Genomic DNA, 144,179 nt, shown 5'->3' on the forward strand with positions numbered 1-144,179 from the left:
TTCGGACTCAGATTGGGCTGGTTGCTATGACACAAGAGTGTCCACAAGTGGTTTTTGTTTCATGCTCGGTAGCTCATGCATATCTTGGTTGAGCAAGAAGCAACCTACTGTGGCCACTTCTAGTTGTGAAGCTGAGTACAGGGCAGCTTTCACAGCTACGGTTGAGTGTGTGTGGCTCAGACGGCTTATGGGCTGACTTGGGTGTTGGACAGGAGTCTGCCACCTCTATCTTCACTGACAGTCAGAGCGCATTGGCAGTTGCGAGAAACCCAGTTTTTCATGCTCGCACAAAGCACATTGAGGTGCATTATCACTATGTCAGGGAGAGACTCTCAGCAGGAGAGATCAGCTTGGCCTATGTGCCAACACAGGACAACCTCGCCGATCTTTTCACAAAGGCGCTTCCTTGTGAGAAGTTCGAAGCTTTCCGCAAAGCTTTGGGCTTGCTCCCCTTTGTGGATTGATCTACTTCGGGCATGGCACTCCCCTATACATGAGTGCCAGCTCTCGTTCACACCATCACTCCCAGGGGGGATTTGTTGCCATATACATAGGCAGTGATGTGTGTGAACACACTTAGGACCGCCGGGGCACTTTTTCCCTCTTTAGGAGGTTTTTTCCCTCGGCTTGTATATACGCCCATCCTTCTAGGGCTAACTTATCTTTTGTACATTGACACAATCTAATACACTTTGTGTTGTGTGCATTCTTGCTTCTTCTTCTCCAAGCTTTGTGTGCTTTCCTGCAACCCTAATTCCAACATGTATTGGGTTGTGTTGAACTTTCTTGTGGTGAGCTCAATATTAGACGCATGCTTGTACACTTGTTATATATAAAATTTTCTTGGATTAGCATTACAAAATGTAAACTTAGATTCAACCTAGCTAAGTCTTAATAGCGTACAAGAAAATCAACATTTTCATGTTTTCTTTTCTAGGTTATGGTAGTGTTGTTTGTTTGATTTAATGCTCTAATTTGCATGTCAACTATGGTGGTATACACTCTTGTGCATATTTAGAAAGTGTATCTATTTGCTTCTTTTTGGAGGTTATTTAGCGGGTCTCGCTCAAATTTTCCCTTTGCTTGACAAAAATCGCTCGGAGAATGGTTTCCCCCACTAATAGCATGATATTTCTATTTGTCTTTTTCACATAAAGTGAAAAACCTAAGCTAGATCAACACAATACAAAGAACTGAATTTGAACAGCTCTCACTTATCTCTCATAATAACACAAAACCAAGGTACCAAGGTACCAAAATCTATGCTTAGGGCTTAGCCCCTCACCATGAAACTTGCAATTTTTCTCTTCTTACTACCAAGAAAATCAACCCACTCAAAAGAGCCATGGCACCCAAAAAATGTCATCTTCCTTAGCATCCTCACTATCTCCTTCTTCTGTTAATACAAGAACAAGAAAGCACAAAGAAAGGAGAGCAAAAGTTTAGCCAACCAAGAGAGAAAATAGGAAGAACAAGCATGCACATAAAGGAGTTGTGCATGACTTCCTCAACTAAATCTCCTCTTTTCCTTTTCTTGATATTATTAAAAATTGAGTACACCTTTTGGCCTAAGGTCTAAAGATCTTTCATTTTTTTCAAATAAAGAACTTCAAAAAGTGTCCAACCTTTTAAAAGTTGAAAATGCACACACAAATATTATTTGACCATGGCTTTTAAAATTTATGCGGACCCGCTAAATAGCCATGGCAAATTTATAATGGAATTTTACAATAAAGCTCATTAAATAAGCGATTTTAATATCCAAAATGCTAAAAATGTGTCGCGCCATGAAGAGCCATAAATGTCCCAAATAATGCATAAATAAGGGTTGTCATTTCTCCTCCATTTAGTTGTGAGCATCCTACTTGAAAAATAACATTTTGCCTTGGAATAAGCACCTCGAACATGATGAAAAACTCTGCACCTCGAACACTCCACTTTACTTCACTTCTCTTCATTTCTTACAACCACCAACTCCTCTCACTCTTCACTTTTCACACCTCACGTCTCAACTTCAACAACTTCAACTTCTTCATCACCAACACCTCATAAATAATTTTTAATTTGACCTTAAAAGAATAAGGCAAAAGAACCTCCTCAAACACCATCAAAGGTGCCCACAATCTTTGGCAAAAGAGAGCAACGAAAACCACCCTCAGTGAAGCTCCTGAAAAACCATGGTATATCCCCATAAAAGATAAAACATTAAAGTGTTCCCTCACATAAGATTTAGCATGAAAACTCTCCACTCCACAAATGTGTGTGTATAGTTTTAATTTGTAAAGCAAAGGTTTTTTTTTTAATTTGTGGGGAAAAGAAAAAAGAAAAATTGAACATGGGTTCTTGAGTGAAATGGGTTGAATTTCCTTGGCAAGAGAGCATGGAAAAGGACGACATGTCACATAGGAAGAGAGCATGGAAAAGGACGACATGTCACATAGGAAGAGAGAGCTTGAAATCAAAGACTCCATGTGAACAGCTGCTTGTGTAAGGCCATTTACACCACCATTTTTTTTAAGAACCTTTTTTAAAAAAAAACTTGAGGTTTAATATAATGTTATCTTTGACGGCGGGTGGCCATTACGAAATGTCAAACTAGTTGTTGCAGGCGGTGTTATGGTGGAGATGGTGGCCGTTTTACGAATTATTACGAACCTTCACACTTTTTTCTTGCTTCTAATCTTCATCTTCTTTACCTTCAAAGGCCCATGATTTTGAAGCCTAATTTCTTCTTCTCTTTTAATCCAAAAAAATAGAGTAGCCTTTTCCTCTTTGTAAACCTCAAGTCCAACCCTCTTCTTCTTGCAGATTTGAAACCACCTCTTTCTTTGCAAGTTCCATGCCAGTTAGTTTGGTTCTGGCGCCAACGGAACCAAAATGAACAACTCTCACCCATCTCTCATAAATAACACAAAACTAGAGTACCAAGGCACCATAATCTATGCTTACGCCTTAACCCCTCACCATAAAACCTGCAAATTTTCTCTTCTTACCAAGAAAACTATCCCACTCAAAAGAACAATGGCAGCAAGGAAAATGCCATCTTGCTTACCATCCTCACTGTCTCCTTCTTCTTCTTTTGATACAATAATAAGAGAATGAGCAAGAGTTGTGCCAACCAAGAGAGAAAAAAAGAAGAAGCATCATGCACATAAAGGAGTGCATAACTTCCTCAACCAACTCCCCTCTTTCCCTTTTCTTGATATTATTAAAAATTGAGTACACCTTTTGGCATAAGGTCCAAAGACCTTTCATTTTTTCAAATAAAGAACTTCAAAAAATGTCCAACCTTCCAAAAGTTAAAAACTCACACATAAATATTATTTGACCATGGCTTTTTAAAATTTATGCAGACCCGCTAAATACCCATGACAAATTTATAATGGATTTTTACAATAAAGCTTATTAAATAAATGATTTTAATAGCCAAAATGCTAAAAATGTGTCAACAAAGAGCCCATAAGTGTGCCAAATAATGCACAGAATTGCAAAAAAAAATTGAAGAGTAAACAATATTACTACTTGCAAATTGATGGCATTCGTCCAACCGTGTGCTCCAGGTAAGGAGCTTTAATAATAACAATCTGAATAAACTCTAGATAGAGGCTGTCTTGCTTACAAGAGTGCTTGAACACAATAAACTTGATGATTGTGGAGCTTTGATAACAATCTAAATAGATTGGGACAGAGGATGTCTTGCTTACAAGAGTGATTGACCACAATAAACTCGATGATTATGGAGTTTCACAAATCCCTCTAATGTATATAGCACCCCATATGGTAGGTTGATCATGTGGTCAATCACTCTTGCTTACAAGAGTGATTTACCACAATAAACTCGATGATTATGGAGTTTCACAAATCCCTCTAATGTATATAGCACCCCATATGGTAGGTTGATCATGTTGAACCCTACCCATGACCACATGTATGCCAACTAGATATGTAATATGAGCTACACTATGAAGTATAAACTATGAACTCCTCATAACCCATATGGTATGTCGATCATGTCGAACCCTACCCATGACCACATGGATGCCAATAGGATATGGACTATAAACTATGAAGTATGAAATATAAACTATGAACTCCCCACCACAACCCATGAACAACGTGTCCTCAAATTTCTATCAAATGTCCACATAATGCGGTCACTTAGTTTACACAAGCATGCATCTTATTTGGCAGAGTTCTAAGTCTACACAGGCCATCTCCTAACCATTTGATCACACTTAGCCACCATCTAGTGTCTAAAAATTGGAAACTATCAGGTGCCCAAGTGCTCACCACAATGGCTACTCGTCTCATAAAGGGGGCCTTATAAAATAGAGCATATCTATGTCCCGCTCAAAGATCACGAGGGTGGAGCATTGAGAAAATGCTTTTCTAACACCCCCCCTTAATGTCCCATAGGTTAACTACCTCTTTGGTTCAATGTCGAGTTGACGAAAATGGCGCACCGATAAATTTCCCCCAAAAGCCTTTGTGAAGATATTTGCACAATTCTCTACGTCAAGTAATAGATCAGCTCCACCTCATGCATCCATGATAAGCTTATGCATATAATGATACTGAATCTCAATGTGCTTTATGCAAGCATGAAACGCTGGGTTCTTGGTGGCGATATCCATAAAACTCGGTCACCAACAACATTGTCACTCCCTTTTGAGAGACACCCATGTCTCCTAAGATCCTCCGCAACCAAATTGCTTCACCACATAAAGTAAATCATGTGGTACTTGATGAAAAATAGGTAGAGGGAGAGGGAACACACATACACAGGAGCAAACCCTAATGTATTACTCAAACCCTAGCCATAGAGGGAAGCCATGTCCCATCTCACACAATGCATAAAGCCATAATAGAAAAGCTACAACACACTACTTGTGTTGTGTCCACACATTGCTAACCCTAGCTACTGTCCATACAACTATGACCAGCTTGACGCGGTCATTTATGTCTCACACATGCTACTACCTAACATGCCAGCACATAATGCAACTGGCACAAGCTGTCACATCGAGCTTGAATCTCAAACAACAACCCCTCTCAAGCTCATGATGTACTGCCCCATAGATGAAGATGTAGATGAGCTTGGGCTATCAAAGCTCTCAGCAGGTAGAGGGAGAGGGAACACACACACATAGGAGAAAACCCTAATGTATTACTCAAACCCTAGCCATAGAGGGAAGCCATGCCCCGTCTCACACAATGCATAAAGCCATAATAGAAAAGCTACAACACACTACTTGTGTTGTGTCCACACACTATTAACCCTAGCTACTGTCCATACAACTATGACCAGCTGGACGCGGTCATTTATGTCTCACACATGCTACTACCTAACACGCCACCACATAATGCAACTGGCACAAGCTGTCATCGAGCTTGAATCTCAATAGCCCCTCTCAAGCTCATGATGTACTGCCATAGATGAAGATGTAGATGAGCTTGGGCTATCAAAGCTCTCAACACTCCCCCTCAAGCTCATCTCATGTACTCCCAACATAGTATGGAAGTACTCAAAATTCTCCCTACTAATAAGTGGATTTGTAAAGATGTTGGCCACCTGCTCTTCAGTCTTTACATACTGTAAATCCACTGTACCATCCAACACTTTCTCTCTAACAAAATGATAGTGGACCTCTATATGTTTGGTCCGTGCATGAAAGACCAGATTCTTGGCCAACTGTATATTGCTCATGTTGTCACAATGAATGACAACCTTGCCATCAATAGGCTCACCCAAATCAGCCAAGAGACTCTTTAACCGTACTCCTTCAGATGCAGCTATGGTTGCACCCTTGTATTGAGCCTCTGTACTAGATAAAGCAACAGTAAGTTGCTTCTTACTGCTCCAACTCACCACTGCACTTCCAAATGTAAAAGCATAACCACTAGTGGACCTCCTGTCATACGAGCTACTTGTGCAATCTACGTTTGTGTAGCCATGTTCATCCAAGCCTTTACCATGCTCATAAAGAAGACCATAATGTGCAGTGGTCTTTACATAGCGCATAATGCATCTCACTGCATTCAAATGAGGTTTTCTGGGGGTTTGCATAAGTTGGCTTACTAGCCCCACAACATAACTTAGATCCGGTCGTCTGATAGTCATGTAAATAAGACTACCAACCATCTTTCTATACATAGATGGATCATCCAAGTCCACCAAAATCAGCCCGCAGCTTCACATTCTGCTCCAAAGGTATACTCATTGGCTTACACCCTGTCATCTCATATCTATCCAATGCATATTGGCGTTGCACTAACCATGTTCCTGCAGGTCTTTGATCACTTCAATCCCAAGAAAATATCTCAATTCACCCAGGTCTTTCATATCAAACTGCCCACTCAATGCCTTCTTGACATGCATAACATCTGTAGCATGATCTCCTGTGTAATAATCAAGTCATCCACATAGATGACAAGCAAGACAATCCCATGATCTATTTTCTTCACATAGATGACAAGCAAGACATCCACATAGATGACAAGCAAGACAATCCCATGATATGTTTACTTCACATAGAGTGAAGAATCTACCGAAGAAACCTAAAATCCAATGGAGATAAGATATCGTCTTATCTTATCACTCCAAGCACGAGGTGCTTGCTTCAAACCATATAATGCTTTCTTTAACTTACATACATGAGTGGGGTACCTCGGGTGTACATATCCTTTTGGCTATGCCATATAAACTTCCTCTTGTAAATCACCATTTAAAAATGCATTTTTCACATCCATTTGATGCATTTCCAACCATTTGCTGCAGCCATAGCAATGACTGCTCTCACTATTCCCATCTTTGCAACTAGACTAAATGTTTCATCATAGTCCAAGCCTTGGGTTTGTGCATAACCCTTAGCTACCAATCGTGCTTTATGGCACTCAATGGAACCATCTGATTTGCATTTCACCTTATAAACCCATTTGCCACCAATGACATTCTTGCCTTGTGGTAAGGCAACCAAATCCTAAGTTTCATTATGGACCAATGCATCCATTGCCTTCTCCCATACATGCTTCCCAATAGCTTCTGCATAGCATGTAGGTTCCACATGCTTCACCAAAGAGGTCATATATGCGTAATGCATAGCAAAGTCACGATATGTCAGCCTGTCAACTAGATACCTGACCCTTTGGGATCTCCACAATGCATGTAGATCACTCTGAACACCTGTCACTCTAGCATGTGGAGGCTCATATCTATCCTGCCTTGCACCTAGTGTACATAAAACTGGTATGCCAAGTTCCTCATCCAAACTTTCTGAACTTGATAACTCATAACCTGTAATGCCAATTCCTTCAACCTTCTTTTTCCCTTTATCCACAGCATTAGTCCCAGTGCTCACACTATCATGTCTCAAAATCGTCCTGACCATGGACGTATAGTGCTACTCTCAGACTCTGCTGGCCCAAACATAGAAGTAGAACTTGTTTGTGGCAAGTTCACATGCACATCAGCATCAATGGAATAAATGACACCCTCATCCTTTGCCTTGTACCAGCTAGAAAGTTCATCAAAACACCACATCTCGTGAAATAAGCACTTGCCTAGTATGTGGATTGTAACATTTATATGCCTTGCGATCCTGTGCTGCATACCCAACAAAAATGCACTTTTCTGCCTTAGGATCTAGCTTCTTCCTTCTCTCATCTGGCTCATGCACATAAGCTATGCTACCAAAGATTTTGAGGTGTCCAATGTCTGGCCTAAAACCTGTAAGACGCATCTCTGGTGTACTTTCATGTATGGCAGTTGTGGGTGTCTTATTAAGTACATACACTGTTGTGTCACACGCTTCTGTGCCCAATAATAGTCTGGCATGCTCTTTTCATTGAGCATTGCCCTAGCCACATCACTAATGACTCTATTTTTCCTCTCAGTAGCAACACCATTTTGCTGAGGTGTGTACTTGCAAGCTAGTTGCCTTCTTATGCCATTCTTTCTCAAGAAGTTCTCAAAAGCATGTGAGGTTTATTCACCACCTTCATCTGTCCTCAAACATTTTATCCAACAGCCATACTGCAAAAGCTTTGAAGTCCATAAACTTTCCCAATACTTCACTCTTCTCTTTGAGAAAGTAAATCCAAGTCATTTTGCTGAAACAACAATGAATGTCACATAGTACATGCTGCCTTTAATGGATGGGTTATGCAGGACCCCATACATCACTATGAACAATCTCAAGTGACCTTCTACTCATGTTGCCTTCTTTAGGAAATGGCAACCTTGCTTGCTTTCCAAATGGGCAAGCATCACATACATGCATACTCCCATCATACTTGAATCTAGGCAGCCCACCAACAATGCCTCTTGCCTACATGTTCTTTAACTTTTGTATGTTCACATGTCCAATCCTTTTATGCCACATTTCAATGTCTTGTACCACATTCCGGTTTTTAGAGAACATAGCCGATTTCAACTCAGGAATCCCAGCATCATCCAATTTGAATAACATGCCTTCTTTCTTGCCTTTGGCAATGACTCTACATCCATTTTTGAAATCCTCAACGAAGCAACCATGCTCATTGAAACGAACCTATAGACATTGCTCAACTATTTGACCAAACTCTTTGTAATAGAAGACACATATAAGATGTCTGACATAGACTTCATTTCACCATTGTGCATCACCAATGGCACACTCCCAACATGAGTGATAGCATGCTGAGAATCATCACCTGTCCACATAGCCTTTCAATGTTCAAACCATTCGCCATGACAAGTCATATGGTTTGATGCTCTAGAGTCCATATACTAAGTGTCATCACCATTCGCCATGACAAGTCATATGGTTTGATGCTCCAGAGTCCATATACTAAGTGTCATCACTATCACCATGTGTCATCATAGACCCCACGACACGTTTCATGGCAAACAAGTGATTTGCACTACCATCATGAGACTGCTTGATGCAAAATTTCCACTATTTGCAAAATTTCCACCATGTTGTGCTCCAAATTTCCACTATTTACATAATTTCCACCATGTTATGCTCTACCCCCTCTCAAATCATTCTATTTGCGGTAACAGTCATGAGCCATATGACCAAACTTTCCATAGTAATGGCATTCTACATTTTGCATAGATGCTTGTTAGCCTTGCCAAAGTCCTCTTCCACGAGAAATACCTCTACCTCTTTGAGGTGAATATCCACCACGACCACCTCTAGCACCATATGAAGGCTGAAAATTCTATTGTGGTGACCTATTCTGCCATCCATGACCAACACCGCGACCTCGTGATGTAAATCTCCCCCTGCCTCTAAATCCCCTTTGTGAATAGAAAGCCTGATTCTTACCATGATCATCATGGTTAGTAGATGCATCATGAAAAGGGTCACTGAGTTTGATTTCCTCAACAAGATGAGTGAAATCAACTCATCAAAATCTGGTAAACCTGTACTCCGAAAAGAGATAGATGTATCAAAAGACTTATACTCCTTGCCAAGACCACACAAGGCAATGTCTACCAAATCATCGTCAGGCATGGGGGCATTGATAGTTGCCAATGCATCTGCATACTTCTTAATCTCTTGTACATAATCATGAATACTCCTTCCTTTTCGCTTCACATTGTGAATCTGTTTTCTTACTGAGACTTACGAGCACTAGTATCTGTATCAAACAGGTTTACCAAAGTATCCCATGCATCCTTGGGATTCTTAGCATCATGTATATGTATGAGTATAGCATCCAAGATACATATAGACAAGTAATGAAAAACTTTGTATGCTCTCTTTGACCATTGTTTATGAGCTACAACTTGTTGTTGTGGAGGTTGTCAGGGTAGATCCGCCGGCTCTGGCTCCGCATCTGTAAAATAGGGCTCCAAAATTCTTTTCCTTTCAGAAAGCTTTTGATCCTGTACTTCCATGCTTGGAAGTTCTTTCAATCTAACTTCTCACCCACAATCTGTACTGGGTTGTCTAACATATTTGCTCTCAATATGCAAATGCACCTTCTTCACACGTCCAATCTTGTAAATGAGCTTTCCTCATCTCAACCATACTCTAATAAGTGTCCCAGATACTCCAAAGTACTCAACCAACTTCACTGTTTGATGTAGAAAATCACACTGAGTGCATTCAAATTGAACTAGCATATGTAGTCCAAAATACCCTGTTTTGGCACACTTTCCAAGGCTTCCAAATGCTTCAAATTGCAATATAGTGGTTCAATAAAGTGTGGATACTTTGCATTTACACCCAAACAAGCTCAATGTTGCATATTAACACCCAAACAAGCTCAATGTTGCATATTAACACCAACCAAGGTGCATACATACCAGAAATATCAAATCCCCTTCTCTGTTTTGAGAAAAACCAGTAGAAAAAGTGCTCTAATTTCTTTAAATCTTGTCCAAATTGAGGGACCAGGCATTCATTATCTTAGCAATGATGTCTACTAACTCCATGTAAAATTAATTAGACCAATTGTCAAAATTGAGTGAGTAATTAGTTGATTAACGACCCTCTGTTTCACTAATCACAGTTAACAATCAGGTCATAATTGGCTCCCAAATGCATAATTGCTCCAACAAAACGCATAGCATCCTTCTCCTTTGTGTGTACCACAATATTTCTAAGAAATTTATGCAAGGAATCAATCAACCAAACCTTAGAAGCAAAAAGGCAAAAACCTACTTTGTTTTAACCTCCCAGGCTGCGTCGCCTATAATTAGGGAGAATTGAGAAGTTATGTATGGCTAATGATGGTATATATGAGTTGCCAACACCCCTAGGCATGCACCCAAGCCATTAACCTTGTGATTTTTGCAAAAAACAAGATCCAATTACATAAAAAATAAGCATCTATTCACTGTTTTTGTGAGGGCTTCGAAACAGAATTTTTCCAACACATTCAATGCATCACACTTGCTCCAAAATCACTCTAGGGCTTGCACATGAGTTGCCAACAAATTTCCATTGCCAGATACATGAATCTTTGCTAGATTTGCAACCATTTTCAATATACATTCGCTATCAAGCTTCAATCGAGAGCTTGCAAAATAGAATTTTTCTTTGCTTTGGGCAACTCAAATCTGATACTGTTTGTGATTTTGCACCTACAATCCGCTCAAGGATGTTTAGCTTTCCTTACCCGGTAGACCACGCTCTCAAATTTGGTGAAAATGAGTGTGCTCCAAGCTTCAGAGCTCCAATGGCAAGCTCCACAGCTTTTCTTCACAGCTTCTTCTCCCTCTTCTCTCACTCACTCATAAACCCTAATAGAGAGCACCAAGCTCTAATACCATGATGAAAATTAGGTAGAGGGAGAGGGAACACACACACACAAGAGAAAACCCTAATGTAGTACTCAAACCCTAGCCATAGACGGAAGCCATGTCCCATCTCACACAATGCATAAAGCCATAATAGAAAAGCTACAACACACTACTTGTGTTGTGTCCACACACTGCTAACCCTAGCTACTGTCCATACAACTATGACCAGTTGGACGCAGTCATTTTTGTCTCACACATGCTACTACCTAACATGCCAGCACATAATGCAACTGCCACAAGCTGTCATCGAGCTTGAATCTCAACAATACTCAGCCTCTATAGGTTTCTTCTTGCAGATCAAGGATGTAATTCCAAACCCAATAAGAAAAAAGTAAACCAGAAGCTGATTTTCTACTATCACAATCTCTTACCTAATATGAGTCACAAAATCCAATCAAGGAATTGTCAGATTTGAAAGTGATGTTGAAATAAGGGAGGAAGATGATGACTTGTTAGCGTGGAGTTGGGAACACGGGACATCATTTACATGGAGTCCAAGACATGGGTGAAGGTCACCATGGAAGCTGGCATGAGCAAGACTTAAATTGATATTGAGTAAAGATGATAAAAGTGATTATTACAACTTGGCATTATAATTGTCTTATATACCCTTGGCCCCTTTTCACACTTAGTAATACCTTGGCCTCCACATTAGGCCATGCCCAAGACCATAGTCCATTAGCACTTTATTACAAACCATCCCCACCCATAGGTTTTGTCCTCGAAACCTTATAATATTTAGGCTTCCAAATGGGTTAGGCATCCATATAAAAGTGCTCAAGTCCATGTCCACCAAGTATATGGAAAAGAATGACTCATGTGAGAACATTCTCGAATGATCCATGGCTGTAAATTGCTTCCAATAGCTAAAAAACTTCATCTTAGACATGCAAAACAGCCCCAAACTTTCTCTCCTTGATGGTACCGCCTTTATCAACATTTCCAAATGCAAGTTCCATGATCTCCAAGTAGTATGAAGCTCTCTAACAGTGAGTTACAAGAATTTCCAGCAAGCAAAACCAGTGTTATGCCTCTTAATTTGATCCACCAAATGCACCCTTAATGTAACCAGTTTGGTGTTTATATTACCCTTGAGAGATGCATATCTAGATTTTGGTATGCATAAAAGCACCCAACCTCCCACATTGAATTCCACAGATCTCCTATGGGAATTGGCATATTGCTTCATACTCCCTTGAGCATTCTTCAAATTATTGCATTGTTGTATGAGGATTTGCATGCCACCTCATCATGTTGAATACATCCTTGTATTCATCCAACAATTTTTGCATGCCCTTGTGCAATTCTTGATGGCATCATTGCTCTCATCCTTGCAAAGCTGCAATACCTATACGTAACCCATCTTCTCAAGCTCTCTCCTAAACTGAGTGGAATTGATTAAAGTAAGCTTTGATGCATTCAATCTGTTAATGTAATGCTCCGTTCACCATGCATAAACTGCATAAAGCCTTGCTTCAAATTCACAGTCAAAGAACCTAGGCTTGAGAACCAATCACACCCAAGAACCATGTCGATGGGCCCCATATCACGCACAAGCAAATCAGCTTTGCATGTATACTTCTTTGAGAGATCTAAGATTACATATTGACACATCATTGTGCAATCCATTTTCGCCCCATTTGCCACTTGAACTTCATAGAAAATTGCCAAAGGTATGGGCTGTAATTTGAGACCACACAATGACTTTTTGTTCACAAAGCTATGTGTACTACCACTATCCACCAAAACATGAGTGACTCTTCTGTTGACTTTGGCCTTAAACCTCAAGGTTCTTGCATCCCGCATAAGAATCATTCGACAAGGTACACAAAGTTGGCTTCATGCTTGCATCCCCAAAAGTACATGTAGGCATTCCATCATTATACTCTTGCCAAGCCTCTTGAAAAGTGCCATTGGGATCAAAAGGAAATTTCTCTTCAAGAACACATAGGAATTCCATCATCACTTTCCAAGTATTCCTTGTAATCACCAAAAGCCTCGTTGTCATCTCCATAATCATCCTCAACAATAGCCTCAGCCAAGACCATGTTGATGGTGATTATTTTGGCTCTACAAGTTTTGAAATGCTCCTTATTCCACTTTTCACCACATTTGTAGCAAAGCCCTTTACTCCTCAACTCATTAGTACGGTCCTCCTTCATGAACTTTCTTTTATTGGTACCACCATTGGGTGGCTTTCCATCCCCACTTGAAGCTTTAGAAAGATTTGACCCAAATTCATCTTGGCACCACCACCATAGATGGTTGGATATCTAGGAATGGTGGGAGTTGAAGGAGCATCTCTTGCAAACTTCCCAAAAGTTCGGACATTCAAATTAGCCCTATCTCCGCTTCTTGCCAGCTCTCTATATACATATTTGTCTTCATATATCTCGGCATACATGATAGCTTCTTGGATATTACTAGGCCTTTGTGCCCTTACATCAACCCCAATAGCCGGTTTGAGACCCTTCATGTATTTGAGCATCTTGAACTTCTCACTAAAACCATCAACATGAAGAATAATCTTCAAGAACTTTTGTGTGTGTAGTCCTTTACTTTGCCAAATCCTTGTTCCAAGTCGTCCCATTCACCAATCAACTTTTAATTCCTCAACTTGGAAGTAAAGGTATTTTGCATGACATCCTTGAAAGCACCCCATGTGGTGATCTCATAACCATTATCATGCAAGTGTCGCCACCAATGTGTATACCCTTCCATATTATGGAGTGAAGCAAAGTACACCTTAGCTCAATCACTTCTTGGGTTCATCTCATAATCCATATCGAACTTATCAACACATTCATCATATTCTTAATTGATTGATCCTTCTCCTTTGAATTTTGTGAAGAGACCACCTTATCCTTGATGCCTTTGAACTCGTCACATCATCCTCTTGGGCATTATGCATGTGTGGCCTCATGGGTGGATCATCAGAATCCCAAGGATCATCCTCATGTGTAAAGTCGAAAGCCACATGCTTCCCTTTTGCATCACCGTGTGATGTAGATGGAATGTGTGAAGGCAAACTCCCAAAAGATAATGATTTTGGGGGAAAATTCTCTTTATTGCCCAATTGCACATGCTCATTGCCACCTAAGTTCTTGTGTTGATTGAAGAAGTCTTCTAGTTGTTGTGAAGCACTCAAGCCTTTTCCTCAATCCATCACACTTGCATTGCCTTATGTATTTAGTTCTTCCACTGGAGCTCTTTGCTTGGGGATAGAATCCCCCTTGAAAGCTTTAAGCAATGACATGTGATTCCTATTCATACTTTCAATAAAAGTGGCTTGGTTCTTGTTCATATTCTCAACCAAACTCCCTAACACATTGGCTTGTTCGGACTTGGTTTTGGTTCATTGATTGAAGCATCATATGCATCATTTCCAACATTTGTCGTGTATCATTGCTTGTCGGTGTCATGTGCACACTTGGGCTAGCATGCCCGCTTGCACTCACATGAGCATTTGTGACCAGCTCATCATAGTCGTGCTCCAATCCTTCATCAATGTCCGTGCCTTCCTCATGTGTGTAAGCACATTCCCCATATTTGCCATCTCTTCCATCTCTTCCATCTCTTCAAGTGCCACCTCTTTTGCCTTTTGAGGTCTACCCCTTGGCTAAAAATGGAAAAATGGGTGTAGGAGGCTCAAAACTTAAAAAAAATTAGAGATCTTTAGCTCTATGGTGGATAGCCCTAGATGCGTACTACCCAACTATGCCAAAACACTAGAATTTTTATATTTCCTAATATTCTTTGTTTTAGGTTTTCTGTTACACTATTGAAAATGAAGAATTGACCCTAAAACCTTGAATATAGGTTGGAATCTTGATTGGATTGGTTTGATGGATTGCTAATGGCTAGTACTACCCACTCCCTAAAGCCTTTTACTTCAGTCAAAGGCTAGGTATCCTCTGTTTTAACTTTTAGTTTAAAGTCACCTATGTCGGTTGACCTAGCAAATGACATCCAAATCAAGTGGTTTTTGGTTTGTTGAGAACCTTATGACATATACTAACCATCCATATGCTCAAACATCATAATTGAATTGTTGTTCATCAATCTCTGCAAAAGAATCAAAGAATAAGAAAACAATGGAGGTATGTCCATATTGTTATCTGTTATGTTGTTTTGTTATGGTTTGATTTTGTCAAAGTTATTATGTTTTCTTTTCTATTAATGTTAAGCTTATTGTTCTAAATGTGATTTAGTCATGTGTGAAATAGAAGATAATAGTTGAGTTTAATAATGTTATTTCTGTGCTATTTGGATTGTTTATTACTAATTTTTTGAGTGATTTAGTTTTGGAAACAAGAGAGTAAAAGAATCAAAGAACAAGAGAGCAATGGAGGTATGTCCATCTTGTTATTTGTTATGTTGTTTTGTTATGGTTTAATATTGTCTGAGTTATTTTGTTTTCTTTTCTATTTTAACCATCTTATTGTTCTAAATGTAATTTAGTCATGTGTGAAATAGAAGATAATAGTTAAGTTTAATGATGTTATTTCTGTGTTATTTGGATTGTTTATTTACTGATTTTCTGAGTACAACAAGCGTGTGAAATATAATTGTTGATTAATAGTATTGATTTAATTTTGGAAACAAGAGAGTAAAAGAATCAAAGAATAAGAGAGCAATGGAGGTATGTCCATCTTGTTATCTGTTATGTTGTTTTGTTATGGTTTAATATTGTCTGAGTTATTTTGTTTTCTTTTCTATTTTGACCATCTTATTGTTCTAAATGTGATTTAGTCATGTGTAAAATAGAAGATAATAGTTGAGTTTAAGGATGCTATTTCTGTGTTATTTAGATTGTTTATTAGTGATTTTCTGAGTGAAAGAAGTGTGTGAAATATAATTGTTGATTAATAGTTATGATTTAGTTTTAGGATATATTGAAGTCTATATGTTATGTTTAATAATGTTATTTCTCATTTATGATGTTATTTTTGTATTATTTGGGTGAAGTAGAAGCCATAACTCTTCATTATTGCTTAAGATTTGGAGTTAGCATTAGAGGCATGGCTTTGGGTCTCCACACCCACTTGGATTTGACGTTTGAGGGTGCATTTGTGGGGGTCTAGGGCATAGGTTTCTTTGATCTTGGCACCTAGATGTGGGGGTTTTCTTTGTAGAATGCTTCTAGCAGTTTGGTCGGGATCCAACGAGACGTCAATTTTTGGGGCGGTGTTAGGTACTGAGGCTGCTACCTAGATCTTTTTAGCTTTGGAGGTCATGTGGATTGGCAAGGTTTTTGGAACCCAGACAAATGGGTTCCCTTCATAGAAGTCCTGGGTTTTTAGCAACTTGGTTGAGATCCAATGGAGCTCATGGTTTGGGTAAAATTCTCTTGCTTAGGGCACCTGCTTGGCAGTAGATCTCTATTCACAGTTAGACTTAATGGTTGGTCTTTGGGCCAAATGGTGGGTGCGGTTTGAGGGGTGGCCTTCGTCTTTGCTTGTGATGAATGAATTGGATCTCCATAATGATTTGAGGAGGTGGTTAATGCAGCGAGGTGAGAGGGTTGTTTAGTGTTAGAGGTTACCTTGGGTGGTGGTTTTGCAAGTGGACGATGAGACTTGGGATGTTGATAGGTTCGGGTGCCCTCATCCACCAAGGGTATGCTAACCATTCCAAAGGGGAGCCCGAGTATCACGGTCCTTCTTCACTAGTTGTTAATGATGCAATCTATGGCCGCGATCCATCCCCTCCTCCCGAGGATGATGCAATCTTTCAATGTACTTGAGAGGGTCACAAAAAACTTACATAATGCAGGTTTAAATCCAATCAAAAACTCAGCTTTAAAATAACAGACGATTATGGATTGAGAATTATTTACTGTGACAATGGTTGTTACGGAAGGTGTGAGGGTTGGGTGGTCTAACGAGGTCCATGTCTCCCAAGAAAACCCATTATGGCTAGCCTTGGTGTCAATCAAGGCTGGCCACACTACTAGATAGTCTTCTTGGGGGAACAACTTAAGGTAAGCTGGCTCCACTATTGGTTCTATCTCAAATGCATCGAGCACCTTTAGGAAAGTTGGAAGAGCCTGAGATCCCAAGCAACAAGATGCAACACCTTGCCCATGTGCTATGGCCCTACTCATCCTTTTTCCCCCCATCAAAGAGGAGCCACCCATGGTGCCGAGCCCTAAAGAGAACCTTGCACACACTTTTGTGGCACCGTTGAACAATCCCCCAGGCTCAAAAGGATCACCATCATCCCACAACACCTACGTGTACCACGTAGTAACATCAACTCGCTAGTTGGAAGGCCAAAGTTTAGACAAGTGCACCAACTAAGCCGACCACAGTGGCATCCAAGCTTTCATCGTGGATGAGCAAAGTGACTCTCCGCCCTCACTGCATGCTGAGCATATGCATGATAAGCATCAAACCCTAATTCACATGTATATATATAACATAGCCTCCCTGCTCAAGTGTATAGCCACTACCTTCACCTGAATGATAAACAAGCAAAAAAAAAATCTGAAAACTTTAATTATATATTTGTACTTAAGTCGAATCAACAATCTTAAAAGTTCGATCGCTTGATAAGTGATCTAAAGTCATATCGATGAGGCAATTTGAGGAGTTTGGCAATTTGTAAAGTTGAATCGTGATTTGAGAAGTTGAATCATCGATTCAAGATGTGCGATTGGGAAAGCCAAATCACAATTTGAGATAAATAATCAGTGATTTAAGATGTGCGATCGATAAAGCCAAATCGTGATTTAAGAATTAGAACCGTATGCGATCAAGCTGAATCATGATTTAAGAAGTAGAATCGATGATTTAAGATGTGCAATTCGTGTGCAATTGGTAAAGCCAAATCCCAATTTGTGAGAAGTAGAATCGACGATTCAAGGTGCGAGGTTTGTAAAGCTGAATCGTGATTTGAGAAGTAGAATCGTGTGCGATCAGTAAAGTCGAATCACGATTTTAAGAAGTAGAATCAATGATTCAAGATGTGAGATTTATAAAAACGAATTGTAAATTAAGAAGTAGAATCAATGATCCAAGATGTGTAATCGATAAAGTTGGTTCGACAGATCCAAGAATCAACGATCAAAGAAGTTGAATCATCGCTACCATGATGCAAGAATCGGTGATCAAAGAAGTTGAATCATCGCTACCATGATCCAAGAATCGACGATCAAAGAAGTTGAATTGTTTGGAGTCAGATCACCACAATCCAAGGATCAGTGCAATCAAAGATTTTGAATAGTTTGGGAAATGATATCGTCCAAGCGTCGAAACGCCATGATCCAATAATCAACGATCAAAGGTGTGAGATTCGGTAGATCACGATCTTAGAAGTGAGATCAATGATTAAAGAGGTTAGGTTGTATGGAAAGTCAAATCGTCAAGGAAGTGCAATCACATTGGGGTTCTTGGATCGCGATTTATGATAATGTGGCACCTAGATTGCTTGTGCGGGTCGACCACAATTCAGGCCTCACATCTCACGATTTACGATTTCACGCCTCACACCTCACGATTCAAGATTCATGCCTCACGATTCACGATTCACGACTCATGATTGGGAAAAAAACCCAGCCTCAGTAGAGAGAGATTATTGATCGCCTACGTGTAGAGAGAGGCAAGGGCAGATCGACATGCTGCTTACATGTGCAGAGAGGGGATGGGAGTGATCACATGTAGATCAAGTGAGTGCCTTGGTCGCCTTCTACCATGCACCAGAGGAGACATGCAGCTGCTGCCCTCGCCAAGCAAAGAGGTGCATACTAGAGTAGAGAAGGCCGGGCTTGCCCTATAACGAAGTGAAACCAGCACAGAGGTGTGCAACAGAGAGAAAGGAGAAAGGCAAAGCTTTGGCCTTTACCCAGTAGAGCGATCGAAGAGTAAGAAGGGCTGTGCCCAGATCTAATGGTTGGATAGAAGAAGACTTGCAGAGAAAAGCGAAGCGGAGAAGGGCTTGGACCTTGCACACCATCTAAAGGGCGCAAAGGAGAAAAAAGGCTCTTGTGGCCTTGGTCACCAACAAGCAGAGCGAGGAGAAGAAACTAACAACGTTGCCGTTCATCTAGCAAGGAGAAACAAGAAGGCAGGGTTTTGCCCAATGGGGCCGCTGCCAATGCAAAGGCAAGAGACAGGAAAGCGCCATGCTTGTTCCCAAGCGAGAGGAGAAGGAAATCAATGGACTTCTACGTAGTAGCTAATGGAGGATGTTAATTCTTCATATGCATAAGTGAGAGCTCTCCATTCTTCAGATGCATAAGGAAAGAGTTAGGCTTGTGCCCAAGTGAGGAGAAGGAAATAAAAGGACTTCTACATAGTAGCTACATCGGGTTGCCCACTAATGTTGTCCTTAGGTAAACATTAGCTCTGCGACCCAATAGGCAATGTAGTGCCTCCAACAAATGCTTTGGGTGGCTAGGATTCAAGCTAAGAGAGTGCAACATGGTAGCCATGACTTGGTGGACATGTATAGGACTTGCATTAAAGCAAGACCAATGCTTAGTAGTAGCTTCCTTCAATGAAAGCAACAGTTCAAACATTTCAGTAGGATATTTCAGTGAGTTAGGGCTACCTTTGCGAATGAAAAGACGACCAATGTGGAGTTGCTAGAGTAGAGAACCACCATGAAGAACTGTCAACGGAGAAGAACCTTATGCCCATGGGCAGAGAGAAGTGGTGAAATTAAGGGCAACGCTTACCACCATGAACTAGAAAGTTTGGACTGGTGGGTACGGCGAAGCCTATGGGCTTAATGGATATTCCTCGGTATCGTCTTATGCTGATGGATATGGCATGGACCATATTGGTTCTGTTGTGATGCTAATGGGATGTGCCTTATGGTGTTAGATCTATGCCCCCATGGGGTGCATACAAGGTTACCCTCCGTGGTGGCATACCTCATTTCCGTACATGAGGTGATCACTTGATGTATGTGACTTACATGAGCAAGAAACTCCCTTAGACGTTGAACAGAGTTGACGTAGAATGTGATATCACATGCACAGTTGATAATCTTAGTTAAGAGAGGATACAAAATGTCTGCTTCAGTGCCATGGATCATCTCCACATTATATCAATGGACTCTTATAAAACATCGAGAATAAAGCTACCAAGATGTAAATCATGGCACGACTTTGTAAAATGCAAGCGAAGGGCATTAAACCAAACAAAGATGTGCTCTTGAGTGTCTTGAGAGCTTGTGCCAACATAGGAGCAATAGAACAGGGCAAGCGGGTCAACTTTTTAGGATGGAGCTTAAATCAGATAAGGACACAGCTATAGCACATTTATAGACATGTATGCAAAAGGTGGGAGCTTTGATGAAGCATAAGTCTTTGAGGAAATGCCAGCACATATTGGTGTCATGGAGTGTAATGATTGGAGGTTATGCTAATCGTAGGGTTGCCCTTTCACTTTTCCACAAAATGCTCAAAGAGGGCATTAAGCCAGACACAACGATCTATATGTGTGTTCAAAATGCATGTGGCTTATCTTATTTTATGTACACTTGTTTGTGTGCATGTATTGAGAGCGAGCGAGAGAGAGAGAGAGAGAGAGAGAGAGAGAGAGAGAGAGCCTATATGTATACTCCTTCGTAAAGCTATCTTTCAAGCACATGCGCAGTTGTTTACTAACACCAAATTCTTGAGAAAAGTGTTATTGTGAAGTGGGCCAGGGCTCAAGAATGTGCATGACTCAAAAGAGGCCAGCCTTCCCATCTTCTTCTCCATCATACACCCCGGCCTCTCTACCAACCACACCACGGCCACCTCGGCCTCTCCCATCAACCACACCACGCCACCCTTGGCTTATCCAACAACCTACCCCGCCAACACACAGCCCACAACACGACAGAGCTCCAAGACCCCTAGTGTCCCAACTCGAACATCGACAATAACTCAACATTGCCGTCGCCAGCAAGAAGCCACCCACAAGAAGAAGCCTTCATTTGGCCCGCTATTGGCAATCCGGCAAGCAACAATCAATGTAATGCCGATGTTCGCGTTCTTCACGACAACCTGGTAAGTGCAAGTAACCCCTTCACCCTCCTTTTACTGCTTTTATTAGCTTCCCTAGCACAACTTCTAACTGTCCAAATCCGGGTTCTCGAAAAAGATGCACGAGCTGGATGCTTGTTTAGATATATGTGATTGTAGGTTTCCCTGTTACATTAGCTTCTTCTTTTCCCACCTTTTGTGAAAGAGAACCATCGTGAAGGACCACCGTGTCTTCTTGCCTCCGTCTAGGTAAAGAAGAAATATTGGTGTGACAATGGCATGAGGACGATGACGAGGACGAGCTAGCGCACCCACGTAGGAAGTTGCAAATTGCGGCTCTAAGGCAAAACCCAACGACACATGCTTTGGCAAGGTTAAGGTAAGCTCTTGTCTTGAACTCTTGTATATGGTCTCTTTATTTCTTTTCTCCCCCCCCCCCTTCTCTTCCCACACACACACACACACATGCAGAGAAGAAATATTACCATAGAGTTAGAATAATTCACTTCATGAATGACTGATGTTAATGTTGTGAAAGGATCCTCTCTCACACACACATTCATTGAAGCCGTGGTCTGCACATGGGGTGAATTGAATATTGTGCATTACATGGTAATATATTGCTTTGAAGAAGTTAGAATGATTCACTAATGATTGATGTTAATGTTGTGCAAGGATCCTATGAGAGGGATCTTCTATATTTGTATTTGTCGATTAGGCTAGCCTTGTCATGGATTAATACACACATGAATGTACTCTCAAAACTCCGTATCTCCCGTATACTATACATTTGAAATGTACATGAGAAATCACATGCATAGCTACCCAAGCATAACATTTCATAAATAATATGTTCATTTCATATTATATTTTTTTGACATATTGTATGTTTATTATGTGTGTACATGTGTGTGTGTGTGAGAGAGAGAGAGAGAGAGAGAGAGAGAGAGAGAGAAAGAGAGAGAGAGAGAGAGAGAGAGAATTCTAATTTGTTTTTTAATCTTTTAATATTTTGTTCTCATATTTTTATTTTTTTGAAAATATTTATTTTGAACCGCTCTCTAGACAAATAATTTTACAAAGGGAGGCCACAAGGATTTGTGCAATAATTTTACTTTTAAAATTTCCTTTTAGGTTTTGATATTGGAAACCCTAAGGTGACTAATTGGGTTGCGGAAATCCTGGAGCCTGCTTCGTTTTCGACAGTACTATGCAGGATTGCGGGTACCCCTGTTTGATCTTCGTCTTCTCCAGCACAGTGCGAGCGGAACGCGTGCTCCAGCTAAATGCAAATGTCCCTCAAAGCTGAAGTCTTGACAAGTTTAGGGTTTCTGTCTCAGACGTTTCTGAGAGAAAGAACGATGTGCTCCGTTAGGGTTTTGGTTGTGCAGGCCTTAGTCACATAGTCTCTGTTTTTGGTCCTTCCTTGGAGTGTAGAAGCCGAGGCTTTCTGCCTCGCCTTAAGGTTTTTCACCGTAGGATTTTCTTGCAGATTTTGCTAAATCTGGCTAATCGATGCTAGCGCGTTTGATGTGAAAGTTGCTGCATAAAGGCAGGGTTTTGCTTCTTTTTGTCTTGGATCAGCACAGAGCACAAACTTTACAGGCAGATTAGGTTTAGGGTTTCGTTCTTGGTGTCTGCACATTTCTTAGCCAGGCAGGAGACATAAAGGTTAGGGTTTGCAATCTGCATACGACAGAATAGAGCATTCCTCAACGGCAGTTCGAAATTAGGTTGCCATGCCAGATTACCGTATGGGGTGCACGTTTATCATCAAAGCAGCAGCATACTAGAGTGAGGTTCAGCACAGACGGTTTATCTAGGCCAGTTGTCCTTCCATCAAGAGTACAACTTCACAATGAGGCGAAGGGAGATTGGCATGAGAGCACGTGATACCCCCAGAGATGGGAGACCAGATAAGGGGAGGGACGCTAGGTACCCTCCTCCTCCTCACAGGGACAGAATGAGGGGAGAGAGCCCTCCTCCTCACAGAGACAGAATGCGTGGGGACAGCCCTCCTCGTTCTCACAGAGACAGAGTGCATGGAGACAGTCGGGAACATGATGGACATCGTGAAACCCCTCCCAGGCGGAGAGTTTCAAGATCTCCTATTAGAGGCTCTCGTCATCGTGATGATGATTTTCACACCTTTCGAGCAAGAAGTGCAAATGGACATAGGCGCAGGTCATTGGAGCTTCATCCACGTATGGATTTGCCTCGAGAGTATAGGATGAGGTCTCCCCGAATGGCCAGCCAAGCAACACCCCCACCACCCCCAACTAGATCGCCACAGATGGCAGTGCGACCTGGATCGCCGCATCTGCCCGTGCGTCTTGGACCGCCACGGGTGCCCCTGCGACCTGGACCGCCATGGGTGCCCCTGCGACCTGGATCGCCACGGGTGCCCATTCGTCCTGGACCCCCACGGGTGCCAATGAGCGGGCGGCCTCAACTAGCAGCAGCATTAGATCGCCGAGAAGAATTTGTTGACAGGCATGCAAGAGAGGCACTACTCACTAGCAACAGGAACGGTACTGTTCCTGGAACACAAACAAATACACATTTCACGTCTGGCAATGCTGTAAAAGGCGTGGAAGATATACTTAACAGTCATCCGGATGAATCTCTGAGCAGCTACGGTATGCTGGTTCCTCGCCCAATTGTTCTGGAAGATGGTACAGTCAGAACCTTCTACTCTCTACCTCCAGACTTCTTGTCCAATTCTGTGCCTCCAACTATGGGCCCTAGTTTAGGGGGTAAGTTATTTCCCCCTTATGCTGATGGATTAACACAACATGGTACGCTGCCTGCAATTGTGAGGTATGTCAGTCCAGACAAATTTACATCAGCAGAACGTTCCAGAGGTGATTATATTTCCACTCATGATCAAAGGTTTACAGATAGGAAGTTACCTGGCCAGAATCAGTATATTGCTGGAGACAGAAGTCTTTCTGGATGGCTGGAAAAACCAGATTTAGAGCATTCCACTTATCGGAGAGAGAGGCCGCTTAGTCCTTATCAAAATGCTATTGATGGGCCCTTGCAGAGGAGAGCCTCAAGGAGCCCTTTACGCGATGGAGTTCGCAGCTATGGCAGAGATGGTGTAATTGATTCATTTAGTAGAGATTCGTATACATCTGAATTAGAGAGGTCTGCCAGAAGGATTGACATGGAACGCAGAGGATCAACATATGCTCCTGAGCTTTCTCTAAGGGAGGGGCTTAACAGTCCTCGCAGACGTGGTCCTGATGAGGACTTCAGAGGAAATGCTGATAGGGACAGGATTGGATATGCCAGGAACCCCAGACAAGATGAGCTTTTGAGGGCACCTGAAGAAGTTCGTCTGCCCCTACAAAGATGTGCCCCATCTGTGTATGACCCACCAGATACATATCCAAGGGAAAGAGGCCTTGTGAGAAGCTCTGAACATAGGGACAGCCTGATGTATGAGCAAAACGATGGTGGTTTTCATAGGCAGACAAGAAGTCCTCCTAGAGAGGCTTCAAAGCATGATCAGGTTTATCCACAGCGATCAGCCTTTAGAACTGATATGCAGATGTATCCAAGCCCTAGAAGAAATGCCCTTTTAAGTCCAAGGAGAATGAGGGCATTGACTCCTCCAAATTCAAGACATGATGATCTCCATGAAGATGAGAGAAGAGTTTGGAAGAGAAAATATGCTGAGTTGGAGGAGGATGCCCCTCTAGAAAGAAGACTCTTTCGCCCCCATGAACCAGAGTTCAAGAGGAGAGAAACGGGTTGGGATGTGCAATATGACAACCACTTGTGTGATAGAAGACCTTCAGGATGGGACAGACAAGAATGGCTATTTGGAAAGAAGGCCAAAGAGGGAAGAAGACGAGCATAACCATGGGAATCAATCTGGACGCAGGCCATGGGGAGAAAGAGGTGGTTCTCCAAGGATGGCAAGGAGATATTCATATCTGCTCTGTCCTCTTTGAAAATCATGTGTTGTGATGCTCCTTTGGAAACGTTTCTCCTTAAAGTTTTCATGTGGAAGTGCGCTGTTGTTTTACTCTACAAACTTTTGAATTGAGTTTTGTTTTGACGGGCCATTTGATTTCTTGTCTACCTTTCAATAACAACCAAGCTGTGTTGTTCTTCTCCTCCTCTGACTATGATGAGTCTCTGAGAATTGGCAGTAGTATTGCAGCAACATGTCCTGGAAAACTATTAGTGGAAAGTATTAGGTCTGGTTGGCTAACAGCCTCAGATTAGAACAATATTAGTAGCATCTCTAAATCCGTTATGAATATTTGATCTCACCAGATGCTCTCAATGGCTGTCAGCAGTGGGGTATCTAGTTACTGGGGTTGGGGTTGGTTGTTACTTTTGTACTTTGTAGATGACACGACTTCTGCAAATTGTCAATCAGTTTGTTTTCATCAGCTGGTGAGTGAGAGGACTGCTTTGTTCAGGATAGGAGTGAATAGCTGGTCAGTGGTGACAAATACCCCCTTTCTATGGGCGTGAATGTAGTTGGCGGCAAGAAGGTAAAGTTTATCCATAGAGTTTTGGCTGTTTAGATATTGTTTTGTAAAGACCTCAAGTATCTGGATCATGCCTTTAGTAAAGATAACCTGCCATGAATTGAATGAGACCGTGAAATGGCTACCTGGGTCCTGCTCACCTCCCAGCCATAGCAGCTGTGAGTCTGAGGTCTAGATTGTCTGAGTGGTGTGCGACTCATACTAAAAACCCACCCCCCAAGGGTAGTTCTCACCGCTTGGTTGCAAGGTTCCTAATCCTTGGCAGATGCCTCTACCTATGAAGCGCCTCTTCTCAATGCTGAGCCCTAGATGCTCTTTTATAGGCCCAACCTTGGCTAATAATATGGCTGAGCCCTAGATGCTGTTTTATAGGCCCAACCTTGGCTAATAATATGGCTCAGACTTATTCTTAGGCTGTTGACTAGTATATCCCATTGGTATGCTTTTAGTGTGTTTCAAGTCCTTTGAGACCTTATCCTTGCTAGCCCTAGTCCTTGCTTGTAATATCCCCGGGCGGGGTTGAACACTTTAGAAACACGGTGTATCAAAACACTTAATCACTTAAACAATAAACACAGCACATCACAAAATACACCTGCAATGAGCCAGAATGGCTGGCCCCTCCTTCAAATAAGCTTTAGATTACAAACTTCACTGGCTGCCAAAGCCAGATGTCCATGCACAATACCGAGAAAGCAATATCAAACAAGTGTTGTCGTTGATGGACTCCAACCACCAATGCCTACACTCTTTCTCCCTCTACTCGTCTTTGGCCATGCACCAGCAGGCATGGACCATTCCCTATAGCAATAGGACCAAGATATGAACTACAAAGTGAATACATGATTCGTTCCTCACACCTTGGTAGGGTTCATAGGAGTTTACCAAGCCAAACACAAGAATCTTAAGACCCCGAAGGGTTCATGGAGTTTACCTTGTGTTATGAGTTGATTGCAGCGGAATTCTTCATGTGGAGCATGTATGTGTCAGAATACGCAGCGGAGATGATGACCAGATCTAGGAACACGAGAGCAAAAATGCATGCAGAAAAAACAGCACAAGAGAGAGAGAGATATAGGAGTGTAACTCTGCTCTGATATACACGAGAAGATCCCGGTATGATACACAAGCTTCGTGAAGAGGTCCACCGTAATGTCCTCCGTCGAACAGAACTCTGGCAAGATGTCATCAGCAACGATCTATTCACGAAAAAAGTGCCTCGGGATGACCATGGGTTCCTCCAGTGGAAGCCCAAACCTGCAAAGCAACCTCTGCATCCGCACCACCTCACAAGCAGCATCACAAACAGCCCGGTACTCTGCCTCTGTGCTCGACAAGGCAAAAGATGACTGCTTCTTATTGCTCCGTAAAACTGCTCCTGGGCCTGAAGTAGATCTCCTTGTGTCCGGATCTCCTCCCCAAACTGAGTCACTCCAACCGTGGAGTCGGACTCCATCCAACAATCCCCCTCCTGTGTACAAGAGTCCATGATCCTTCGCATGCCGCAGAAACCACAGGAAACGCAATCCTGCCTCCCAAAGAGTCATCCGCAACCATGAGCTCAATTGCCTCATCAGGAAGCTCCCGTCCAATCTGGTGTCCATCAACCAGATCAATGAACCATTCTGCTCCTGAGTTAAAAAGGCATCACACTGCTCACAAGGATCAACACCTGTTACGATGCACAAACAAGTCCTGGAAACCTCCTAAAGACCACGCAAGGCCTTCTGAAACCTGTCAACCACCCCCTCTGAATCCGAAACCACAAAGCCTGGAGAAACCACCTCCTTCTGCAAGTAATCAGCTGCCACCTGCCTGGCTTTCCGAAAGGTCCTCGTGGAAAGAACATCCTCATCTACTGGAGGTTCTTTGTCCCGAACACGATGAGACATCAGAGCATAAGTGACCTGTTCAGTTTCCTCTGACTCACGAACACAAGAACCACCAACATCACTATTGGAAAGTTCCTGCCAACTGCTGCCATCTACTGGTAAGCTATCCACCATCTGGTCCCGGAAAGCATGTACCTGCAGCGTATCCACACTTGAGTGGCCATTACCAGACTGCCACTCATTACAACCCTGAGGACCTGGGAGAGAGAGTGCTGAAAGCTTGTAAACTCCATTCTCCACTCCACCTTCCCAAACCACCTGGCCTGTTGCTTTGTCCCAGAGAGCAACAAAATGCTCATCAAACTCCACCCGTATGCCAGTCTTGCAAACATGATGCAGTGACAAACAGATGAAAACCAAGTGCCGGAACATACAATACCTGGGAGGAATGCTTCCCCCCTTTGCCATTGGGAACTATCTCCATCCTGCCCTCACTGTGAACTGGGATAGTGGACGTATCCCCAGTAAGAATATGACCAGAAAGCCTGCAGAGATCCTGTAAACCGGAACGGGAAGGAGTCGTGTGCCTGGAAGCACCACTATCGAGAATCCACTCCCGAGTATCCGTTGCGGAGGCCTCCAATCTCCTCCCTGCCTGAAGAAAATGAAACACAGGTGTCCATCACCTCCAGGTGCACAATAGCCGGAGTCTTCATGATTGCTGCTGAGGAATCTTCACCCTTCTCGGTCTTCCGCTTGGGACACTGCCTCCAATAGTGGCCTTTCTCGCCACAATCATTACAGGTCCTCTCTGCCTTCAGTTTCTCGTGGTCAGTGTCGGACTTCTTCTTAGAAGACTTCTCCGATGAAGCCTTCCCTTTGCCCGAGTTACGGCCTTTCAACCGTTGGCCAGTTAAGGCCTCCGAACCTCCACCTTGAGGAGGGTTCGTGAATCGTTCCTCCTGGTCGAGGACCATGGGTACAAGCTCCTCCCACGTGATGGTGCTGAGCCTACCACCACTGGTAATCAAAGACGAGTAAAATGCTAAGTACGAAGAGGGCAAGTGTGACAGCAACGTGATGGCCATGTCCTCTGACGATATCTCTTTCCTAGCCTGAAGAACTTCCTGCTGAAGAGCTTGCAGCTTGTTAATATGCTCCCGCATCGTCGATGACTTTGCAGGGCTCATAACCCGCATCTGTACTTCCAAGGAAATCCTCTTCATGGGCGATACCCTGTTGTAAAGTGAGGCCAAATGCTGCCATATACCTGTGGCCAGCGTTATATGCTTTACATGATTGATTACCTGTGGTGTGCAGTTGAGAAAGATAAACGAACGGACCCTGGCGTTGACACGATCCCACATCTGTGTCTGGGCCTCCCGGTCCTTTCGGGTTGACGGTAACTCCCCTTCCTCTACTTCCGACCGTGGAACACCAACAACGACGAAATCAGCGAGGTCGTAAGACTCGAGAACAGATTCCATCATAACCTTCCATATGCCGTAGTTGCTCCCGTCCAACTGACGGTCCACTGGGAACGTGGGGAGTGTCGGGATCTTCACATGTCTCTCGGCCATCTCAAACAGATCTGCCATTGCGGGGATGTACTCTGAATAGGGTGGGTGCGTGGGAACAAAGAAGAACTAATACCTGCAAGTGGCTGTCCAGCAAATCAGCCCGCCTTCCTCTTGCACCTTCTCTTCCCGATCAGCCCAAAACAGTCCACCAATCAGCCCAAAACAGTCCACCAATCAGCCACACTTCAGTCTCCCTCTTGCTCACACAAATCCCAAGAACTATCTAGAGTCTAGGCTCTGATACCATGTCAGAATACACAGCGGAGATGATGACCAGATCTGGGAACACAAGAGTAAAAACGCATGCAGAAAAAAATAGCACAAGAGAGAGAGAGATGTAGGCGTGTAACTCTGCTCTGATATACACAAGTGGCAAGGGGACTGGGGGCCTATTTATATGCCCCCACATCAGCAGTCGGCCTGCTGTAGGGCAGCCCACGACTGTATCAACAGTTGGCCCCAGTAGCAAATGAGGCCCACGACTGCATACATCCAGTCGGCTAGCATCCAGAAGTCCACGACTGATGTCTGAGCAGTCAACCAGCTACCTACTGGTCCTCCAGCCGCCTCAGTGCTGCCTCCCAAGCCACAGAAAAAATGGGAAAAAATGCAGAGAGTGGGAAAAAATGATAAAACACCTCATAAGGGCGGGCACACCCACAACTGGACAAGAGATGACTTCTAACAGTATGACCAGCAGGTACTCGACTTGGGCATTGTTCGTGAGCACCGTAGGCAGTGTGTAGGCTTCACAGGGGTTGTTTTAGCATATTGTACAGCCATGTGAGCAGCCAGTACAGTAGGTACAGTAGGTACAATATGACCAACATGTAGAAATGATGTGAGAATTGGGACAGTGGATACAACAGTAAATTAGGGTTTCAGCTCAATTAGGTTTCAAGTAGGCGCCCATCTAACATAGAAAGGGAAAGAGTGGATAAGACTTACAAGCAAGAGGCCTCGTTGGACCACCTTTCAAGTGGCCACAACTCTCCCATAAGTGGGGAGAGTGTCCAGCAGGGGCCCACATAGGTGTCCATGTCCACATTGATTAAAAAGGGGCGCCTAAATACTTGTCTTATCAATCGAAGTCCCAAACTCTCTAATAAACTGTCTGCCCACACTTGTTACACTTTAATAAGTGTGAATCAAAGTGACTTATAACTTGTTTGCCCACACTTTAATGAAGTGTGAACCTGCAAAATATAAAAATAAGTGACTTATAACTTGTCTGTCCACACTTTAATGAAGCATGAACCTTCAAAAAAAAAAGCCATAACACTTGTATGCATAAACAAAGAGTTTAGAGGCTTACTTACCACAAGCAAGGTCAGAATAAAGATTCACATGCACGGTTTCACGTGAGGGCGTCCCTTGCTCGTAAACTACACATACAGATCTTGTAAGTAGTAAAACAATTCGCACAAAATAGTTTTCAGGCATGCATACATGTATGCAATGCAACATTGGCATGGACAATCTCCATTTATGAAGTTAGTTGAATTTGCAGGCATTGTGCTCAGGCCCACCGAAAAGCCGTATTGTCTAGGATCATGCAAGGATCCACTGGCCCTTAACGGGTGCCCATCCAAAGCACAAGGCTCAAAGCAAGGGTGGACCATTTTGGATGGTCAAATGGTGACGTTAGATCATGAACATTAAAGGAAGTAAATGCTTCACAAAGAAATTTTCACTACTACTACGAGGACTAGCTTTCTAGGAATTGCTGCAGAAGTTAGTGAAATGTAATCCAAATCCATGGTTCGTATAAGTATTTATGGAGAAAGCGAACAAATAGACTCTTCAGGTTTTCCATAAGTCCATTTCCTTTTGTCTAAATAGCCGAAATCAGATCAAACCTTTTCCAAGTCCTTGATGAACTAAGGATCACTTGGAATTGTAAGTCGCACACCTGTTACCATTAAGGACAACCTCCTAAGGTTTATAACCCCTTAAAACTATCTCCATCTCCGTTTAGCACAACTTGCTAAATGGTTCCACTCTAAGCATCCAGGGTCAGGTGTACAAGTCAAACATGGTCTTGGTCAAGTGTGCATGCCGCGCTGGAGCAAGGCTAGTTCGTACTGTGAGTCACCTTGTGGAATGATGACATGGTGTTCTGGGCATTGATAGGCTTGCAGCCAGATGCAAGGGCACCTAGGAAGCATATAAATGCATGCAAATAAGCATAAAGTGCAGGGACATGGGTTTACCCATGCTGCCCTACACTTGGGCCTTTTTGGGGCAGCCCATGGGCCATGGATTTGGCCCACCCAAGTCCCACAACATTGTCGGCCAGTCAGCCAGGACAGCATGTAGGTCATCATCAACCTTCATCATCAACATTGTCGGCCAGTCAGCCAGGACAGCATGTAGGTCATCATCAACCTTCATCATCTTCATCATCAGCATCAACATGTTGAAATGAATTCTTGTCCTCCGCTTCTCATATTGCCATGTGGCAGTCTATCATCCCACATAGTGGGTTGGGGTCAACTTAACCCCTCTATATAGGGCAAAATGTCCCTTGGTCTCCCCTTAATCTCCCACCTTTATTGGTGGTCTCATGGGATGTTTGGGTGGGGGGGACTCGGTCGATGGCCATCTTTCGCGAGTTGCATCTCTGTTCTCTTGGTGCTCCATGCTCTGTGTTCTTTCATGGTATCAGAGCCTTGTCGGCTCCTGTAACCAACACTCCGGCATAGCACAATACTAGAACAAACTTTGAGATGCAGCGAAAGAACCATAAACAATCACCAAAAGAACACAGCACTGAGTCGGAACAGCCGGTCCCCCGTAGGAACTTATTTACTCAAGGGGTAAACCGTTACAACAAACCAAGGTGCGGGTGTAAACTTGCATTGGATTCTCCACAAAGCTACAACAAACACGTGCTTAGAGATCTAGGTACAAACATCACCAAGAACCAATACAAAATGATCTTGGAGCAGTTCCAAAATTAGTGACCAGCTCTCGATTAAGAGAGAGAGAGAGAGCTGTGCTATACGGTCAGCAGATGCCATAGCAATCTTACTCAAAAGCATGTCTCACACTTTTGCTCAAATTGTGATCGTTCTAAAGAAGAAGGAGCCTATCCCTTCTTTAGAAAGTATTATTAACTTTGCAAGGCTTCACACATCTTAGAAGGCACATATGCGATGTCCTACTCCAACAAGAAGAAATGTGCTCACATTGCAGAAAGACCAATCACTCATCCAAAGCTTGCTTCATCAACAATCCTTGTTCTCATTGTAGGAAAACCAACCACCCATCCAGCAGGTGTTACCTCAAGGAAAAGCAAGAGAAGAACAAGGAGAAGGCTCATATTGTCGAGGCAAAGGAGAGTCACTTTGTGGCAACAAGTGGCATTGAAGGCTTTGATGATTCTTATGCATTTTAACTCTTTTGTACACTCTATTTTAACACTAGTTTGGTACCAAAACAGGACACTTGAGTGTCCTTTTTTGGGGGTGGCGAAAAAAAATCAAACTCCTAACGTAGGCTTTAAAAACCAAAATGTTTCATTGGGCATGTAGAACATAACCCTATGCTTATGTAAAAATGCTAAACATATAAAATGCCTTTTTATTTGGAAGTACATAAGCAACAAAGTAGCATATGTCTTGAAAATGAACATTTTTCAGGATTTTTCCAAATATGCAAGCATCATTCTCTCAAAAAAAAAATCCAATGATATTAATAGCATTTTTCCCAAGATATTTTGATAGGATACATCAGGCCAAGGAGGTAGAAGTTCACCAAAAAAATCATTTTCCTTTCCTAGAATTTTTTCCAAAAAAGTTGCATAAAATCAGCAAAAGTAACGCGTATTATCAAAACTCAATCACGCCACTAAAAAATAATGTAGCTCTATCAATGAGAATGTTGATTATTGGTTTTCATGCTTGAGATGAGATAAATAAGCCATAATTTGATGTGTATGACACTAACTTAGCCTCCACTTAAGTAGGTTCTTATCGCCTAGTTCTAAAAAAACTGTAAAAAATAAAAATACAAAATTTGATCATCTTTTATCAAAAACTAATCATAACTATGCTTGCACAAGTAGTCTACACCTATAGTTACAACAAATAATGCACTTACACAGCTTTCCCCTTTGATGAAAATCAAAATTAGGCTCATAATTAGACATTTTATGTATTAAAAACAGGTTGCGCAAAAGGCCATGTATGAGAGAAGAGGCCCAAAAAGTGGCTATAAAGTTTTGGAAAATTCAAAACAAAGTAGTATTTACCCTATATAACATGGGTGCACCTCAAGTTTTACATTATTAGCTTGCATATGGAAGGAGAAAAATTCATGCTCCACCTGTATAAAAAATGTCATTTCAATATTAGCGAGTCAAAAATTTATCCAATAATTGTCGTTTGATGATTCCAGGATTTAGTTTACATCATGGGATTTCCATCAAGCCAAGTTTCATGATCAAACTATGTCCCTTCTAAAAGTTATGTCCAAATTACTACTATTTTGAAAACAGCAAAAAATCATGCGTTTTATCAGCATGTGTCTAAGAAAATTAAAATATTGCCTTGCAAAAGCTAAGAAAAGTGCAATTTAAAAAATCTCAAGGATTTTTTGGATCTTGAGGAACATCTATAGATGTTAAGCATTTCAAAACTCTTAATAGATTGCCCACAAAAATTCAAGAAAATGGCTAACTTTTCAGGACACATTAGTGTCCAATTACAGAACTAGTGTTAAGCCTTTGTTTTTATCCATTTCCTTGATTATTGTAAGAGAAGAGATCACACACCCTATTGTTATAAAGGGGGGGACTCTGTCTCATTGTTTCAAGGAGGATAGTTGAAGGCTGAGTCCATGTATTGAGTGTCTTTCTCAAGTGTGGCTTAAAGGGGGTTTGTTTGCAATAAGCTTAACTTGTAGTCCCTAGCCTTTTTAATTATCTTGCATAGGATATCTTTTAGCCTAAGATCAAAGATGTAATCCATCAAATTCCATAAGTAGTGATGTCATCCCAGCAATGTATCTAGTCACATTGAGTGTATCTCTCATGGCTATACAAGTCCTATGTATAAGATCGTTTGATATCAATGCAATCAAGCTCTTTTTCATTATGAATGGCTCAGTTCTTTTCCTTCTTAATTCTAACAAAGCCTTTTTCAAAATCAAGAATGGTTTCCAAAGAAAATGCCTTTCAGGAAAATAACTTTCTTGAAACACATCTCAAGATAAACATGAGAAACACTCTCCACTTGCATCAGCAAGGGAGTTCAACATGTGCAAATTTCCAAATATTGGCAAAAGAAAAGCATTAAATATAAATACGTATCTCGATAAAAAGTCTATCGCCAACATATTTATGTACAATCAAAATTTTTGGAACAAAATCCTATAAATATCGTAGTAGAATACCAAAAGTCAACCCCAAAATAGTGTCTAAATCTCCTCTGAAACTTTGTTCTTTTTGTAGCAAGAACATTGACACTTATAATAATCAAGCTTGGTACAACAACCTGTTGGTCCATCTTCCACCAAAAGAGCTTGTATCTTCCCTTCGTCGTTGTGCTCCTTTCAAGTCATCTTCTTAGCCATCGCTTCCCTAAAGAAATGCTTCTCTCCACCTTGAACAATAGGCAAGATCGGAACAAAAGCCATCTTTCTCTTTTTGGAAGAATATCTGAAAGCTTTCTTAGCAAAACCACGACTGATGAGGTTCAGTAAACCTTAGATCCAGTTTTACCTAATACTTGTGCCTTGTTTATCAAGGGTAATATCTCCTTCCTGTAGAAGATAGTGAAAAGCCAACTTCTTGGGATAAATTTCCAGCATCAAAGCCAAATCTAGGAAGACATTTGTAGCACTGGACTCCATGATCCTTTTGCCTTCCATAACCATCCTCACATGAGTATCTTTGCGGTACATCCTCAAATATGCATCCTTTTCCAGAAGTTCTTGACGAAGCTGCCTCGTCAAAGAGTTATGATGCTCAAATTGTGCATCAGTGATCTGGGCTAGGTTATCGACAAACTACTCAGACACTTCTAACTTGTCTTCATACTTGCATTGCGTTGGATTATTTGGTTGGCAAACCCTCGGAACTTTGTACATACTCCAATAATACACTTCAGTATAGAAAGGGGGGGGGGGGGGTTTGGCGCGTTCACGGCCCCAGTGGTGGTGTATTGTGTAGTGTTGGTTGCTTTTGCAGATTATCTTGTGCAATAATGTCTCATTCAATTGTTATGCGCAATGTGTCTTTTACATATTAAGTGTGACGTGCGTATTGTTCATGAGAGGGTGCCCCTGGACGTTCACACCTGGTTGGTGTGGTTACAATATACATCTATTGTTTCTCTATGGAAAGTGAACCTTCATTGTTTATGAAGTAATAACCACAATAAAACCTCTTCAAGTCCTTGGTGTGCAATCCAATAGGTTCTTTGAAAAGATTTAAAATAGACCCATGGAACCTTGGATCAAATAATATTTACGTGGGTATCTGTAATGTAACGTGAAGCATGTATCTTGGGATTATTAACCTGCAAGTTAATTAAACACACTTAAGCGTGAGATTAAATCACACAATCACAAGACCATAAACATTGGCATTAGAAGGGATAAAAGATAAGTCGATCCCCTCCCCCTCCTCCCCCTCTCCTCTTCCCGACGTCCAATGGTATTTCATTTACAAGCTTGGAATGACTGGAAGCTGTATCCAAATTTCAACCTAGGGGCAATCTGAACTTAAACATTTGAACACTGGCCACAACCATTAAACATAATCACACATGTTGAAAAATAAAATCATATGCACAAGACACCACATTGGGATTGAAATGGTGGATGCCCCCCCTTCAACGAATTCCTCAGGAGGAGTAATCTTTCAAACAAAGGATGCAGGTGCCCAACACCGGAATTTTCCAAGCACATGAGATTTCCAATCAAAGAAAGAAGATGAATCTGCGAGAACACTGTCCCATCAACTCATAGAGTTCTACACTTGTAACCCAAGGCTAAGTTTTCAAGATATCTTGCAAAGCAAGCCGCTTCTCGCGATGGAACTTTCTAGAATCTCTCCTTGGGGTATCGTCTATGCACGGGTCACCATGAAAACATCTCTTGCACTTAAAAGTATGACATCTAACGTGATAACTATGCTGTCTAGTTCTGATTTTTTGTTTTAAGCCCGAAAACACTTGAAAGAAGAGCTTGTGCCTATATGGCATGAGTTGGGGGGAAGCCTTGCGTATACTTATGAAGGAGAGAGGGTGCTGTAGAGCCTGCTATGGGGCTGTCGAGAACAGAAAAACAGCAAACCACCACCCTGTATGTCAGTGCAAGAGAGAAGGAAAAACCCATGCTCATGCCAGATGTATGTAAATATGCAATTGAGCAGTTGAAATTACTATTAGAATATAGGCATTGTAACCATTAGTCTTGGGCACAATATTGGATGGTTGAAATTAAGGTCGTGTGTAAAGGCACCCCAAAGGCCTCCTCCTATTTAAAGGATGGGAACTCTTCACAATTTGTGTGAGAGTAGAGCCCAATTGCATTTGTAAGCAATTTAATTAAGCAAGAGATTTCTTGTATGACTTTGTCTCTTCTCTCTCCTCCACTTGTGTCACCTAGCATGAGCACCACAAATTCTTAACATGGTATCTAGAGCTTAGGTTTACTCTTGTGGTGTAGAATAGGTCGACTTCAAGCCAATCTGTGGGAGATTTGGGCCAGATTTGGGCATTTAATGCCATTTTTGCTTTTTTCACTAGCTTCCATTTACTGGCCACCCCATACCACAGCTCATTGGAGGGCTCAAAGCACGCATTGTAGGCATTTTTGGCTTGAGGTTTGCTCTAGGGTTTTGTAAATTATGCCATTGCTAAGCTCCATGGCCCATCAATGCCTCTGATTAGCCCCTAGTGTGGCCAATTTCTTCCACGCCCACAAATCAGCCCGTTTTTCTGGTGCTTTGTGGTCGTACGGTCCATACGCATTGCTTGTGCACAATTGGGACAAACCTCTTACGTGTAGGGGCGCCATGATGTGCTAAAGCTACCTCTAAGAGGGTTTGGCATTTGGTGGACCACAGAAAGAGAGCCACGCAAAAGAGCAGGCTGCTGTCCAGAGGTGCCATAGCCAACAAAGCTTCACCAAGCTTATAAGTGAGATTAAAAATTAATTATTTCTCATTTTTTTCAAGTGGAGTTGATTTTTTGGTTAAATAATGGTAATTATAAGCTTTTCCCAACATTTGGCTATTTCTTAAAGCCAAAATCTAAACCAAGTTTCCCTCTCCATCTTCTCCATAAAAGCCTCACCAAAAGCTTGTTTAAAGCGGGATTAAGGTGTTTTTAAACACTAACAAGTGTTGCTAAACAATAGTGGTGGCCCAACTGAAGAGGAGTGGAGTCCCTTGGCTCTAAGGGGAGGTGGCTTCATCAAAAATCTCTAAAGGCGGCGTCTTCAACAACAATTTACTCAAGCAATAAAGCTCCCGGTGGTGACTATTAGCTTGGAGAGTGTTTTTAAACACTAACGGTGGGCATAACCATCAAAGCGGGAAGTTTTTTCAACTAAGGAGGAGTTCTACATCAGCTTCTTCATCAAAAAATCTTCTATTATGAAGGTTTTTGATAAGCACATCAATTTTGGGTGCTTCTATTCAACTTCCGCTTATTTCTTGAGCTTGTTCCATGCAAGTATGGTGCAATGGCATCCCATAAGCCATGTGCAACCCATGAATGGTTCAATGCATTCTTATTCCACTATGAACTCATTGTGTTTAGCATGTAAGCTGAACCTAAGAAAAGGTCAATGCATCCTAACATGCCTCTATTTCATTTTTTTAGTGACATTGCATGAGCTCTCTTGGCATTGTTTATGTAAGAGACATTGCATGAGCTCTCTTGGCATTGTTTATGTAAGAGACATTGGCACATGTATAAGCCATGTACTCATGAGTCAAGAAGAGTGTTTCTTGTCATTGTGAGCCATGAAATCAGCTCCTTAATCACTCTAAATAAGCTTGTACCTTCTCATTGTATTAGTGGAGTAGACACTGCTCTTGTCAAATCATTAAGACAAGTGGTAAGACCCTCCCAAACCCATTCCCTTGAACACATGTTTGACAGGTCAAAGTGGAAAGATGAACGAGCAAGCATAAAGAGTGGAGTGCACTCGCATTAAGGTGTACATCGTCATCGACAACAACTAAAGACTCAAAGGTCATTATTAACCTTTGAAGCTCTAGGGTATTTGGTAAACCCTAGTAAATCACATCACCATGAACACCATTGTACGCCTATTTATAAAGGCATCTCCATCCATAGATTAAGGGGGGGATTCTATGTGCAATACCACCCATTCCAAGCATTCATAGAGCTGGTATTGAGCGGGGTTTAAAAAAAATAGGCATTGTAACCATTAGTCTTGGGCACAATATTGGATGGTTGAAATTAAGGTCGTGTGTAAAGGCACCCCAAAGGGGTGGCCTCCTCCTATTTAAAGGATGGGAACTCTTCACAATTTGTGTGAGAGTAGAGCCCAATTGCATTTGTAAGCAATTTAATGAGCAAGAGATTTCTTGTATGACTTTGTGTCTTCTCTCTCCTCCATTTGTGTCACCTAGCATGAGCATGAGCAGCCACCCAAGCCATGAAAAAATGGGAAAATATATGGAGAGTGGGGAAAAATGAGAAAACACCTACAAAGGGCGGGCGCACCCACAACAGAGGCCCTGGTGTCTAATAAAGACAGGAGATGACTTCTAACACCCCCTCTCAGCTCCTGGCTGTGAAACCAACCCTAGGAAGCTGGAGTGTCGCCTTGAGCATAGCTCGAGGTAGAGACTTCGTGAAGAGGTCCGCCGCATTGTCCTCCGTCGAACAATAAAGTAGCAAGATGTCACCAGCCAAGATCTTCTTACGTATAAAGTGATAGTGTATCTCTATGTGCTTGGTCCGGGCATGGAAGACCAGGTTTTGAGCAATAGCTATACAACTCTGGTTATCACGCTGGATTACTGTAGGCTCCTTCTGTGGAAACCCAATCTCGCCTAGCAGCCTCTGCAGCCACACAACCTTGCAAGCAGCACCACAAGCAGCCCGATACTCTGGTTATCACACTGGATGACTATGGGCTCCTTCTGTGGAAACCCAATCTCGCCTAGCAGCCTCCGCAGCCACACAACCTTGCAAGCAGCACCACAAGCAACCCGATACTCTGCCTCTGTTGAAGATAGGACAATAGTTGGCTGCCTCTTACTGTTCCAAGAAACTGCTCTTGAGCCGAGGGTAAAATTGTAACCTGAAGTAGATCTCCTCGTGTCTGGATCTCCTCCCCAATCTGAGTCACTCCAACCTTGGAGTCTGACTCCATCCCCTCCTGTGTAGAAGATTTCTAGATCCTTCGTACTCTGCAGATACCTCAAGATCCACAATCCTGCGTCCCAATGAGACTTCAATGGCGTCTGCATAAAAGAGCTCAACAGCCCCACGGAGAAGCTCAAGTCCAATCTGGTGTTCAGCAACCAGATCAATGAACCAACCAACTTCCGATACTGTGAGGCATCAAACTGGCTCATAAGGATCATTAACAGTTAACTTTGTATTTGGATCCATCGGCGAAGTAATAGGCTTGCAGTTCTCCATCCCAAAGGCCTCAAGCAACTCATGAACATACCGTTGCTAAGAGACAAAAAACCCCCTCTCGGTCTGCGAGATCTCTAATCCCAAGAAGAAGTGGAGTAAGCCTAGGTCGGTCATCTCAAACTCCTTTGACAAGGCAGCCTTTGTCACGCCAATGTGCTCCACATGACTACCGGTGAGAATGAGATCATTCACATAAAGGATGATAATCGTAACCATGCCGCGTTCCCGAAAGAGATATAGGTTGGGATCCGCAACCAACCGAGCTCTGAAAACCAGTCCGAAGAAAGAAGGAATCAATCTTTTGATTCCAAGCCTTGGGAGCCTGTTTAAGACCATACAAGGCCTTACGTAACCTGTAAAAACCAACCCTTTTGATCCTAGAACAACAAAGCTTGGAGGCTGCTCAACATACACCTCCTCCTGCAGGTTTTACATCCATTTGATACACAGGCCACCTCTGAGAAGAAGCAAGGGCAAGAACGGTCCGAATTGTGGTCATCCTCGCTATCGGTGCAAAGGTATCCTCGTAGTCGATGCCTGGCCGCTGAGCATAACCTTTAGTCCCACGAGTGTGGCTTTGTGTTTGTCCACTGACCCATCTGACACATATTTGGTCTTAAAGACCCATTTGACACTAATGACTGACCATTTCGATGGCCTCGGTACTAACTCCCATGTGTTGTTCTCGATGGCATCAAGTTCCACCTGCATGGCTTTCCTCCAAGTATCTTGCGAAAGGGCTTCCTTAATGGAAGTGGGCTCCTTGTCCTACATGATACGAGACATCAAAGCATAGTTTACCTGAAGAAGCTCCGTTGTATTGCTTTTGTTGCGGACTCTGTGTGAGATCTTCAAGGGCCGTCCTCTGTGGTCCACTCGGAGGGTAGCTCCGTGACACCTGACTCCCGAAGGGTGTCCATCAACCACCTGGGTACTCGAACAGATCGTGGGGCTCTACTCCAGCTGCTGCTGTGGGGCTCTACTCCAGCCGCGGGCTCAACCTCCTATACTGACTGTGGTTGACCAACTGGAACAATGGTCTGGGAAACATCATCAGACTCCTCTGGATCTCTAAGAAGTGGCGGCTCCTCGGCGACAGTGGATACTGGAACATGCTCATCAAAGACCACATCCCGGCTGACAACAATCTCATTTCTCTCTGGATCATACAATCTGTATCCCAGCTGACAACAATCTCATTCCTCTCTGGATCATACAATCTGTATCCCTTGGAAAGAGAATTATACCCCACAAATATAAGCTTACGGGATTTGGAGTCAAGCTTCCCCCTCTGCTTCTTCGGAATATGTACATATGCATTGCTCCCAAAAACACGAAAGTGGGAGACATCAGGTTTCCTACCAAAGTATGCCTCAAACAGAGTCATATTAGGTACTGAAGTCGTTGGAGACCGGTTGAGGGTATGGACAGCCGTTGCCACAGCCTCTCCCCAAAGTGGACGAGGAAGATCACGATGCTCCAGCATGGTCCTCGCCATCTCCACCACAGTCCTGTTTTTGCATTCTACAACTCCATTCTTTGAAGGCGATCTTGTATTGGCTAGTTCCCTCTTGATGCCATGATCTGCACAAAATCTGACGAAAACATTCGAAGAGAATTCACCCCCTTTGTCAGCCCTGAGAGTCTTTACCTACAATCCAGACTCTTTTTCCACCATCACGTGCCAATCCTTGAATTGTGCAAAACCTTGGTCCTTCTATGAAAGAAAGTAGACCCACGTGAATTTGGTACAGTCATCAACAAGCAGCATGAAATAGAGAGATCCTCCCAATGATGGTGTCTGCTGAGGTCCACACAAGTCAGTGTGAATCAACTCCAATGGTTTTGAAGCTCGCCTTGAAGCCTGCTTTGGAAAGGATTCCCTGTGTTGCTTACCACATATGCAAGAACTGCAACGTCCTTGCTTGCTACCAACATCTGGCAAGCCAACCACCATCTAGTCTTGGAAAGCTTGCCGCAGTGCATCCATATTTAAGTGGCCAAAACGAAAGTGCCACAAATCTCCGACCTAAGAACTTGTCAATGAGGAGAGTGCAGAGAGCTTGTAGATACCATTCTCCACACCGCCTTCCCAAACAACCTGGCCAGTCTCACGGTCCCGTAGAGCAACTGAATGCTCCTCAAATTCCACTCGAAAGCCAGTCTTGCATACTTCATGCATTGACAGAAGATGAAAACCAAGAGCAGGACGTAAAGAACATGGGAGGAATGCTTACCCCCCTTGCCATCGTCGGAAATAATCTCCATCCGGCCCTCATTGTTGTGTATCGGAATGGTGGAGTTGTTGCCAATGAAGATGTGACCCAACTGCCGTTTCAGATCCAAAAAGAAGTCTCGGGAAGGAGTCATGTGCTTGGAAGCACCACTGTCAAGAATCCACTCCCGGGTATCCTTTGCGGTGAAGCCAACTGCCTCCTCGCTTGAAGACGATGAAGCATCTGAGTCCATCATCTCTAAGTGCACAAATGCTAGAGTCTTTGCAGCTGAGGCTGAAGAATCAGCACTCTTCATAGTCTGCTTAGGGCCCTTCCGCCAATAGTGGTCTTTCTCGCCACAATCATTGTAGGACCTCTCGGCCTTCAATTTCTCTCGATCTGTGTCAGGCTTCTTCTCTGAAGACTTCTCCGGTGAAGCCTTTCCTTTGCCCGTGTTGTTATTTCGGCCTTTCGGCTATTGGCCAGTTAAGGTGTGAGATCCCACTACCCCCTTTGCGCACCAGATTCCCGGATGGACGGAAGTAGCTTCCTCTTGTGCGGGGCAGGGTTTCTCACTCGGGGCCTCACCCCTCGAATGTCCGAGCACGAGACTAAGCTGGTGGTCATTCCGAAAACCAAAACTGGGAAAATTTCCCTTGCCCGAAAAACGGGGACGATTCTACCATTTTTATTTTCTTAACAAATTTCTCTAACGAGGTCAAGATACTGAACTAACCTTCATCTGATTAAATCAGATATAAAGGAAAATTTTCCTTATATCTGATTAATCAGATATAAGGAAAAATTTTCCTTGCCCAGGGACGATTCCACCATTTTTATTTTCTTAACGAATTTCTCTAACGAGGTCAAGACTTTATCTGATTAAATCAGATATAAGGGAAACTATTACAGACTTAACTTGAAGGAGTCAACGCTTTTTTTTCCTAATTGAATCCGGCAGAGCCGTTGATCTATTCATCAGAGAAGTCTTCAGGCTTTTAATTAACTACTCGAGTTCTAAGCGTATTCCTATTGAATCAGTTTTATTATTAAAACTCTACTGATTCCAACCTATCCGGCCCATGGGTTAGCCACTACCCAACCACTGGAATTGGTAGAACCAAACAAGTACTCACCCACCCATAATTGAATGCCTTTCTTAACTTTTGCTTTAGAATACAGATACGCACACACTCCTCTTTAAACTTTAACTTTTAAAACAATCCATTGACAAACAATTATTGGTTACAGATGTCGTAACTCAAAATTTCCATTCAATCCTTATTTCTCATAAAACAGTATCACTCTCGACTCTCCGTTGAGACTAGGAGGTCAGCAACGAGATCCAGTAATAGATTATAATAATTTTCTCGTCATCATACATATATATATCTTCCACGACATATGCATGGGTGTCCTAAGCACCGCGAGCCCGTGCATCGCCTGGTCAGAACCCTCCAGGATCCTCCTTAGGTGTCCTGGCACTTCACTCAGGGACCGTACCGGCGGAAGCACACCATTTTTCACCATACCCAGACTGGTCAAGACCTGGGCAAGTTTTTGCCGCGTGAGCTGTCCTTTGAACACTCCCCGCCAGCTGTTGAAACCGAACTTCCCTTAGAAAAACACATATACCAAATGCTCCCTCCAACATTTTGGCGTAAGACAATCCTTTAAGAAAATAGGATTTCTATGCAAGTTTACAGTTTTAATTTTCTTTTGAATACAATGAGTATATCTTAATTCTGTATCCCAAGACTTCTAGATCACAGGTCTGGATTCCCAAGAAGAATTCTTTGAATTTTGTAATCTTGATCCTCAGATCAAAATCAAAGGTCTCAATTTAATTTTAGATTCGGTGGGTGATCTGATTGAATTTTCGTGAACTGGTCACATCGTCTTGTCTTGAAACTAACGAAGGAGATTAAGTCGTGGTCATAGTTTGATTCAGGGTTCGAGTCTGGAAAGGTTCTCCCTGAACTATCTTTCTCGAAGGGTAATATTTCAATTACTACTTTACTAAATTTCATTCATTGAGTATTTTGCTTAACTGAATTCAAAACTAAACACGTATTTCTATGAGGAATAAATTAATCATTTATCTAAAATTCTGACGTCGATAGATCTTCTGAATTTTCTCATTACTATCCTAGAGAATATGAAACAGTAGAATTTTCTTTCACAGAGTATTTACTTATTCATTTACAAATATTCATGGGATTTAAACAATGATTAAAGAGAACTCTCATTTTGATATAAAAAAAATTATGTATGCATCTATTTATCCATAAAAATCCATTTTGATGAAAGTAACACTTTTATAATAAAAAAATTCTTTTATACATCTATTTATGCAAAAAAAATCATTTTGATGAAAGTAACACTTTTATAGTAAAAAAATTCTTTTATGCATCTATATGCATAAAAATTCATTTTGATGAAAGTAACAGTTTTATAATAAAAAAATTCTTTTATGCATCTATTTATGCATAAAAATCAATATTGATGAAAGTAACACTTTTATGATAAAAAATTACTTTTATGTATCTATTTATGCATAAAAATTCATTTTGATGAAAGTAACACTTTTATAATAAAAAAATTCTTTTATGCATTTATTTATGCATAAAAATCAATATTGATGAAAGTAATACTTTTATAATAAAAAAATATTTTATGCATAAAAATCAATATTGATGAAAGTAACACTTTGATAATAATTTTTTTAATACATCTATTTATGCATAAAAATCAATATTGATGAAAGTAACACTTTTACAATAAAAAAATTCTTTTATGCATAAAAATCAATATTGATGAAAGTAACACTTTTATAATAAAAAAATTTCTTTTATGCATCTATTTATGCATAAAATGTCATTTTGATGAAAGTAACACTTTTATAATTAAAAAAATCTTTTATGCATATATTTATGCATGAAAATCAATATTGATGAAAGTAACATTTTTAAAATAAAAAAAATTCTTTTATACATCTATTTATGCATAAAAATCAATATTGATGAAAGTAACACTTTTATAATAAAAAAATATTTTATGCATCTATTTATGCATAAAAATCAATATTAATGAAAGTAACATTTTTATAATAAAAAAATTCTTTTATGCATCTACTTATGCATAAAATCAATATTGATGAAAGTAACACTTATATTAAAAAAATATCCAATATGCATCTTTTTATGCATAGAATTTAAAATCACTCTTTTATAATTAAAAAAATAACCAATATGCATCTTTCTATGCATAGAATTTAATTTTAATGGAAATAACACTTTTATAATAAAAATATTTATACTATGCATTTTTCTATGCCTAGAATGAAAATAACACTTTTTAGAATACACAAACGGTGGGGATTACTCTTTTTGAATAATAAAAGATAAAACTTATTTCACAAAATTTAAGAAAATTTTGCCATAACCTCCTTTGTATGGCTGACCATTTTTGAAATTTTTCTATCCTTAAGTCACTTAAAAATTATCCCCAAATGGTTAAAGCTTTCTAAACTAATCAAATTCCACTTTTAAAAGAGAAATAATATGAAAAGTTTAATTCCAACAATTAGATTACTTATCTAGGATAAAGAAAGGCTGAATTTAAGAATGAGAGAGGAGGAAAGCCTTTCCAACAAGGCATAGCATCATTTTACATTTCAAGAAAACAAAAATTAGAAAACCATAAAAAAAAGAATAAAGAAAAAGTAGGATTTCTAGCTTACATGAATTTATGAGAGTTTTCCTTTGGCTTGATGGTTTGAGGGATTTACTCTTGTTTGCAACAAGAGTGGCCACCAATTCTTTAGAAGAGGGAATGGTCAAAAACTAATGAATTATTAAGAAATTCACAGTTTTTGGCTCTGAGGAGAAGTAGAGTAACAGTGCATAAAACACTATTAAGTTTCTACAAAGGGGGAGGCTTCTATTTATAGGAAAAAGTGAGCTTCTAACCAAGCAAACTGATTCTAGAATTTTCTAGATCAGTTTGGTCAATTTTTGACGATTTTTGTGTCAGCTTAGCTTACTTTTTGGAACTAGACTTGAATTAAGAGAGAGGAGAGATGAAATATCTCAATATTTGAGAATTTCAAACTCCACCACACATGTGAAATAGGCACCTCCTTCATGAGGGGAAATCCCCACTCTGGAGGTGTCAAAAATTTATTTTTTTAGTATTTCCTTTAGTCCTTAGTCCACTCTTCATCTTATGTGAGTATTTACTCATTTTTGGGGGAGATTTTCTTTATTTCTTCTATTTATCTCCTTCCTACATTTGGATGAATCTGATTGGTCCCTTAGAACCTTAATTTTTTTTTAAATCTGGACCCCTAGGATAAGGCCTTTTGAACAGATTATAATTGATTTTTAATGCATCTTCTGAAAATCTTTTTGAACTTCTGTTTTGGGAGAATTTATTTTAATAAGAAGAGATATTTTTCCATCCAAAAATATCTAAAATTTGAATAACCTCTCTCTAGAACATTTTCTTTCTCTAGGTAAAAACAATTTTAAAAAAGATCTTTTATATTTCTGAAGAGGGATTTGATTATAGGGGAAGATACTAGACATTTTGAGGGGCTGGGAAGGAATCTTACATTCTCTCCCACTTGAAAAACGCGAGATGTCCTCATCTTACAAACTGGGGGTAATCCCGTAACAGTTCGGCTTCTTTCTCCCAGGTGGCATCTTCAAAAGGATAGAACTTCCATTTGACCAACAATTCTCTCAGAATTCTGCTCCTGAGTACCTTTTCTCGAACATCAAGGATTTCTTCAGGTTGGAGTTTCATCTGCCCTTGGATTAAAGAAGTTAAGATTTCATCTCATCAAGCACATGATTCGGGCTAGTATATACTTTTTAAGAAGGCTGACATGAAATACATTATATACTTAGAGATGAGGAGACAGAAGAAGCTCGTAGGCTAAGTCACCTACTTTCTTTGATCAGATATGGTCCACAATATCTGGGGGATAACTTCTTGTACTTCCCAAGAGATAGAGAACTTCTTTTGGGGCGTACTCGAATGAAGACCATATCTGCTTCTTTGAATTTTCTGTCTGTCCTCTTCTTATCTGCATACTGCTTCTGTCTATCCTGGGTAGCTTTTATATCTTTACGATTTCACTACATTTGCTGTTCCATGTCGTCAAGCATTTGTCTGGACATCTCGACCCTAATCAATGGGTCGGACCAAGTTAATGGAGTTAAACAATCTTGTCCATATAGAGCTTTGAAAGGGCTCATCCCAATACTTCGGTGATAAGAAGCATTGTAGGCGAATTCGACTAGGTGGTGCAGATAGCTTAGCCACTTCTTGGGTTCCCTGCCAATAGCATGACCGAAGTATATATTCGATTACTTGGTTCACCCTTTCAATCCGACCATCGGTCTCTCGGGGTGGTAAGCTGTGCTGAGATCCAAGAAGGTTCATATTGCTTCAAAAAATGCAGTCCAGAATCTTGACGTGAACTTGGTATCTCGATCACTTACTATTCTCCTGGGTAGGCCATGCAATTTGAAGATTTCCTTGAGGAACACTCTGGCCACATCCTCTGCAGTGTAGGTTTCTTTTACTGGGATCAGATGGGCAACTTTGGTTAGTCTATCAACTACCATGAAGATGCAGTTGTAACATGATTGCACTGAAGGTAATCCAGTAATAAAATCCATACTGATACATTCCCACTTTATTTGGGAGATGTCTAATGGATGTAACTTCCCAGGCATTTTTACTCTCTTGGCCTTGACTTTTTGACAGGTCAAACACATTGACGTACATGATTAAGTACATCCTTTTTTAGACCAGGCCAAAAGAAGCTTTTCTTCACAGACATGTAGGTTTTGATGAAACCTAGATGTCCTGCATAAGGCTGTCATGGGCTTCATTCAGAATTTGACCCTTAGCTCCCTCATCATTGGGAATGCATAGCCTGCGATTATAATACATAATTCCATAATCCAGGCTGTACCCTTGAACTTGGTTCAACTCCTCTGGAGTTTTGCTTTCCTGAATAAGTAGCAATAGGGCCAAAGAATCTATCTTGCATGATCTTCTCTCTTGATTCAATAATCAAGGGATTTGACACTACAATAATTGCAAGCAAGGAGGCTTTTCTGCTGAGGGCATCTGCTACCACATTTTCTTTGCCTGGGCGGTACTTGATTTCAAAATCAAATTTCTGCAGCGTCTGCATCCACCTTCTTTGGCGCATGTTGAGATCCTTCTGAGTGAAGATCCACTTTAAGCTCAGATGATCTGTCACATCAAAGTGAATCTTTAACCCAGTAGGTAATGTCTCCACAACTTTAGGGCTACTGAAATTAGTTCCAGGTCGTGGACAACATAATTTCTCTCATGCGTTCTGAGTTTTCGGGATTCATAGGCCACTGCATGACCTTCCTGCATGAGGGCACCTCCCAGGGCAAAACCACTGGCATCAGTTATATTACTACCTCAAAGGGTAGAGAGAAATCTGGCAACTTCAAAATAGGATTGGTTACCAAGGCGGTCTTCAACTTATCCAAAGCACTCTAGCACCTGGCAGACCATTGAAACGGGATATTCTTCTTGATGAGAAGATTAGTTAGGGGGGAAGCTATGAGAGCATACTTTGGTATAAAAATTCTATACCAACCAGTTAATCCCAAGAATCCTCTGACTTCTTTCACTGACTTTGGTTTAGGCCAATATATGACTGCTTGGACTTTTGCGGAATCTGGAGAAATTCCATCTTTGGATACCAAAAAGCCCAAGTATTCAACATGATCGGCATAGGAAGTGCATTTGCTCTTTTTTGCAAAGAGTTGGTGCTTCCTTAGAATCTCAAGAACTTTTTTGACATGAGCTTCATGGTTAGCTGCATTCTTTGAGTAAATCAGAATATCATAAAAAAAAACAAGAACAAAATCATCCAAGTATTCTTTGAGAATGTCCTGCATTAAGCGATTGAATGTAGCTGGGGCATTTATCAATCCAAACGGCATGACAGTGAATTCATAATGCCCATACCGAGTATTGATGGGGGGCTATCTTTGGGATATCTTGCTCATTAATCCTGATCTGATAATACCTTGATTTGAGATCTATCTTTGTGAAGATCTGGGCTCCACTTAGCCTGTCCAGAAGCTCATCAATTCTGGGGATAGGATACTTATTCTTAACTGTCAGATTGAGACCTCTGTAGTCCACACAGAGTCTTAGCGTTCCATCTTTCTTTTTCTGAAAGAGAACTAGCACACCCCAAGGTGAAACACTGGGTCTTACAAACCCTTGCTCTAACAGCTGTCTAAGCTGTTCCTTAAGTTCGATGGCTTCTTCAGAAAGTGGCATTTTGTACATGCGCAGGGCTACTTGGCTGAAACTTTGTGTCTACTGGATTCATTTTGACAACATAAATGAGCTTATTTCTAAGTCCTTTTAGTAACTTAGAAGCCTTTACTAATTGCAGACTTGGGGATCCTGAAATTCCGGTTCCTTTCCACTACTTCACCTAACTACTCCCCTTCACCCTTGAAGGGACTAGGTTGGGATTTGTGCAGGGGGTATCCATCTATAAATTTCCAATTCAATTTATGAGTTTTCAATTTTTGAAGTTCATTCAACATAATATTAACAAGTGAAAACATTATTTCCTAGATTTACTTTAAAGATTTAAGCAATTTTTGCTGATGTTACGTAAATTTACAACAGCGCTCTTATACCAACTGTGAGATCCCACTACCCCCTCTGTGCACCGGATTCTCGGATGGTAGCAGAATAGCGGAAGTAGCTTCCTCTTGCGCGGGGCAGGGTTTCTCACTCAGGGCCTCGCCCTCGAATGTCCGGGCACGAGACTAAGTTGGTGGTCATTCCAAAAACCGAAACCAGGAAAATTTTCCCTGCCCGAAAAATAGGGACGATTCCACCATTTTTATTTTCTTAACGAATTTCTCTAACGAGGTCAAGATACTGAACTAACCTTCATCTGATTAAATCAGATAAAAGGGAAACTATTACAGACTTAACTTGAAGGAATCAATGCTTTTTTCCTAATTGAATCAAGCACAGCCGTTGATCTATTCATCAGAGAAGTCTTCAAGCTTTTAATTAACTACTCGAGTTATAAGCGTATTCCTATTGATCAATTTTATTATTAAAACTCTATTGATTCCAACCTAACCCCATCATCCGGCCCAAACACTGGAATTGGTAGAACTAGACAAGTACTCACCCACCCATAATTGAATGCCTTTCTTAGCTTTTGCTTTAGAATACAGATACGCACACACTCCTCTTTAAACTTTAACTTTTAAAACAATCCATTGACAAACAATTATGGTTACAGATGTTATAACTCAAAATTTCCATTCAATCCTTGTTTGTCACAAAGCAGTATCACTCTGGACTCTCCGTTGAGATCAGCAGGTCAGCAACGAGATCCAGTAAAATAGATTACAATAGCTTTCTCGTCATCATACATATATATATCTTCCACGACATACGCATGGGTGTCCTAAGCACCGCGAGCCCGTGCATCACTTGGTGAGAACCCTCCAAGATCCTCCTTAGGTGTCCTGACACTTCACTCAGGGATGGACCGCTTCGTCGGCCCTCGCCCATCATACCGGAAGCACACCATTTTTCACCCAGGCTGGTCAAGACCTAGGCAGATTTTTATCACGTGAACCATCCTTTGAACACTCCTCGCCGCCAGCTGTTGTAACCAAACTTCCCTTATAAAAACACATATATCAAATGCTCCCTCTAGCATTCTGGCGTAAGATAATCCTTTAAGAAAACAGGGTTTCTATGCAAGTTTACAGTTTTGATTTTCTTTTTAATACAATGAGTATATCTTAATTCCATATCCCAAGACTTCTAGATCACAGGTCTGGATTCCCAAGCAGAATTTCTCGAATTCTGTAATCTTGATCCTCAGATCAAAATCAAAGGTCTCAATTTAATTTTAGATTCGGTGGGTGATTTGATTGAATTTTCTTGAATTGGTCACATCGTCTTTTCTTGAAACTGACGAAGGAGATTAAGTCTGGAAAGGTTCTCCCTGAACTATCTTTCTCGAAGGGTAATATTTCAATTACTACTTTGCTAAATTTCATTCATTGCGTATTTTGCTTAAGTGAATTAAAAACTAAACACGTATTCCTATGAGGAATAATTTAATCATTCAATAGATCTTCTTAATTTTCTCATTACTATCCTAGAAAATATGAAACAGTAGAATTTTCTTTCACAGATTATTTACTTATTCATTTACCAATATTCATGGGATTTAAACAATGATTAAAGAGAACTCTCATTTTGATATAAAAAAAATTATGTATGCATCTATTTATGCATAAAATTCCATTTTGATGAAAGTAACACTTTTATAATAAAAAAATTCTTTTATACATCTATTTATGCATAAAAATTCATTTTGATGAAAGTAACACTTTTATAAAAAAAATAAATTCTTTTATGCATGTATTTATGCATAAAAGTTCATTTTGATGAAAGTAACACTTTTTAAAAAAATATTTTATGCATCTGTTTATGCATAAAAATCAATATTGATTAAAGTAATACTTTTATAATAAAAATTTTTCTTTTATGCATAAAAATTCATTTTGATGAAAGTAACACTTTTATAATTAAAAAAAATTCTTTTATGTATCTATTTATGTTGGATATCACTGCTCCACCCTCAGGTAACTATGTAGGCATTGGCTAACTCTACTTTGTGAGCCCCCCTATATGAGGAGAAGGCATTTATGAGTAGCACGGGTCGCCTGCTTCTGCTGGTAGGTCCCGATTTAAACACCAGATGGTGTGGCGGATTGTGGCCAGATAGCATGAGACGATTCTGGAGAAGGTTGGCACACTACCAACCAGGCTACATGCATATGTGGTGAGTTATTATACACCTACTGCATATGGGCTGTAAATTTTGGGTCCATTGCGGCACGTAATTTCACACCAGCCTACTTGGGGGAAGGTGCAGAGGGGGGCGTGAGATGACTCCCCCTGGCCCGAAGGGCCATTTACGCTTAACTCCATGCGGACTTTGCGGGCCAACCAGAATATAGATTCGGTGGTCATTTATGATTGCATGATGAAAAATCATGCACGCAAAGCTCTATTTTAGCGAGACAGTCTTTTCCACTAAAATTACTCTTCACCCATGCTTTTTGCATACAGCCTTCGCTCTCACTTGTTCCAGTTAGCTATCGAAGCTTCTTCACCAAAGCACACGGCTAGGAAGCGGTAGCTATCTATTTTAATTGCATACAGTAATCAGAAATTATTGATTCTCCATATCTCTATTTTTTTTCTTGTCTACAATGATCTTGGCTTCTGTTGTTTCGTAATTTCTTACATGGTATGAGAGCATAGGCTCTAGACAAGAAGCTTTTGTCTAAGGAGATTAGGAGACATGGCTCAACCCACAGCATATGCACCTTCACGTGTGCGGCTCCCAGCATGGGGTAGTGAAGGAAAGTTAAATGGATCTAACTATACTCTATGGAGGTTCAAGATGAAGGCGATTCTCAATGCTTATGAGCTTTGGGATACTGCTAGTGGAGCAGATCAGAAGCCTGTTCCTATGCAAGATTCAATGACCCCAGTCAAATTCAACCTGATCCGGCTGAAGCCTGGAGTCGAAGGGATGCAAACACCCTATGCTCAATTGTCACAAGCATCAAAGATAATGTTTTGACGTTAATTCAGCATGTGGATACTACTGCAGAAGCGTGGACAATTCTCAAGAACCAGTATGAGACAACCAATGAAACAAGAAAGCAGAATCTTGAAAATCAACTGGCGAATAAGAGATTGTCCGAGACAGAGTCTGTGAAGCAGTTCATCACAAGGGTGAAGAACTTGAGAGATCAGATATGGCAGCAATTGGTGTTGCTCTCAAGAGTGAAGATCTTGCTAGACAATGTATTCGCATTCTTCCTCCAAAGTATGATAGTTTGGCAACTTCTCTGAATACTCAGGTGAGCGTTCCTCAACTCAATTTTTTGAGGATTTTTGTGCCATGCTACAAGAGGAAGAGCTGCGAAAGAAGAGGTTGCAAGGGGAGGATTCCGCCTTCTTTGCAGGTTCAAAGAAAGGAAAAGGTAAAGACTCTAGTAACCCCTCTTCTTCTACAAAGGATAAAAAGAAGAAGAAGAAAAAGTGCTTCTACTGCAAGAAGCCTGGTCACATTCAAACAGAATGTTGAAAGAAGGCTGCAGATGAGAAGAATGGAACGTTGAAGTCCTCTACTTCAACAAACGAGTCAAGCAACAATGCTCAAGCTGAGGTGGAATTATGGGTTGCTATTGAAGAAATCTGTGCAACTCATACAGCTAGAGCTGATGATCATTGGATCATCGACAGTGGTGCGACCCGACACATGTCATAAAGATTGGTATTCCTCTCTACAACCAGTGGGAGATGACATCACGGTAGCAGTTGGGAATGATGCCAAATGCCCAGCAAAAGGTTCAAGTACTATTTCTTTTTTGTCAAATGATGGTGTTACTAAAAAGCTGTTAGATGTGCTTTATGTGCCAGATATCAAAAGGAATATGTTATCAGTTTGCGGCCATGACGGATCGTGATATGAAGGTTCACTTTGACAAGACTGGTGCAGAAATTCTGAATTCTGATGATGATGGTACAGTTGTCGGCAAGGCAACTAGAAGCAACAACCTGTATCAGCTTACAGCTTTCACAGAAGTAGTTGGTAATGTGAATACAAGTAAGCTATGGCATGAAAGATTTGGTCACCTTAGTCTTGTTCTCTTGAAAGAGATGTGCAAGTCTGGGATGGTGGCAGATCTACCATTTTTAAGTGATTTGCCAGATGCATGTGAAGCTTGTATGATGGGCAAGCAGCATCGGCAACCCTTTCCGCAAGAAGCAAGCAGAGCACAAGCTCCTCTTCAACTCGTCCACACAAATCTCTACGAAAAGATGAACACGACAGCACTGGGTGGTTCCTCTTACTTCATGACGCTGATCGTCGACGACTACAGTAGGAGGATATGGGTATATTTCCTGAAGAGTAAAGACCAAGCTTTTGTGAAGTTTAAAGAATGGCATGCCTTGGTGGAGAATGAAGTTGGCAAAGCTGAAGACACTCAGATCAGACAGAGGAGGAGAATTCACATCAGGTGAATTTGCAGAGTATTGCAAGAGCCATGGGATTAAGCGACCAGCAAAATGGAGTTGCTGAACGTAAAACAGGGTGATTGTTGAGATGGTAGCTACACCAAAGCAGTGAAAGGGATGACCCCTCTACAAGCCTTTTCTGGTAAGAAGCCTTCAGTTGCACATTTCAGAATTTTTGGACATGATTGTTTTGTGCATGTGCCAGATGCTTCAAGAACCAAGTGGGACTCCAAAAGCTAGAAATGTATCTTTGTGGGATACAGTGAAGAGTTGAAGGGTTACCGACTCTATGATCCTGTTAATAAGAAGATCATTGTGAGTCAAGATGTGGTATTTGTGGAGCAACCAGAAGGCTTTGAGGTCCCAGACCCCGAAGATAAAGTTTGCACACTCAGGAAAGCATTGTATGGGCTGAAGCAAGCCCCACGTGCATGGAATCAGCGGGGATTGACAGGTACTTGATAAGTATCAGTTTTAAAAGAAGTCTTTCTGATGCAAGTTTGTACTTTTTTGAAGAGAATGGCAGGTACATGTTGATTTCTGTTTATGTGGATGATCTTACTCTTACTGGAGATCATGAAGAGAAGATTGCTCAAACAAAGTCAGCATTATGTATGGAGTTTGAGATGACAAATCTCGGACTTATGCACTTTTGTTTGGGAATTGAAGTTTGGCAGGAGTCAGATAGAATCTTCATCTCACAAAAGAAGTATGCCATTGAATTACTAAAAGCATTTGGTATGTCTGAGTGTAAGTCAGTAAGTACTCCTTTTGAAGTTAACTTGAAGCTTTCAAAGGACGATGCATCTGCATTGGTAGACAATGAATTGTAGAAGAGACTTGTGGGAGGTCTTATCTACTTGTGTAACACTCGCCCTGACATTTGTGAAGCTACAGGTGTTCTAAGCAGGTTTTCCAATAAGCCTCGGGAAAGCCATTGGAAAGAAGGTAAGCGTGTTCTAAAGTACATCAGTGGTACTTTGGATTATGGAATCACTTACAGGAGAGGCGGAGAAGCCACCTTGACAGGATATTGTGATTCAGATTGGGCAGGAGACATAGATAGCAGGAGATCAGTGACATGCTATTGTTTTTCACTTGGATCTAGAGTTATCTCATGGATTAGTAAGAAGCAACCTACTGTTGCTCTTTCTTCTACCGAGGCTGAATACAAAGCAGCATGTTTTGCCTCATGTGAGGCATTATGGTTGAGGAGGCTTTTGGCAGATATGGGAACAGTCCAGGAGCAACCTACAGAGCTACTATGTGACAACCAGAGTTGCATGGCGATTGCACAAATCCTGTGTTTCATGCTCGTAAAAAACATATTGAAGTTCAGTATCACTTTGTGCGAGAGCTTATCATGGATGAAGTGGTGGATTTGGTTTATTGTCCAACAGAGGACAATTGTGCATACATCTTCACTAAGGCTCTTGGGAGAAAGACCCTGGAGAAGCGACATCTTCAACAACTCGGCATTGGGCCGAAATGGTAGTTCACCTTCGGCGGGTGGACATTAAGGGGGGGTGTTGGATATCACTGCTCCACCCTCAGGCAACTACGCAGGCACCGGCTAACTCTACTTTGTGAGCCCCCCCTATATGTGGAGAAGGCATTTATGAGTAGCACAGGTCGCCTGGTAGGTCCCGATTTAAACACCGGATGGTGGCCGATTGCGGCGATAGCATGAGACGATTCTGGAGAAGGGCACACTGCCAACCAGGCTACATGCATATGTGGTGAGTTATTATACACCTATACACCTACTGCATATGGGCTATAAATTTTGGGTCCATTGCGGCATGCCGATTGCGGCGATAGCATGAGACAATTCTGGAGAAGGGCACACTGCCAACCAGGCTACATGCATATGTGGTGAGTTATTATACACCTATACACCTACTGCATATGGGCTATAAATTTTGGGTCCATTGCGGCATGCAGTTTCACACCAGCCTACTTGGGGGAAGGTGCGGAGGGGGGCGTGAACTCCTCTCTACACGGGGTCCGGGGGGAGATGACTCCACCCCGGCTCGAAGGGCCGTTTACGCTAAACTCCATGCGGACTTTGCGGGCCAACCGGAATATAGATTCGATAGACATTTATGATTGCATGATGAAAAATCATGCACGCAAAGCTCTATTTAGTGAGACGATCTTTTTCACTAAAATTACTCTTCACCCACGCTTTTTGCATACAACCTTCACTCTCACTTCTTCCAGCTAGCTATCGAAGCTTCTTCACCGAAGCACACCAATGGAAAGCGGTAGCTATCTATTGTAATTGCATTCAGTAATCAAAAATTATTGATTCTCCATATCTCTGTTTTTTTTTTCTTGTCTACAAAGATCTTGGCTTCTGTTGTTTCGTAATTTCTTACAATTTATGCATAAAAATCAATATTGATGAAAGTAACACTTTAATAATAAAAAATCTTTTATGCATAAAAATCAATATTGATGAAAGTAACACTTTTATAATAATAAAAAAATTCTTTTATGCATCTATTTATGCATAAAATGTCATTTTGATGAAAGTAACACTTTTATAATTAAAAAAAATCTTTTATGCATCTATTTATGCATAAAAATCAATATTGATGAAAGTAACACTAATAAAAAAAATTCTTTTATGCATCTATTTATACATTAAAATCAATATTGATGAAAGTAACACTTTTATAATAAAAAATTTCTTTTATGCATCTATTTATGCATAAAAACTAATATTGATGAAAGTAACACTTTTATAATAAAAAATTTCTTTTATGCATCTATTTATGCATAAAAATCAATATTGATGAAAGTAACACTTTTATAATAAAAAAATATCCAATATGGATCTTTTTATGCATAGAATTTAAATCTAATGAAAATCACTCTTTTATAATAAAAAAATAACCAATATGCATCTTTCTATGCATAGAATTTAATTTTAATGAAAATAACACTTTTATAATAAAAATATTTCTACTATGCATTTTTCTATGCCTAGAATGAAAATAACACTTTTTAGAATACACAAACGGTGGGGATTACTCTTTTTGAATAATAAAAGATAAAACTTATCTCACAAAATTTAAGAAAATATTGCCATAACCTCCTTTGTATGGCTAACCATTTTTCAAATTTTTCTATCCTTAAGTCACTTAAAAATTATCCCCAAATGGTTTAAAGCTTTCTAAACTAATCAAATTCCACTTTTAAAAGAGAAATAATATGAAAAGTTTAATTCCAACAATTAGATTACTTATCTAGGATAAAGAAATGCTGAATTTAAGAATGAGGGAGGGGGAAAGCCTTTCCAATAAGAAGGCATAGCATCATTTTACATTTCAAGAAAACAAAAATTAGAAAACCATAAAAAAAGAATAAAGAAAAAGTAGGATTTCTAGCTTACATGAATTTTTGAGAGCTTTCCTTTGGCTTGATGGTTTGAGGGATCTACTCTTGTTTGCAACAACAAGAGTGGCCACCAATTCTTTAGAAGAGGGAATGGCAGAAACTAATGAATTATTAAGAAATTCACAGTTTTTGGCTCTAGGGAGGAGTAGAGTAACAGTGCATAAAACACTATTAAGTTTCTACAAAGGGGGAAGCTTCTATTTATAGGAAAAAGTGAGCTTCTAACCAAGCAAACTGATTCTAGAATTTTCTAGATCAGTTTGGTCAATTTTTGACCATTTTTGGGTCAATTTAGCTTACTTTTTGGAACTAGACTTGAATTAAGAGAGAGGATGTTGAAAATACAAATGAATAGGGTGTGTGCGGGAACAAGCCCTTGGTTAGAGGCTGTAAAAGAGAATGAGTAAATGTGAAAGAACCTGTGAAAAGGTGAGAAGAATCTACTGGGAGAGAATAAAGGGTAGCATGAGAAGATTTAGGAAGTGTGGAGATATTCTGGGAAAAGTGAAGAGGTGGAGAGAATCAGGGAAAAGAGGTGGAGTGAATCATGGAGAAATCATTGGGATTAGATACTTGATGTAAACTCTATAAATTGAGGCATTGCCCTAATGAGAATTGGCTGGTTTTTGAGTATCCATGTCTACATTAATCTATTTGTTAATTACCCACTAATTACGTCTTAATTATTTAATGCTGAATATGTTAATCTTGGGCTGATAAAACAGGTCGAAAACCTTATGGACAAATCAACCAGCCCTATATAATAGCGATGGGCAGCAATTGGGGAAAATATCTCATACATTTGCAAGTGTTGAAGTCCAAGGGCTATAGACAAGGCCAAGCAAAGTGGAAAGTGTAGATCAAAGGGAAAACTCTAGGCTGATATCTCAGCCAAGGAAAGCTGTCCAAGTTAGTTTAGTCCGCGGGCTATTTAGAGCCGGAATCCTATCATTGTACTCATTCAATAAAGTGAATATATCATACGTGGTGGGGGCCCTTTAGAGAGTATTCGAGACCCAATAATGTCCTCTCTCTCTCTCTCTCTCTCTCTCTCTCTCTCTGCACTATCTTCTCTACATTGTGCTTTTTGTCGTTGGTCGAGAACCAAGGGCTGAAGTATTTATCAAAGAATAATCCTCGTTTGGAAGCTTCCGCATGTTACAGTGGTATTAGAGCTTTGCCTTTTGGTGAAGAAATTCAGCCAAGAAAAAAAGAAAGGAATTTTTTTGTGTGCTTGTGGTTGGTTTATAGATGCAGCTAGCACTCCCCATTCCGATGTGGCTTCTATCCCTCCGAGGACGACCTTCGGAAAAGCACGAAAAACATATCCCACACACATACTACATGGTTTATTTGCGGTCAAGGAAAAACTTGACCATTCCCACTATGGCGAAATCCAATGATGAGAGAGAACACCAGATCTCGAAAGAGATTGTTACTTCTACAATGATTGATTGCATCGGGAAGCAAAGCTTCCAGTAGGAACCAAGTGCAAGCAATGTTCCAACAATTTATGTATATCATGACACGCAACATGGGGAACAACCGGTTGAGCAAAAGGTCTCGATTCAGGCCCTGGAGAAGCAGCTACCTCTTTGAGATTTCTCTTCACTCATTCCCCTCCCCTCCCCCCCCCTTTGCAAGATCTCTACCTCAGGCTAACTCCATTGCAGAGTTAACGCAACAATCCCGTGCTTTACATGAATTGCAGGTACGAGAGTTCGAACTTTGGGTGCAGGTAGCAGCTCACGCTACTGCATCGGCGGAGGAACAAAGACAACACGTCACTCTCTAACAAGCCTTCTCCCTCTACGGAGAGTCAGGGTTAGCTAAAAGAACTATAATACGTGGAAGCCACCTCACTGATATGTTGAGGCTCCGAGACTATGGAACCATACAATTTCCTTTTGTCATTGTTGGCCTGCCGAGAATAGGCCTCCTGAGCTTTGGCCAACCTGTCTTTCACAAACTCCAAAATCTCTTGGTAGGTCTTTGTCACCACGCGGTTAGCGTTGGGAAATGAATCAATAAATACTAGAACTGCATTGCTTCCCCTTCTATGTAGCACGAGTTTGCCATTATACTTACTGAAATTCACCATCTCGTGAAGATGAGTCGAGGAAGTCATCAATACTACCCTTACATCAAGAGCTGCAACAAGGGAACGCTGGTGCTCCTGGTGGTGTGTATAACATTGTGTTTCAACCCCCTTGCGGACGTACTTGTACTCCCCTTTTTCCACAAAGGAGTTAGTGGATGCACTTCAAGCACTACCTCGTCTCTCGAAAGTGCCCTAGAGAGGATGGTCTCATGGTTTCCCTATTCTCGGATCTCATGGAAGTGGGATTTTGGGCTGCGTTTAGCAAGGTCATGTAGAACTGCTCGAATCCTGGGTTTAGCAAGGTCATGTAGAACTGCTCGCATCCTGAGTGCTTGGCAGAGGGTCTCATTTGCTTGATGCCAAAAAGGGTGGCGATTGTTTAGAGATTTGGTAATGGTGTTACAATTACTTGCCTTCTAATAATTATTCATATCATGATGGATTTCTTTTCTTTGAGAAGTGTTTATGCATAACTCTTCCATTTAGACAACTTCTCTTGGAAGAATTGTATAATCCATCTTACATTAGCCATAGAGGAATCATTACTACTCTCAAAGCTATGCTCAAATATTTTTATTGGCCTAATGTAAAGAATGATGTTTCCAACTTTGTTTTTGAATGTCTTATTTGCCAACAAGTCAAGTGACACCATGGGAAAAAACATAGCTTACTAATGCCTTCACCTATTCCAGAAGGTCCTTGGCAAGGAGTATATATGGATTTCATTACTAGTTTTCCTATTACTTCTGCACGAAATGATGTGCTTTAGACTATTGTTGATAGATTTAGTAAGTAAGCATATTTTATTGCATTCAAAAAGACATTGGCCAGAACGAAGCTACTAATAGTACCATCTTATATTTATTGAGGTCTTACACAATCTCCACACCAGAGCAAATTGGGATCAACATCTTCATTTACTATAATTTGCTTATAATAATACACCACACTCACCTACAGGAAATGCTCCTTTTGAAGTTGTGTATGGTAAGACTTTCACATTGTTTCTACCGTCGTTGTTCACATTAGTATCCTAAAACCATTTAGAGATCCTCTTCTTGCCTATCTAGTACATGATGACCCACAAATATTAAATGAAGATTCTTAAATCATAGAACTAAAATTTATTTTGGACCATGAGAAAACAACCACAAGGAAAGGAAATGTTTATCATAGATATCTAGTCAAGTGTAAAGGTCACCCCATCAAAGATTCTATATGGTTAAATCATCATGCCCTTGCCGCCTATCTATCCTTGATTACATCTTACAAACAAGGATACTAGCTCATGATTATTATTGATGTGATGATTGTAAGATAAGTGAGGATAGTTGCTTGTCACCCCCCGGGGCATGTCATTACTACGGATAAATTCAAGGAATATTCTATATATTCCCATGTTGTGTATTTATTGATTCTTACAAAAATTCATGGAATATTTTATTCCCAGGTTTTTATGTTATGAATTCTCTTGACGGGTTTAGATTGGGACGCCTTTTTGAATTTGGATGATCATAGCTTACTTTATGTGTACGTACGTGAATCCATACATGCGTGGAAGTATTGGTTGCATCGTCTTATTGATATTAAATTTCATATGGATGTTTACTTTAATCAATTAATTTATTAATTGATTGGCTTAGTTGATGCAAGTATAGATCATTGGACTGGATAAGGAAGCCAAGTTGGTGTTGGTCTCACGAATATGTTGAGATGGCCAATTTTGAATATCGATGAATAATATTTGATTTTTTGTTGATGATGACAAGCGCCATTAATTTATTTGGATGCTATTAATATTTATTAGCAATTTGTATATGTTAATTGGGACATGTGAAGGCTCCCTCGTGCATATTTTATTTTTCAAGACATATGCACTTTTATAAGGTTAAGGTCTTGCACCTATATTTAAAAGAAGCCTGGCTTGCATGTTCAAGAAAGCTATTTTTAATGCAAGCTACTTTTGAAGAATACCGATCTTGAAGAAGTCGACATTTTTGTAAAGCATATTATTTTTAATCCCAAAAAGCTACTCATGAAATATATTTAAGTACACCAAGAGAAACCGACGGCTCACTCATATGGGGGCAAATTGGACCCAATATTGTGTATTAAGTATTTTTTTTTTGTTCTATTTATCTTCAATATTTTATTTATTGCAATCCATATTATGGGTTCATGTAAACCTCCTCCCACAACAATCTATTATGGTACATCTACCTATTGAGACATTAGTATTGTATACCATTCTCCAGCATATAATGGAGTGGAAAATCTTCAGGCTCATGTAGGTACTTTGGATAATCTAGTCCAATTTTCCAACCTCATATATCTCCTCCACTTGAATTTGATTCATTTATCTCCTCCACTTGAATTTGATTCATAGATCTGACCAATGTAGCTGGTTGTGGTGGTAGGATGGGTTGTGACAATGGTACTTCAAGTTCTCTTATTACCCCATGTTGAATATAGTATTAGAAGTGTTTCCAAGATTTTTCTCACTTCTAGGACTCTTATTACTTCAAAAGGACTTTTATTGCCCCATGTTTAATATAGTATTAGAAGTGTTTTAGCATTTGTCTAAGTTCTAGGAGGGTCTAGTATTACCCCATGTTTAATATAGGATGGGTGATGGTAATGGTACTTTAAGGACTCTTACTAACCCATGTTCAATATAGTATTAGAATTGTTTCCAACATTTATCTAAGCTTTAGGACTTTTATTACTTCAAGGACTCCCCACACGGACTCTTATTACTGCGTGTTTAATATAGTACTAGAAGCACTTCTAGCATTTGTATGATTTCTAGGATGAGAAATATGGATCTATCAAGTCCCCAAGAGGGAGTAAGTACGAGGATAACTTTCAGGGAACTACCGATTGCTCTTTTTTTGAGTTGATAAGTGAGATAATCATGGCGATCAAGAAAGTGGAGGTTCTTTATCCCAAGGGGAGGAGGAGAAGAATGGGAACACTTCAGTTTCATAAGTTAATTGAGGAGAATCTTATACAGCTACTCTATAGCACACCAACACCCGTAAACGGTTTGCACTTCCACAATGGGTTGCTGGTAGAGTAGGAGGGCAGGTATACCATGCTACACCCCCAATCGCCCCCAATCGGGTCTATGGTCTTTTACTTGAGATGGGATTTTGTTAGACCTATTAACCCTGTTGTCCCTAGTAGTAGAAAGAGTTTTTACTTGATCTGATGGGGATGATGACATATTAAAAATAAATGTAACCCATAACTCAAGGGAGCAAGTGAGTTTGTATCTATGGGGATTGGGCGAAATGGTGGGAAAGTTAACCTTGGATTAGCTCCTTGAGCACATAATGGGAGAGGCCAGCACAGTGAATTAGATGTGCTTGGGTTAAATAATCTCTTTGAGATGAGGGCTATCTAAGATAAATACCTACTAACGTTACCTACTAACATCTCCTCTACTACGATAAATAATGTTTAGTGCTCTATCCTCAAGAATATAATCTCAGGCAACAGGGTAATGCGTGAGGTAAAGAATGGTCCTATTTACGTGATAGATCCCAAGGCCCTTGTAATCATTACGACAAACTTTATATACGAGGCTCAAGATAACACTAGAGGGTTTAGGAACTTTATATAGGAGGCTCAAGATAAGACTAGAGGGTTTAGGCATGCCGATTTCTTCACCTTCTTATACCCTAGGTGGATGATTTGCAAGACCCTAATCTCTTGGATAAGCTTGAGGAGGATGTGATTGGGTTGGTCAACTAGGTCTTATCCATGATCTCTCCATGATGGGTGGAGTGGGCCCGAATAGGACAATATGTAGAAGAGCTGAATGATATAAGTGAGAACAATTGGGATAGCTTAGGAATAATGGGGTGGATGTGGGCCAAGGTTGGGTATTACCCAATCCATGAGCTCCCCTTAGGGGCCAAGAAGATTCCCTTGCTAGGTTCTCTTTATGAGTCATACGTGGAATATGCAGAATCCCACGAGATAGAGGCACTTTACTACTACTCATTTGTGTTGAGAAATGTGGTGCCATTGAGCACAAGGAAGAGGTAGAGAGTGAGTTGAGTAAGCCAAGCAAGAGAAAAGCATAGCATGCACCACATGAGCAAAGAAAATTATCCCATGATGTACAAGCCCAAGGGTGTACCTCCTCATATAGAAGAAGTCCATATCAAGCAATGAATATATATCACTTGCACACATCTCAAACCTCTTTATGAGTACAAGTATTAATCTTGCAACCTAATTATTCTTGAGTCTATTGCACATACTCATCATCATGAGTGCACTTAGGCACCATCCACCCTAGATTAGCCTAATCATGTGTCATTAGTAGGGCATTAGATAAACCCTAATCTCCATATCTATGTGTATGAGATATCATGAACCTTAACACGGTATCAGAGCCTCCCCTCTCTCTATGAGCTTCTCTCATTCCCCTTCAATATCTAGTAGGCATTTCTCAAGTTAGTGCTAATCATCTTGATTAAGTCACCAATTTCAAGCTTATCCACTTCTCCTAATTGTGGTCCAAAATTGCAAGAGCTTGTTCCCCTCAACTAAGCTATCATTTCCATTGAAACTTTAGGATAAAATTACTCAGCCCTAGGTGCATCTATAGCTCAGAGGAATTCAACGCATTTGTACTATACAACCTGTAATCGGCCCCGCCCTCTCACGACTGGTCTTTTAAACCATTCATCGTCACACCTGCTTCACAATAGGATAAACCCTTTTAAGGGAGTCTTCCCTACTACTTTGAGACTCCACAAAACAAATCTTGGAGCATTTGGTGCACGCAATACAATGCTCGAGCGCAAAAACTAGTCGAGATTCCCAGTCACATTTTATGATTTTCGGGCAGTTTGAGCTAGATTTTTGGGCTTAAATCTTTTCAATCCATCAAGGGTAAGAAAGCTACACTAAAAGCCCCTTCAATGCTTGAATCTACAAGCTCAATTTCAGCCTCCACATTCTGTTACCTCTAATCACCTTGATTAAGTACTAATAACCATCATTAGTACAATAGTAGTAGAAATTAGACTAATTAAAGTTCAAAATTACAAATCACCTTGATTAAGTACTAATCACCATCATTAGTACAATAGTAGTAGAAATTGGACTACAGTAGTAGTAGAAATTGGACTAATTAAAGCTCAATTTTAACCTCCACATTTTGTTACCTCTAATCACCTTGATTAAGTACTAATCACCATTATTAGTACAATAGTAGTAGAAATTGGACTAATTAAAGTTCAAAATTACAAAATTAGGGTGTAAATCCATTATGGGAAACTCTCTCTTGTATCCAAGTTCATCACATCCATTTGCATTGCTCAATTTGAGCGTTTTTCACTATATTCAATTCAATTTTAGTACTTAGTTTGCATCTAAATCATCTATAGTAGCTTGAAATCAGTCGTTGCATGAAAAATCAGAGCTCAATCTTGTAAGAGACTACAGAAACTACCATAGAGACTTGTCACAAGCTCATGGTAAGACCCTCTCGCATGGCATTAAACACTCATAAGTTCATCGAGGAAGGGACATATCCTGAGGATATCAAGCATCTTATAAAGCATAATCTGATTGCTTAAAACATTCTCCTAAGCATGCCAAAAGTACACACGCATGAAGTGACCACATGTATGGCACTCACACATAAAAGCATATACAATGAAGCATAAATATCACTTAAGGAAGAAGAATCAAAGAACCAAGCATCAAGTAGCAACAAGAAGAAGGATGTCCACACCAAAGGCCAAAGAGCCAAGAGTCAAGCCAAAGTGAAAAGACCAAGAGCCATGAAGCAATCAACAAAGAGAGGAAGAACACGACATCGTATGAATCATGAAGGAATCAACAAGGGATCTTCATCAAGCAAAAGCAAGGAGATCTTAAGCCAACATCAGTACCGCTAAGCAACAAAGAAATGCAAATGTAAACATTCCTAACCACCTAAGAGTAGCTAATCAAGCACCCACGGGGGGAGATGTTCCATGTCCAAGTCCAAATGTCAATCCACCTACCACCTACATTAAGTGGGGTGATGTATTTGTAAATCTCATATCCAACCACCTTGTAGTAGCCTAAGAAATATGGCACTAAGGAGGGGTGTTGCGAAATGTGGTGCCATTGAGCACAAGGAAGAGGTAGGGAATGAGTTGAGGAAGAGTATTAACACATACAAGTGATCAAACACATGAATTTTTTCCACATTGGATTCACTCACAATATCATTATGTATTTAAGTGGATTCACTCCCACATGTCCTCACACGCATCACACGTGTCTTAAAGTTGATCGAATTTACTCACGATCAAATTCATAGAACCTTTACGTGCATCACACGTGTCTTAGAGTTGATCGAACTCACTCACAATCAAACTCACACATTAGATTCACTCACAATGTTTTCATATGCATCACACGTATTCAAAAAGTATACCACACGTCTCACATGTGTCACAGCTGGTTGGACTCACTCACAACCAACTAGGGTCACCCTCATCAAGAATTAATTCAAAAGAGTTGATTGGATTCACTCACAATGTTTTCATATGCGTCACACGTATTCAAAAGTATACCACACGTCTCACACGTGTCACAGCTCGTTGGAATCACTCACAACCAACTTAATCACACTTAGGTCACCCAAGATATTCTTATTACTTATTGGATCACCCAATAAATTAATTACCATAACATTCCCTCTTGTTCGGGTTGCAACTGACCTCAGGTGCGTATTTAATTAGCAAGTGAAGAGAGTCAGAATATAAATCCATCACAGATAGAATCCCTTTCAATACTAGAGTGTGATAAGTTATCTGTCCATAGATAAATATCACTTAGATTATATATCTCGAACATCAAAAAACCATGTACACCAATACGAGTATCTTTCACAGACACTAATACAAGTATCTCTCACAGACACCTGATTAACCTTATTTGAAATAGAAAAGAGAATAATTTGAAGAAAGTGTATTAGATGAGGTGTTAAAGTTTAAAGGTTGAATGTGAAATAACAATAAGTTACATACATTCTTTGGTGATCAGTCAAAAAACATATGTGCATCATTGTTAGTTCACCCAAGTCCTAATAGTGAATGATCTAATATGTATTTTCTTCTACGTATAGAAAGTACATATCAATCATTGAACTATCTTGACCAATATATTAGAATTTAATTATAGTTTTTTTAAATTAATAAAATTGAATAATGCATAAGTATGAGTTTTTGGCTTACCTCTCTAGTGAGACTGGCTTGAGACCGGCTCTATGAACTTTCTCCTTTGCTCTTTCTCTATAGCTTGAAGTTGCAATAAAGTTTGCCAAAATCTGTCAATATAGGCTGATATGTTATCCTTTTCGAGTTGTCTAAAAATATCCCATCGCTGTCTGGCTTTACTCTTATATAACGGAGGTAAGAAATCCTTCTTGATCAGCTTCTAGAATTATTTCCATGACTTTGGTTTGCGTTTGCCCTATCTAATAATATTCTACTAAAGAGCTGCACTACCTATCAAATGATTAGTAGCACATTTAACCTTATCAAATGATTAGTAGCACATTTAACCTTATCCTTCTCAGAAAGAGCTGCACTACCTATATCAAATGATTAGTAGCACATTTAACCTTATCCTTCTCAGAAAATTTTTCTCCAGAAAAATAATCATCAAGCTGGCTCAACCATGCGAGTATGATGTGTACATCCTTTTTGCCATCATAATCCGGAAAAGTAGAAGCCTTTATGTTGATCTTGTGTCCCTTTCAAGACTCTTAAGCTCTGAAAGTAGCTTGCATAGTACATTGAATAGGGTCCTCCTCAAAATCCAAATAATTAGATTCGGAATATGTATGCCTTTGCTTCTTGCAAGTAAATTTTTGCTCAAAATCTTCCTTTTATCTATTCTCACTCAACAACTTAGTTTGTATTGCATTTACTTGATCTTGGATAGTAGGTGGTTGTGGATAGATTGCTATTGTAAAAGAAACAAGTAAAATATTATGAAAATGAAGAAATAAAATAGAAAAGGTAGCAAACTTATCTGACTCCCGTGTATTTCGAAGAAGTGTTGTTGAAGTGCTTGAAGTTGATGGCATCCCACGAAGGATAAGAATAATAATCCAGTAATGCTTTGATGTTGACAATTCGGAAAAGAGCTTGTTCAAAACTGCTTCAAAAAAAAATGTGAAAATTTTTGTTGAGAAATAACGCCCACAGTATTCCCCAAAATCAAAAAATTTACTGAATTTTGTGCCCACAAAGTGCACTTTGAAACCCTCTTTGAACATATGAAGAAGGTTTATTTTAAAGCTTTTGTAAGACCTTGAGTTGAGCTTTAAAAATGGCCAAGCTTTTGAATTTTAAAGCAATAAAACCAAGCTTTAATTAAAGCTTAATCAAAGGGCTTTACTAAGCTTTTTTAATTAAAGCTTAGCAAAGCCCTTGAATAAGGTTATTGAAGCTTGTAAAAAGCTTAATCAAAAGGACGATCCATAGCCTTGATGACGGCCCACAGAAGAGACTCGCCAGCGCGCAGCGCTGCTGCCACGCACATTAGAAGAAGAAGAAGAAGGCCATCGTCATGGAGGAGAAGGAGATAAGAAATCAGCTAAATTGCTCTGCAAACCAGGCGGCAGCAAAATTTGTTGCCTTTAATATATATATATATATATATATATATATAGAGAGAGAGAGAGAGAGAGAGAGAGAGAGAGAGAGAGATTTGCGCTCGTGTGGAGGGGAATTTGTAAAGCTTCTAAATCTTCTAATTAATTTTCAATAAGTCCAATTATGGCTGTGATGAGAAAACGAATTGATTTTTGAACCACAAATTGACTTGTGAAGCTCTCACATCCATCCATTATAGAAATCAGACACTCTTACTAGTTTAGCAATCTTGTTGTGGGTTCTAGTGCTCCTCCTCTTGCTCATTCCATCCTTACCGTTGGATTAGGGAGAGGTTGAGAGGTTCGAAAAACCTCTTTTTGATAAAGAGGTGGATTTTTAGGGTGGTTTTCTATCCTTCTTTTCCCTTTGGTCAATAACCACTAGTAATTTTCTTATCCTTTGGATAAAAGAAATGCAACTTGATAAAAGAAATGCAACTTGGCATACCTTAGTGCCTCTTCTTCACTTTTTGAGCTTCACCTTGATGTAATTGAGCTTCACCTTGATGTAATTGATCTTGACCTTTCTTCTTCACTTTTTGAGCTTCACCTTGATGTAATTGAGCTTGACCTTGATGTGTTTTTGAGCTTGTTTTTGAGCTTGACCTTGATGTAATTGAGCTTGACCTTGATGTAAGTACCTTTCCAGGCTTTCTGCCAGATTCTCCACTTCCCATGTAAGTATTTTTCATTTGTTGAAAAGTCTTCAAATTTGCTCCAAGCCAATAGCCTATGAGGAAAAATCAATTTCTTGATTTTTCTTCAACTCTCCATAACCCAAATTCAAATCTTGAATTTGTCGTGCTCTGATACCACTGTTATAGGACCATGGTACATGGAGATTAGATTATTTTACAAATTGAATAATAAAAGAAATAAACGATCATCATCATAGCATAAAACCAAAACATAAAAATTAAAGAACACAAGACTGGGTGCAATCTCCGCCCTGACGTGTGTGGCTCTGCTTCCACATGCGGTATTTAAATCATATTCATAAATTTAGCTCTTGGAGCCATAAATAACATAGCTTTTCTAAAATTGGGCTTTTATAAAATTGAACCTTAGTCCAATGCTTTTAAAGCATCTCATTAAAAATAAACCTTGCCCAACATATGTACAATGGGCCAAACCATACTAAATTAAATATTTAGCACACGTGCTTGGCTAGATAATCTCGTCCAATGTCCACCTTGGTCGTCTCGAACTCATGATCTATACTCAACACAATCCACAATGTTAGATCACAATTACTTTGGAATCACTCATAGAAATAATTCTAACAAATAGAAATCATTCACTACCATGATTCACACATGAACCATGTATCACACATAATTAAATGGATTCACTCCCATGATAAAATATTCTAAAAAATCTCACTCCCATGATATAAATTTACTTCAAAAGTGCATTATGGTTAATGTATCCGTAGGTCTACTAGAGTGAGTGCCTTGCATCTTGAAATACACAAAGATACACTCAACCACATGTGTTATTGGATCATTAAATAAACTTTATGCAAAAACCAAGTGGGTACTATTGCAAGTAGATGCAAGTTAAAGTAATAGAATTCCTACATGTCTTGCTTGTAAAATTTTTTCCCATCTCACTTGTGTTAGTAGTAGGAAAATAGATCAACTAATTTACTTTGAGAACACATACACACACACACACACACACACACACTGTTAATCCAATTCTAGGATTAACAAGAGCTACCACCATTATCTTACATCAAGGAGTCACCATAGATACTCCAAAGGGTCATACATTCAAGATATCAAGCAATAGTGTCCAAAGCTATAGCTTAGACGGACGCCCGTAATGGTGTGACGGAGTATTTATGGTAATTCCCGCTTCAAGAGCATGTGGTAGCAAGTTAGGATGAAGTCCTAAGTGATGTACTTCATGGATATATTATGAGAGTAGTCATTGTAATAGCATTAGGCCTCTTATGAGCCTAAAGTGCCCAGTCGACCATATTTAAGTGAGTGTGAACACTTATGGCCATGAATATAAGTAAATTTCTCTCATAATACAATATCTCTCCCATTGTAAAATTGAGTCTGGCTATTGCTAATCCTCTTGCTAATCTCTCTCCCTAATGCATGCTAGTGAGTGTGTGTGAGTGAAGTAAGGTGAGAGGACGGACGAGGACCCGTGTAGTGCAACGCGGCGGTGTGACAACGCTCACAGGAGACGCGGTGGAATTGCTTCTCAAGGAGTTGTAGAGCTTGGAGACCTCGAGGATTACGAGCTCGGTCATTGGAAAGATCCTCACGGCAGTTGCGGTTCACCAGGTAAGCTCTTTTTGGATGTGTTTCAAGGAGGGTTAGTATGAGTCTTAACATTTTTGGCGCCGTTACCGAGGAGCCATCCCTTGGCTTTTTCCATCGTTTTATCTCTAATCTACGCATAACCCATCGCCCATTATCTTGATTAATGGTTTTCCATGAAAACGATGTGGATTGGATGGTGATTTGTGTGAGATTTGGTGTAGAATAGCTCTCTTTTTTGTTTTTGAAAAGAATGCTTTTTGCTTAATTTTTAGATTAATTTGTTATTTTTGTTGTTATTTTTATGATTTTTCATGTGCTTAGGGCTTGCAAAGAGTGTGTCCTAGGCTTAGTTTGTATCCATTGCATCAAACAATGCAAGAGAATGCATTTCTTAGTGAATGTTAGCCTTCTTTAGTTTAAACATAGAATCTAAGATCATTAATTGTAGTTTAATTGTGTGTGTTTTTGTTATTGTTTGGATTAGAGTGTTAGCAAGCATTAGGAGCAGCTTAATCTTTCAAAAAAATTCTTAAAACCATCAAAAAATCCTTGATTTTGACTAATTTCTCTTAATGGACTAGTTTTTATCATTAAGAGTGATTAATCTTGATCAAGAGGTAAATAAAATTAGAAAATGTGTTAATTGGGATCTAAATTGATCATTTGAGTAGTCGAAATTGGGGTTTTTGAGTATCTTGAGAGCATCTAGATGCATCAAAACACCTAATTATGTCAATTTTTTGATCAATTGGAGAAATTTGACTCTCTTTGCTTAATTTTTTCTTAAAAAGTAGACTATAATTAAGAGTCTAATTAATCTTCTAATTTAGATTAATTTATACAATTGTTGATGCACATAGATTAGTTTTTCTTTGCTCTATTCAATGGTGTGCTCAATTGTGTGAATTAATTAGGGATTAGTGGTTAATTAGAGTCTTTGATTAGTGTAAAAAAGGAAAAGATTAATGAAAGAATTAATTTTGGATTAATCCTTGATCACCTTTTTACATAACTCATTAAGGCTAATGAGCATTCAATGAGAAGATGCTCATGAGTTGTCAATTTATCCATTTTAGGGGTCATTTATGAAGGGTGTAAGGTGTGTCATTAAAGAGTTGACTTTTTTGATTCCACTTACCTTTTTTGATGCCACTTACCTTTTTTGGGAAAATGCCCATATCCCTTTCATTCTAAATTCAAAAAACATTTCCCCTAAAAAGGAAAATTCGTATTTTCCACTAGACTTAAAAAAAACAAATTTAATCTTCACGTGAAGTCCAGTTCACGCGTGAAGAGTTCTTCACGGTGTGAAACAGTAGTTCATGCGGGCTATAAAAATAAATAAAATAATAATCTTCACGTGAAGTCCGGTTCACGCGTGAAGAGTTCTTCATACCGCATGAAACAGCAGTTCACGCGGGCTTTAAAAAAATATTTAAAAAATTTAAAATTTAATCTTTACGTGAAGTCCCGTTCACACGTGAAGAGTTCTTCACGGCGTGAAACAATAGTTCACGCCATGACCACGGCGTGAAACAGTAGTTCACGCGAGCTAAAAATAAAAAAATAAAATAAAAATCAAAATTTAATCCTCACGTGAAGTCCAGTTCACGCATGAAGAGTTCTGCACGATGTGAAACAGTTCACGCGGGCCAAAAAAAAAGAGGACTCTGGAAACCACCTCTGTTTGGAGGCCCGTATCTCTTAAACCGTGTATCCGTTGAAGGCACTCTAGGGCTCATCGGAAAGATGACATCGAGCTCTTTGACTTTGGACTTGTTGGTCTGAAGCCAAAATTGATCATTTTGGTCTCCGACCAGCAGCCTCAAAATTCGACTCGAAAATTGAGGCAAAAACAGTCAAACCACGAAAAATCGCAAAAAACAGCACGAAAACAATGACGAGCCATATTCGGGCTACTTTTAGAGGGTCTACACAACAAAATCACGGACGGCTCAGAAAAACAAATTTGTAGTACTCCAAAAATACTACAACCCTCGTACAGAGTTTTTCAAAATTCTTTTTGGAACACCCTAAAAAATGTGCGCGAAACAGGGAAAAATTTCTTGAAATATTTTTTCATCCTGAGACAGTGATGGAAAATAGGTTTTAGGACCTCCTCTTCCATCTAGGAAGTTCCTAGCATACGCTTTTTCTGAAAAAATATCTCAGGTCGTTCATGTGCATATAGCGCCTAAGCTAATTACGGCAAATGGACACCCGTTTGATCCAACAAAGAGTACACCAAGCCTCTGGAGGCTGTAACGAGCTGTGGGAAAGTATGAAGAGCCCAAAAAAAAAACTGTGATTGCTCATTAAGGAGCATTTAGGCACTCTGACATGGCCACAATAGAGGGATTGCCTACAATTACACGACTGAATTAAATGGCTGACATCTTTGAGCCATTGAGATCCATGCCGCCAATTCACCTCCCATGCCATTGACCATGCCTATAAAAAGCGTGTCATCAGGTTTACACCCCCTATGACTTCGATCCCACCAAGGCTTTGGTCCTTTGCCTGAAATTTCTGCAAATCCTATAAGTACCAACTCGTTCCTAGGAGATGCCTATACCTTGGACATACTAAGTAGTCTAGGAAGGGGGGTGGCCCAAGGACTTAGTGAGTCTCGTCTGACAAGAGCACTCACATACAGTGGGCAAATACGATGGAACAACAAACCCTATTCAATTCATTCAAATGTTTGAACATAGATGTGAAGCCTTTGGAAATCCCAACTGCCCCACTAAGGTACATGCGTTGAACTTATGCTTAGAAGGAAAAGCTAGTCGATGGTTCATCGTATTAATGCCGGCGATCAAGACCAACTTCAAAACACTGAAATCAGCCTTATACATGGCTTTTCTAGACAAGGTGATTGGTGGAGTGCAGTAACAGAACTCTATTCAATTGAGCGTCAACCACATGAATCCGTTAGAGATTTTATCCTTCGGATAAAACTCTTGGACTCACATTATGAGTCATGGGAAAAATTAAACGATGTTCAATTGAGGAAATGTTTCATGATGGGCTTAAAGATTAATAGTAACATAACTTGATTATTGTATCCAATCCGGAAACATTCGATCAATGTTGCAAAGAAGCAATACGTTTAGATAACATGCTAGAAGATGATCATGCTATGAGATGTTCGTCATCTAAACCAAATGAAGCAATGGCAAAAGAAAGATCGATCTTGGAATTGAACTTTCTAGAATTTTATGCAGCCTCGCTTAAGACCTTACAACCAACATCTCGAAGAGGGGATGAAAACCTTCAAAATCAGACCTCCTTAATGCCTATAAAAATGACGAGCAAAATGCCTTGTGTTGAATGCAATCACTATGACCATCCCAATTCTCATTGTGCATACAAGGCACCTGTTTTTCTATACTGCATGTATTGTAAAACCTTTGACCATGATAGTAATAAGTGTCCCGCTTCATCCACAATGGACTCAAAACCTCCATCCCCCATGCACCAAACAGAAACAATCCAAAGGGTAGAAACTGCTCAGGAGATAGTTAATCGGACACTTCAGTGTTTCTATTGTTTCACAAGGTGGCAGACTACACAGTTTGGAATACTTCCATGCCCATAGTCATTAACACCTTGCGACCAATGTGTGAACATTGTGGCATTGATCACAATGTTCCAAGATTGCCCAAGACGAGTTGCTTCAATGCAACTTGTCTCACAAAATACAACTCTTAACATCTTAAGTGTACAAAATGGGCAATTGGCCTCACGGTTCCCTTGAATGTGCTTACACGCTTACACGCTTACAAGCCAAGGCACAACAAAAAGTCCAAAAGAGTGTAAAATATAATATCTCAACATGGGTAGAAGAACATGCTTTAAAACAAAACCCAAAAGAGAAAACAAAACCTTCTAAACCCAAGAAAAACAAAGGACAACAAACTATCGAAACCAAGGTCAAATTAAAAGACAAGGAAAAGGAGTACACGACATAAACCCAAAAAGGGACATAAACACGACATAGCCAAAAGCTATACATGATGCAAAAGCATCCACATCAAAGACCGCCACACAAACCTCAACACCCATACGTGCAACACAGGATACAAAAACCCAAAAGAAAATTCGATCCCGTCGCATAGGTAAACATAGTGAAAAACTGACAAACCAAAGGAAGTCAAAGAATGAAACAAATTCTAGTACATCAGTAAGTGAGGATAAGATAAGTTCTTACTCTTCGCCTAGTGCATCACATAGACCAATCAAGAAACTAGATCCCACCCAACCACCCCAAATGGATAATAATGATCACATGATATATGCAGAATGTAACAAACAAGCTCAAGAGTGCATGCTTAGCATGGTTGAATGTCTTACAGAGTCACCGGTTGTGATTGAGCCTCATAATGCCAAAAATAAAACAGCAACCAAGATACAAAACCTAGAGAAGTACCGCTTTCCCTTTCAAGAGGAAGACGTACTCTATATAGAAGAGTCATTTGAGATAGACTATACGAACTATAGGCTTGAGAAAGCACGTACGGAATTTGATAATTCCCTTACAAGATTAAAACAGTCTCTCAAAACCTCATACGGAGGAATGATCTTCTCTCATGATAAAGCCAGAATCATATCAACACTTGCACCTTTAATGGCTCAACCTGAGTTATACAAGGACATATCAAACTACATAAAACAGGATTGTCAGGATTCGCAAGTTTCCAAACAGCCCTCATTAAGAATTGTCGGAGCGCCAAGTGTGCCATTGTATGCATTGGGTACTTTTGAAAAAGTTGAGAACCAAATAGAGGATGAAAGTGAATCGGAATATGAAACAAACACAGGATCTGAAGTTGAAACACTAACTAAAACAACCATGGTTCCTTTAGAAGATTCTATCATGATATGGTTGGATTTCCCTATAGGAAATGATGTTCAGCGCAAGCGCGCATTGATTAGCCCTCGAGCAAGTCATAACATCATGACAACAGACACTTGGGTGTCATTGGGACAACCTAAACTCACCCCGATGACACTTGGGTGTCATTGGGACAACCTAAACTCACCCCGACAAGCAATAGTCTTGCAAAAGGAACCAATGAACAAAACATTGAAGTTCCAGGTTACTTTAGATACACTGCTCGATGGCAATTTGGAATTTACATTCCACGTCACCCTAAATCCCCTTGAGTATGATGTCATCATTAGTGGACCTTGGATAAGTGAATTGTTATATTCACTAGATGAATCCATGCAAATAGTCACCTTGAACACTCCTTCTCAAAAGCACTGTACAATTGCTATTATTAGGAGGAAGAGGCGGAACTTCCAACATATTTTATTGAAAAGATCCCTAGGATTTTAGTTGGATTGGAAATTTCAAATGAAATCATCACAGTTCAAGCACAGCTTTATCCAAAACGAGAACACAATCTCATGACCCTCGAGCTATGGGATTTGTTAGGTCAACCAACACTCACGGCACATCCTAAAAGGATTACCTTTACACAAGAATTGACCGTGCCATGTCTGGGGTACTTTGAACATACAATGTATATTGACACTAACCCCCTCACTTGCAAGTTTTTGTGGTTATGTGTTGGAAGAAGCAGATTTGATCTTGGGGCATAAATGGACTGTTGCTGCGCCCAAGCACCACTGTGCTTTGCTAGTGATAGAGTCATCATGATGGTCAACGACAAGAAATTGACAATACCATACTGCAAGGAAGAGGATCCAAATTTAATGGATATCTATGATGCTGAACGCAAAAGGATACAAGCCTCTTCCACAAAAGCCCCTTTACACAATGACCTACCATCTGCATCAACAACCAACTTCGATAAAGCCTCTACTCCATCAACCCCATCCTCACCTACGAAGTTCGATGCCAAAACCTCGCAATCACCAGCTATTCCTAAAGAACTTCCCAGAGCCCACCAACCATCTAACTCTAACAAAGAACTCAAAGGAAAGGCCCCGGATCCTATGCATCTTCATCGACAAACCTCACCAAAGGAGACAACCACATGCTCAAAGGCCTTGTCATCGAAAACCACTCCACAAGAGATTCTAACCTCATCATTAACAATGCCAATGAGTCTCAAACCTGCAGCCTCAGTGCCAACCAAAGTCAAGGAGGGCCACAAACCTTCCATATCACCCCAAAAGAAAACTCCACCATGACAACCACGATCAAGATATCTTAATAGTATCAAAATATGGGTGGAAAAGCAGCTACTTGTAGCTCAAGGCTACTTTGAAGGTGCCAATTAAATTTGGGTGCCTCAACAGTCAAAACCTCTTCCTCAACGCAACACTCGAAAGCAAAAGAAGAACAAGAGTACTCCACAACACCGTCCACAAAAGCCTTTGTGAGTTCCTCACAAAGAACTCCACCAATGCAACAAGTGTGGGTACCAAAAACATTGCTGCAAGCACAAGGGTACTACCAAAGAAATACCAAAGCTTGGGTCCCCAAGCGCATCACAAAGTCCCTAAGCTCACAAAAAGAAGGAAGCCTCAACACCCAGCACATCGGCAACCAAATTACAGTGTTCATCAAAGATGGGTGCCTGTGCATGTACTTTAACAACAAGGATACTATGATGGTAAGTCCATCATATGGTTGCCAAAATCGAACAAAGTGAAGAAAACCTCACCACCGACTTCAACCCCAACAACTTCACCTATAGTTCGACAAGAATGGAGGCCCAAGAAACAGCAAGGAAATCCCTCAACCACTCTTGTGCATCCAACAACACAAGAGCTTGTCTGTTCAAGCAAACAATCAGCAGTCTTCCCTACTGCCTTGACATCATTTCAGCAACAAATTTAAGATCAAATACGGAGACTTAAGAGCACATCAAGAACAAAATAACAATGCTCTTGTCACCCCTCTGGAAATGATAAATGATCCATCCTAAGCACGTGCAAACACAGTTGTAAAGTCACGGCCCATGTCAGTCTCTGTAACTTCACGTCATGACTTTCATGTCTGCACTTTCACGTCTGTAACTTCACGTCATGACTTTCACGTCCAAGTGCAAACACAGTTGTAAAGTCACGGCCCGTGTCAGTCTCTGCAACTTCACGTCATGACTTTCATGTCTGTAACTTCACGTCATGACTTTCACGTCTGTAACTTCACGTCATGACTTTCATGTTTGTACTTTCATGTCTACAACTTCACGTCATGACTTTCACGTCTGCACTTTCACATCCTGACTTTCACGATGTCTACATTTTTACGTCATGACTTTCATGTCTGCACTTTCATGTCATGACTTTCACGTCTGCAACTTCACGTCTGCACTTTCACGTCTTAGATCTTCATGTCATGACTTTCATGTCTGTAGTTTCACGGCTGTACTTTCACGTCTGGTCTTTTACGCCTCAGTGTTTCATGTCCTAGCAGTTCACATTTGAAAATAAATAAATAAATAAATAAATAAATCAACATTTGCAAATTCAAGGAGTTCCATCTCAAGGCTTAAGAACCTGCACTTTCACGATTTAAGTCTCATCATGGATTAAGCCATATCACACAATAGCCACTATATATTTGTTAAGCTTATTGCTTACTATTCTTTTGGCTAAATTAATGTAGCAGCTGCTCCATGAGTATGAATCCATACTCATGCACTGGAGAACATTTGCACCAATGCCTCACCATTAACAACTTTTCTAGGTACATCTCTGATGGGGGGGCCATGGTGGGTGAAAGCCTGGTTAATGGTACAACCCATCGCTTGGAATTTTCCTTCAAATTATAAACCTCTCCAAACAATGCCACCATCTTCACAAATCAATGATCTTCAATCCTTAGTGACGTATCTATATTAGCCTCGCAAGTCGACGTAATTCCTTCAATCCTCACCAAACAAGTGGCTACTTCAACACAGAGCAGTTCAATATACGAGTCTATATGACTCAATTCTTGTACTTCATAAAAATCTGCTTCAAGAATTGAGTCTATATGACTCAATTCTTGTACTTCATGAAAATCTGCTTCTAAGAGCACTGAAATATACATAAAAATATAAAAAGCACATGGGTAGAAGAAGACAAGATCAGGTCCTACTCAACAACATTTAACAAGAATCCTGCCACACAAAGGGACATTATCACAAGCCAATTATTTCAAATGATGAATGTCGCTTCAATGAATCAAGTGAGGAACTGAGAATCACCATCTCGTTCTGATGATTAAGTCTACGTTCCTTCGGATCCTTCTCTCTCTTCTCTCCCATTATTAACATCTCTTAGTGTCCCCACTAACAAAAATCACATCTAACCTTGCTGATGATTGCCAAAAACAAAGTGAGCAAAAAAAATGACTCACAAATATAAAAATGCAATCATTCGATAACCCTCCACCCCGTTAGGAATTCCCAATACACCACTAACCTCTTCATTCATTAACTAGATTTTCTTATTCCTTCCGGAGGAACACAGACCATTGAACATCATTCAACATCAAAGCCATTGGCAAAGCTTGTTCATTCTTCCCACACAAAGGTCTTCAACGCGATCACGAGGACGCGATCGTCATCAGGAAGGGGGGAATGTTAATCCAATTCTAGGATTAACAAGAGCTACCACCATTATCTTACATCAAGGAGTCACGATAGATACACCAAAGGGTCATACATTCAAGATATCAAACAATAGTGTCCAAAGCTACAACTTGGATGGGCACCCGTAATGGTATGACAGAGTATTTATGGCAATCCCCGCTTCAAGAGTGTGTGGTAGCAGGTTAGGATGAAATCCTAAGTGATGTACTTCATGGATATATTATGGGAGTAGTCATTGTAATAGCATTAGGCCTCTTATGAGCCTAAAATGCCCAGCCGGCCATAGTTTAAGTGAGTGTGAACACTTATGGTGGCCATGTATATAAGTGATTTTCTCTCATAATACAATATACTCTCCCATTGTGCAATTGAGTCTGGCTCTTGCTAATCCTCTTGCTAATCTCTCTCCCTAATGCATGCTAGTGAGTGTGTGTGAGTGAAGTGAGGTGAGAGGAGGGACGAGGACCCGTAGTGCAATGCGACAGTGTGACAACGCTTGTGGGAGATGCGGTGGAATTGCTTCTCAAGGAGTTGTAGAGCTTAGAGACCTCGAGGGTTACGAGCTCGCCCATTGGAGTGATCCTCTCATGACAGTTGCTGTTCACTAGGTAAGCCCTTTTTGGATATGTTTCAAGGAGGGTTAGGGTGAGCCTTAACACACACACACACACACACACACATTCACTCATTCCCTCGCTCACTCACTCACAAAATTTCCCTTATTCATGTACATATAATTGTATGCATACACAAGGGAACACTATTTTGTTAACGAGATATTTTTATTAAACATACTTCTAATTGTGGGATTATATCTTGTGTTTGTGAATAATTTCAATGTAGGTCCCAAAAGATATTAAATGTGTATTCAGAGTCTCACAAACTTAAACGTATTTAAGATAGTTTATATACACACATAGTTGGGACATCAATATCCATAAAACTTAAGAAAAATCAATTGTGACTAATGTGGGAAAAAATGTGAAGAAGCAACTTGTAAGTCACATGCTGGTTGGGTTTGTGGTATTAGGCGATACATTTGTGATGTTAGTAGGTTAGAAGATGTGTGTATTTAAAATCGTACAAGTCTACTTTTAATAACATATTGAGTGCTACACGAATTATTAACATGAACTTTTATTAATGAATTAGAACAAGCACTAAAACATTGTTTTAACTCGCACATATTCCCTTGAGTAAGCATGTAACATAACACTCTAGATATTCTCTTAATGATCTAACATTACATAAAAGGATTTCATTAAAAAAATAAAAATGGAAGAGATATTTTTGAAGTGTTTTTATTTTCTCGAATGTCCATGTAGTCCTTATTATACCTTGAATCTTTAAAGATTTCAAGAGCTTATGAAACATGCTTTTTATTAACACAAAATCATTATGCTAGGTTCGTGACATTTGTGACATATTTTCTCATTATGCTACTTCATTATCTTGGTTATTGACTCTAAGATTGTGTTAAAACTAAACATTGAATAGATTGTGTCCAAGTAGGGTGCTTTTTATTAACACAAAATCATTATGCTAGGTTCATAACTTCATTATGCTAGGTTCATGACATTTGTGACATATTTTCTCATTACGCTACTTCATTATCTTGGTTATTGACTCTAAGATTATGTTAAAACTAAACATTGAATAGATTGTGTCCAAGTAGGGTCAAGTTAAGCATCCTTTGTCAACGGAAGGTAACTTATGATGATTTAAATCAATCAAAATCAAGATTTAATTACCTTCAATATTATTGTGCATGATGCCCATTTGAGCATCAATATCAAATAACACAAGTTGGATAATCATTATCTAATAATGCAAGTTGGACAATCATTTTCACAACATAAGCATCACGTAGGTGGCAATGAATTAGAACAAGCACTCAAACATTGTTTTAACTCTCATATATTCCCTTGAGTAAGCATGTAACATAACACTCTAGATATTCGCTTAATGATCTAACACTACGTAAAAGGATTTCAAGAAAAATGAAAATAAAAGAGAGCTTTTTGAAGTGTTTTTTATTTTCTCAAATGTCCACGTAGGCCCACCTTGAATCTTTCGGTATTTCAAGAGCTCGTGAAACATGCTTTTTCTAAACACGTCATTTGTGACATATTGTCTCATTATGCTAGGTTCATAACTTCAGTATCTCGGTTGATGGCTCTAAGATCATGTTAAACTTAAAAATTGAATAGATTGCGTTTAAGTAGGGTTAAGTTAAGCATTCTTTATTAATAGATTGTGTTTAAGTAGGGTTAAGTTAAGCATTCTTTATCAAGAGAAGGTAACTCATGATGATTTAAATCAATCAAAATCAAGATTTAATCACCTTTAATATTATTGTGCATGATGCCCATTTCAACAGCATTATAAAATAATGCAAGTTGGTCAATCATTTAGTTTATTTAATAATGCAAGTTGAACAATCATGTTCACAATAAAAGCACCATGTAGGTGGTTATTTAGACTTTGTAAGAAGTTTAAGGTTATGTTATAATTTGCATGTTTGGTTATTCATTATCACATGAAAATCATGGATGTGGTTATTCGAACTTTGTAAGAAGTTTGAGGTTGGCTTATAGCTCCCATGTTGTCATCATATATAGTTGATTGTTCATGGAGGTTGAGCCATGGAAGCTAAAGCATATTGAATGAAATTAAGAGAAGCCCTATTAAATGTTTTCGTGTCCAAATTTTTTAGAAGCCTCATGTTCAGAATGTGTTTCTAGCAGGTGGGCAACTTTTAGGAAAGTGTATCATAGGGATTTTGGGCACCTCCTCTTCTCTCACTATTGGTTGTGGAAATGTGGGGGAAATGTTAATACTTATGGGCTCACATGCACATGTACAATTTGATTTGAAGTTTCATAGGGTATAGATTTGGCATAATTTTTTTGATCGTTATAGATTCTTAGGGAATAATATGGACGTCCAAAATGCACCGAAACATGCATCATCAAAACAAGGCCCGTGGGCCAAGACTCGAATTCAATTCGAAACCCTTCTTGAGACATTTTACCCTTCAAAAGAGAAGCTTGATTTTGAAAAATCTTTTAGTGTGCCCTTGTTTGATACAATGAAAGAGTTTCTCTTCATACTCTTCTCGAGCTTCGTTCTCACAGAGCGAGAATCTCTTCGACTTCAATCCGTGATTGCTGAGCTCAAGCTATTTTGGAGCTAACTAATCTTAAGAATGCCATCCAGGAGTTGAGTTAAGCTTCTCGAAAAGGCCTGCTGTATCTAACATGTTTGTCTTTTGAATAATACAAAATATCTCTCGTTTCGATTTTTTTTATTTAAAGATACAAGGAAAAAGATTTTGAGTAATATTTTACCCTTGAGATGATAGAAAAAATAGGGTCAAGGTTCAACCTCCAAAAATAGGGTAACAAGAAAGGGACAAGTAAACTATCCAACATTTCCAAGGGGTGTGAGCCGTGCAAGATTTAAATGTGCTCAATTTGTAAGTACTTGATTTTAATCAAAGGACTTTGGATTGCTTAAGGTCCGGTCCCAGCTGCCGACCATACCGTATAACCGTAAGTCCTCCCGAGGGGAAGCGTGCCGTGCATGCGCAGTCGATTTAATCAAAGGATGTAAGGATGGGCGATTGATTTAAGGATATGCGATTGATTAAGGTCCGAGATGCAAAATCGCCGTAAGTCCTTCCGAAAATGAGGTGATGGGCGGCAGGCGCTGATGGGAAGAGGTGGTGTTCACTGTTAGTAGTTAACCTGGCCGTGCCGTGCTCCACTTAGGATTATTAATAATAATTATTAAATTGAATTCAACGGAGCCTCGGCCTTAATGAGTCTCGTATCTTGCGTCGGGCAGCCCGCCTAGTTTTCACACCGCCTCTTGTGCCCACGCTTCCTTGGCCACATTACTTGTTCCGGAAACCCTTTAAAAAAAAAAACATACACGTTTTCTCCTCATCTTCTACCACTCCACAAATTTTTATTTTTTTTGAGAACATTTATGCTCTCCTCTCTTTTGATCTAATTACAGTCATCACATATTTAGTAACAAAAAACACACTCTTCATTTAACTTTAACTCTCTTCATTTCAACTTCATTTCATGTTGTTAATCCCCCTTCCTCTTGGTCACTGGGTTGGTGGGCCGTTGTGCCCACCTTCCTCCTACCCTGATGTTCTTATCCACATTAGTAAAACTTTCTCTTAGGATTCATGCTTCGTTTAACAAGTTTGTCAAGGATGCATCCTCGTGTGCCTCGTTGATTTTATATCAATCCATAAAGTCCCATGTACTGTGTAATATGCTTATCTCATCATGGTACTAAAGCCATTTGTATTTTACTACTCCCACCAAGTAGAATGCCTCTCAACTCAACATCTATGAATATCTCTAAGCAAGTCCAAGAACAAGTCGGAATAATTTTTTTTTTCATCACTTTTAAGATTTTGAAAAAGCTTGAGTTTAACCTACTACTTGTATTAGTATTGGTGTTGTGCATAAGGATGCCTTTTTTGCTGTTTACTAGACATCTTTTAACGAAGTGCAAATCTTCCTTTTTAGGGTACCAAGGTACTTTTAGAAAAGAATCACGAACCAAAATTTAAGATCACATGACACCATTCATACTTCTGTGATGAAAGAAAAATAGAGTATGTGAAAAAAAAACTATATCATGCAATCATAAACTAAATAGATGGCAAATGGTACATCATGTTACTAAACACATGCACATGAAATGTTTTACCTAATAAAACACTTTTAAACGCATATAGATCTCTCTCTCTCTCTCTCTCTCTCTCTCTCTCTCTCTCTCTCTCTCTCTCTCTCTCTCTCTCTCTCTCTCTCTCTCTCTCTCTCTCTCTCTCTCTTTGCCCCATAAACTATTTAAAAAAGTTGATTTGTTTGAGACTCGACTTGATCTTTTCCATTTAGAAAGTAATGGGACGGTTAGAAGAGCTTAATAAACTATTACGTTAAATCCATAAACATTGGGCTTAGGATAATTTCACCAAGGCAATTGAAAAGTTTTAAAATAAGTGTGCTTACGAAAATTTTATGGAAAATCCATATTTTCTCTTTTCAATGAATGTGATGGATGTAGGTGTCACTAAGTCCCAGTGCAATTATAGTAAGTGTTTTCTCATTCTTACTAAAACATATGACCTTTTCATATCTGGTAGACTTTTTGATCTTCTTCTTTGACTTGATATACTTCACATTAGATGACTCATAAGAAGAAGGCATCTTTAATTATCATTGATTAGCCCAAACATCTAAGACTAATCCCTAATTAATCAAATAGCTGATTGTTTTGAGAGTTTGATGACCCTCCTCAAATCCAAATTCAAAAAGCTTCAAGAGGGTGTTAGATCAGTGTATTTACTTATGATTTAAACCCTTGACCTTTCCATTAAACATGATAATTAAGCTTTAATATTTGCTTTACCAAAAAAGAATTTGCTTTACCAAAAACAATTCATTTTCTAGTGCCCAAGTCTAAATTGGCTGTTGTAGACCGATTTTTAAATTTATGACACCATGAGCATGTTTACTACCTTTGAAAACCACTAAGGATGAGTTGAATTAAATATCTTTGTGTTGTAGTTCCTCCTTTTGGGTTTTCCCCCAAACTTTATGGCAATTAATGAATTGGGAATGGTGGGTTGTTGCATTCCCATTAAAGCTATAGCCATGTGCTCCTCTGATCTAGGAAGTCCTCCAAGTTGAAGCTTGGGAAATTATGGTGGTGTGTTTGAGGACCAATCATAGCTTTAATCATTGGGGGTTGTGGAGAGATGGTCAAATGACCTAAGTGATGAAAATGAGGATTAAGGAACTGATCAAGATTAAGCCAAACTAATTAAAGAGGTTGTTGTTGTTGTGAGCATAATGGTTGTGGATCAGTGCTTTGATGAAAATGAGGATTAAGCACTAGTCAAGAATAAGCCAAACTGATTAAAGAGGTTGTTGTGAGCATAATGGCTGTGGATTAGTGCTTTGATATACCATGTTGGAATCATGGTGGCTTGAATAAAGTGATTAGGCACATGGTTTGAGCATGATGACAAGCTAGATAAATGATTAAGCTGAGATTAAGTAAACAATAAGCATAAGAATAGTTAGGATATGAGAAAGTGAGAGTGTTCTCTTCCATTAGATGTGAGTCTTCAAATAGGCATGAGTACACAAGATTAAGAGTGGGATTAAGAGTTAATCCTATCCTAGAATCTCTTAACCCCATCTACCTTGATTTGAGCACCATCAAAATGAGCACATTTGCGTAGATTTGAGTGCATAGAAGATCTCCTCTCCACTAGACATCCATGAGTTTCCCTTGCTAAAGTGGAGGGCTAATATGACCATATTACAACTTGGTAAGATATGCTTTTGACTTTAGAACCATATGCCCTTAGCCCCAACGTCACATACATGGATATTTTAATGTATGTTTCAACAAAGATGGTATGATGGTAATACATTCAACAAAGATGGTTCTTTCAAGCACATTGTGATTACAAGCCATTCTTCCATGGACAATCTTGATGTATTTTGCATGCTAGAGAAAAGACCCACACCACTAGTCGGTTTGTAGTGTATTTTGCTTGAGTGAAATTCAAAAATCAATGGTTGAAATTTGGGAGTGCCTTTTCTTATAAATGACAATTGGTATCATCATTGTTATAATTTCGATAAATTTTTACTTTTTTGAAGAAGAACCCCACTTACATTTAATCATTATCTTTATTTTGATTGGTTGGAACAAATATTTTTCTTCAAACACTGACCCCCACACCAAAAATATCACAACAAATATTTTTTTCAAACATTGATCCCCACAGCAAAAGTATCATGCAACAAATCCATGAAGTAATTATATCATGGACAAAAGAAAAAACAAACTACCCAAATAAAATCAGCAAATGAAGTAATTATATCTTAGACAAAATACAAACAAACTAGGTAAATAAAATCACCAAGTGAGAGAGAGAGAGAAAGAGAGAGAGGGACATGGGTCTGTATGGTATGAGCCTTCAAAATGTTTGGAGACAATGCCCCAATAGTTGAGCTTCAAATAAAGTGTTGATTAGAGCAGTCTTGTATGCATCTTCCTCTCAGACTTTGTGTTGGCCAAATCTTGGAAAGAGTTTTCCAAAGGCAACCCTTTCTTTGGGCTAGTAAGGGGGGACCCACCAAAGGCCATTAGCAAAATTTCTGGTAACATTATAAAATTTGAACAAAAAAGACTGCTTTTTCAAAGAGTTTCTTGGTGGCCTTCTAAAGACAACCCTCTCTTTAGGCTAGTAAGGGGACACCCACCAAAGGCCTTAGCAGACCTAATGTTATAAAATTTGAACCAAAAATACCAAAAATCGATATGATATTTTATGAGAAATATGATTGTGGCTATAGTTAATTTGTGTGATTCATTTTCTACTTCTTACAACTGCAATAACATTCGTGTTGGCTTCTTAATTGCAACAATTGGATCACCGAGAACGGTTGGGAAATGATTTGCAACATGCTTGTGATCTTAATCAATAAAGTTTTAGCTTCATTTTGGTATTCATCAACACCAATTTTATGGTTTCATTTTGGTATTCATCAACACCAGATTTTTTGATAACCCCCCGCCTTAAAGCCTAAAGGTAGTTGGGCAATGTTGCTCACCACACTTGTAACCAATTAGATCATTAACTAGAAGAATTTAGCTCAAGGTAAAGGAGAGGAATCTAAACACATTCTCAAAATTACTTAAATGGGAAAACATATATCCATGACTTTTAACCCTTTATAACATAGCTCTTGCACAGTTTCAAAGAGATTTTGGGTAGGCCTACAATTTTCTTATTTCCAAACTACAACATTGTAGTATATTGTAGAGTGTTTTTTTAATTGTCATGTCATTTACCAAGTGGAATTGATGGAGACATCATGGGGGAAATCTTTATATTAGAAAAACAATGGAATCTTAGATTACATATTTGTGAAAATGAGATCTATTGAGGATGGCATCTAGTTTATATTCTTCCTTCTAACTTACATGTATACTTGTGGTCAAAAGCACATCATACTTTCAATAACTTATAATGCTACCACCTAGCCTAGAACATGAGGCTAGTGAGTTATGATAAAGCAAAGGAGATTAACAATCTATTACCTCTTATGCATTGGCCTCACCACATAGATATAGTAGCTTTCATCTAAAATGGAAGAATTAATGACAATCTATACACCTATGTTGACAAATGGACATAATGAGAATTAAGGAGGTTATCATAACTCACTAGCCTAGAACATGAAGCTAGTGAGTTATGATAAACCAAAGGAGATTAACAATCTATTACCTCTTATGCATTGGCCTCACCACATAGATATGGTAGCTTTCATCTAAAATGGAAGAATTAATGACAATCTATACACCTATGTTGACAAATGGACATAATGAGAATTAAGGAGGTTAAACCTACATAAATTATGGGATTTGGATAGCAACTCTTGCCATGGTCTATTTTCATTCTTTCTCCACATTGTACTCCATGTGTGGATATTATAGCCTCCACATGGAATAGAAGCTTCCTTAGTAGTTATGTAGGACACAAAGACTTATATTGCAACGGATTGGTCCTCACTGTGCTTAGGGCACTACTTATATTATTTGGGTTGTATGAGAAAAGGACTAGACCCATGTCCTTAGTGATGACTTGCAAGTAACAAATTCCTTTTTCAAATCCATTTATTTGTGAGGGGGAAATGGCCTCCTAAATTCTTGTAAATAGAGAAGGAAATGTAGCCACCTTGACCAAGTGATTGTATGAGAAATGGGTTAAACCCATGTACTTAGTGTGATGACCTACAAGTGATTGTACGAGAAAAGGGTTAAACCCATGTACTTAGTGATGGCCTACAAGTCACGATTTCATTTTTCAAATCCATTTCTTTGTGAGGGGGAAAAGGGCTTCGAAATTGAGAAGGTAATGATTTCTTTGTTATAAATTGTTTCCAAGAATGCAAGGATTTGAATTGTATCCCTAGAGCTCATCTTTAGTGGTAGGGAGCTCATCTAAAACCATATACTCATTAGCGTCATATGCCTACATCTATGTTGTACTCCAATAAGCCACTATTTCATGGATTACACATTAGGGGGAATTTGGACTCAAATTGGGTCTTTTAAGGATTGCTTCCTATTCTCTCTCCGCAAAAATGGGCTCATGGTGAAATTTTTGCAAATCAACTCAGTGGAGTTTGTGGACATTTGGAATCTACTCTTTGAGATCTTTTTAATGATATATAGCATGATGGGTAATTTTGCATATTCAAGAAGTTTTAAATTTGATGATGACGTGGTACGATTACGTATCACATCATCACCAAATTTGGGACTTCTTGAATATGTAAAATTTCCCATCATGCTATATATCATTGGAAAGGTCTTGAAAAGTAATCGTACCATGTCATCACCAAATTTGGGGACTTCTTGAATATGCAAAATTGCCCATTATGCTATATATCATTAGAACACTTCTGAGTTGATTTGCAAAAATTTCACCAATGAGTCCATTTTTGCCGAGAGAATGTGTAGCAATCCTGAAAGAGCCCAATTTGAGTCCAAATTTTCCCTAATGTGCCGGTTATACCGATTCTCGTAAGAGGACTATACATTTTTGTCTCTACATGCTCTTACACCCAAGTGTTGGAAGGCACATCAAAGTTGTGGACCAATAATTTGTGCCTATTTGGAAATGTAGGCCAATAAATTAATGCCGATGTGGGTTTCTCTAGTGGTGGTGTAGGTCTTTTCTAGACATTAATACAATTTTAATTTATTCACATTTGCTCTAGAAAATTTGTAGACATCAATACAACTCCGATATATTATAAGGGCTAGTGATAGAGCAATGAACTCTATTTTATAGTGAATGCACCCCCCATCTTCATACTTGAGGCCTAAAAAAAAGCAAAAGTCAATGTCCTCCCCCATCTTCATACTGGAGGTCTAAAAAAAAAGCAAAAGTCAATGTCCTCCCCTTGACACCTACTCCATCCTGCACTTCCCTCGCTCGCCTTCCTTTTTTCCTCCCCCTTTTCCCTTATTGCATATAGGCAAATGAATCCTTAAATTATCCCATCCTCATGTAGACACATATTTCTTCCCATTACAACTAGTGGGCCTTTACGAGAGAGAGAGAGAGAGAGAGAGAGAGAGAGAGAGAGAGAGAGAGAGAGAGAGAGAGGAGGGGGGCGAACCGTAACTAGTCATCTATGTGCAAGTGCCTACATTAGACATCCTCCCAATTTGAGACAAAGAAGGAGAAGGGGGAGTGCAATCCTTCTACATGAGACGAGTTGCCTAAAAGCAAAGCTCTAATGATTCCTAAAGGGAGCTCAAAATGAATGTTGTACACAACATAGCTTTATGTGTGTGAGAAAGAGAGAGAGGTATTAACGTCAGTAGAATGCAACACAAGGGCATATACGACCAACAGTAGGACTTGAGCGAGAGAGGGAGAGAGAGGAAGGATAAATTGCAAATATATATATATATATATATATATAGAGAGAGAGAGAGAGAGAGAGAGAGAGGTCTCGCTCAAGGAAGGATGACCTCAGCTCTTGTCCATACTTACTAAATAAAGAAGCTTTCTGTCCAATCTCTTCTATTTTCGGCACACATAAATGATTAATGCTAAGCATAGCTTTGGTGGCACCAAACAAGATTAGACTTCAGAAATTAATTAGCCCAAAGGGCCTAATAACGGGATGGTAGAGGAGGAGCGTTACGAGGGGGGTTGACGTAAAAAGCTTAATAACGAGTTCCTACGGAGCGCGGTGGGAGTCCCATCGAGAGGATCGGCGGACGGATGGCAGGCGTCGAAGAGACAAGGGACGGCATGGATGAGACGATAAAATCATAAATAAAACACACCCTTCTTCGACTCCTCTCCTTTCACATGGGCTCCTAGGGCACACACCTCTTCCACCTCGTTCCAAGTCCCTAACCTTTCCCCTTAAATGGAGTGTCTTCTAATCCCTCTCCTCTGCACTAACTAATTGTTGGGACTTAGTTCCCCAGGAGGTACTATCTGTGAGAACCATGGTCATGGTAAGTTGATGCCACTATCATCACCAAGAGTGATCCTATGTACCCGTGATGTTGGATGTTTAAAAGCCTCTCTTTACACTATATGCTATTAACTAGGCAATGCTATATCTATCTATCTATCAATAAATAAATAAATAAACAAACCCCCCCAACAAATAGTTGCTTGTGAAAAAAACCGGCATGCACACATCAAAGGGAGGCACTGAATGTCACAGAGTCGGCAACTTCTCTCTTAATTGGTCATACTATCCCACCAATGCTCTTGGGACCCCCCCCCCCACACATACACACACACCCACCCACCCCACATACAATAAAAAACAATACAGAGTGCATGCACTATGGTAAGTTAGCCATCCTTGAAGACCATGCATGGATGTTATCAAGAAGAGTTTTTCAGTAATTATAGATATTTAAGTGAAGCTTCCTAATAAGAAGGAAAGAAAATAATTATTGAAAAAAAGAAAACTATCAAAAAAGAAGGAAAGAAAAGGATCATTTCTTGCTCTTTACCTAAGGTGGCAAAGAGATGTATGTAGCTCTCTCTCTCTCTCTCTCTCTCTTCACCTACTATGAGCTTAGGATCACCTCCGTCTCATTGCCACCTTAGGTAAAGAGCAAGAAAAGAATCATTTCTCGCTCTTTAACTAAGGTGGTAAAGATATATATATATATATATATATCTCCACATACTATGAACTTTGGATCACCTTAGTATCTTTACCACCTTCGATAAAGAGCAAGAAAAGGATCATTTCTCGCTCTTGACATGTTCTATGAACTTGGGATCACCTCCGTATCTTTACCACCTTAGGTAAAGAGCAAGAAAAGGATCATTTCTCGCTCGTTACCTAAGGTGGCAAAGAGATTTATGTATATATATATATATCTCGGATCAGATCATTTCTTGCTCTTTACATAAGGAGGTAAAGGGATGTATGTATCTTTGTCTCTCTCTCTGTGCACATACTATGTCTCTGTATCACCTAAGTTAGGTAAAGAGCAAGCCAACGATCATTTCTTGTTGCGCTTTACCTAAAGTGGTTAAGGGATATATTTGTATCTCTCTCTGGCTCTTCACCTCAAGAAGAAGGAAAGAAAAGAAATGATCATTACTCGCTCTTTTGCTCTTTACCAAAGGTGGTCAAGGGATAAATGTCTCTCTCTCTCTCTCTCTCTCTCTCCACCTCAAGAAGAAGGACAAAAGAAAAGATCATTTCGAGTTCTTTAATTGCTCTTTACCTAAGGTAGTAAAGGGATATATGTATCTCTCTCTCTCTCTCTCTCTCCACCTACAATGAGCTTAGGCAAAGTGTGAATGCATTTTTCTATGGTACATACTGAATGTCACATGACATTTAACCTTAGCGTTGAAACACTCGCCAACTTGCCCTTGAAGACCTCAGTTACTTTCCCCCCCACGTGTGTACGTTGGCTGTTCTCTGCCATCTTATATTGATTTTTTTAAAATTGTTTTTTTTGTTTTTTTTCTCCCTCTCTCTACAAAAGGAGACTCCCGTCAACCGCCGCTGTTATTTTGTTAAGATACCCTAGCACAAAATCTAACCCTTTGTCACCTTTATACACACATACACAGGCTCTCTCTCTCTCTCTCTCTCACACACACACACACACACACACACACAGGCACTGTCTCTTTCTACCAATATTCCATCTCAGCCCCATATCCTTGTTTGCACTTGCTTTACCCTCATTGCCTTGCCTCATCTCTGCTGCCTTCTTCGCCACAAAAGCTAGATCCTCTTCACAAAAGCAGCCCAATATTGCCCATCTCTCTCAACGCAAACGCTAGCTTGGATTTCAAGATAACCCATGATTAAGCAGGGACTAGTGTGGTAGCTAATCACAACATTAAGCCTTCTTCTCAGAAATTATCTTGTAAATTACCATAAATTCTCTCTCAAAGGTTCTCCTCAGTCACTTCTGGTGAACTGAAACCCGGCTGATCGCGGTGTGGGGGTAGATCATCAAGCAAGTTAATCAGAACAATGACCATAACCATGGCCGTAATCACAATCGTATCAATATTGTTGCTGATTATAGGCTGAGTACAGATGATTATAAGCTGGATTAAAAAGGGGACATCTGCTCCAACAATGAGAAAGCATTGTAATTGGAGTCATTAGGGAGTGTGATTAGCACTGAAGCAATGGCTTCTTTCTTTTATCATGATAACAAGGTTGAACACAAATACCCTGTTAGTAATCACGCGAAGGATTTTCTTCATTTCTACAATCATGGTGAGGCAAACAACATTAATGCAATGCAAAATGGGTACCAAGGCAGTATTGCAAACAGGGATCAAGTGGGCGAATCTAGGGTGGAACATGGTACCCATCAGGTGACAATAATGCAGCTGTTCCCATTGAGGCCTTGTAGTGATGATGGTGGTGACCCATCCCTTGTGTTCAGCAACAACATTATTAAAACTAGCGTTGAGTGTGTTAGTGCCTCCACTACCGTTTCTCCTATTAGGCCACCTTGGCTGAGCTTGTCTTCAGCCACCTCTCCACAAATGGCCCTCCCCACCATGAGTCCCATAAACCCCACTACCAACAGTGTCCACCATGTGAAGAAAAGCCGGCGTGGCCCTCGATCACGCAGCTCCGAGTACCGAGGGGTCACCTTCTACAGGAGAACAGGAAGATGGGAATCCCATATCTGGTAGCTAAATTCCACCTTAAGCCAATCTTGCCACCACAAAGATTAATTTCCATTTATGTTGATTTCTCATCATCATGCTATGGGTTGTGCTTGCTCCACCACAGAAATTAATTGCCATTTGTAGTGATTTCTCTTCATCATATGATTGTGTTAACCTGCCTTAAACCTTTGTATCCCTCTTGATGTGCAGGGACTCTGGCAAACAAATCTACCTTGGTAAGTCCAAGAAAACGCTGTTTTGATTTTGAAGAATGTTTTGTCCTTTGAACCTAGTGGAAGCTTTCATAGATCTCTGAAGTCGGTTCTCAGCATTGATTGATTGATCAATCATTTGCAGGTGGCTTTGACACAGCGCTTGATGCGGCAAGGTAGGCCTACCTAACAACTTCTAACGTCAAAACACACACACACACCTCATATTAGTACGGTCACCAACAAATGAGTGAGAAAAAGCAATATCAATATCAATTCACATGGATGTTGTATATATGGAATTAAGCAGGGCATATGATAGAGCAGCCATAAAGTTCAGAGGGTTAGATGCAGACATTAACTTCAACCTTAGCAACTATGAAGATGAGATTAAGCAGGTACGGCACAGAACAGCTTCTTCAAGCACCAACACATCAACACAATACATGTAGGGATTAGTGAAGATGTGTCAGAATGTCGAGAGAACTGCCTCACCATGTTGTCCTTTGCAGATGAGAACTCTGACGAAGGAGGAACTTGTGCACATTTTGCGGCGCCAAAGCACAGGATTGCCCCGTGGAAATTCAAGGTTGAGAGGTGTGACACCGCGCAATTGTGGAAGATGGGAGGCAATGATGGGCAAGTCTCTTAATAAAACGTATGCCACTCCTCACATATCTTCTTATGCTTTGTAGTGCAATCTGGGTAGTTATGCAACACCAAATACTGTGGTTTATCTACTGTGGCTAGTGTCAAAAATTATGATAAATGTGAAGGGTTTGTTAAAGTTGGAGGTACATGGACATGGTCATGCCATTGGTGATGATGAATACCGTTGCTTTCCCACTAGACAAATACCTTTTGATCATCAAGGTACATGCCATTACACATCTTTAGCCTGCAAGCATGAGAAGCAGTCATTTTGGAGATGCAACTATGCACATGTTTGGGATCGTTAGGTAGAGAATTGGAAGCTGCAGGGTTTGATTGGGATCTACATGTGCTAAGTCTTTTCAACAATACAGCTGAGTGCAATGATGAGACGCATGACTTTTCACTCTCATATGATGGGGTGCAAGTTTGCATGGAGTTGGATTTGGTGAACTAGTAATCATGCTATTTCCCTGACTAGATAGTCAATGACAGCATTCTTTTCCCTTTGTTTTGATTGACAGGGCATATGTTCAAGCTGCGATTCAATGCACTGGAAGGGAGGCAGTCACAAACTTTGATCCTAGTGTCTATCAACAGAAGCAGTCCACATGTGATGGCGGTGAGCCACACTTAGCCTGCCAACATCGCACACGGATTTCTTATCCCTAAAAGCTATTTTATGTGCTATAGCATATGTTTACATGAAGCAGAAATGCCCTCTGCAGTGCCCGAGCAGAATCTGGAGCTGAGCCTTGGAACGCTTCTAAGCCTTGGAGGAAGCTTGCAATCTGAAGAAGCAAGTAACTTGGGGGAACATCATTCTTGGTATAACAACACCTCACCCCTTGGGCAGGGGTCAAAAAACACTGGGTCATCCAGGCCCCTTTTGCAACACGGGGTGAATTTTATGGGGCAGGTACCACTGTCCTTCTCATGTTTTTCATGACCCTTGAAGGCTAGCACACATTTCTGAATTGCATGCTATGCTGCAATTTTTCAGCATTGTCTGAGCAATGGTATTGAGTAGCCTAATCCTCTTATGTGGTGAAACAGACTGGAGATGGCAATCAGCATGTGGAGGGATCATACGATGGCTCAAGTCAGCTCCACAAACATGCATTTCAGGAAACGGGTAGTCCACGAATCGATACACATGGAAGACAGGTTTCGTCGATGCTGGGCCACCGAGGCTACATGCACTTTGAGGTAGAGAAAGCATCATTTACAGAAGATGTGAAAACACAGATTTCTACAAGCCAATTGAGTGTCAGTAGAACTGGTTTAGTCAATGAGACCAGCTCAAGTTTGAAGGTATTTGGATCTCCTAGAGTCCTGGCATAGAGTTGATGATTAGTGTACTTTTGCCTCCTTTATTACAATGGTTTTCAGAAGGGTTATGTGATTGATTAGCGACTAAATTGAGCCTGTTTTGGCTGCAGCTTTCTGGGCTCACAGAGACAATTAGTGAGGAGCAACAAGCAGTGAAGGGTTTGATGTTGTCATCAAGCCCAATGATGCTTCTTGATTCTACTCCTCCTCCTCTCGGAGCTGGTGGGTGGGCATGGCAAGTCCAGCAACTTTCACTAGCGGCTGCATCAGCTTTACCATCACCATCACCATCACCATCACTAATGCATGCAGCTGCAGCATCATCAGGATTCTCACCCCAACAAGGGTTCACATTCCCACAATGGCTCCACAAAACAGGACGCAGCGGCAGCTATCTCTCAACCAGTTCTAATCCTTCACTAATCAAGAGCCCAGTCTCAGATCTCTTTATATCTTCCCTGAATCAAAATCAAACAAGATGAAGTCGAGGAGTCCATCTTCCAGGTGTTGCCTCAGTGCCCCTGAAAGTTCTACAACCAGGGCAACACAACGAGTAAGGACCAGTGTGGAAACCAGTCTTTTTTGAGAGATTTTACAGAAGCCCCGACTCAAATTTCAAGGCCTACCCTAATCTTCAATTTTAAAGTCCCAAACTTGCCCATAAACTAAATTGATTTTCAAAAAGTAATTTAGTATATTGTATATTTATGTGTAAAATTTATTTATTTATTGACAATAGTGGCCTTTCATTTGTAACCCTATTTTCTAGGAGGGTTTTAAGGGCTTTGATGCCCTTGTAAGGCTTTAAATATCAGCACTGTGCTTGCCCCGTCGAGTCGTGATGCTTGCGGCTTGGTGATGACAGTGTGCTTGAAAGTTTGCTAGTTCAAAATTTTTGAATTGAGCCTCACATATGCATGTATCATGTGTGCGTGCAAGCTTGATTTTTGATGGGCACCCTTACCCTTCAAAATTGACGGGTTTGGTGAAATATAGCAAGTTTTTTTTTGGTATTTTAGTGTAATTTTTTATGGGTGTTTTAAGTATTGTACGACCAAAATGTTAAAAAGGGTGAGGCACCCGCCAAAAACCAAATATGCGTGTTTTGTCCTTTGGTAGGATGCCTACGCATGAAAGCACATGGATGTCAAAAGGCCTTAGTCCATGGATATAGACTCGAGTTGACAGTCATTGTTTTAATGGAAATTGAGCTACTTTAGAGACATTAAACTTATGCTTGTAATTGACAGTTATTGTTTTAATGGGAATTGAGTTACTTTGTATACTACATTAGTAGCAAAAAAAACAGTCTGTTTAAGCACACACCATTTTCGGCCATTGAAGCAGGCCTTTGGGATAAAGTTGTGCTCGCGGTGTTGGGAAAAAAAGTTGACATGTGGCTCAATAATCCCATATGCTTTCATGGTGTCAAAGTTGGAAGTATTTAAGGGTTTATTGATCTTCCTTTATGTAAAAGACATTGAGGAATGGGAGAAATTGTTTAGTCATAGCTCTGAGGTCTGAGGTCTGAGGTCAATCACCAATCAATTTAAGGGTGGAGGATTATTTTGTAATCATCAAGCTTTGAGGTCAATCACCAAGCAATTTAAGGGTGGAGGATTATTTTGTAATCATCAAGCTCTTAGGTCAATCATCGAGCAATACAAGGGTGGAGGTTTATTTTGTAATAATTGAGCTCTTAGGTCAATCATCGAGGAATCTAAGGGTAAAGGTTTATTTTGTAATAAATTTGGTACATAGATGTTTTGATTGGCATTTGTTGTTTGTGTAAGTATAGTTATTATTTAGATTAAAAGTTTAATCATCTAGTGATGTGTAAGGGTGGAGGCTTGTATGGTAGTTTTGTTTTGGATTTGGTGTAAACATCCTTTTGCAAAGGGGTACTTGCAACGTGTTTCATAATCTGTAAGAGGATCCTCGTTGGGCAGTTCGGTAGTGTCTTCCTACAACGATGGTACATACATGGCTTTCATAGTGAATGAAACTTGTTTATGGGATAACTCTTGACAACTTTAGAGTTTCACATGGGAATGAAACTTGTAACAGGTCAACAATCATCACAAGCTATTTTTGTGCTATAAAATTGTGACATTTGTTTAAACAAAAGGGAAATTGTAGATAACTACATAATGCTTTCTTAATATATCCTTAATCAAGAAGAATCAAGCTTAATATAGTACTAGTCAAGGTACTAATCCATCTCAAATCCTAAAAGAATGAATCATAGGTGCATAATAAAGAAACTAAAACAATAACAATAACAATGGTAAGAGCAAAGTGGAGGCCAAACACGTGATATTTAATTCATTCCAATAAAGCTTTTTTATACCAAAATATGGGATTAGTGTTATCTTACACTTTGTACTAATCTTAATTCTAATCCTAATTCTCTAAAGGTCCATTCTTGGCTAGCGTCCATGGCCTCTTTTTGTCCACCCAGGGTTCACACAAACCCTTGTTCTTATGTCCAAGTGCCTCCTTAAAAAATGTTGGCTCTACCTCTTGTATTATAAATTTGACCATATATGCATAATAATGGGTTATATACCGATGATTTCTAAACTTGTCCATTGGAAATTTTACACTTAGATCATTGCCAACTATTCCTAACAAAACTTTGACTCTTTGTAAACCACGTGTAACAAGAGTTAGGATCACAAACTCCTTATCAAATCTCTGTTCTAAGAGCCACTATCTCCATTAATAAAGAGTTGGCCATTTGAAACATCAAGCATTGTAAAAGGTTGATCCATTGTTTCTTTTCCTTGATGTGATACATGTGAATGTTAACCTCTTTCTATACACCACAACCTAGCACTACATACCCTCTCCACACATGATAGGACACACACACACACATGTACATGTATATCTATTGGTACAAATATCCTATGTTTTTTACCATTGGATATTAGGGTGACTTTAAGGTTATTGTGTAAGTCTTTGAGGACTCAACTATGCTTGCCATGTGGCACTTGTGCATACGGGATGGCTCATCTTTTTGCTATATATAGAGAGCATGGGTGAGACAGATCTCAACTTCTCTCCAGCCCAAGTTTTGAAGTCCATCTTGTGTTCTTTCCATTGAGTAGTTTTTAGTCGTGTGCTCCCCTCTCTCATCTTAGAGGTTGAGGTATCTCCTTTTAGGGTTTTCTTAGTGTTGAGTTGAGGCTTCTACTTACTCTTGAGAGAACTAAGGATGTGTTGTTTTGGGTATAGCTTACTTGCACATAAGATCCCTGTGAGACAGATATGGGGTTGAGCAGTTGTGCTAGTGCGCCATTGTCTTCTTCTTGTGAGGTCTTGCTTTGCTTGGGTGGTGTGAGTCTAGAGGATGTGGGTGACAGTACTTGAGTAGAGGATGATCTCTTGTGTGGAGGAGAGAGAGGATAATGAGTGTGATGTGCTTCTTGCCTTTTTGTTTTCTTTTAGTTAGGTTCTTTTGAGTCCGACCAGGGGGTGTCATATATAATGACCTAGTCTTCGGCTAGCTAATAGCATGCATTTTACATATGCTAGATCCTTATACCAAGAAAGGTAAATGTTTGTTCCTACATATGTCCCTTCATGATTCTCACAAGTAAGAGGCCATTAGTGGCTACATATCACACAATACACACCAATGTATTACTCCTCTATCATAAAGCATACAGCCTCTATACCCTTGGTATGACTCCATCATTTCCTAGAGTCTAATTTGTTGAGATATCGAGCTCATCTAGTGAGGCGGTGGACACTGATGACCCGCCTGGGGGATAGGCCCCACACTTACACCACTGGCATGGTTGGTGAGATCATGGGTGATATGCGGCCAGTGGGATAACAGGCTGTGCGATAGCCATTCTAGAGACTGGCATAGTTATAGCGCCAGCTCATTTAATTGGGTTCACACTATAGAGAACCCTAGTATGTATTTGGTTGAGTACCTTTTCATATGGTGTGGACTCTTATCTTTGTATATGGTGTGTTGAGTGTTGTGTGAAGAAGAAGATTTTCAGCCTCTCACCTTGTGTGTTCTCTTTTAGGGTTTTGGGAGTGTGAGTGTGCTTGCAAGAGCTCAAGCTCTCTTCTCCCCTGCATCTTTTCATGGTATCAGACCCTGGTTCATGCTAAGGGCTGAGCTACAAGCAAGAGAAGCACAGGAAGCGGTATGAGGGTAAGAACATCTACTCCCGACTACACCCTTGTTGGGAGCTCTACGGGAGGCACCGACAAACGATCTCTAATTGAGGAGCTTTCTTCACGGGAGTAAAGCTATAGGGCAACTATGCCCTATAGGACAACATTTTTCGGACTGAAAATGCGTGTCGGGCACGTTAGGACCTCCGTTTTTCAGAAAGCAGGCGATTTCGAGCACTGTGGGTAAGTCATCGATTCTCTGTAGAACTCTGTTTTAAGAACTGCAGGAAGACACATTGGTTGTGCAGACATTATGTGTGCTGCAAGGAGGCTAACAGTTGCCATTGGGTGTATGTATGCACATTGAGGTCACTGGTTGTGACATTTGAGTGTAGTACAGTATCGCTGCTGTAGTACAGTATCGCTGTGCAGAAAATATAGTAGTTGGTGCAAGACAAACCAGAGTGCTGGTTCTGGTAAATTTGTGTCTGGCAAGATGTCAAATGATGGCATAAACCAAATTGTTGTTGAGAAGCTTTTGATAAGAACAACTTCCATGCTTGGAGGTTCAGGTTGACAAATTTCCTAATGGGAAAGGATAGAAGGTGAGCATGAAGAGGCATCGGAGATACCGGAGATCAATCCGACTGCTGCAGATGTGAAAGAGTTCAAGGATTGGAACTAAGGAGCCAGAAAAGTTATGTATTGGCTCTCTATCAGTATACAGGACACCATGATTGGGCACATACAGGATGCCAAGTCTCCCAAGGAGGCGTGGGACACCTTGGTAAAACTCTATGAAACGAATACCAAGGCACAAAAGATACGGTTGAAGAATGAACTTCATACTGTGGAGAAAAAGAGTATGTCTGTGAATGACTATGCATTGAAGATCAAGGGTATTGTGGAATCCCTTGCATCTATTGGTGTTTCAGTAGATGATGATGATAAGGTGGAAGTCTGTCTACGTGGTCTCGGGCCACAATACTACAAGGTGTTCAAGACGTCTATTCAGACTTGGGAAAACATTCCCAATTTCACAGATTTGGTGTCTATGTTGATTATAGAAGAGAAGAGCTTGGGTGAAGACCAACAGTCTTCACAAAATAAAAACAGTTCAGAGTGACAGGCCTTCTACACAAGTTCAGGAGAGGACGAGGTAGAGGAGGCCGTGGATGCAGCCAAGGAGGTGACCGAACAGGTAATCAAAATTATGGCCAGCAGCAGCCCAACAACCGTCCCATAATTCACAACAACAACAACACGTAGGTGGAAGAGGCCAATTCAGAGGCAGGGGGAGTCAACGAGGTCGTGGAAATTGGCAAAGGCAGTATAATGATACACATGGATGCTTTTATTGTGGTAAGCCTGGACATGTGCAGGAGGCAGATTGTTATAAGAAGCAGGCTGACATGCAAAATGGAAAATTGCAGCAAAGAAACAATGAGGACAATGAAAGGTTGTTTGTTATGCAGCATGTCGTTAATGCCATGTATGAAAATGTTGAAGCAGCACATAAAGATGATGTATGGTACGTTGATTTAGGTGCTTCGAACCACATGACAAGTCATGGGGAGTGGTTTAAGGAGATGAAAAACCTTGAAAGACCAGGTTTTGTGGAAACATGGGATGACAGTGCTCATCTAATTGCCCATGTTGGAGATGTGCCATTGTCTATGCACGATGGCAAAGTGAAGTATCTTTTGCAGATGTACTTCATGTTCCGAACATAACAAAGAATCTGGTTTCAGTTGGCCAGATGATTGAGCAGGGTTTGCAGGTTCGGTTTAACCCTAATGGTGGTTGTTATGTTGAAGACTTTAAAGACAAGTGCAGGTTGGTTGCAAAAGGCAACAGAGTGGATAGAATGTTTACATTGAATGTAAACATGCCTGAAGTGAGTGCTGATATGTTTGCAAATGGTTCAGGAATTGTTGCAGACACATACATTTGGCATAAAAGAATTGGACATGTGAATGTGCAGAGAATGAAGTCTATGCAGACTAAAGGAATTGTGACAGGACTGCCAAAGTTTAAAGTTGAAGGTATGCAGAAAATATATGAAGCATGCCAAAGTTTAAAGTTGAAGGTATGCAGAAAATATATGAAGCATGCCAATTTGGAAAGCAAACAAAGCATGTATTTCCACGTGACAGAAATGTGAACTAGATGTTGTGCTTTCAGATGTATGGGGTCCTACGAAGACCATGTCTATGGGAGGCTACAGGTATTATGTGACATTTATTGATAACCACACAAGGAAAGCGTGGGTATACTTCATGAAGGAGAAGGGTGAGGTGTTCACTCATTTTAAGAATTTTAGAGTTATGGTTGAAAAGCAAACAGGGAAACATGTAAAGTGCCTAAGGTCAGATGGAGGGGGAGAGTACTTCTCCAATGAGTTCTCTGAATTTTTGAAGAAGAATGGTATTCAAAGACACTTTACATGCAGATACACTTCGCAGCAAAATGGAGTTGCTGAGCGGAAAAACAGGCACATTGCTGAAATTGCACGAGCATTGATGGGAGAGAAGAATATGCCACATAGCTATTGGGCTGACTGAGGCTGTTTTTACAACAGTTTACATCATGAATATGTTGAGATATCGAGCTCGTCTAGTGAGGCGGTGGCCACTGATGACCCGCCTGGGGGATAGGCCCCACACTTTCACCACTGGCATGGTTGGTGAGATCTTGGGTGATATGCGGCCAGTGGGATGACAGGCTGTGTGACAGCCATTCTAGAGACTGGCATAGTTATAGCGCCAGCTCATTTAGTCGGGTTCACACTATAGAGAACCCGTGTATGTATTGGTTGATGATTGAGGAGCTTTCTTCGCGGGAGTAAAGCTATAGGGCAACTATGCAGTCCTTCGGACTACAATTTTTGGGCTGAAAACGCGTTTCGGGCACGTCTGGACCTCTGTTTTCAGAAAGCAGGCGATTTCGAGCACTGCGGGTAAGTCATCGATCCTCTGCAGAACTCTGTTTTAAGTACTGCAGGAAGACAGATTGACTGTGCAGACACTGTGGGTGCTGCAAAGAGGTCTACAGTTGCCATTGGGTGTATGTATGCACATTGAGGTCACTGGTTGTGACATTTGAGTGGACTGCAGTACCGCTGTGCAGAAAATACAGCAGTTGTGCAGGAAAAATCAGAGTGCAGTTTCTGGTAAAATTATGTGTTTGGCAAGATGTCTAATGATGGCATAACACAGATTGTGGCTGAGAAGCTGAATAAGAATAACTTCCATGCTTGGAGATTCAGGTTGACTAATTTCCTGATGGGAAAAGGCTATTGGGACTACATAGAAGGTGAACAGGAAGAGGCACCGGAGATACCGGATATAAATCCGACTGCTGCAGATGTGAAAGAGTTTAAAGACTGGAACCAAGGAGCCAGGAAAGTAATGTATTAGCTTTCCATTAGTATACAGGACACCATGATTGGGCACATTCAGGATGCCAAGTCCCCCAAGGAGGCGTGGGACACCTTGGTAAAGCTCTATGAAACAAATACCAAGGCACGTAAGATACAGTTGAAGAATGAACTTCATACTGTGGAGAAAAAGAGCATGTCTGTGAATGACTATGCGCTGAAGATAAAGGGTATTGTGGAATCCCTTGCATCTATTGGTGTGTCAGTAGATGATGATGATAAGGTGGAAATCTGTTTACGTGGTCTCGGGCCACAATACAAGGCGTTCAAGACGTCTATTCAGACTCGGGAAAACATTCCCAACTTTACAGATTTGGTGTCTATGCTGATTATCGAAGAGAAGAACTTGGGTGAAGACCAACAGTCTTCACAAAGCAAAAACAGTTCAGAGCAACAGGCCTTCTACACGAGTTCAGGAAGAGGACGAGGTAGAGGAGGCCGTGGACGCGGTCAAGGAGGTGGCCGAACAGGTAATCAGAATTATGGCCAGCAGCAGCAGCAGCAACAACAACAGTCCCAGAACCAACAACAACAACAACACGCAGGTGGAAGAGGCAAATTCAGAGGCAGGGGGAGCCAAAGAGGCCGTGGAAATTGGCAAAGGCAGTATAATGATTGTAACGTCCCTCCCAAGCCATGTATGTATGTGTCTCTTTTAATATAGATTTCAATAAGAAAAGAGAGTGTAATTAGAAAGAGTGAGACAATAAGGCTAGAAACATTAGAAAAGTGTTAGAAAAAAAATATTAGCTCCAAAAATCCTAAGAGAAATAAGAACATAAGAATAGTCCTATTAAGAGATAAGTATCCCCAAAAATAAAATTTCGATTTTAGGTGATAAGAGGTCATTTTTAGAGTACTTTTACACATTTAGAGTCCATGCATACTAAAAATGTGGAAAAACAACGCGTTTCTAAAGATGGTGCGTTTGCGGCTATATACAGACGTTTTTGCCTATTCTGCCCGCGTTGGCTTGTAGACCACATGCCTTCCCGTTCTTTTGACTGGCTACATGACCATATTCTGAGTTTTTATCAGAGAGTTATGGCCGAAACAGTTTGCTGTTTCTGTCAGGGTCTCTACACAGAGAAAACTGTGAGAAGACAGCAAGTAGCCTCAAGGTAATCCTAGAGTTTGAGATGCATATATCCCTTCATTCTTATCTAATATCTCAGAAAATAAGCTTAGATTCCTATGTTCTTTCGGAGGAAGAGACCGAAACTCCATAGCTTTTCTTTTAGAGAAAGAATACTATGCTGTAGACCTGTAGGAGAAGGCTATTTTGCCATAGATCTTAGAAAGAGAGAAGAATCACAGTATGAGTAAGAGGAGATGAAGCTTGGAGATTATTAGATGATTTCAATCAAAGGACAAGGTATTAGAAGACTCTATTCTCATATATCAAGTTCTAAAGCTCTTGTTAATACGAGCAAAGCAACGATAAACGACAAATTTCTATAAGGTATATACATATTTTATTTTTCAATTATATATCATTCTTAGGGGTTGAGGTATGGCCCCGGCTTCTCTATTGATTGTTACAAGTGATCTATTTGATTGATTTACCATTTAAAGCTTGTATTCTTTTAAATAACAGCATATGCCTTAATAAAGAATGTCTTATCGCAATCTCAAATTGAAATGCTAAAATCTGTGTGAGAAAAGGATTGTTTTCTTAAGAAGGTAACATAGATTCTAGTCCTATGGTTTAGTTGAGTAAATGGATTGCTATCTTGGTTAAATTAAGGTACAGGTATAACTCTCCCTGCCTTGACGCTGCCCCGTTCTTGTGCTTGTATAGCCGGACGGCGGAGACGTTAGTAAGGCCCGGAGTTAGCCCATGGTATCCCTCATACCATTGGGAGAATGAGGTTTGCCGATTGAGGCAAGTGATTGTGATGATGCTGCCTAGTTCTGAGGGCCCAGGCTAGTGCGGTAAATTAGCCCACCCTAGTGCGCAGACATCCCTCTGAGGGGCGGGAGGATCGAGCGATGGAGCCTGAGAGGGCGACAGGCCGGCTTGAGTCCTCGCCAGCGGGCCGACGATGAGGTGTATGGTCCCGTAGGGTTTTGCCCAGCATGTGGAGGCTGGAAGGCCGAATTCTAGATCATCGGCGGTATAAAGGAAAAGAATAAGAGAGCCACTTTGGCTTGTATGAAATTGATTCATGTTTAACTATGTTTTTATAAATCTTGTCTTTGGTATGATTTTATTGTAGAAAAAGGCTGTTTTAACAAACCTTGTGAAAAGGGTCTTAATTAAGGAACATGTTTGTTTATGTCAAACAGTGTGGTAGGATTAATTAGACAACAAATTGATGCGTGAGTAGGGTGGAAAGTGGGAGGATGGAATGCCCCGACGGCACCATCCTACGGATGGGTGGACCCGATTAGTCGGGTAGCTTTCCAACATATTAAGTGAAAGCCCTACGTTAGATAAATAGGTTCTCGAGCAATTCTATTCTAGAAGACTAGGCCAACGGCTGTGCCTTGCACGGATGAGGAAAAAAGCGTTGTCTCTAGGAATCAAGACTAGTAGTTGCCCAATTTATGTGATCAATTACCTTATGGGTGATTTGATTTTAGAAGACCACGCTCCCCCTGCGGGATAGAACTAGGTCTTACCTATGAATCGTATCCTTGAATCTCTGTATGGTCAAGGTGTCGATGAGTAGGAAATTTTCTCTAAGATAAGACTTAGCGGACTATCTTAAGCGTTTCCTCTGTCTGTGGACGGGGGGGAACCTTACAAGTGGTATCAGAGCCGATCTTAGTTCCTAGGATTTGTTTTTCAAAGGTTAACTGTTAAGGGATTAAAACAAGTGATAGTTTATCATATGAGGACGAATCAATCATCTCTACTGGCCATAGAAGTGATTTGAATATCCTCACATGTTGAGACAATCATCCTATTAAATTGTGCTTGTATCTTGGGGGTGCACACGCAAGATATTTGTACAATAAATTTGAGAAATGAGATTGGGGAGAAAACCTTTTGTGAGGAAAACATAGGGTGATCAAATTAAGAAACTAGTGAGAGACTGGAAGGATAGACCGAAACTTGTTTAGAGAAATTTTCAGGATATATCTCATTAACTTGCATATTATAAATTATTAAGATTGTAACTCCATTAAGATTTGAATAGTTGACGTGTGAATGCCATCCATTCGATACTGTACACTAGGACGATCATCCAAGATCTTTAAACCATCTCAGACAAACATGGGTCGTCTTGGATGTGTAATTCCCAAAGGATCATGCTCTTAGATGTGTTAATCCCAAGATACTAGAAAACTAATCATCTTAGATGTGTCAATCCTGATAATCTTTGGATGTGTCAATCCCAAGGCACCAGATGTGTAATTCTAAAAAAAAATGAAGATCTCAGATGTGTTAGTCTTGACTACCTTCAAATGCGGTGCTATGATAAGTATTTGATAGTTTTGAACTTTTAATGGATACAATGAAAAAAGCAAGCTCACCCTTGCTCGCGTCTAAAAATCGTAAGAAATACCAAATTAGTTGGAAGCATTGTTGTCAATTTAACCATTGGAGCTAGAAAGTTAGAAGCATTGTTGTCAATCTAACCACTAGAGCTAGAATCAGTTATGAGATGCCATGAAAGTACACCTTCGTGAAAGGTTTTGCTCTCCAGGATTTCGAGAGGATAAAATGAACGAATTTTTAGAGCTAACCCAAGAAAGGAAGACCCTAAAAGAATACCACCTAAACTTCTCCGATTTGCTCCAGAGATGGATGAAGTAACTCTTCTCCATTGATTCATTTGGAAGCTTAATCTACCTTTGAATAACCTCATCAAGAATGTAAAACTATCATCTATCTCAGAAGCCATAATTATAGCCAGAGACTGTGATAAAGTTTTTATATATATATATAGAAAGTGTCGAGAAGAACATGAGTCCTTCCATGTTAATCAAGAAGAGGTCCCCTAATTCAAGAGGAACGTCAAGCCCACCCCTGGCTACAAGGAATCCTGAGCTAGAGCAAAAATTAGGTCAAGAAATAGGGATAGCAGGGTTAAAGATAACCGAATTCAACAAGTATTTCTATGAGTAAATAGAAGAGGATTGGTGCAAGATTCATGTGAAGTAATGTGTATGATGAATAGAGGTATTCTACAAGACGATACTAAGATTATGAAATTGCTATCATAGGTTAGATTGCGTAAAGAATTGATTTCCTTACGTTTTTCCATGATAGTTTGTTAAGTACCATATTACATGGGGGTATAGAATAAGGAATTCGAAGGTTCATACCATATGAGAGGTATATGGATACATGAAATTAGAATAATAAGACCTTTTGGAGGCACAACAAAACAAGCCAAACACATGAAATAAAAGACTCTTTAAGAACAATGTTTAGATAAAAGAAAATTTTTACCTAGTGGTGGGGACACCAATTTGAAAGAGACAGGAGGATTTACTTAGATACTACCCCAGCTCGCGAGATGAGGACATCTCGAATCTTTTAAGTGGGGGAGATTGTAACGTCCCTCCCAAGCCATGTATGTATGTGTCTCTTTTAATATAGATTTCAATAAGAAAAGAGAGTGTAATTAGAAAGAGTGAGACAATAAGGCTAGAAACATTAGAAAAGTGTTAGAAAAAAAATATTAGCTCCAAAAATCCTAAGAGAAATAAGAACATAAGAATAGTCCTATTAAGAGATAAGTATCCCCAAAAATAAAATTTCGATTTTAGGTGATAAGAGGTCATTTTTAGAGTACTTTTACACATTTAGAGTCCATGCATACTAAAAATGTGGAAAAACAACGCGTTTCTAAAGATGGTGCGTTTGCGGCTATATACAGACGTTTTTGCCTATTCTGCCCGCGTTGGCTTGTAGACCACATGCCTTCCCGTTCTTTTGACTGGCTACATGACCATATTCTGAGTTTTTATCAGAGAGTTATGGCCGAAACAGTTTGCTGTTTCTGTCAGGGTCTCTACACAGAGAAAACTGTGAGAAGACAGCAAGTAGCCTCAAGGTAATCCTAGAGTTTGAGATGCATATATCCCTTCATTCTTATCTAATATCTCAGAAAATAAGCTTAGATTCCTATGTTCTTTCGGAGGAAGAGACCGAAACTCCATAGCTTTTCTTTTAGAGAAAGAATACTATGCTGTAGACCTGTAGGAGAAGGCTATTTTGCCATAGATCTTAGAAAGAGAGAAGAATCACAGTATGAGTAAGAGGAGATGAAGCTTGGAGATTATTAGATGATTTCAATCAAAGGACAAGGTATTAGAAGACTCTATTCTCATATATCAAGTTCTAAAGCTCTTGTTAATACGAGCAAAGCAACGATAAACGACAAATTTCTATAAGGTATATACATATTTTATTTTTCAATTATATATCATTCTTAGGGGTTGAGGTATGGCCCCGGCTTCTCTATTGATTGTTACAAGTGATCTATTTGATTGATTTACCATTTAAAGCTTGTATTCTTTTAAATAACAGCATATGCCTTAATAAAGAATGTCTTATCGCAATCTCAAATTGAAATGCTAAAATCTGTGTGAGAAAAGGATTGTTTTCTTAAGAAGGTAACATAGATTCTAGTCCTATGGTTTAGTTGAGTAAATGGATTGCTATCTTGGTTAAATTAAGGTACAGGTATAACTCTCCCTGCCTTGACGCTGCCCCGTTCTTGTGCTTGTATAGCCGGACGGCGGAGACGTTAGTAAGGCCCGGAGTTAGCCCATGGTATCCCTCATACCATTGGGAGAATGAGGTTTGCCGATTGAGGCAAGTGATTGTGATGATGCTGCCTAGTTCTGAGGGCCCAGGCTAGTGCGGTAAATTAGCCCACCCTAGTGCGCAGACATCCCTCTGAGGGGCGGGAGGATCGAGCGATGGAGCCTGAGAGGGCGACAGGCCGGCTTGAGTCCTCGCCAGCGGGCCGACGATGAGGTGTATGGTCCCGTAGGGTTTTGCCCAGCATGTGGAGGCTGGAAGGCCGAATTCTAGATCATCGGCGGTATAAAGGAAAAGAATAAGAGAGCCACTTTGGCTTGTATGAAATTGATTCATGTTTAACTATGTTTTTATAAATCTTGTCTTTGGTATGATTTTATTGTAGAAAAAGACTGTTTTAACAAACCTTGTGAAAAGGGTCTTAATTAAGGAACATGTTTGTTTATGTCAAACAGTGTGGTAGGATTAATTAGACAACAAATTGATGCGTGAGTAGGGTGGAAAGTGGGAGGATGGAATGCCCCGACGGCACCATCCTACGGATGGGTGGACCCGATTAGTCGGGTAGCTTTCCAACATATTAAGTGAAAGCCCTACGTTAGATAAATAGGTTCTCGAGCAATTCTATTCTAGAAGACTAGGCCAACGGCTGTGCCTTGCACGGATGAGGAAAAAAGCGTTGTCTCTAGGAATCAAGACTAGTAGTTGCCCAATTTATGTGATCAATTACCTTATGGGTGATTTGATTTTAGAAGACCACGCTCCCCCTGCGGGATAGAACTAGGTCTTACCTATGAATCGTATCCTTGAATCTCTGTATGGTCAAGGTGTCGATGAGTAGGAAATTTTCTCTAAGATAAGACTTAGCGGACTATCTTAAGCGTTTCCTCTGTCTGTGGACGGGGGGGAACCTTACAATGATGCACGTGAATGTTATTATTGTGGCAAGCCTGGACATGTGCAGTCAGAATGTTATAAGAAGCAAGCTGACATGCAAAATGGGAAAGTGCAGCAAAACAACTATGCATCCTCAAGCAGAAATAATGAGGATAATGAAAGGTTGTTTGTTATGCAGCATGTTGTGAATGCCATGTCTGAAAATGTTGATGCAGCACAAAAGGATAATGTATGGTATGTGGATTCAGGCGCTTCGAACCACATGACGAGTCATGGGGAGTGGTTCAAGGAGATGAAAAACCCGGAAAGACCAGGTTTTGTGGAAACAGGGGATGACACTGCTCATCCAATTGCCCACGTTGGAGATGTGCCATTGTCTATGCAGGATGGCAAAGTGAAGTACCTTGCAGATGTACTTCATGTACCAAAAATAACAAAGAATCTGGTTTCAGTTGGCCAGATGATTGAGCAGGGGTTGCAGGTTCGGTTTAACCCTGATGGGTGTTATGTTGAAGATTTCAAAGACAAGTGCAGGTTGGTTGCAAAAGGCAACAGAGTGGGCAGAATGTTTACGTTGGATGTAGACATGCCTGAAATGAGTGCTGCGATGTTTGCAAATGGTTTAGGAGTTGTTGCAGACACAGACATATGGCATAAACGAATTGGACATGTAAATGTGCAGAGATTGAAGTCTATGCAGACAAAAGGAATTGTGACAGGGCTGCCAAAATTTAAAGTGGAAGGTATGCAGAAAATATGTGAAGCATGCCAATTTGGGAAGCAAACAAAGCATGTGTTTCCACGTAACAGATATGTGAGCAGAAATGCACTAGATGTTGTGCATTCAGATGTATGGGGTCCCACGAAGACCATGTCTATGGGAGGCTGCAGGTACTATGTCACTTTCATTGATGACCACACAAGGAAAGTGTGGGTATATTTCATGAAGGAGAAGAGTGAGGTGTTCACTCACTTTCAGAATTTCAGAGTTTTGGTTGAAAAGCAAACAGGGAAATATGTAAAGTGCCTAAGGTCAGATGGAGGGGGAGAATACTTCTCCAATGAGTTCTCTGAATTTTTGAAGAAGAATGGTATTCGGAGACAGTTCACATGCAGATACACTCCGCAGCAAAATGGAGTTGCTAAGCGGAAAAACAGGCACATTGCTGAGATTGCGCGAGCATTGATGGAAGAGAAGAATATGCCGCATTTCTATTGGGCTGAGGCTGTTTCTACAGCAGTATACATCATGAACAGGACTCCAACTGCAGCCATACATGATGTAACTCCAGAGGAGAGGTTTACTGGCAGAAAACCAGATTTGTCTCATCTGAAAGTCTTTGGATGCATTGCATATGTGCATGTGCCAGATGAGCTGAGAACTAAGCTGGATCCGAAAGCTGAAAAATGTGTGTTTATTGGATATTCCCTTGAGCAAAAGGGATACAGGTGTTATAACCCTGCTACACGTGAGTTGAGGGTAAGCAGGGATGTTGTATTTGATGAGATGAGCAGCTGGTATGCTGCTGAAAAAGAAGCTGTTGGGGCTGATTTGAGTGGAAGTGTGGTTGCACAGAATGCAGGTCAGCAATCACAGTCTTTGAGTGGACCAGGAGAGTCCTCATCTAGTGGGTCTGTTGATAGACCATGGAGTGGCAGGCTGCGTCATAATACCAGCCCTGCAAATGTGATTACTACATCACGTAAAGGAAAAGAGAAAGTGGTTGAGCCCCTTGGTATGCCCGACATTTCTGCAGGGCATTCTCATGTTGATGGAGAGTCTAGTGGCTCAGATATGAGCCTTGATGAGGAGCTTGGGATCCCAGCTATGAGAACACTTGGTGTAAAGAAGGCTATGGAAGCCATGAATGAGAAGCTGCGAAGATCTGGGAGAGTGAGAAATCCTGTGCAGAGATTTACCTATGATGGTTATGTGGCACATCACTATGCATATATGGCAAAGGTTGTGCAGGTTGTTGAGCCCACATGCATTGATGAGGCTATTGGAAATGTGTGTTGGGAGAAAGCTATGGATGAGGAGATGGATGCACTATATGGAAATGAAACTTGGGATTTAGTGCAATTGCCAGAAGGCAAGAAAGCCATTGGATGCAAGTGGGTGTACAAAGTTAAACATAACAGTGATGGAAGCATAAACAGGTACAAGGCTAGATTGGTAGCCAAAGGATATGCGCAGACATATGGGATTGATTATGAGGAAACTTTTAGCCCAGTTGCCAAGATGGCAACGGTGAGAGTTGTGATAGCAGTGGCTGCGTCAAAGCAATGGTCTTTACATCAGATGGATGTAAAGAATGCATTCTTGCATGGGGATTTGCAAGAAGAGGTGTATATGTTGCAGTCACCTGGTTATGAGGATGTGGGTCACCCCGAGCATGTTTGCAGGTTGAAGAAAGCCTTGTATGGCTTAAAACAAGCACCAAGAGCATGGTCTGACAAGATTTCTGAATATCTTGTCACTATTGGCTTTCATGTAGCCAATGCAGATTTCTCATTGTATGTGAGACATGGTGATAGAGGGGTTGTGCTTGTTGTCATCTATGTAGATGACTTGATCATTACGGGGGACCATGATGCAGAGATCTTTGATGTAAAGATCTTGCTAAGACAGAAGTTCGAGATGAAGGATCTGGGGGAGCTCAGATATTTCTTGGGCATTGAGGTGATTAGGTCACCACATGGTATTGGATTACTGCAGAGACAGTATGGCTTGGACATGTTGTCCAAGTATGGTATGACAGGCTGTAAGCCTATTTCTGTGCCATTGGATCAGAATGGCAAGTTGAGTGCAGATTCAGGAGAGATCTTGGAGGATCCTACTATGTATAGGAGCATAGTAGGAAGTTTGATCTACATGACGATCACCAGACCAGATTTGAGCTATGCTGTTGGGTTGGTGAGTCAGTTTATGCAGGTTCCACGGAAACCGCATTTGGATGCAGTGAGACGCATACTGAGGTATGTGAAGTCTACTTTACATTGTGGACTATTCTATGAGACTGGGACAGAGATATGTGTACATGGGTACACAGATGCTGATTGGGCTGGTAGTATCTCAGATAGAAGATCTACCAGTGGATTCATGTTTTCTTTAGGGAGTGCTGCTGTGACTTGGAGCAGCAAGAAGCAGCCTACGGTTGCTCTATCGAGTACAGAGGCCGAGTACAGAGGAGCTGCTATGGCAGCATGTGAGGTAGCTTGGTTGAGAAAGCTACTTGCAGATTTGGGTCTATCAGTGGATAGACAAGTTGTCATTTTCTGTGACAACATTAGCAGTATACAGTTGGCCAGGAACCCAGTCTTTCATGCTCGTATGAAGCACATAGAGGTCCACTACCACTTCGTCAGAGAGAAGGTCTTGGCAGGAGACCTTGACCTTGTTTATGTCAGCACAGAGGATCAGGTAGCTGAAATCTTCACCAAAGCATTGGGTACAGAGAAGCTCCGCAGATTCAGGGCTTCGCTTGGTGTGCATGAGATGGAGTTGAGCTCGAGGGGGAGTGTTGAGATATCGAGCTCGTCTAGTGAGGCGGTGGCCACTGATGACCCGCCTGGGGGATAGGCCCCACACTTTCACCACTGGCATGGTTGGTGAGATCTTGGGTGATATGCGGCCAGTGGGATGACAGGCTGTGTGACAGCCATTCTAGAGACTGGCATAGTTATAGCGCCAGCTCATGTAGTCGGGTTCACACTATAGAGAACCCGTGTATGTATTGGTTGAGTACCTTTCATATTGTGTGTACTCTTATCTTGTATATGGTGTGTTGAGTGTTGAGTAGAGAAGAAGTAGATTTTCAGCCTCTCACCTTGTGTGTTCTCTATTAGGGTTTTGTGAGTGTGTGTATGTGCTTGCAAGAGCTCAAGCTCTCTTCCCCCCTGCATCTTTTCAGAATAGGACTCCCAACTGCAGCCATACATGATGTAACTCCAGAGGAGAGGTTTACTGGCAAAAAACCTGATTTATCTCATCTGCTGAAAGTCTTTGGATGCATTGCATATGTGCATGTGCCAGATGAGCTGAGAACTAAGCTGGATCCAAAAGCTGAAAAATGTGTGTTTATTGGGTATTCCCTTGAGCAAAAGGGATACAGGTGTTATAACCCTGCTACACGTGAGTTGAGGGTAAGCAGGGATGTTGTTTTTTATCAGATGAGCAACTGGTATGCTACTGAAAAAGAAGCTGTTGGGGCTGATGTGAGTGGAAATGTGGTTGCATAGAATGCAAGTCAGCAATCACAGTCTTTGAGTGGACCAGGAGAGTCCTCATCTAGTGATTCAGTTGATAGACCATGGAGCAGCAGGCTGCGTCATAATACCAGTCCTGCAAATGTGATTAGTACATCACATAAAGGCAAAGAGAAAGTGGTTGAGCACCTTAGTATGCCTGACATTTCTGCAGGGCATTCTCATGTTGATGATGGAGAGTTTAGTGGCTCAGAGATGAGGATCTTGGGATACCAGCTATGAGAACACCTGGTGTAAAGAAGGCTATGGAAGCCATGAATGCAAAGCTGCGAAGATCTGGGAGAGTGAAGAATCCTGTGTGTAGAGGTTTATCTATGATGGTTATGTGGCACATCACTATGCATACATGGGCAAAAGTTGTGTAGGTTGTAGAGCCCACATACATTGATGAGGCTATTGGAAATGTGTGTTGGGAGAAAGCTATGGATGAGGAGATGGATGCACTATATGGAAATGAGACTTGGGATTTAGTGCAATTGCCTAAAGGCAAGAAAGCCATTGGATGCAAGTGGGTGTACAAAGTAAAACATAACAGTGATGGAAGCATAAGTAGGTAGAAGGCTAGATTGGTAGCCAAAGGATATGCGCACACATATGGCATTGATTATGAGGAAACTTTCAGCCCAGTTGCCAAGATGGCAACAGTGAGAGTTGTGATAGTAGTGGCTGCGTCAAAGCAATGGTCTTTACATCAGATGGATGTAAAGAAGGCATTCTTACATGGGGATTTGCAGGAAGAGGTGTATATGTTGTAGCCACCTGGTTGTTATGAGGATATGAGTCACCCCGAGCATGTTTGCACGAAGTTTAAGAAAGCCTTGTATGGCTTAAAACAAGCACCAAGAGCATGGTCTGACAAGATTTCTGAATATCTTGTCACCATTGGCTTTCATGTAGCCAATGCAGATTTCTTGCTGTAAGTGAGACACAGTGATAAAGGGGTTGTGCTTGTTGTCATCTATGTAGATGACCTGATCATTACGGGGGACCATGATGTAGAGATCTATGATGTAAAGATTTTGCTTAGACAGAAGTTTGAGATGAAGGATTTGGGGGAGCTCAGATATTTCTTGGGCATTGAGGTGATTAGGTCACCGCATGGTATTGGATTACTGCAGAGACAGTATGGCTTGGACATGTTGTCCAAGTATGGTATGATAGGATGATGTAAGCCTATCTCAGTGCCATTGGATCAGAATGGCAAGTTGAGTGCAGATTCAGGAGAGATTTTGGAGGATCCTACTATGTATAGGCGCATAGTAGGAAGCTTGATCATCTACATGATGATCACCAGGCCAGATTTGAGCTATGTTGTTGGGTTGGTGAGTCAGTTTATGCAGGTTCCTCGAAAATCACATTTGGATGCATTGAGGCGCATACTGAGGTATGTGAGGTCTACTTTGCATTGTGGACTATTTTATGAAACTGGGACAGAGATATGTGTACATGGATACATAGATGCTGATTGGGCTGGTAGTATCTCAGATAGAAGATCTACTAGTGGCTTCATGTTTTCTTTGGGGAGTGCTGCTGTGACTTGGAGCAGCAAGAAGCAGCCTATAGTTGCTCTATCTAGTATAGAGGCCGAGTACAGAGGTGCTGCTATGGTAGCATGTTGTTGAAATATACAAGTGAATAGGGTGTGTGCGGGAACAAGCCCTTAGCTAGAGGCTGTAAAAGAGAATCTGTAAATGTGAGAGAACATGTGAAAAGGTGAGAAGAATCTACTGGGAGAGAATAAAGGGTAGCATGAGGAGATTTAGGAGGTGTGGAGATATTCTGGGAGAGGTGGAGAGAATCAAGCAAAAGAGGTGGAGTGAATCAAGGAGAAATCAGTGGGATTAGATGCTTGGATGTAAACTCTATAAATTGAAGCATTGGCCTAATGAGAATTTGCTGGTTTTTGATTATCCATGCCTACATTAAGCTATCAATTAATTACTCACTAATCACGTATTAATTATCATCTAATCTCTTTGTTAATGATATTGATTCTAGCATTTGATCCACCATAGCTCATCACATTGCTGTAATTTTAACATGGTATTAGAGCCTAGCCTAGAATCCATCAATTTGTGAGTCCATTATCTTGCTAATCACCTAGCTAATTAGGATTAGTAGAAAATTAATATTTTCACCTCTTTTTCAACTAGCTCACTGTATCCCCAGCCAGTGGAGGGGCTTGATCTCCCTCCAAGAGAAACATTAGGGGAAATGCTTCTAGCCCAACATAGCTAACTCAGTTGTGCTCCAGCCCATCAAGTTAGCGCAGCAAACCGCCTACCAGAGCTTCCGATTTTTGCTAATTTGTAGGCACCATTTTTCTGAAGGAAAATTGAGATTTCTACTTCATCAAATGCAATGGGTCTAATTCCTCTTAGCCCCAGGGGTTTTCAAGCATGCTCTACAAGCTGGTGAAGTCAGAATTTGATTTGACCAAGTCTACAGTGAGATCCAAGCTCTTCTTTAAATCTGTAGGTGACTTTGGTAAAACAGAGATTAAGCATTCAATGTTTGGTCAAATCTTATGTTTCTTGGCTTAATCCTCTACTAGACTAATTGCTATTGATGGCCTTGAAAGAATTTGAGCTCATTTGAACTTGAAGACCTCAGATATGGGCTCCCCGCATACTCTATTTTTTGCAGAATTTACTGGTTTTTGATTATCCATGTCTACATTAAGCTATCAATTAATTACTTACTAATCACGTATTAATTATCATCTAATCTCTTTGTTAATTATGTTGATTCTAGCATTTGATCCACCATAGCTCATCACATTGCTGTAATTTTAACACATGTGAGTTAGCTTGGTTGAGAAAGCTACTTGTAGATTTGGGTCTATCAGTGGATAAACAAGTTATCATTTTCTGTGACAACATTAGCAGTATACAGTTGGCTAGGAACCCAGTTTTTCATGCTCGCACGAAGCATATAGAGCTCCACTATCATTTTGTCAGAGAGAAGGTTTTGGTAGGAGACGTTGACCTTGTTTATGTCAACACACAGGATCCGGTCTCTGACATCTTCACCAAAGCATTGGGTACAGAGAAGCTTCTTAGATTCAGGGCCTCGCTTGGTGTACATGAGATGGAGTGGAGCTCGAGGGGGAGTGTTGAGATATCGAGCTCATCTAGTGAGGCGGTGGACACTGATGACCTGCCTGGGGGGGATAGGCCCACACTTACACCATTGGCATGGTTGTTGAGATCATGGGTGATATGCGGCCAGTGGGATGACAGACTGTGTGACAGCCATTCTAGATACTAGCATAGTTATAGCGCCAGCTCATTTAGTTGGGTTCACACTTTAGAGAACCTTAGTATGTATTTGGTTGAGTACCTTTTCATATGGTGTGGACTCTTATCTTTGTATATGGTGTGTTGAGTGTTGTGTGAAGAAGAAGAAGATTTTCAACCTCTCACCTTGTGTGTTCTCTTTTAGGGTTTTGTGAGTGTGTGTGTGCTTGCAAGAGCTCAAGCTCTCTTCTCCCCTACATCTTTTCATAATTTCTCCATTCACCCATGTTTATTTGGGTCCACCTTGCCACTTACTTTCTAGTGGTGTATCCAATTTCTACTTTGACCAAATCTATGGGCACACCCCATCCAATCCCTTGGATCTAGCTTGCTGCCTCACCACTGCGGGACTATGGAACTAGCATGAAATCACACACATGTTAACTGATATTCCTGGTTTATTACTAGCACACCCAACCAAAGTGCTCAATGAAAAATAGTTCACACACACTCCATGACATACAAATATTTTGAAGGCTTGATATTGAATTTAAAGTTTTTATACATCAAATATACTGAAAAACATGCATGTTGCCTGTGTCCTCACACTAGGCATGTCAAGAGCACACCCACGCCTACGGAGACAGGTGAAGGTCTGGGATGACCATATTCATGAGAAGACTCACCACTCGGATGACATTCACCTAGCATCACATTACCTTGTGTGGTACCTTCATAAGCTCCACAACAAATAGTATTTCAATGAATAGTACCCAAACAAGTATTAAACATGATCAAGCAACCATGCATTCACGTATGCATGTGAAATGAGGTAAGACCATCATCGATTCCTATGATATAGTCTCGGTCCTCCATCGAATCTCCAAACGTGTTTCCTAATTCAATATAGTGAACACCCTCTATTCTATTAGAAGGGTCATAATTCTTACCGTTTTTCCTTGAGATCCTTGTTCAAAAATTTGATCTCTATATTGCTCAAGGATGATGAATTTCTCAATTGAGGGTAAAAATCAAATCTACCTACTATTTACTTAGGATAATTCTACTATGCCTACTATTTACTTGGGATGATAAATTTCTCAATTGAGGGTAAAATTAAGATATATGGGTTACTATTTACTCAGGATAATTCAACTATTTCTTTGCTTTTTGATGTCACACTTTTAAAAGTGCATTTTAAGTATTCTAGCTTGATTTTTCTAGGTTTAAGAGTTAATTCCCTAGTGATGAACCTCTCCTTTTTTCTAAGGGGTTTGTCTCTCTAAAGGTCTTCCCTATTTTTAAGGATAATCTTTATCTTTATTCATACTCATTTATTCATCTATCAAGATAGAGTTTCTCTCTTTTGATTCACTTAAAGTAAATTTATATCAAGGTCTTAACTATTTTTTTTTTCAAAATAAAACTCTTTATGGTCACAATACTAGCGTTTGTTAGAAATACATTGGGAAAACATCATAAAATTTTAAATTTTAATCTAAAATTTTATATCATTTTCTTCTAGAACTACAAGGATTTCTATGGATATAAGATATGTGTAGGTTTCTATGCAGAAGCATGCACAAGGATTTATACTATTTAAGCACATTTGAACCCACTTCTATGCTTAACTTACCTTCTTTTTTTTTCTCAACAACTCTTACTAGATTTTAGGCTAATATAGTAACGACTCCTTTATCCTAAAATTTACACATCCCAATCTAGGAAAAATGCCTAAGTTCTATAACAAAAGGAATAGAGTCTACATTTATGTGCACGTACATCTTGGCTTTGTTAGCTCATGTGAGATACTTCTTGCTTGCTTATGTGGCAGCTTGCTAGACTTATCCTCACTCCCTACCTTCCTTGTGCTCCATGGCACCATATCTCTTAACACTACGAGGAATGAAAAAGTATGTACCAAATTATGTTCCATCAATGTCTAATTTGTCAAAATAGTAAAGCTAAAAGAGTCAAACTTCTTGGGAAATTTCATTCCAATGATAAAATGGGAGTGCATTAGTATGGATTTCATCACCAGATTGCCTTCTAGTTCCAAATATGACTCCATATTGGTAGTGTTTTGACAGACTCACCAAGATTTAATATCTTATCCCAATAAATAAGAACTTCAATGCCTTAGATATTGCTAGAATATTCTCGCGAGAGATCTTTTGTTTACATGGATTACCTCGTAGAATTGTGAGTGACAGAGATGCAAAGTTTACTTCTTGATTTTGGACATCCTTCTTTGAAGCAGTCTCGGGGCTTCTCTTGATCTTAGCACAGCTTATCATCCAAAGACTGATGGTCAAACCGAAAGGATTCACAAGGTTATCAAAGATACCCTTAGAGCTTTTTGTGGATGCAAGCTAAAACAATGGTTGAACTACCTACATCTGGTGGAATTCACTTATAATACTTCTTATCATCGAATTATTGGTATGAGTCCTTTCAAAGCTCTATATGGTCAAGAGTACCCTACACCTTTAAATTAGTCTAATAATCCTCTTATTAGCTATAATTTTTGAGGAAAATGCTCAAAGAAATGGACAACCAGATGTAGTCCATAAGAAAAGATAACAAAACTACTCAAGATAGAGAGAAGAAATATGCATACCTAAAGAGGTTGAGTCGTGAGTTTGAAGGAGATATGGTTTTTCTTTTGTATGACCCAAGAGGAGTCCTTTATCCTTTGAAAATCATAAGAAGTTATCACCAAGATACCATATGCCTTATATTATCATAAGGAAGGTTGGAGATCAGACTTATGAGTTGCTTCTTTCTCCATATCTTAAGATTCACAATATCTTTCATGTCAGCCTACTGAAGATTAGAGATTGGGCTTATGAGTTGCTTCTTCCTCCATATCTTAAGGTTCACAATGTTTTTCACATTAGCCTATTGAAAAGAAGTATCATCCGAACCCTGAGCACATCTTAGAAGATGATCATATTATCATGCCAACTCAAGGACATATGGAGTTGAAACTTGAGGAGATCCTAGGAAAAATGTTTACAAACTAGGGTTATGAGAAAATGCTTGCTTAAGTGGAAGTTTTTCCTTGTTTAAAGATGTAACCTGGAAAAAAGAGGAGGATCTAGCTAAATATTATCCCCATTTTTCAAGATGAGGACATCTCGATGCGTAAGTGGGGGAGAATGTAAGATCCCTCCTACTTGTGCAAAAACAAATTATCAAATAAATGATTTTTAACCCAAAAATGATAAAATATGTACTTTTGATGAAAGGGAAAATGTGTAAATGAAATGAGCATATACTTAGGTGGGAACCTTGAATTTTACCTTAAATGCTAAGTTTCACATGCCCTGGGAAATTACTGATGAAATATGAGAGACTTGTGCACATGTGAAATATGAGGACACTTGTTCACATGCCCTGGGGAATTGTTGATAAAATATGAGAGCACATGTGCACACTTGTATATGTGTGTGTACCCTTGTATGAAAGCACCTAGATCCCAAAAGAGTTTAAAAATGTTGAGTCCACAATTTAATTCCAAAATGTGGGGTTAAAGCCTAGGACCAAGGACATGGACAAAAGTATTATGAAAACATTGGGAAAATAAAATTAATTTGGTTTAGCCTTAGTGTGTATACCCTTGGGTAATGTAATTAAATAGTCTAAGGTTTTAAGGCTTGGGTAAAAACCATGGTTTAATGAAACCAAGTGCATTCGAGGAGTGTTGTAAGTGGAAAATGTTTGTGGATCTGTACATATGATATTTTCTAGTGGTATTTAGGTAGGTGGTATGGGATAATGGTTTCAGCTAGTGGTTTTTTGCATGGGAGGTATCACGCTCCTGTTCTCTTAGTTGCATTAGGCATGGTAGGCTCATGCATTCAATACTTAGTATAGCCCCCAATTGCTTGGGTTAGGATTAGTTAACTAATTTGCATGGTGTGCTATGCCTACCGTATAAGGGTCATTTTCATGCATATAGATGGTTTCCAGCTATAAAAGGACTCCTCCATGCATTGGTTAGGCTCATGCATTAGATACTTAGTGTAGTCGCTCAAGTTAGCATTAGTTAACTAATATTCATGGTGTGCTATGCCATATAAGGATTATTTTCATGCACATATAGGATTCTCAGCTAACTATAAAAGGACTTCTCCATCCCTTCTCTTTTCCATGCCTACTTTTGAGCTCTTATATGCTATCATAATCTTGCCAGTACCTCTCTTAAAGCATGTACATTGAGTACTAGTCAACATATATAAAAGCTAGCCTAGTCTTTTGGAACATCTACTTCATATTTGAAAGCTTGTGGGATACAATTCCCTAACAGAAAGAGGCATGTATTTCATAAAGGAATTAAAGGCTTTCTCAACACCCTACAACAAGTCAACCTCAAGCTTTTACAATTCAAGTAGGTCATTTACCCTTGTTCATATTTTTGAGCTTTTGGAAGTACAACAATCCTTTTTATATAATTGAGTACTTGTAATTCAATTTTAATTTTTTTTATCTCTCTTTCAATTAGCAATAAATAGAATTGATATCTCAGGGGTGCACTACTAAGAAAACCAATGTATCACGTATGTTCAAGGAGTATTTAAAAAAAACCCTTACCTATGAATTTATCATGAATAAAATGACCCCTTTTTCTTTATAGACAGGTTTTTTTTTCAAAATTGATTAAAAAACCCCTTCTGTAAATGTATTTATGTAAATTTACCTTAAATTTTTTGAAGAATGCTTTTTCTTCTCCTGCTGTTGAGTCGAGCCATTTCTTCTCTTTGCCTCTGCTCTCTTGCTCTAGTAGATCTCGTGTAGCTTCAATTCAGGTACATTCTTTAGTGTTGCTACAATGTTTTCATAATCACCTTTGTCCACACTCTTCAAAAGCACTGCTAGTGCCTCATCATCTTCTACCTTTTTGCCAATAGTAGATGCCAGCTGTTGCTTAATGCTTTTATATTTATTTAAGTGTGTGATTAAAGGTTCACTTTCCTTCATGTCCAATTTGTAGAATTGCATTAACACATTTATCTTTGAATTTTTTGCTTGTGTACCAAATAATTTATTGAGTTCATCCCATGCATCTTTTGCCCATTGTATCCCTGTGATGTGATGAATGAGTCCCAATGCTTTTTCATTCCTGCTCTTCCACTCATTTTTCCCTCTCTGGGCATTCATCTCTCCCTTAAACTAATCCCCACAAATACATGGTTTTTGTCTGCCATGTGTAAAACTGCTCCCAATTAAATTTGGCTATTTCCTGTGCTGTACTCATGGTGATGTGAAGGGGGTCTTACCTCTTGATCCAATTTCAAGATTCAAGGGCAGTGTCTACCCTTTTACAACTCAATCTGGTGTTTAAGAGATGATTACAACTCAATCTGGTGTTTAAGAGATGATTGCAACAAATTTATCAGCATAAAATCACCAAAAATTACATTAAATCAAGGGTAACTAATTTGTACGGAATGGTTGGAGTATCAAACCAACTCCGAATTGCAATCTGAAGTTATAGGGATCTGTATCAGATACCTAATGGTTAATTTGAACCCTCAATTGTACCAAAATATAGTGATTAGCACTGATTAATCACTGATTAGTAAATTAATCCATTGTTTTGTGTGCAAAAAACAGAGTATGCGGGGAGTCCAGATCTGGTACCTTAGACTTCAAATGAGCTCAAATGCTTTCAAAGGCATCAATAGCAATGAGTCTAGAAGAGGATAAAGCCAAGAAACATAAGATTTGACCAAATATTGAAAGCTTAATCTCTGTTTTACCAAAGTAACCTGATGAAGAGCTTGGATCTCACTGTAGACTTGATGAAACTGAATTTTGTCTTCACCAGCTTGTAGAGCATGCTTGAAAACCCCTTGGGCTAGGAGGAATTAGAAACATTTGATTTGTACAAGCTGCAATGTCACTTTTACTCAGAAAAAAATGCGCCAGCAAAAATGACGATTTCTCCTAAACGCTTCGGCGGTTTGCGCTTTTGATTGCATAGGCTGGAGCACCATAAGGTTGGCTAGCTATGTTTAGAAGCTTTTGAGCTAATGTTGTGTGTGCAAGGAGAATGGACTCCTCCACTGGGTGGGGGTGCAGAGCCTAGTTGAAAAAAGAGGAAAAATTATAATTTTCTACTAATCCTAATTAGCAAAATAATTAGCAAGATAATGGGCTCACAAATTAGCATGGCTTTGATACCATGTTGAAATTTGAGCATTGTGATGAGCTATGGTGGATCAAACACTAGAATCAATATCATTAACAAAGCGATTAGTAAATAAGTAAGACATAATTAGTACGTAATTAGCAAATAGATTAATGTAGGCATGGATACTCAAGAACTAGCAAATTCTCATTAGGGCAATGCCTCAATTTATAGAGTTTACATCAAGCATCAAATCCCATTGATTTCTCCATGATTCACTCCACCTCTTTTCCCTGATTCTCTCCACCTCTTCACTTTTCCCAGAATATCTCCCAGAATATCTCCACACTTCCCAGAATATCTCCACACTTCCTAAATCTTCTCATGCTACCCTTTATTCTCTTCCAGTAGATTCTTCTCACCTTTTCACAGGTTCTTTCACATTTACTCATCTTCTTTTACAGCCTCTAACCAAGGGCTTGTTCTCGCACACACCCTATTCACTTGTATTTTCAACACCTCCCCTCAAGTGAATACTCTCTAGCACACCTGGACCCTATACCAAGTTTCCCTCTTACTTGATAGCCCGCGACCAGTGCCTCAAGTCCCTAAACTCCATAGTCCTTGACACTCTCTCTCTCTATGTGTCCAAGGCTACTATAAGTGCCCGCGACCTTGACTAAAGTGCTCACACATACATCTACCACGTGGCCTACTATAAGTGCCTGCGACCTTGACTAAAGTGCTCACACATACATCTACCACGTGACTTACATTATCGGATGCTCAGAGGTGGTTTTACTTTGTTGGGTCAGGTTACATTGGGTTGTGGGGTCTCCCTCTCTCTCTCTCTCTCAGAAAAGATGATCCGACTCCACTTCCTTTGGAGCCTCCATGAAGTTTGCCGATGTTGTTCCTTCTCCACTGAGTTTGCTGTAGCAGTCTCTCGCCATGTGTCCTGGCCTTCCACATTTGTGGCAAGTGAAGGTCCTTCCTCCTACTCTGCCTCATCCTCGTCCTCGTCCTCGAGAGAATCCTCCTCGGGTGAAGAATGCTTTTTCTTCTCCTGCTGTTGAGTCGAGCCACTTCTATGCCTCTGCTCTCTTGCTCTAGTAGAGCTGCTTCTATCTCGTGTAGCTTCAATTCAGGTACATTCTTTAGTGTTGCTACAATGTTTTCATAATCACCTTTGTCCACACACTTCAGAAGCACTGCTAGTGCCTCATCATCTTCTACCTTTTTGCCAATAGCTGCCAGCTGTTGCTTAATGCTTTTATATTTGTTCAAGTGTGTGATTAAAGATTCACTTTCCTTCATGTCCAATTTGTAGAATTGCATTAACAGATTTATCTTTGAATTTTTTGCTTGTGTACCAAATAATTTATTGAGTTCATCCCATGCATCTTTTGCCCATTGTATCCCTGTGATGTGATGAATGATTTCATCATTTAAACTGAGTGCAATAAGTCCCAATGCTTTTTCATTCCTGCTCTTCCACTCATTTTCCCCTCTCTGGGCATTCATCTCTCCCTTCAACTAATCCCCACAGATTTTTCCTCATGAGCAAATACATGGTTTTTGTCTGCCATGTGTAAAACTGCTCCCCATTAAATTTGGCTATTTTCTGTGCTGTACTCATGGTGATGTGAAGGGGGTCTTATCTCTTGATCCAATTTCAAGATTCAAGGGTAGTGTCTACCCTTTTACAACTCAATCTGGTGTTTAAGAGATGATTACAACAAATTTATCAGCATAAAATCACCAGAAATTACATTAAATCAAGGGTAACCAATTTGTACGGAATGGTTGGAGTATCAAACCAACTCGGAATTGCAATCTAAAGTTATAGGGATCTGTATCAGATACCTAATGGTTAATTTGAACCCTCAATTGCACCAAAATATAGTGATTAGCACTGATTAATCACTGATTAGCAAATTAATCCACTATTTTGTGTACAAAAAACAGAGTATGCGGGGAGTCCAGATCTGGTGCCTTAGACTTCAAATGAGCTCAAATGCTTTCAAAGGCATCAATAGTAATGAGTCTAGTAGAGGATTAAGCCAAGAAACACAAGATTTGACCAAATATTGAAAGCTTAATCTCTGTTTTACCAAAGTCACCTGATGAAGAGCTTGGATCTCACTGTAGACTTGATGAAACTAAATTCTGTCTTCACCAGCTTGTAGAGCATGCTTGAAAACCCCTTGGGCTAGGAGGAATTAGAAACATTTGATTTGTACAAGCTGCAATGTCACTTTTACTCAGAAAAAAATGCGCCAGCAAAAATGACGATTTCTCCTAAACGCTTTGGCGGTTTGCGCTTTTGATTGCATAGGCTAGAGCACCATAAGGTTGGCTAGCTATGGTTAGAAGCTTTTGAGCTAATGTTGTGTGTGCAAGGAGAATGGACTCCTCCACTGGCTGGGGATGCAAAGCCTAGTTGAAAAAAGAGGAAAAATTATAATTTTTTACAAATCCTAATTAGCAAAATAATTAGCAAGATAATGGGCTCACAAATTAGCATGGCTCTGATACCATGTTGAAATTTGAGCATTGTGATGTGCTATGGTGGATCAAACACTAGAATCAACATCATTAACAAAGTGATTAGCAAATAATTAAGATGTAATTAGCAAATAGATTAATGTAGGCATGGATAGTCAAAAACCAGCAAATTCTCATTAGGGCAATGCCTCAATGGGTAATTAGAAAATAGATTAATGTAGGCATGGATACTCAAAAACCAGCAAATTCTCATTAGGGCAATGCCTCAATTTATAGAGTTTACATCAAGCATCAAATCCCATTGATTTCTCCATGATTCACTCCACCTCTTTTCCCTAATTCTCTCCACCTTCACTTTTCCCAGAATATCGCCCAGAATATCTCCACACTTCCCAGAATATCTCCACACTTCCTAAATCTTCTCATGCTACCCTTTATTCTCTCCCAGTAGATTCTTCTCACCTTTCACAGGTTCTTTCACATTTACTCATCTTCTTTTACAGCCTCTAACCAAGGGCTTATTCCCGCACACACCCTATTCACTTGAATTTTCAACACCTCCCCTCAAGTGAATACTCTCTAGCACACCTGGACCCTATACAAAGTTTCCCTCTTACTTGATAACCCGCGACCAGTGCCTCAAGTCCCTAAACTCCATAGTCCTTGACACTCTCTCTCTCTATGTGTCCAAGGCTACTATAAGTGCCCGCCCGCGACCTTGACTAAAGTGCTCACACATACATCTACCACGTGGCCTACATCATCGGTGGCTGAGAGGTGGTTTTACTTTGTTGGGTCAGGTTACATTGGGTTGTGGGGTCTCCCTCTCTCTCTCTCTCTCTCAGAAAAGATGATCCGACTCCACTTCCTTTGGAGCCTCCATGAAGTTTACCGATGTCGTTCCTTCTCCACTGGGTTTGCTATAGCACTCTCTCACCATGTGTCCTGGCTTTCCACATTTGTGGCAAGTGAAGGTCCTTCCTCCTACTCTGCCTCTTCCTTGTCCTCGTCCTCGAGAGAATCCTCCTCGGGTGAAGAATGCTTTTTCTTCTCCTGCTGTTGAGTCGAGCCATTTCTTCTCTTTGCCTCTGCTCTCTTGCTCTAGAAGAGCTGCTTCTATCTCGTGTAGCTTCAATTCAGGTACATTCTTTAGTATTGCTACAATGTTTTCATAATCACCTTTGTCCACACTCTTCAGAAGCACTGCTAGTGCCTCATCATCTTCTACCTTTTTGCCAATAGCTACCAGCTGTTGCTTAATGCTTTTATATTTGTTCAAGTGTGTGTGATTAAAGGTTCACTTTCCTTCATGTCCAATTTGTAGAATTGCATTAACAGATTTATCTTTGAATTTTTCGCTTGTGTACCAAATAATTTATTGAGTTCATCCCATGCATCTTTTGCCCATTGTATCCCTGTGATGTGATGAATGATTTTATCATTTAAACTGAGTGCAATAAGTCCCAATGCTTTTTCATTCTTGCTCTTCCACTCATTTTTCCCTCTTTGGGCATTCATCTCTCCCTTCAACTAATCCCCACAGATTTTTCCTCATAAGCAAATACATGGTTTTTGTCTGCCATGTGTAAAACTGCTCCCCATTAAATTTGGCTATTTCCTGTGCTGTACTCATGGTGATGTGAAGGGGGTCTTACCTCTTGATCCAATTTCAAGATTCAAGGGCAGTGTCTACCCTTTTACAACTCAATCTGGTGTTTAAGAGATGATTACAACAAATTTATCAGCATAAAATCACCAGAAATTACATTAAATCAAGGGTAACCAATTTGTACGGAATGGTTGGAGTATCAAACCAACTCCGATTTGCAATATGAAGTTATAAGGATCTGTATCAGATACCTAATGGTTAATTTGAACCCTCAATTATACCAAAATAGTGATTAGCACTGATTAATCATTGATTAGCAAATTAATCCACTGTTTTGTGTGCAAAAAACAGAGTATGCGGGGAGTCCAGATCTGGTGCCTTAGACTTCAAATGAGCTCAAATGCTTTCAAAGGCATCAATAGCAATGAGTCTAGTAGAGGATTAAGCCATCTTCTACCTTTTTGCCAATAGCTACCAGCTGTTGCTTAATGCTTTTATATTTGTTCAAGTGTGTGTGATTAAAGGTTCACTTTCCTTCATGTCCAATTTGTAGAATTGCATTAACAGATTTATCTTTGAATTTTTTGCTTGTGTACCAAATAATTTATTGAGTTCATCCCATGCATCTTTTGCCCATTGTATCCCTGTGATGTGATGAATGATTTCATCATTTAAACTGAGTGCCATAACTCCCAATGCTTTTTCATTCTTGCTCTTCCACTCATTTTTCCCTCTTTGGGCATTCATCTCTCCCTTCAACTAATCCCCACAGATTTTTCCTCATGAGCAAATACATGGTTTTTGTCTACCATGTGTAAAACTGCTCCCCATTAAATTTGGCTATTTCCTGTGCTGTACTCATGGTGATGTGAAGGGGGTCTTACCTCTTGATCCAATTTCAAGATTCAAGGGTAGTGTCTACCCTTTTACAACTCAATCTGGTGTTTAAGAGATGATTACAACAAATTTATCAGCATAAAATCACCAGAAATTACATTAAATCAAGAGTAACCAATTTGTACGGAATGGTTGGAGTATCAAACCAACTCCGATTTGCAATATGAAGTTATAAGGATCTGTATCAGATACCTAATGGCTAATTTGAACCCTCAATTATACCAAAATAGTGATTAGCACTGATTAATCATTGATTAGCAAATTAATCCACTATTTTGTGTGCAAAAAACAGAGTATGCGGGGAGTCCAGATCTGGTGCCTTAGACTTCAATTGAGCTCAAATGCTTTCAAAGGCATCAATAGCAATGAGTCTAGTAGAGGATTAAGCCAAGAAACACAAGATTTGACCAAATATTGAAAGCTTAATCTCTGTTTTACCAAAGTCACCTGATGAAGAGCTTGGATCTCACTGTAGACTTGATGAAATTGAATTCTGTCTTCACCAGCTTGTAGATCATGCTTGAAAACCCCTTGGGCTAGGAGGAATTAGAAACATTTGATTTGTACAAGCTGCAATGTCACTTTTACTCAGAAAAAAATGTGCCAGCGAAAATGACGATTTCTCCTAAACGCTTCGGCGGTTTGCACTTTTGATTGCATAGGCTGGAGCACCATAAGGTTGGCTAGCTATGTTTAGAAGCTTTTGAGCTAATGTTGTGTGTGCAAGGAGAATGGACTCCTCCACTGGCTGGGGGTGCAGAGCCTAGTTGAAAAAAGAGGAAAAATTATAATTTTCTACTAATCCTAAGTAGCAAAATAATTAGCAAGATAATGGGCTCACAAATTAGCATGGCTCTGATACCATGTTGAAATTTGAGCATTATGATGAGCTATGGTGGATCAAACACTAGAATCAACATCATTAACAAAGTGATTAGCAAATAATTAAATTATAATTAGTATAATTAGTGGGTAATTAGCAAATAGATTAATGTAGGCATGGATACTCAAAAACTAGCAGATTCTCATTAGGGCAATGCCTCAATTTATAGAGTTTACATCAAGCATCAAATCCCATTGATTTCTCCATGATTCACTCCACCTCTTTTCCCTGATTCTCTCCACCTCTTCACTTTTCCCAGAATATCTCCCAGAATATCTCCACACTTCCCAGAATATCTCCACACTTCCTAAATCTTCTCATGCTACCCTTTATTCTCTCCCAGTAGATTCTTCTCACCTTTTCACAGGTTCTTTCACATTTACTCATCTTCTCACCTTTTCACAGGTTCTTTCACATTTACTCATCTTCTTTTACAGCCTCTAACCAAGGGCTTGTTCCTGCACACACCCTATTCACTTGTATTTTCAACACCTCCCCTCAAGTGAATACTCTCAAGCACACCTGGACCTTATACCAAGTTTCCCTCTTACTTGATAGCCCGCGACCAGTGCCTCAAGTCCCTAAACTCCATAGTCCTTGACACTCTCTCTCTCTATGTGTCCAAGGCTACTATAAGTGCCTGCGACCTTGACTAAAGTGCTCACACATACATCTACCATGTGACCTACATCATTGGTGGCTCAGAGGTGGTTTTACTTTGTTGGGTCAGGTTACATTGGGTTGTGGGGTCTCCCTCTCTCTCTCTCTCTCAGAAAAGATGATCCGACTCCACTTCCTTTCGAGCCTCCATAAAGTTTGCCGATGTCGTTCCTTCTCCACTGGGTTTGCTGTAGCAGTCTCTCGCCATGTGTCCTGGCTTTCCACATTTGTGGCAAGTGAAGGTCCTTCCTCCTACTCTGCCTCTTCCTCATCCTCGTCCTCGAGAGAATCCTCCTCAAGTGAAGAATGCTTTTTCTTCTCCCGCTGTTGAGTCGAGCCATTTCTTCTCTTTGCCTCTGCTCTCTTGCTCTAGGAGAGCTGCTTCTATCTCGTGTAGCTTCAATTCAGGTACATTCTTTAGTGTTGCTACAATGTTTTCATAATCACCTTTGTCCACACTCTTCAGAAGCACTGCTAGTGCCTCATCATCTTCTACCTTTTTGCCACCAAAAGCTGCCAGCTGTTGCTTAATGCTTTTATATTTGTTCAAGTGTGTGATTAAAGGTTCACTTTCCTTCATGTCCAATTTGTAGAATTGCATTAACAGATTTATCTTTGAATTTTTTGCTTGTGTACCAAATAATTTATTGAGTTCATCCCATGCATCTTTTGCCCATTGTATCCCTGTGATGTGATAAATGATTTCATCATTTAAACTGAGTGCAATAAGTCCCAATGCTTTTTCATTCCTGCTCTTCCACTCATTTTTCCCTCTCTCTGGGCATTCATCTCTCCCTTCAACTAATCCCCACAGATTTTTCCTCATGAGCAAATACATGGTTTTTGTCTGCCATGTGTAAAACTGCTCCCCATTAAATTTGGCTATTTCCTGTGCTGTACTCATGGTGATGTGAAGGGGGTCTTACCTCTTGATCCAATTTCAAGATTCAAGGGCAGTGTCTACCCTTTTACAACTCAATCTGGTGTTTAAGAGATGATTACAACTCAATCTGGTGTTTAAGAGATGATTACAACAAATTTATCAGCATAAAATCACTAGAAATTACATTAAATCAAGGGTAACCAATTTGTACGGAATGGTTGGCGTTGGTGAATTTGAACCCTCAATTGTACCAAAATATAGTGATTAGTACTGATTAATCACTGATTAGCAAATTAATCCACTGTTTTGTGTGCAGAAAACAGAGTATGCGGGGAGTCCAAATCTGAAGCCTTAGACTTCAAATGAGCTCAAATGCTTTCAAAGGCATCAATAGCAATGAGTCTAGTAGAGGATTAAGCCAAGAAACACAAGATTTGACCAAATATTGAAAGCTTAATCTTTGTTTTACCAAAGTCACCTGATGAAGAGCTTGGATCTCACTGTAGACTTGATGAAACTGAATTCTGTCTTCACCAGCTTGTAGAGCATGCTTGAAAACCCCTTGGGCTAGGAGGAATTAGAAACATTTGATTTGTACAAGCTGCAATGTCACTTTTACTCAAAAAAAATGCACCAGCGAAAATCACGATTTCTCCTAAACGCGTCGCCGGTTTGTGCTTTTGATTGCATAGGATGGAGCACCATAAGGTTGGCTAGCTATGTTTAGAAGCTTTTGAGCTAATGTTGTGTGTGGAAGGAGAATGGACTCCTCCTTTGGCTGGGGGTGCAGAGCCTAGTAGAAAAAAGAGGAAAAATTATAATTTTCTACTAATCCTAATTAGCAAGATAATGGGCTCACAAATTAGCATGGCTCTGATACCATGTTAAAATTTGAGCATTGTGATGAGCTATGGTGGATCAAACACTAGAATCAACATCATTAACAAAGTGATTAGCAAATAAGTAAGACGTAATTAGCATAATTAGTGGGTAATTAGCAAATAGATTAATGTAGGCATGGATACATAGATTAATTAGCAAATAGATTAATGTATGCATGGATACTCAAAAACTAGCAAATTCTCATTAGGGCAATGCCTCAATTTATAGAGTTTACATCAAGCATCAAATCCCATTGATATCTCCATGATTCACTCCACCTCTTTTCCTTGATTCTCTCCACCTCTTCACTTTTCCCAGAATATCTCCCAGAATATCTCCACACTTCCCAGAATATCTCCACACTTCCTAAATCTTCTCATGCTACCCTTTATTCTCTTCCAGTAGATTCTTCTCACCTTTTCACAGGTTCTTTCACATTTACTCATCTTCTTTTACAGCCTCTAACCAAGGGCTTGTTCCCGCACACACCCTATTCACTTGTATTTTCAACACCTCCCCTCAAGTGAATACTCTCTAGCACACCTGGACCCTATACCAAGTTTCCCTCTTACTTGATAGCCCGCGACCAGTGCCTCAAGTCCCTAAACTCCATAGTCCTTGACACTCTCTCTCTCTATGTGTCCAAGGCTACTATAAGTGCCCGCGACCTTGACTAAAGTGCTCACACATACATCTACCACGTGGCCTACTATAAGTGCCCGCGACCTTGACTAAAGTGCTCACACATACATCTACCACGTGACCTACATCATCGGATGCTCAGAGGTGGTTTTACTTTGTTGGGTCAGGTTACATTGGGTTGTGGGGTCTCCCTCTCTCTCTCTCTCTCAGAAAAGATGATCCGACTCCACTTCCTTTGGAGCCTCCATGAAGTTTGCCGATGTTGTTCCTTCTCCACTGAGCTTGCTGTAGCAGTCTCTCGCCATGTGTCCTGGCCTTCCACATTTGTGGCAAGTGAAGGTCCTTCCTCCTACTCTGCCTCTTCCTCGTCCTCGTCCTCGAGAGAATCCTTCTCGGGTGAAGAATGCTTTTTCTTCTCCTGCTGTTGAGTCGAGCCACTTCTTCTCTTTGCCTCTGCTCTCTTGCTCTAGTAGAGCTGCTTCTATCTCGTGTAGCTTCAATTCAGGTACATTCTTTAGTGTTGCTACAATGTTTTCATAATCACCTTTGTCCACACACTTCAGACGCACTGCTAGTGCCTCATCATCTTCTACCTTTTTGCCAATAGCTGCCAGCTGTTGCTTAATGCTTTTATATTTGTTCAAGTGTGTGATTAAAGGTTCACTTTCCTTCATGTCCAATTTGTAGAATTGCATTAACAGATTTATCTTTGAATTTTTTGCTTGTGTACCAAATAATTTATTGAGTTCATCCCATGCATCTTTTGCCCATTGTATCCCTGTGATGTGATGAATGATTTCATCATTTAAACTGAGTGCAATAAGTCCCAATGCTTTTTCATTCCTGCTCTTCCACTCATTTTCCCCTCTCTGGGCATTCATCTCTCCCTTCAACTAATCCCCACAGATTTTTCCTCATGAGCAAATACATGGTTTTTGTCTGCCATGTGTAAAACTGCTCCCCATTAAATTTGGCTATTTCCTGTGCTGTACTCATGGTGATGTAAAGGGGGTCTTACCTCTTGATCCAATTTCAAGATTCAAGGGTAGTGTCTACCCTTTTACAACTCAATCTGGTGTTTAAGAGATGATTACAACAAATTTATCAGCATAAAATCACCAGAAATTACATTAAATCAAGGGTAACCAATTTGTACGGAATGGTTGGAGTATCAAACCAACTCCAAATTGCAATCTAAAGTTATAGGGATCTGTATCAGATACTTAATGGTAATTTTGAACCCTCAATTGCACCAAAATATAGTGATTAGCACTGATTAATCACTGATTAGCAAATTAATCCACTATTTTGTGTACAAAAAACAGAGTATGCGAGGAGTCCAGATCTGGTGCCTTAGACTTCAAATGAGCTCAAATGCTTTCAAAGGCATCAATAGCAATGAGTCTAGTAGAGGATTAAGCCAAGAAACACAAGATTTGACCAAATATTGAAAGCTTAATCTCTGTTTTACCAAAGTCACCTTTTGAAGAGCTTGGATCTCACTGTAGACTTGATGAAACTAAATTCTGTCTTCACCAGCTTGTAGAGCATGCTTGAAAACCCCTTGGGCTAGGAGGAATTAGAAACATTTGATTTGTACAAGCTGCAATGTCACTTTTACTCAGAAAAAAATGCGCCAGCGAAAATGACGATTTCTCCTAAACGCTTCGGCGGTTTGCGCTTTTGATTGCATAGGCTAGAGCACCATAAGGTTGGCTAGCTATGGTTAGAAGCTTTTGAGCTAATGTTGTGTGTGCAAGGATAATGGACCCCTCCACTGGCTGGGGATGCAAAGCCTAGTTGAAAAAAGAGGAAAAATTATAATTTTTTACTAATCCTAATTAGCAAAATAATTAGCAAGATAATGGGCTCACAAATTAGCATGGCTCTGATACCATGTTGAAATTTGAGCATTGTGATGAGCTATGGTGGATCAAACACTAGAATCAACATCATTAACAAAGTGATTAGTAAATAATTAAGATGTAATTAGCAAATAGATTAATGTAGGCATGGATAGTCAAAAACCAGCAAATTCTCATTAGGGCAATGCCTCAATGGGTAATTAGCAAATAGATTAATGTAGGCATGGATACTCAAAAACCAGCAAATTCTCATTAGGGCAATGCCTCAATTTATAGAGTTTACATCAAGCATCAAATCCCATTGATTTCTCCATGATTCACTCCACCTCTTTTCCCTGATTCTCTCCACCTTCACTTTTCCCAGAATATCGCCCAGAATATCTCCACACTTCCCAGAATATCTCCACACTTCCTAAATCTTCTCATGCTACCCTTTATTCTCTCCCAGTAGATTCTTCTCACCTTTCACAGGTTCTTTCACATTTACTCATCTTCTTTTACAGCCTCTAACCAAGGGCTTATTCCCGCACACACCCTATTCACTTGAATTTTCAACACCTCCCCTCAAGTGAATATTCTCTAGCACACCTGGACCCTATACAAAGTTTCCCTCTTACTTGATAACCCGCGACCAGTGCCTCAAGTCCCTAAACTCCATAGTCCTTGACACTCTCTCTCTCTATGTGTCCAAGGCTACTATAAGTGCCCGCCCGCGACCTTGACTAAAGTGCTCACACATACATCTACCACGTGGCCTACATCATCGGTGGTGGCTGAGAGGTGGTTTTACTTTGTTGGGTCAGGTTACATTGGGTTGTGGGGTCTCCCTCTCTCTCTCTCTCTCTCTCAGAAAAGATGATCCGACTCCACTTCCTTTGGACCCTCCATTAAGTTTGCCGATGTCGTTCCTTCTCCACTGGGTTTGCTATAGCAGTCTCTCACCATGTGTCCTGGCTTTCCACATTTGTGGCAAGTGAAGGTCCTTCCTCCTACTCTGCCTATTCCTTGTCCTCGTCCTCGAGAGAATCCTCCTCGGGTGAAGAATGCTTTTTCTTCTCCTGCTGTTGAGTCGAGCCATTTCTTCTCTTTGCCTCTGCTCTCTTGCTCTAGAAGAGCTGCTTCTATCTCGTGTAGCTTCAATTCAGGTACATTCTTTAGTGTTGCTACAATGTTTTCATAATCACCTTTGTCCACACTCTTTAGAAGCACTGCTAGTGCCTCATCATCTTCTACCTTTTTGCCAATAGCTACCAGCTGTTGCTTAATGCTTTTATATTTGTTCAAGTGCGTGATTAAAGGTTCACTTTCCTTCATGTCCAATTTGTAGAATTGTATTAACAGATTTATCTTTGAATTTTTTGCTTGTGTACCAAATAATTTATTGAGTTCATCCCATGCATCTTTTGCCCATTGTATCCCTGTGATGTGATGAATGATTTCATCATTTAAACTGAGTGCAATAAGTCCCAATGCTTTTTCATTCTTGCTCTTCCACTCATTTTTCCCTCTTTGGGCATTCATCTCTCCCTTCAACTAATCCCCACAGATTTTTCCTCATGAGCAAATACATGGTTTTTGTCTGCCATGTGTAAAACTGCTCCCCATTAAATTTGGCTATTTCCTGTGCTGTACTCATGGTGATGTGAAGGGGGTCTTACCTCTTGATCCAATTTCAAGATTCAAGGGTAGTGTCTACCCTTTTACAACTCAATATGGTGTTTAAGAGATGATTACAACAAATTTATCAGCATAAAATCACGAGAAATTACATTAAATCAAGGGTAACCAATTTGTACGGAATGGTTGGAGTGTCAAACCAACTCCGAATTGCAATCTGAAGTTATAGGGATCTGTATCAGATACCTAATGGTTAATTTGAACCCTCAATTGCACCAAAATATAGTGATTAGCACTGATTAATCATTGATTAGCAAATTAATCTACTATTTTGTGTACAAAAAACAGAGTATGCGGGGAGTCCAGATCTGGTGCCTTAGACTTCAAATGAGCTCAAATTCTTTCAAAGGCATCAATAGCAATGAGTCTAGTAGAGGATTAAGCCAAGAAACACAAGATTTGACCAAATATTGAAAGCTTAATCTCTGTTTTACCAAAGTCACCTGATGCAGAGCTTGGATCTCACTGTAGACTTGATGAAACTGAATTCTGTCTTCACCAGCTTGTAGAGCATGCTTGAAAACCCCTTGGGCTAGGAGGAATTAGAAACATTTGATTTGTACAAGCTGCAATGTCAATTTTACTCAGAAAAAAATGTGCCAGCGAAAATGACGATTTCTCCTAAACGCTTCGGCGGTTTGCACTTTTGATTGCATAGGCTGGAGCACCATAAGGTTGGCTAGCTATGTTTAGAAGCTTTTGAGCTAATGTTGTGTGTGCAAGGAGAATGGACTCCTCCACTGGCTGGGGGTGCAGAGCCTAGTTGAAAAAAGAGGAAAAATTATAATTTTCTACTAATCCTAAGTAGCAAAATAATTAGCAAGATAATGGGCTCACAAATTAGCATGGCTCTGATACCATGTTGAAATTTGAGCATTGTGATGAGCTATGGTGGATCAAACACTAGAATCAACATCATTAACAAAGTGATTAGCAAATAATTAAATTATAATCAGCATAATTAGTGGGTAATTAGCAAATAGATTAATGTAGGCATGGATACTCAAAAACTAGCAAATTCTCATTAGGGCAATGCCTCAATTTATAGAGTTTACATCAAGCATCAAATCCCATTGATTTCTCCATGATTCACTCCACCTCTTTTCCCTGATTCTCTTCACCTCTTCACTTTTCCTAGAATATCTCCCAGAATATCTCCACACTTCCCAGAATATCTCCACACTTCCTAAATCTTCTCATGCTACCCTTTATTCTCTCCCAGTAGATTCTTCTCACCTTTTCACAGGTTCTTTCACATTTACTCATCTTCTTTTACAGCCTCTAACCAAGGGCTTGTTCCTGCACACACCCTATTCACTTGTATTTTCAACACCTCCCCTCAAGTGAATACTCTCTAGCACACCTGGACCCTATACCAAGTTTCCCTCTTACTTGATAGCCCGCGACTAGTGCCTCAAGTCCCTAAACTCCATAGTCCTTGACACTCTCTCTCTCTCTCTCTATGTGTCCAAGGCTACTATAAGTGCCCGCGACCTTGACTAAAGTGCTCACACATACATCTACCATGTGACCTACATCATCGGTGGCTCAGAGGTGGTTTTACTTTGTTGGGTCAGGTTACATTGGGTTGTGGGGTCTCCCTCTCTCTCTCTCTCTCTCAGAAAAGATGATCCGACTCCACTTCCTTTGGAGCCTCCATGAAGTTTGCCGATGTCGTTCCTTCTCCACTGAGTTTGCTGTAGCAGTCTCTCGCCATGTGTCCTGGCTTTCCACATTTGTGGCAAGTGAAGGTCCTTCCTCCTACTCTGCCTCTTCCTCGTCCTCGTCCTCGAGAGAATCCTCCTCAAGTGAAGAATGCTTTTTCTTCTCCCGCTGTTGAGTCGAGCCATTTCTTCTCTTTGCCTCTGCTCTCTTGCTCTAGTAGAGTTGCTTCTATCTCGTGTAGCTTCAATTCAGGTACATTCTTTAGTGTTGCTACAATGTTTTCATAATCACCTTTGTTCACACTCTTCAGAAGCACTGCTAGTGCCTCATCATCTTCTACCTTTTTGCCACCAATAGCTGCCAGTTGTTGCTTAATGCTTTTATATTTGTTCAAGTGTGTGATTAAAGGTTCACTTTCCTTCATGTCCAATTTGTAGAATTGCATTAATAGATTTATCTTTGAATTTTTTGCTTGTGTACCAAATAATTTATTGAGTTCATCCCATGCATCTTTTGCCCATTGTATCCCTGTGATGTGATGAATGATATCATCATTTAAACTGAGTGCAATAAGTCCCAATGCTTTTTCATTCCGCTCTTCCACTCATTTTCTCCTCTCTCTGGGCATTCATCTCTCCCTTCAACTAATCCCCACAGATTTTTCCTCATGAGCAAATACATGGTTTTTGTCTGCCATGTGTAAAACTGCTCCCCATTAAATTTGGCTATTTCCTGTGCTGTACTCATGGTGATGTGAAGGGGGTCTTACCTCTTGATCCAATTTCAAGATTCAAGGGCAGTGTCTACCCTTTTACAACTCAATCTGGTGTTTAAGAGATGATTACAACAAATTTATCAGCATAAAATCACTAGAAATGACATTAAATCAATGGTAACCAATTTGTACGGAATGGTTGGCGTATCAAACCAACTCCGAATTTCAATCTGAAGTTATAGGGATCTGTATCAGATACCTAATGGTTAATTTGAACCCTCAATTGTACCAAAATATAGTGATTAATCACTGATTAGCAAATTAATCCACTGTTTTGTGTGCAGAAAACAGAGTATGCGGGGAGTCCAGATCTGAAGCCTTAGACTTGAAATGAGCTTAAATGCTTTCAAAGGCATCAATAGCAATGAGTCTAGTAGAGGATTAAGCCAAGAAACACAAGATTTGACCAAATATTGAAAGCTTAATCTCTGTTTTACCAAAGTCACCTGATGAAGAGCTTGGATCTCACTGTAGACTTGATGAAACTGAATTCTGTCTTCACCAGCTTGTAGAGCATGCTTGAAAACCCCTTGGGCTAGGAGGAATTAGAAACATTTGATTTGTACAAGCTGCAATGTCAATTTTACTCAGAAAAAAATATGCCAGCGAAAATGACGATTTCTCCTAAACGCTTCGGCGGTTTGCACTTTTGATTGCATAGGCTGGAGCACCATAAGGTTGGCTAGCTATGTTTAGAAGCTTTTGAGCTAATGTTGTGTGTGCAAGGAGAATGGACTCCTCCACTGGCTGGGGGTGCAGAGCCTAGTTGAAAAAAGAGGAAAAATTATAATTTTCTACTAATCCTAATTAGCAAGATAATGGGCTCACAAATGAGCATGGCTCTGATACCATGTTGAAATTTGAGCATTGTGATGAGCTATGGTGGATCAAACACTAGAATCAACATCATTAACAAAGTGATTAGCAAATAAGTAAGACATAATTAGCATAATTAGTGGGTAATTAGCAAATAGATTAATGTAGGCATGGATACATAGATTAATTAGCAAATAGATTAATGTACGCATGGATACACTCAAAAACTAGCAAATTCTCATTAGGGCAATGCCTCAATTTATAGAGTTTACATCAAGCATCAAATCCCATTGATATCTCCATGATTCACTCCACCTCTTTTCCCTGATTCTCTCCACCTCTTCACTTTTCCCAGAATATCTCCCAGAATATCTCCACACTTCCCAGAATATCTCCACACTTCCTAAATCTTCTCATGCTACCCTTTATTCTCTCCCAGTAGATTCTTCTCACCTTTTCACAGGTTCTTTCACATTTACTCATCTTCTTTTATAGCCTCTAACTAAGGGCTTGTTCCCGCACACACCCTATTCACTTGTATTTTCAACACCTCCCCTCAAGTGAAGGGAGAGATGAATGCCCAGAGAGAGGGAAAAATGAGTGGAAGAGCAGGAATGAAAAATCATTGGGACTTATTGCACTCAGTTTAGATGATGAAATCATTCATCACATTACAGGGATACAATGGGCAACAGATGCATGGGATGAACTCAATAAATTATTTGGTACACAAGCAAAAAATTCAAAGATAAATCTGTTAATGTAATTCTACAAATTGGACATGAAGGAAAGTGAACCTTTAATCACACACTTGAACAAATATAAAAGCATTAAGCAACAGCTGGCATCTATTGGCAAAAAGGTAGAAGATGATGAGGCACTAGCAGTGCTTCTGAAGAGTGTGGACAAAGGTGATTATGAAAACATTGTAGCAACACTAAAGAATGTACCTGAATTGAAGCTACACGAGATAGAAGCAGCTCTACTAGAGCAAGAGAGCAGAGGCAAAGAGAAGAAATGGCTCGACTCAACAGCAGGAGAAGAAAAAGCATTCTTCACCCGAGGAGGATTCTCTCGAGGACGAGGACGAGGAAGAGGCAGAGTAGGAGGAAGGACCTTCACTTGCCACAAATGTGGAAGGCCAGGACACATGGCGAGAGAACACTACAGCAAACTCAGTGGAGAAGGAACGACATCGGCAAACTTCATGGAGGCTCCAAAGGAAGTGGAGTCGGATCATCTTTTCTGAGAGAGAGAGAGAGAGGGAGACCCCACAACCCAATGTAACCTGACCCAACAAAGTAAAACCACCTCTGAGCCACCGATGATGTAGGCCATGTGGTAGATGTATGTGTGAGCACTTTAGTCAAGGTCGCGGGCACTTATAGTAGCCTTGCACACATAGAGAGAGAGAGTGTCAAGGACTATGGAGTTTAGGGACTTGAGGCACTGGTCGCGGGCTATCAAGTAAGAGGGAAACTTGGTATAGGGTCCAGGTTCGCTAGAGAGTATTCACTTGAGGGGAGGTGTTGAAAATACAAGTGAATAGGGTGTGTGCGGGAAAAAGCCCTTGGTTAGAGGCTGTAAAAGAAGATGAGTAAATGTGAAACAACCTGTGAAAAGGTGAGAAGAATCTACTGGGAGAGAATAAAGGGTAGCATGAGAAGATTTAGGAAGTGTGGAGATATTCTGGGAAAAGTGAAGAGGTGGAGAGAATTAGGGAAAAGAGGTGGAGTGAATCATGGAGAAATCAATGGGATTTGATGCTTGATGTAAACTCTATAAATTGAGGCATTTTCCTAATGAGAATTTGCTAGTTTTTGAGTATCCATGCCTACAATAATCTATTTACTAATTACCCACTAATTTTGCTAATTAGGTCTTGCTTATTTGCTAATCACTTTGTTAATGATGTTGATTCTAGTGTTTGATCCACCATAGCTCATCACAATGCTCAAATTTCAACGTGGTATCAGAGCCATGCTAATTTGTGAGCCCATTATCTTGCTAATTATTTTGCTAATTAGGATTAGTAGAAAATTATAATTTTTCCTCTTTTTTCAACTAGGCTCTGCATCCCCAGCCAGTGGAGGAGTCCATTCTCCTTGCACACACAACATTAGCTCAAAAGCTTCTAACCATAGCTAGCCAACCTTATGGTGCTCCAGCCTATGCAATCAAAAGCGCAAACCGCCGAAGCGTTTAGGAGAAATCGTCATTTTCGCTGGCGCATTTTTTTCTGAGTAAAAGTGACATTGCAGCTTGTACAAATCAAATATTTCTAATTCCTCCTAGCCCGAGGGCTTTTCAAGCATGCTCTACAAGCTGGTGAAGACAGAATTCAGTTTCATCAAGTCTACAGTGAGATCCAAGCTCTTCATCAGGTGACTTTGGTAAAACAGAGATTAAGCTTTCAATATTTGGTCAAATCTTGTGTTTCTTGGCTTAATCCTCTACTAGACTCATTGCTATTGATGCCTTTGAAAGAATTTGAGCTCATTTGAAGTCTAAGGCACCAGATTTGGACTCCCCGCATACTCTGTTTTCTGTACACAAAATAGTGGATTAATTTGCTAATCAGTGAAATCAGTGCTAATCACTATATTTTGGTGCAATTGAGGGTTCAAATTAACCATTAGGTATCTGATACAGATCCCTATAACTTCATATTGCAATTCGGAGTTGGTTTGATACTCCAACCATTCCGTACAAATTGGTTACCCTTGATTCAATGTAATTTCTGGTGATTTTATGCTGATAAATTTGTTGTAATCATCTCTTAAACACCAGATTGAGTTGTAAAAGGGTAGACACTGTCCTTGAATCTTGAAATTGGATCAAGAGGTAAGACCCCCTTCACATCACCATGAGTACAACACAGGAAATAACCAAATTTAATGGGGAGCAATTTTACACATGGCAGACAAAAACCATGTATTTGCTCATGAGGAAAATTCTGTGGGGATTAGTTAAAGGGAGAGATGAATGCCCAGAGAGAGGGAAAAATGAGTGGAAGAGCAGGAATGAAAAATCATTGGGACTTATTGCACTCAGTTTGAATGATGAAATCATTCATCACATCACAGGGATACAATGGGCAACAGATGCATGGGATGAACTCAATAAATTATTTGGTACACAAGCAAAAAATTCAAAGATAAATCTGTTAATGCAATTCTACAAATTGGACATGAAGGAAAGTGAACCTTTAATCACACACTTGAACAAATATAAAAGCATTAAGCAACAGCTAGCATCTATTGGCAAAAAGGTAGAAGATGATGAGGCACTAGCAGTGCTTCTGAAGAGTGTGGACAAAGGTGATTATGAAAACATTGTAGCAACACTAAAGAATGTACCTGAATTGAAGCTACACGAGATAGAAGCAGCTCTACTAGAGCAAGAGAGCAGAGGCAAAGAGAAGAAATGGCTCGACTCAACAGCAGGAGAAGAAAAAGCATTCTTCACCTGAGGAGGATTCTCTCGAGGACGAGGAAGAGGAAGAGGCAGAGTAGGAGGAAGGACCTTCACTTGCCACAAATGTGGAAGGCCAGGACACATGGTGGCGAGAGACTGCTACAGCAAACTTAGTGGAGAAGGAATGACATCGGCAAACTTCATGGAGGCTCCAAAGGAAGTGGAGTCGGATCATCTTTTCTGAGAGAGAGAGCGGGAGACCCCACAACCCAATGTAACCTGACCCAACAAAGTAAAACCACCTCTGAGCCACCGATGATGTAGGCCATGTGGTAGATGTATGTGTGAGCACTTTAGTCAAGGTCGCGGGCACTTATAGTAGCCTTGGACACATAGAGAGAGAGAGTGTCAAGGACTATGGAGTTTAGGGACTTGAGGCACTGGTCGCGGGCTATCAAGTAAGAGGGAAACTTGGTATAGGGTCCAGGTGTGCTAGAGAGTATTTTTCCTCATGAGCAAATACATGGTTTTTGTCTGCCATGTGTAAAACTGCTCCCCATTAAATTTGGCTATTTCCTGTGCTGTACTCATGGTGATGTGAAGGGGGTCTTACCTCTTGATCCAATTTCAAGATTCAAGGGCAATGTCTTCCCTTGTACAACTCAATATGGTGTTTAAGAGATGATTACAACAAATTTATCAGCATAAAATCACCAGAAATTACATTAAATCAAGGGTAACCAATTTGTACGGAATGGTTGGAGCATCAAACCAACTCCGAATTGCAATATGAAGTTATAGGGATCTGTATCAGATACCTAATGGTTAATTTGAACCCTCAATTGCACCAAAATATAGTGATTAGCACTGATTAATCATTGATTAGTAAATTAATCCACTATTTTGTGTACAAAAAACAGAGTATGCGGGGAGTCCAGATCTGGTGCCTTAGACTTCAAATGAGCTCAAATTCTTTCAAAGGCATCAATAGCAATGAGTCTAGTAGAGGATTAAGCCAAGAAACACAAGATTTGACCAAATATTGAAAGCTTAATCTCTGTTTTACCAAAGTCACCTTTTGAAGAGCTTGGATCTCACTGTAGACTTGATGAAGCTGAATTCTGTCTTCACCAGCTTGTAGAGCATGCTTGATAACCCCTTGGGCTAGGAGGAATTAGAAACATTTGATTTGTACAAGCTGCAATGTCACTTTTACTCGAAAAAAAATGCGCCAGCGAAAATGACGATTTCTCCTAAACGCTTCCGCGGTTTGCGCTTTTAATTGCATAGGCTGGAGCACCATAAGGTTGGCTAGCTATGTTTAGAAGTTCTTGAGCTAATGTTGTGTGTGCAAGGAGAATGGACTCCTCCACTGGCTGGGGGTGCAGAGCCTAGTTGAAAAAAGAGGAAAAATTATAATTTTCTACTAATCTTAATTAGCAAAATAGATAGCAAGATAATGGGCTCACAAATTAGCATGGCTCTGATACCATGTTGAAATTTAAGCATTGTGATGAGCTATGGTGGATCAAACACTAGAATCAATATCATTAACAAAGTGATTAGTAAATAAGCAAGACGTAATTAGCATAATTAGTGGGTAATTAGTAAATAGATTAATGTAGGCATGGATACTCAAAAACTAGCAAATTCTCATTAGGGAAATGCCTCAATTTATAGAGTTTACATCAAGCATCAAATCCCATTGATTTCTCCATGATTCGCTCCACCTCTTTTCCCTGATTCTCTTCACCTCTTCACTTTTCCCAGAATATCTCCACACTTCCCAGAATATCTCCACTTCCTAAATCTTCTCATGCTACCCTTTATTCTCTCCCAGTAGATTCTTCTCACCTTTTCACAGGTTCTTTCACATTTACTCATCTTCTTTTACAGCCTCTAACCAAGGGCTTGTTCCTGCACACACCCTATTCACTTGTATTTTCAACACCTCCCCTCAAG

At 40.1% G+C, this 144,179-nt stretch overlaps 1 protein-coding gene across 1 annotated transcript; it reads left to right on the forward strand.

Annotated features, from left to right (window-relative positions):
- Positions 1 to 91,965: 91,965 nt before the first annotated feature.
- LOC147613015 (uncharacterized) lies at positions 91,966 to 96,184 on the forward strand. Its single transcript, XM_086782020.1, has 9 exons — positions 91,966 to 93,018; positions 93,209 to 93,234; positions 93,356 to 93,386; positions 93,521 to 93,608; positions 93,723 to 93,868; positions 94,386 to 94,483; positions 94,590 to 94,780; positions 94,918 to 95,175; positions 95,304 to 96,184. Exons 1-9 carry the CDS (start codon positions 92,504 to 92,506, stop codon positions 95,673 to 95,675), a joined length of 1,725 nt encoding a protein of 574 aa, XP_086638146.1. The 5' UTR covers positions 91,966 to 92,503; the 3' UTR covers positions 95,676 to 96,184.
- Positions 96,185 to 144,179: the final 47,995 nt, after the last annotated feature.

Source organism: Cibotium barometz, chromosome 44 (genome assembly GCF_041138505.1).
Source record: "Cibotium barometz isolate CiBa-2024 chromosome 44, ASM4113850v1, whole genome shotgun sequence".
NCBI lineage: Eukaryota > Viridiplantae > Streptophyta > Polypodiopsida > Cyatheales > Cibotiaceae > Cibotium > Cibotium barometz.

Excerpts from the sequence above, each read along its gene's own strand:
- LOC147613015 (XM_086782020.1), top strand. The coding sequence starts at position 92,504 with ATGGCTTCTTTCTTTTATCATGATAACAAGGTTGAACACAAATACCCT. Across the intron at positions 93,019-93,208 it reads AGATGGGAATCCCATATCTG|GGACTCTGGCAAACAAATCT; the intron begins GTAGCTAAATTC and ends CTTGATGTGCAG. Across the intron at positions 93,235-93,355 it reads TGGCAAACAAATCTACCTTG|GTGGCTTTGACACAGCGCTT; the intron begins GTAAGTCCAAGA and ends AATCATTTGCAG.